Source organism: Embiotoca jacksoni, unplaced genomic scaffold (genome assembly GCF_022577435.1).
Source record: "Embiotoca jacksoni isolate LCO1_2020_lvr unplaced genomic scaffold, fEmbJac1.0.p SCAF_76, whole genome shotgun sequence".
NCBI classification, from domain to species: Eukaryota; Metazoa; Chordata; class Actinopteri; family Embiotocidae; genus Embiotoca; species Embiotoca jacksoni.
The window spans coordinates 341,520-452,500 of record NW_027185432.1 but is presented as its reverse complement, the minus strand read 5'-3'; the positions used below and the strand labels follow the sequence as shown (position 1 = coordinate 452,500).

The 110,981-nt window shown below is 42.9% G+C and overlaps 4 protein-coding genes across 8 annotated transcripts in view; 1 reads left to right on the top strand and 3 right to left on the bottom strand.

Moving 5' to 3' along the window:
• The window catches only part of hdac5 (histone deacetylase 5), a 57,751-nt gene extending 50,844 nt beyond the window's left edge, over nucleotides 1–6,907 (bottom strand). For 2 of the 3 annotated variants that reach the window (XM_069177649.1, XM_069177651.1), the window contains exon 1: nucleotides 6,628–6,741. The gene's annotated coding sequence lies outside the window, so the exon portion shown is untranslated. Of the gene's footprint in view, nucleotides 1–6,627; nucleotides 6,742–6,826 lie in introns of those variants that run through there. The other variant, XM_069177650.1, reaches the window with a different exon arrangement.
• Nucleotides 6,908–19,055: 12,148 nt separating this feature from the next.
• Nucleotides 19,056–28,982, top strand: cyb561 (cytochrome b561). The gene is made up of 6 exons (XM_069177643.1): nucleotides 19,056–19,120; nucleotides 21,756–21,966; nucleotides 25,699–25,797; nucleotides 25,951–26,054; nucleotides 26,149–26,306; nucleotides 26,818–28,982. Exons 2-6 carry the CDS (start codon nucleotides 21,762–21,764, stop codon nucleotides 27,008–27,010), a joined length of 759 nt encoding a protein of 252 aa, XP_069033744.1. The 5' UTR covers nucleotides 19,056–19,120; nucleotides 21,756–21,761; the 3' UTR covers nucleotides 27,011–28,982.
• Nucleotides 28,983–30,017: 1,035 nt separating this feature from the next.
• LOC138215464 (protein TANC2-like) lies at nucleotides 30,018–79,981 on the bottom strand. 3 transcript variants are annotated; one of them, XM_069177637.1, is made up of 28 exons: nucleotides 79,697–79,981; nucleotides 64,213–64,385; nucleotides 64,005–64,112; nucleotides 55,070–55,209; nucleotides 53,518–53,686; nucleotides 53,123–53,443; nucleotides 50,243–50,368; nucleotides 49,840–50,106; nucleotides 48,667–48,800; nucleotides 47,326–47,557; nucleotides 47,078–47,250; nucleotides 46,816–46,896; nucleotides 46,523–46,723; nucleotides 45,455–45,589; nucleotides 44,850–45,046; nucleotides 44,612–44,720; nucleotides 43,437–43,559; nucleotides 41,840–41,977; nucleotides 41,604–41,702; nucleotides 40,526–40,717; nucleotides 39,639–39,732; nucleotides 38,419–38,760; nucleotides 37,381–37,556; nucleotides 37,041–37,173; nucleotides 35,337–35,428; nucleotides 35,051–35,185; nucleotides 34,839–34,939; nucleotides 30,018–34,133 (listed from the first exon to the last, which is right to left on the bottom strand). In XM_069177637.1, the coding sequence occupies exons 2-28, from the start codon at nucleotides 64,268–64,270 to the stop codon at nucleotides 32,351–32,353; spliced, it is 5,859 nt and encodes a 1,952-aa protein (XP_069033738.1). In that variant the 5' UTR covers nucleotides 64,271–64,385; nucleotides 79,697–79,981; the 3' UTR covers nucleotides 30,018–32,350. The 3 variants fall into 3 exon arrangements, with proteins under 3 accessions (XP_069033738.1, XP_069033737.1, XP_069033735.1); XM_069177636.1 differs by lacking the exons at nucleotides 64,005–64,112; nucleotides 64,213–64,385; nucleotides 79,697–79,981 and adding an exon at nucleotides 59,296–60,425 and having other exon boundaries at nucleotides 38,419–38,542; nucleotides 38,627–38,760; XM_069177634.1 differs by lacking the exons at nucleotides 64,005–64,112; nucleotides 64,213–64,385; nucleotides 79,697–79,981 and adding an exon at nucleotides 59,296–60,426.
• A 2,607-nt stretch (nucleotides 79,982–82,588) lies between these two features.
• LOC138215487 (ornithine decarboxylase-like) lies at nucleotides 82,589–86,736 on the bottom strand. Its single transcript, XM_069177673.1, has 7 exons — nucleotides 86,569–86,736; nucleotides 86,319–86,491; nucleotides 86,012–86,228; nucleotides 85,781–85,864; nucleotides 84,048–84,209; nucleotides 83,752–83,874; nucleotides 82,589–82,846 (listed from the first exon to the last, which is right to left on the bottom strand). The coding sequence occupies exons 1-7, from the start codon at nucleotides 86,701–86,703 to the stop codon at nucleotides 82,589–82,591; spliced, it is 1,152 nt and encodes a 383-aa protein (XP_069033774.1). The 5' UTR covers nucleotides 86,704–86,736.
• Nucleotides 86,737–110,981: the final 24,245 nt, after the last annotated feature.

The window sequence follows — 110,981 nt, the reverse complement described above, 5'->3', positions numbered from 1 at the left end:
GGTTTCTCATTTGGAACGGCTTACTTTTGTGCTGCCAATGTCTTCAGCTGAGCTTCTGTTGAGGAACTTTAACGTGGAGAATTAAACTCATGCAAATTGTTTTAATTGTTCTGCCTGAATGTGAAAAAAATGGACGAGGGCAGCTCCACATACATTACTAGTTATTTAATGTTACATTCAGTCGCTGCATGGACGTGTAGTCGTTCCTCCCCAGACACGTAGAGAACACAATGCCTCATCATTTTAGGCGCTCACAGTCAACCTTCGCTGTCCTGCAGCTGCATGTGTCGGTTTGTTGTTCATCTCTGCATCCGTACGCTCGGCTCAGCGAGTGACGCAGTCCAGCAAAACACCACCGAGGAACAGGAAAAAGACGGTCGGGTTGGAGGAGACACAGCCGCTCCGACTCAGACTGTGACAGTCACATTCACCTAATGGCCTTCACTGAGAGATTGCAACAACCAGCCCATAAAATAAGACCCTGAGACGTGTTTGAAAGCTCCAGAAATAACAAGCATGAGGTTTTTTTTTGTTTTTCTTTTAAACAAATTGTTTCCATGGGAATGAAATGTGACACTTCGCGAAGCACAGAACTGAAAAGAGCAGAATAAGCCTCAGTCTGGACACTGGAGGTAAAAGTCCGCCCTTAAAGCTCTTACATAACTAATGGACTGGCCCTTGACCTCCAAGGTCCGACCTCCTGGCATTAATAAAAACCACGCTGCATGATCGAGTTTGCAAATCCCTCCAGCCAGACTCCCAGCAGCTGGAGCGACGTGGGGGCCGGAGGTATTAAACTGGATCCACTGCACTACGATGCCGACCCATTCTTTTTGGAGTCTCATACTGGCACACATGAAAGAAACTTCAGTATTCCATATTTTTCTGGGCCCAAAGATGCCTCGTCTATTTCACCGCCAGAATTAAAAAGGTGATATTTTATTTTCAGAGGAGCTAATGGCTTGAATTCATGTTCAGTAATGCGATGCGTTGGATGACGGGAAAAGAAAGAGCCATCAAGGTCTATTCATCTCCCCACAGATCTACAGACAGCATCTGCCGAGGTGTGCCAGAGTTCAGTGCCTCAAAAACTGTCAAATCTTCACAGACTGGTTTGCCGTGATTCACTGCAGCATTTTCAAACGAGAGGAATCGGTGATGATGTGTCACCTACCAAACCGACACTCTGTGTAACTGAACACCTGCCAACCCTGTAGCGAGAAGGATCCGTTCTTATGTGCAGCTTGTTATCTTTCAAAGCACCGAGGTAGTTTACATACCGAGCAGCTGGAGGACGTCAGCGAGAGGTGAAAAAATTTCAGGGCGACATATTCACACATCCTGCAGAGTGATGTCCTTTAAGTAGTCTGCAATGTCTTAAGTGAGAGTATCGAATATTCTGCTTTCATTTAAAACTGAGACTGTTTATAAAAGTGTTTGTAGCTTCCAGGACTGAAAAACAAGCCAGATGCAGAAATTAGGGTGCAATACCACCGAGTGCCACTAGAGGTCGGCTCCAAAAAGCCTCCGGCTCCATAGACTCCCATTCAACTTCTCTCATCAAATACAAAGTCAATAAAATGTGTCCATCAGTTATCTCGGTGTTGTTAGCTAAAGTCACTCCTTATTAGTTTTCTGGAGGTCCATCTGAAAATAATCCCTCATTCATTAGAAAAGAAGATTCAAGAAGACCTGTTTTTGGGGGCATGTCTGTTTGATTGACAGGCCTGTGGTGCAGTCAGGTTACAGCTATCGGTGGGCGGGACGTAGTATCGTCAGGTTTCCAATCAGATCGGTCAGATCCACCGCTGGCTCCTCCCCCAGCTCATCCAAATATGGTCACTTCCTGCTCCGAACTAGCAAAGATGGTGACGGACAGAATCTGAACTGGAGGCTTCATAACGTTCACAAACCAACGATGACATCACTGATGGTTGACGCTCGATAACAATCCACATATCCTGCACTGAACTGTTTTGTTCTGATGCTGACATCTCCACAGCAACAAGTTGGTGCATGTGTGATATAATAACAGTATATCATGTATGAACACAGACAATATAATGCTGAGGAAATCCCCAACAGCTTCTTCTTCTTCTGCTGGCTCCTTAAAGTTAGCCAAAAAACTAACAGCAGCACCCTGGAGTTTATGAGGTCATATGTTAGACACGCTGCTATGGCGACACTGCTAACCAGCATCAAGAAGCCTTTTAAACAGCATGAAGCATCTCTGGATGTCCCAGTTCTTTGGGCAAAGATGGCAAAGTCACAGAGTTTGCTGAGATATTTCCCAAATCCAAGGAACACTGTGCACTGAGGGACCGTCGTTGATTTGTACCAGTACTAAACTCTTAGCACCATGGCGCCAACCGGCTCTGTTTTCATTATCTGGTTGTCATTCATCTTTTCCCTGCATCTAGTAATTCACTACTGATGATGTGCTGTTTGTGACGTGCGACTGCACTATTGTCGCGTCTACCTTCTCTAAACTGTGAGTACACAGGTCTGGCTTCGCTCCACATGGACTCGCTTCTGGTCGCTGCATCCTACAAGGTGTAGAAACTACTGGAGAAGCCCTGAACCAATCAGCATTGACCACCACATGCACAGAAACTCTACCACTGCTGCAACTCACTCAGCCACCCATACTGGTCTCTGATTGGTCCGCCCTTGAAGGTGGCTGTGCAAACGCCAACAGGGTGTACAGCAGACAACTGAAGCTTGAGCAATATGTAAGCTATGTAGCCACTTGGTAACTGTTACAGGGGGAAAAGAAACCCCGGCAGCTCATGTCACGTCGGAACAATTGCAAACTAATGGACAACCCACCAGATCCTGACATTGGATCAAGTGGCTTGAAACAGTCCAGACTCCCCAGCTCACTGGAAACGGCCTCAAAAGCCCAGATTAACACAACAGGTACATTTAAATCAAGGCGGCCTTTGTTATCAGATGAAACAAGTCCACAAAATTGAGACACCAACATTAAAGGCCCCACATTTTACACTTCTCCTTCCGGCAGTTTTTATCTCCATTAGCAGATATTTTGGTGCTTTAAAGTACCAAAAATCATCTCAGTTTAGCTTTCCGTCTCCTCTCTGCAGCGCTGCTATAAAACAGGCCGTTTTGCGTCCGTCTCTTTATGGTTCATTATTATTGACTCTCTCTTGTGATTGGCTGACTCTTTCCTGAGTGACACTCGCTCAGACCAACCACAGGTTTTCTTTGGTCCAGTAGCTGGTCAGCTCCACAACAGAATGACCGCTTTATGTTTTCTTCCATACCAAAGGCGGGACATCGAGCCGTGCCGGGGGCGGACATATGACATCAGCATGAGTTTGTGACATCACAGACTCACAGAAGTCCAAACAGTTGCTGAACGAGATTGGCTTCACAATTGGAAGAGAAATGGAAATCTGTATTTGTGCAATAGAAAGTTAAACACTTTCACTGTCGGTGTAAACGCTGTCAGCTGTATTTCTACACCCACTGCTCTCAACACAGAAATCACCAACCATAAATCAACCTTTAATTCTTCCTTCATCCCAGTCAACAGCAGTTACCAGGGAGCCATCATCACGTTGTAATTTCTATCAAGTAAATGGATGAATGAGACACCGAAGGGGGCCTGAGCAGCACCAGTCTCACTCCCTGTCAGTCCAAACAACATCCATCCCAACATCCCGTTGGATCTACCTGAGTTGGCGTGTTGAGCTTTTGGATCATTTAAAGTTAAACAGCCTCCAAAAGGTTTGTGTTGTTATCGAGGTAACTTCAGGTTTGACTCTCGTTTTTCAGTTCTAAAACCGATGGTTTACTTCTACCGGGATACATCGCCATGGTAACAAACCAAACCTGCTCTGGGGTGGGTTAATGCTGCGTTCAGAAACAACTGGGAAACGATAAAAGGTTTGGACCTCGGATTGGGAAAATACACCTGAACGTCTATCGAAGGAAGAGAAACACTCTCAGCGTCACTTCACGGTTAACTTGTGTCATAATCATCACACATTTAAATTAGTATTGTGACCTTGAATGACACTTAACAAATTCATTTCAAGCATTTTTAAATCGTCTTCCTGTTCTTGGCTTTTAGTTGTTTGGAGATGGACACACGGCAGGATTAGTGCTACCGGTTAATAAATTACTGATTATTTGTTTAGTAAATGTGTTTCAAATATTGTCAGGAAGAACTTACAGTATCATACTGGGGTTAGAAATATCCCAACCGCGTGTTTATTGATCCATTAACGTCGATTCATTTTCATGTTCGGGCAACAGAACATGCCGGCTGCTGCATGTTTGCTATTCATGTCAGAACAAAAATGGCATCATGAGATTTCCCACTTTGTAAAGCCTCCGTAGCTTAATAGCAGGATCTGACATGTTGTATTGTTTAAAATCATATTGATATCAATTTAAACATATATATGTCTTGATGAAAGGCAATAACAACAACAACTTGTTGACCTATGATGTCATACTGTAATGGGACGTAAACGGAATGACGGTTATATTTTATACAGAACCTCAGTGAGCAAATGTTAATGTTGCCAAACTGAAGAAATAACATGATGATAAGATGATTTTCGTTTCATTTTTCCAGAATAACTAAAGACAAAATTGTTACGTTTACGCTGACATGTGAAACTACAAGAGACTTTGTAGCAATTGTATGGTCTTGATATATATATATTTTAAACAAAACAAAACAAACAAACAAACAAAAATATATATATATTATTATTTTTGTTGTTGATATTTTCAACACATACTCGGCATATCGCCGTAAGTCATCACATCCCTCCCTGCAGGAGCTGGGCACCCTGCGGGGCCCCAGTAAGTCCCCGGGGGGTCTTTCAGGACCCATCACATCCACACACCAGCACCACTAAATAAATAACACACACACAGCATCAATCTCACCACTGTGCTGCTGCATTTAATGCACACAACAGCACACATTCTGCCTGGAGTTTACATACTTCTAAGCCGTGTTAATATATTTTATATTAGTTTACTTATTTTATGGATCCTCACAGCCAAAGCAGTAATGACTGACAGCAAACACCTGGGAACCTGAAGGTATTATGGTCTGGCTACAGGTCTGGCTTGTTTTCTTCACCTGCACGCCCCCCTTTTTTGGGACATGTGTATGATGGCCGACACACACGTCAGCCATCACCTTAGACTGGCCGCTACAATCTCTAAAAGTAAAAGCATAATCTCCACGTGTTCCAGCATCTATAATAACATACTATTTATTACGCCAGATAAAGATTCAGTAGGTCCCAGTACACACTTTGTGAAATGCAGTTTGCCAAAAAGTACCAGGATGTCCTACTACGTCAGGTCCTATTTTGCAGTCTGCAGGCCAGCATGCTACTCTGGATGTTCAGACCCACAGAGAGGCGGTCAAAGTTCAAGCAGAGTGTCTCAGTCGTACACATACTACATGCAACAGTACATACTTTGTAAGAGTAGCTGCAGTACATACTGAAAGTAAAACGAAAAAGAATGCAATTTGAAATGAGTACGTTTCCTTTTAATGTCTCTTCTTCTTCTTCCTTTTGTGGGCGGAGCATCAGCGATGTGATATATCTTCCGCTGCAGAGGATTGTGGGTCAGAACATCCAGAGTATCACACTGACCTGCAGACCGCAGAATACAACCGGATGTAGTAGAACATCCTGGTACTTTTAGTATACTATGTTTAACATACTATGTACTGGGACGTACTAAATCTGTTTCTGGCATACTAGATAGTATGTTAGTTTGGATACTTAAATACCAAAAAGTACCAGGATGTTCTACTCCGTTCTGTCTATTCTGCAGTCTGCAGGTCAGCATGGTACTCTGGATGATTGGTGGCACTGATGCGCCACCCACAAAAAGAAGAAGAAGAAGAAGAAGAAGAAGAAGAGGCATTAAAAGGAAGTGTACTCATTTCAATCCTTTTTTTTTTTTTACTTCAAACGTGGCCCTACGGATACGACCAAGAGGGTCAAAGTTCAAGGTGCATTGTTATGATGCAGTAGTATGTCCCAGTTGTACACACATACTACATGCAACAGTACATACTCTGTAAGTGGAGCTGCAGTACGTACTTAAAGTAAAAAAGAAAAAGTATGCGATTCAGATTGCAGTCAAAATGTCCTGAGACAGACAACATGGCTGCTGAAACACACTTTGAGTGCAAAATGACAGATGACATGAAATACTCAGGAACACCATGAAAACACACCGCTGGGCTACTGGGGCTTTGTGCTGGTAGTACGTCCTGTTCGGTGTCCAGTCATCCACCGAACCATCAGTGCGGAGGAAACACTGCTGCTCTGTTACCGTCTGGCTGTCAGCTGCTAGTTGTGCTGTTAGTTAGCTGGTAGCCGGTGAGTTACCCAGTTTAGCTGCAGTGTAATGGGTCCGGTTCGGTAGCTAGTTAGCTGTCAGGTGTCCGTTAGCGAGCTAAAGCGCCAACTGATCAGAAAGAGTCTCTTTAAGTTTAGCGACGACGTGAAGCACAAAATGTCACCAGCAACAAAACCTCTAACTGTCTGAGCAGATCCTTCATGGACGGTCACGCACAGACACGCACGCACCCTCCCTCCCCCATAAACCCCACGGTACCGTAGATGTCGGCGGGTCTTCCAAGAACGGGTATTAGCGCAGAGGTCGCCTCCTCCCGGCTCCGGTTTCCTGCACCGCGGCTCAGTGTGGTCCCCCCCCACCCCCCACCCCCCGCCGCTCGCGCAGCTCTTCTGCGTCTTTATTTCACACGAAAAAGAAAGGCGCAAATCGAGCGAGCAGGACGCGTCTCGCCTCTCACCGTGTCACCTCCTCCATGTTTACGGTGCGCCTCGCTCCCTCGCTCCTTCCCTCTCGCGCGCTCTCTCCACCGCCACCAACAACAACATTATTGACGTCCTCTTTCTGCCACGTGACCAGTCTGCTGGGGCTAAAAATAGACTCAATAGAAACCAACGGAGGCGGACAGACGAGGCAGAGGAAGACAGGCGGACACGGACTGTAGATATACAGTATGTAGATATACAGTGTATAGATATACAGTGTATAGATACAATGTGAAGATATACAGTGTGAAGATATACAGTGTGTAGATACAGTGTGAAGATATACAGTGTATAGATACAGTGTGTAGATAGTGTGTGTAGATATACAGTGTGAAGATATACAGTGTGAAGATATACAGTGTGTAGATACAGTGTGTAGATAGTGTGTGAAGATATACAGTGTGAAGATACAGTGTAGATATACAGTGTGTAGATACAGTGTGAAGATATACAGTGTGTAGATAGAGTGTGTAGATATAGTGTGACGATATACAGTGTGTAGATACAGTGTGAAGATATAGTGTGACGATATACAGTGTGTAGATACAGTGTGAAGATTTAGTGTGACAATATACAGTGTGTAGATACAGTGTGTAGATAAAGTGTGTAGAAATACAGTGTGTAGATACAGCGTGTAGATACAGTGCGTAGTTACAGTGTGTGGGTTGTGTTTTCTGCACACACACACTCTACCTGAAAGTAAAGTTAACACAACAACTAGTCCCAGTCAGTCAACAAGCAGACCTGAAAAAAAGTGGTAACCAGGTTAATACATAATCAATCTCTATTTCTGTTTTACTTATTTAACAAAAAAATGTCCTCCATCACACTGTCCAGCCTTTTAGTGATCCACTAACAGTGCCTGCTTATATATTTTCATCAAGCATCAGCTGATTTTGCCAAAAGAAAAACAATATACCTTGGCAATTAATACACAATAACAACAACCCAGAGATGTTTTAATAACTACTGCTTGTCTTCTGCACTTTTTACAATCCTCAAAATAGATTTTAAGCATCTGAATATACATTTTCCCGATCCCATCCTCATGCTTTATTAGCAGTGCCTCCAATAGCTCCAGGTTTACTATCGTTGGTCAACTGTAACTGTGTTTGGAAATTTGAGAAAATGTACGCTAGTGAAGGGGCGTGGCTTCACTACTTGGTCTTAAAGTGAAAAATAGTGTTGACGGGGGTCCTCGTGTTAAAATTTAAATTTTAGGAACCTTCATGAATTTTGTTGGACATCAATGTGAATGATTGAAAGCATGTTAGAGTCCCAGGTAGAAACCCTGTCTGACTTCACCATACTGCACATATCAAAATAGAAGACCAACAATAAACAAATTGACAATGCATAGCTGCTGCAGACTTTACCCTGACTTGGTAGATATGTTGGAGGGCAATGCATTCAAACTGTATAGTTATTTCCAACATGTGTAGAACAACACTGAGTGACTCAAGACGACACTTCCCTGTCGAAATTCAAGCACAAGTAAGATCTACTCTAACATCTAAATAACATCGTCTGTATGTGAGTGCGATAAGGGGAGTAACCCTGGAGCTTTCAGGACCCCCTGCAGTTATGGAGCCTCTTGTGCATTTTGCTCAGCTGGTAATCCAGTCATGGTGATAGTGTGCTACACAAATTTGCAACGAGGAAATGTAATGAAGTTGTTGAAGGAGCAGGAAGTGACCATATTTGGACGAGCTGGGGGAGGAGCCAGCGGTGGATCTGACTGATCTGATTGGAAACCTGATGCTACTACGTCCCGCCCGCCGATAGCTGTAACCTGACTGCACCACAGGCCTGTCAATCAAACAGACATGCCCCCAAAAACAGGTCTTTTTGAATCTTCTTTTCTAATGAATGAGGGATTATTTTCAGATGGACCTCCAGAAAACTAATAAGAAGGAGTGACTTTAGTTAACAACACCGAGATAACTGATGGACACATTTTATTGACTTTATATTTGATGACAGAAGCTGAATGTGAGTCTATGGAGCCGGCGGCTTTTTGGAGCCGACCTCCAGTGGCACTCTGTAGTATTGCAGCTTAAGACACTTCTTGATCGGCATCGTTTTTCAGACCTGGAAGCTACGAACACTTTATGATCTCATCCAGCTGCCAACAGGGGTGACAGGTTAAAATAGTAAATGGTCTTATACAGTGTTTTTTACCTCACTGGTCTACAAAACGCTTTACAGTGTTTCCTATTCACACTCACACATTAATGGTGACAGAGCACCATACAAGGTATTTACCTGCCATCAGGACCAACTACTTTCCTAGAGACACTTCAGCATGTAAAGAGGAGAAACCCAGGGATTGAACCGTCAACCTTATGAGTGAGTAACCAGCTCTAAATCATAACATAATAATAACCATAATAAAGCCATAACAGAAGATATATTGAGTTACAACTGACACTGTTCTGCTCTTCATGTGGACTCATCCCATCAACAACCCCATCCAAGGATGCAGTAGTGTTACATTTCCATCCATCCATCCATCCATTATCTGCACCCACTTTATCATAACACGGTTCCCAGCTGGTACACGAAGGCGGAGCCTGGACGTGTCAGCAGTCCATCACCGAGCCAACATACATCACAACACTACAGCTCACACTCACAGCCGAATTAAAATCACCAATTAACCTCACAGCGTGTCCTTCGGACTGTGAGAGGAAGCCAGAGCAACAGAGATCGGCAGAGGTGCAGGGAGACGGTGAGACGGCGACCTGATGCTCCATCTGCCACATCCTCATCCTTATATCCTGTAATAGTGAAACGTACTGCAGACGAACTCAGAGCACTGGAGCCAAATTTATCCCCTCAGGGAAAACAAAACTCCTCAAATATATATTGAAGCTATGTGGCTGCAAATCCCTTCTTTTAATTTGTTTTTATATAACAACAAGCTTTAATGAATCACAAACTTTATACTACACTGTTAAACAGATACCGGCTAAATTCAAAACAAATATGTGATAAATATGTTATTTTCGTGGATATTAAAGGCCTAAATATGGATATATAGCATCAGATAACATTAGTGTTAACTTAGTAGTTAAAAAGATCATTAAAGCATTTTTCTTTGTTATTAATGGGTAGATTAAATTATTTTTAAGGTAAAAGAAAATTAAGAATACATTTTAAAAGTGAGCCAAGTGTTATGTTAGATGGAATTTAATTACATTTTAATTCATAATACTGTTATACTGTTGTAGCTCTACCCTGCAATGCATCAATATCCTTCACTTTTATTTCAGGATCTTCTACATAGAGCTGCAAAAACCTGATGCTTTAACAATCCCTGTGGAAATCCTGCTTCTGATTCATTTGGGAATAAATCGGTGAGGATTGTCAAAACTGAATTCAATTATATTCAAATATCATGCAAACAGGTCAGACTAGCTGTCAGAAATAACAGCAGCAGGATTCAAGATACAACAACAAGGCCACATCTCACCTTCATTCACAATGTAAAGGAAGGAGAGGAGAAGAGAGGAGAGGAGGAATCAGCCTGTAAATATCTTCGCTCTGAGCACAGCGTGAAAATGCAAATGTGTAGGAGGTGGAGGGAAAACAGAAAGAAGGGAGATTGGGGGGGGAAGCAGAGATATGGGAACGTGGCAAAGGAAGGAGGTTCGAGAAAAAGATGAAGACTGAAGAAGGGAAACGGGGGGGGAGATGGGCTGGGGATGTAAAGATGGAGGAAAGGAGGTCAGAGAAGCAGGAAGAGGAGAAATATTCCACATGAAGAGAGAGAAAGAAGCAGAGAAATATAGGTGGTGCAAAGGAGGTGCAAAGTGAGAGACAGAAATAGAGAGAAAAGAGAGAAATAGAGAGCTATTCTGGTAATGATGTAGTTGCCATGGAGACGCTATCCTCAGACTACTCCACAGGTGCCTCGTGGGTATATTTAAAGGACTCCGCTGATTGGTGCTCGGTCTTTGGAACACAGGGCTATTGATTGGGTTAACATAGGTGAAGGGCAAAGGTCATCCCATCTCATTACCCTCCAGATCCTGTCCCAGCTCCTCCTCCGTTTATACGCAGCTAAAAATAATATGCTGTCTACTGCCGGATGAAAGCTACTGTAAAAACATTACAGCAATGCGCAGTGTGGAGACCTGATGAACATCTGAGATCTACAGACCTGTGTTTACATTAAAGTTGCTATATTCAAAGCTTTTTTTTAGCGTTTTTCAGCTCATTGTTTTGGTGCTTTAAAAAAAAAGATGCAACAGGTGATTACTACATTACAACCAGGGAAAAGTTCAGGGGCCCGGGACTAACAGGGGGCCTAAATGCAGGAAGCTACCATATGACAATCAGTTTGTGGTAATATAATCGACTCAGCCTGTTTTACACTAAAATGATGCGACGTTTACATTTAACCCGTTTAATCCCATCAGTCACAGACGTGACACAAATTTTTTTTTTCACTAAAAATAATACTGAATGATGCATCAATGCTTTTAAAGCAAATATAAAACAATAAAGAGTCTCAATGAAATATGTGCAGTGTCATGTGTGGAGTGTAAAATATCAAATGACCGGTGCAGCTGCACAGAAAATGGACTATTTGCCAGTAAATGTAGATGCAAACAGATCATGACAGGAACATCGTTATCAGTGATGATGACCTCCCCCCTCACCACCCCCATCCACCTCCACTCTCCCCGACAAAAGGTCAGATGATTTGAGACATTCTGTATGACAGTAGGTCTCTCTGATCAGTTTAAAATAGTGACGCACAACGACAGATTGAATATAAAAGTGTTCGTAACTTCCAGGTCTGAAAAATGGTTCCGATGTAGAAGTGTATTCAGCTACAATACCACTGAGTGCCACTAGAGGTCGACTCCAAAAAGCCTCCGGCTCCATAGACTCCCATTCAACTTCTCTCATCAAATACAAAGTCAATCAAATGTGTCCATCAGTTATCTCGGTGTTGTTAGCTAAAGTCACTCCTTCTTATTAGTTTTCTGGAGGTCCATCTGAAAATAATCCCTCATTCATTAGAAAATAAGATTCAAGAAGACCTGCTTTTGGGGGCGTCTGTTTGATTGACAGGCCTGTGGTGCAGTCAGGTTATAGCTATCGGTGGGCGGGACGTAGTATCGTCAGGTTTCCAATCAGATCAGTCAGATCCACCGCTGGCTCCTCCCCCAGCTCATCCAAATATGGTCACTTCCTGCTGCAAACCGCTCCGAACTAGCAAAGATGGTGACGGACAGAATCTGAACTGGAGGCTTCATAACGTTCACAAACCAACGATGACATCACTGATGGTTGATAATTGGTCACAAACTAAATATTATGTTGCATTGAAATGTCACAAAGACAATGTAGCAATAAATAATCAAATGTTACAATAAAGTTAAAATATTTGTTTCAGCACGTGACAGTACCAATGTTTACATGCAGCAGTCAGCCACAATGTTAAAACGACTGAGAGGTGAAGTGAAGACGACTGTTTAGAGGTCGCATGTATCAGACAGAAAGTCAACCGTCAGTTCTTCAAGCTGACGTGTTGGAAGCAGGAAAAACAGGACTTTGACATTAGGCACCCTAATAGTGACGGCTAGACGACCGAGTCAGAACATCTCCAAACCGACAGGTTCTGACGGGTGTTCCTGGGATTCAGAGGTTAGTATCTACCCAAAAAATTGAAGGTGGTCCAAAGATGGAAAACGTTGATGTTGATGTGATGTGTGTGGAGGCCGGTCAGCGCATCCAATAGGCATGTGACTGTCAGAACCGGAGCACGGAGGGACAGAAGAAGGTAGCCTGGTCTGATGAATCGTGTTTGTGTGTGTGTGTGTGTGTGTGTGTGTGTGTGTGTGTGTGTGTGTGTGTGTGTGTGATTTACCTAGAATCCCCGCTGCTCCAGGAAATGAGATGCTCCAGACGGCGTCCTGCTGGGAAACCTTCGGTCCTGGCATCAACGAGGAAGTCACTTAACTAAAGTTTCAGTAACAGACAAAGAGTTTCAGGTGATGACTGGTGGATGTCTTATTTTAACAGTTTAACAGGCTGCATCAACATGCTGTTCCAGTTTATGCAAAGCTAAGTGGATATCCGAGTCAGAACATGAAGACAGCAAGTGAGAAGATTTTATGTAAAACTCATTATGAAATTAAAAAGTGAGCTTCACATTTTGATGATTCGGGGGAGTCGGTGTTTTTTTAATTGTGACCTCATCCTGCACCGGTGGGTGGACGTAAACTCTCCGACTCACAGACGGGTGACAGGTTCAAACCCACACAGGTAGAAAGTGTACAGTCATCCTGAAGGAGGCTTCGGAGGGAGCAAGGAGAGGAGTCCAGTGGTGGCATTAAAAGTTAGGAGACAATAAAAGACCAAGAGGGAGAGAGGGAGAGAGGAGAGAGAGAAGAGAGAGAGGAGAGAGGGGAGAGAGGGAGAGAAAGGAGAGAAAGGAGAGAGGAGAGAGACAGAGAGACAGAGAGAGAGAGACAGACACACACACACAGCAAAAGGAGCAGTGGTGAGTCAGCCTACTGTGAGTCACAGGAGAAATCAGAAATGTCAGACAGAAAAAGAGCACGCGCGCACACACACACACACACACACACACACACACACACACACACACACACACACACACACACACACACACACACACACACACGCACACACGCACACACGCACACACACACACACGGATGTCGCCACCAGTTTGTGACATTAATGAAGATAGCCTTGACAACTACTCTGTTTCCACCTTATAAAACAGTGAGAGCGGAAGTCTTGACGCAGAGACACACACACACGCACACGCACACACACAGAAACACATGATCCTCTGTTACGCCTGAACTCTCCACTTTCCAAACGTGCTTCTTTTTCTGCAGTTTTACAGAAGCAGCAGCGATGCATCAGCAGCACACTTTCAGAAGTTACATCACATATATTTATTCTGATGCAGACTTCAGACCGACATCTGATCGGGAGGGAGGAGAGGGGGAAGAGGGGAGGGGGATGCAAAGCGCTTCTGTGATTTTCCATCTTTTTGTTGTTGTCCGCCAACAGGTCCCTCAGGGTGAACACCAGTCATCCATGCGCCTTCATTAAATGCTCGACCACAAAGTGAAATAAGTGAGACTGCAACGCCATCAAGAGGAGAGAGGAGGCAGAGCTCACGACATTAACTCGGCTACAAACTGAGGAGTTTCTCCACTACATTTAGTTTTGGTCAGTTACTGCTGCGAGTATCAACAGATCAAATACACAGTCAGAGGCTGAGAGGACAGAAAAAACTTTCTGGAGAAAATATGTTGTTTTCAGGAGGCAGAAATATCTTTTGTCATCTAAATACAACGAGAAGAGCACATCTCACGTGGTCCTCCACAGTAAAGACAAAAAAGCAAATGAAAGCCACAGTGGACATAAAGACATATGCTGAAAAAAAAGCACAATAGATATTAAACAAAAAGCAGGTCTCAATAAGTGGGTGTTGAGCAAGGAGCGAGCCCTGAACACATCAACTGCTGGTGTTCAGTGTTTGTTTGCAGTTGATTGACAGTTGTCCTAAAGATTGAGGAGCTGTTGTCTGTCAGTACGGGCAGGAAAGAGGTGACCATGCAAGTGAGGATGAAGAAAAGACCAAAAAAAAAAAATCTACCAGGCACATATCCAAGAAGGTTGGTTTGATCAAAAGAGTAAAGATGAGCAGGTATACTGAGTCATCAACCCAGGTGACCCAGGGCAAAGCGTGAAATAGACACACTCACCCACTACGGTGAAACGTGAGATAGCCACGCTTTGGGCTGTCTAGGTGTGAAAGTTACACGTTTTGAAAGCTTGAAACACAAATGTCATGTGACCAAGGTCCTGCAACAGAGGTACTGAGGTCAGCTACAAAGGGCAATTTCTGGCGGTATTTCGGGGCCACAGAGGTGGTTTGGTGGCCACGCTGGTCAATTAAGTTCAAATCCATGAGGTGACAACATTGTTCTCGAGCGGGTTTCATTTTCACTCACTTCAGGAAAACGTGTAACTTTCACGCCTCGACAGCCCAAAGCGTGGCTATGTCACATTAGTGGACAGGTGTGTCTTTTTCACGCTTTATCTGGGTATCAGACTTTAAGACCAGAAATATAAGATGTAAACCTATGGTAGAAGTCCAAACCAATAAATCCAGGTTGAAGAAGAGTTGTGGAACAGAGTTCTGTTTACTGATGAAATGAATGAAATATAAGTGAGAGAAAAGTAAGAAGTCAGGAGCCAAATCACCAAACATGGTGGTTTCATGATGACCTGAGCAGTACGGCTGCTCATGGAACTGGTACATTGGCCATATTTATAGCATCCTTATTGACAGAAGCAGCGGGATGCATGTAGAGGAACAAAGGAGCACTCACATTCAGCCAAATGCATCAAACCTCACTGGATGATGTGTCATCATTCAACAGGACAACGAGTCCATCAGCTGATCTCAGTCTGACTGAGCTGAAGACCTGACTGAAGACAAAGAGAATAACAGTGAAGGTCTGGGAGGAGAATCAGCAGGAAGATACAACTGTGATGCTTTCAGTCGGTCACTGACTCCAAGCGATGTTCCACAATTTATTAAATACTTAAAATTGACTTAAGAAGCCTTCCAACTTGGCCAACATGAGTAAAAGTGAAAGAGCTTCATCTGCCATGCAAAGTTTCCAAGACTTAACACTTTGTTGCAGAATAACTCCTTTTAACTCCACGCCATTAGTGAGGTCATCAACCATCAGTGATGTCATCAACCATCAGTGATGTCCCCCGTTGGTTTGTGAACGTTATGAAGCCTCCAGTTCAGATTCTGTCCATCACCATCTTTGCTGATTCGGAGCGGTTTGCAGCAGGAAGTGACCATATTTAGACGAGCTGGGGGAGGAGCCAGCGGTGGATCTGACTGATCTGATTGGAAACCTGACGATACTACGTCCCGCCCACCGATAGCTATAACCTGACTGCACCACAGGCCTGTCAATCAAACAGACATGCCCCCAAAAACAGGTCTTTTTGAATCTTCTTTTCTAATGAATGAGGGATTATTTTCAGATGGACCTCCAGAAAACTAATAAGAAGGAGTGACTTTAGCTAACAACACCGAGATAACTGATGGACACATTTTATTGACTTTGTATTTGATGAGAGAAGTTGAATGGGAGTCTATGGAGCCAGAGGCTTTTTGGAGCCAACCTCTAGTGGCACTCGGTGGGATTGTAGCTGAATCCACTTCTACATCGGAACCATTTTTCAGACCTGGACGAACACATTTATGTCCAGTCTGTGGTTACAGGACTGAGCCTGAAGAACAAAAATGTGTCTAAACTATGGACTGCATAATATGAATTTAATATGGTGTTGAGTTACAGTGAAAACAGATCAACAGTGATTACAGAGAATTGATTTAAATCACTTTTATTACATGTGTGGTAAAAACAAGCATCAGTCTCCAGTTCACTGATAACAACTGTCAGTATATTCCAGGGGTGGGCAAACTTTTTGGCTCAGGGGCCACATTGACTTTTAAAATTTGACAGACAGGCCAGGCCAGCACCAGATGCATACATATCAAACATAAACATAAAAAAGGCATTACAGTGTTAATACTTACATTCACTTTTAGTGGGAACAGTGTTGTTGATCACCCTTCTTTGCCAGTGCATCGAAGTCTGGTGTTAGTTTTGTTGTGGCAATTCTCAGAACAGACCTGAGGTGTTCATCACTCAACTGGGATCTGTGGGGTGCTTTGTTGGTGTTCATCACACTAAAAGTCTGTTCACACACATACGTAGAGCCAAACAACACCAGCATCCTCTGTGCCATCTTCTGGATGTTTGGAAATTTGGCTGCGCTTAATGAAGCATAAAACTCATCCAGTTTAAGAGAGTTGAACTTCTCCTTGAAGACGGTGTCACATTGGAGATCAATCAGTTCCAACTGCAACTCCTGTGGCGCCATTTCAGGGTCTTGTGTGAAGGGACACGACACCAGCTGAAGTGACTTGTCAATTTTTCCAAAATCAGAGAACCGATGGCAGAATTCTCTGTGCAGGTCGTCCAGTGATTTCCTGTATGTCTTCATGTCGAGGACGTCTTTCAGCGTAGCCAGTGTGGGAAATGAGCAAATGACTTGTTTGACATTTGCTTTGAGAATAAAGCTAGCTTGGTTTTGAAGGCTCTGACGTTTGTGTACATTTCATGGACAAACTGGTCTTTCCCTCGTAGCTTCACGTTCAGCTCATTCATGTGTGTCAGTATGTCCACAGCAAAAGATAAATCACAAAGACAATCTGTGTCACTCAGCTCAGGAAAATCGTCAGCTTTCTCAAGTAGCTCCAAAAATGAGATAATCTCCTGTTTGAGCTCCCACACTCGTTGACATACTTTCCCCAAACTCAACCAGTGGACGTTGGAGTGGTGAAGCAAGTCCTGGTGATCAGAGTCAATTTCTTCAAGAAACTTAATAACCTGACGATGGTGAAGTCCCCTCGCTCCAATAAAGTGAACCACTTTTACAACTGGCTTCACTACGTGGTCGAGCTGCAGGACGGATTTACACAGTGTAAGAAAATGACCTCCTGCTCAGGGTTGTCCTCTTTCACCCTCTCCTGGATTCTTTTGAGCAACCCAATGTTTTTTCCAGTTAGATTTGGCGATTCGTCTGTGGTAACGTTGGCGAGCGTACTCCAAGGTAGCTGGAGCCTCTCGATGACCCCCGACACGCCGTCATACGAGTCCTCTCCCCGCGTTTTCCCCTTCAGGGATTCCACGGCCAAAAACTCCTCCGTTATCTCAAAATTGTCATTAATCCCTCTGATAAAAATTAAAAGCTGAGCGGTGTCCTTGATGTCATTACTTTCATCCAGTGCCAAGAAATATAATGTAAATGACTCCGCTTTTTTGTTTAGCTTGCTAGCCAAGTCTTCGTCAATCATCTCAACACGGCGAGTCACCGTCCTGCGTGATGAGCTCATTTTTTCAAATTTGTTCTTGCTCTCAGGACACAAGACACCTGCTGTCTCTACCACGCACTCTTTGAGAAACTCCCCTTCGGAGAAAGACTTGCTGGTCTTTGCTAATTTGAATGCCAGCAAATAACTTGTCTTTGTGCTTGATTCTTGGATGGTAGTTTGTCAGATAAAGGTGTTTTGTTGAGCCTGCAAACTATCTGCCGACCTCTGAGCGGTCGCTGTCCGTTCTTGCGTTGACTGGTTGTTAGTGCAATGAGCATGCTTGGTGGAAAAGTGACGGCTGATGTTGTATTCCTTTAAAACCGAAACGGTTTCTTGGTAAATAAGACACACAGCCTTCGACCGGACTTCAGTGAAAAAGTATTTAGTCGTCTGTTCCTTATTAAACACTCGGCGCTCGCTGTCAACTTTTCTTTTCTTTGGCCCGTTCATTGTAGCAGATGGGTTCAGAGCAGCAGCATAGTAACAACAGAGAGCAGCCCGGCCTCCGCAAAATCAAGTCAATGTATCACTGCGCCTAGTGCGCCACCTGGTGGACCGCCAGGTATTACAGGACAAGGTCAAATGAATGCAGTCATAATTATGATATGATTTGATTTGGGCAATTCTGTACCAATCTTCGGCAGGCCAGATTAAAAAGACCAACGGGCCGGATGTGGCCCGCGGGCCGTAGTTTGGCCACCCCTGTTCTATTCAGTGTCTGTAGGTGTAACAGCAGGTTGTACCGGTGCTGGTATCTGACTCGGTACCGGTGCTGGTGTCTGACTCGGTACTGCTGACATCAGACTCTAATTGAGTGTCTGATTGTTCTGACTTCCCTCCTTCTCCACTAATGAGCAGCTCTGATTCAAAGCTCCCATCCTCCTCTTCCTCTTCCTTTCCACAGTCATCCATCCTCCCAACCCGAGTGTTGTCAAGGCAACAAACCTTTACACCGGAGCTGTTAGTCATCAGTCCACACAGACAACAACCCCCTCCCCACTCCTTGTCTTTCATGAGGTCATCGTGACGTCTGATCTGTTAAGAGTCAAGAGTCAAATTCTAAGGCTGCTTTGCATTATTCATTTTCTCTAAACTCGTGTCGCCACATTATCAAAGAAGAATAATTCTCCTGATCTTAGTCCAGCTGATCTTACACACACACACACACACACACACACACACACACACACACACACGCCCAGAGGGAGGGAGGGAGGGAGGAAAGGGGTGGAGGCGGATCTGTAGGTCCAGACTCCAGGACTTCCTCAGCAGAACGAAGCGGAGCGTCAACAGCGCAGTAAGTCTTCCTCCTTCCTCCGGCTCTCTACTCTCTCTTCACTCTCTGTTCGCGTTTGGAAACCACATCAGAGACAAACTCAAATCATCTTTCTATAAAAGTAAAGTGGGCGTGGAGTTAACAGGTGCCTGCACACCTTTTTCTTTGTTGCGGTAATCTTCCATAATATCTGGCCACCTGTCGCGTGGCGGTGATCAGCGACTCTCAAGAGCTCCTGACGGACTCGGAGCTGCGATGATGAGGGCGAGCATGTTTATTTGGGATCATGTCTGCATCATGTCCTCGTTTAACTCCAGGTCACTTCCTGTCCGCGCCTAGACGGAAATTAAGCGTATTTATCTTCTTCCATCCTCGTTCTTGACGTGTGTCGTGCTCCTCTTTAATTCTGCTCAGAACTGATTTTATTTTGAAAGGACGGTGTTTGTTGTCATTTACACTTGTCTGTCAGCGGGTTAGTTGGTTTTCTAGCTTGTCAGAAGTCTCTCAGTGTTTGGAGCCATCTTGAACTTCACAGTTTCTATTTTATTCATTATTTAATCGGGAAGCATTCGGGATTGCACATTAAAATGAAAACATCGTCCCAAAGGTGACCGGATCCCATCGAACCAAATGTGGGGCGAAGAGTGTTTGCGTGGGACGACGTGGGACGATGTAGGACGATGTGGGACAAAGTGGGACAATGTGGGACAAAGTGGGACACGTTGCCAGTGTTGAGAAGTAGTCTGAAATTTGGATAAGTCGGTCCAACAGGGAGACGTTTAACATGTTTAAATACAATTTTTCCAACTAACAGTTGAATAAATACAGTGAGCAGGAGAGGAAGCTGGAGGTTGACGGTGATCGGCCGTTTGTGGTGCTTGGTCTGCTGACCCGAATGATCGGGAGAAAACATCACTTCCTTCAGCTGCTGTTTATTTAAATCTGTCTGACATCCATCTCCGGGTTTCCGTGGGAACGTCTTTGTTGCAGCTGCACGTCCAGATTTTTTTTTTTTTAAAAGCGTCCATCCCGCAGTGTTGACTTGTTGACTAGAGCCGATTTAAAAGTGGGACATTGTCTCAATACGTAGGACAGTGCAGTCCGTCATAATGTGGGACACCAGGTCATCTGACCCAGAGGTGAAGCACGGTGGAGGCAGCATCATGATGGGGGGCTGCTGGACTGCATTATTATGGGAAAATTAATTTGATCAAGGTTTTCTCTCACATAGTAATAATATAATATATAATAATATCTTCTACAGTAGGATTTCCAAAGTGTCCCGGTCAGCTGGTCACACCGGACCTTAAAGACATCTTGCGCTGAGAAGGAACGCTCTTGTGGAAGTCAAAATCTGCAGCTGTACGAAACACTCGTTTGAGATTAATGGAGGTTCAATCAGTTATTAGGTCACACGGCTCAGATTACGTTTTATGACCATCTGATGCTGAAAACATGGTCATTCAAAAGGGTTCAGCTTCTCCATTTGAACAAAAACACTCTTTGTGATCACTCCTAAATCTGCAGTGCTGCAAATCTCAATCAGCAGCGGGTGTTTTCTGGCTCATGGCAGCAGTTGACTGAAGCTAATCGTTTTCATGTTCCCTGGTGTCATTAAAGTTTCTGAATAAATAGCTGATTATCAGCAGGATTAATGGGACATAAATAAATAATGCTGGATGGGGAGAAATAGGATGAAGAGATATTTCAAAGAGAATCTACAATATTTGTTTTTCTCTTCAGCACACAATCCACCTCTATGAATGCTGCTTAGATGTAATAATAATATAACGTATGCTGACAGGATCTATTTTACATCACAAGTCTTGTTTCAGGACTTTAAGTTCAACCACGTTTACGAAAAGGTTTTGACGCTGTGAAAAATGTAAATAAAAACAGAATGCAATTTCAAAAATATCTCAGATTTTAAAAACATTTGTCGCATTATTCAAATAAAAAATATAACAAAGAAGACCCTGAACTGTTGAGCAGCTGAAATCGTACATCAGGCAAGAATGGGACCACATTTCCCTTTCAAAACTCCAGAAACTGGTCTCCTCAGTTCCCAAACGTTTACAGAGCATTGTTAAAAGAAGTGATGCAGCATATATTTTTAATAAAACAATACAATTTGTCAGTTTCAACATTTAACATGTTGTCTTCAGTCTCTCTGCAATAAAATATGAGTTTGTGATTTGCAAATCACTGCATTGTTTTTATTTCTATTTTACACCGTCACTACTCTTTGGAGATGCGGTTGTACATTTTGCTGATAATATTGTACTTTCACATATATTGGAGTAATTTTACACACCGCTATTTATGTATTTGAGAAAATGACACAGATGTACTACTGTAAATATGAACTACTGTACTGATATTAAAAAGGAAGAGAGGAGCAGCATGATATTTATTTGTCCCGTTTTTGTTGCTTGTTCATTCTCAAGTTTGTATTTTTTCATAAACAAAAGCGAGTTAAATCTGTTTTTGTTCCACTCATAAGTGGAAAAGGTCAAACTGAGTTAGAGCATTAGAGGAGGGCGGACGACCCCTCTGACGTCCGTCGGGCTTCAGCTTCCTAATTTGATTCTCTGTAATGTTGTTTCTGGTTCGGGCCGCAGGCTCCGGTCCTAATCTCTCCGTTCCTCTCCGTCAGATCATCATGGACGATTCTGGACCCCGTGAAAACCGCTGTGTGTTTGTGGGGCTGGTGGCGGCCTCGCAGGTTCTGGGTCTGCTGTCGGTGGTGCTGGCTGGCGTGTGGATGGGTCACTTCCGTGGGGGTTTCGCCTGGGACGGCACAGCGCAGGAGTTCAACCTGCACCCTCTGTGCATGGTGCTGGGCCTGGTCTTCCTGCACGGCGACGGTGAGTCCAACAAACCTCGACCTGAGCTCCGAGGAGGGTCCGGATCCGACTCAGTCAACGACATGAATAAAACGAGAACTAGTCTCCTCCAGGAAACCGCGATCTTTTGATAGCAATAATTAATGCAAAATTCAAGCAAACTCGGCAATATTTGGAGGTATTTGCTATTTTTTTAAATATCGATTTTTTTTTTTTTTTTTCCACAAAACAACATCATCAGCAGAATCTGAGGTGAAAGTATTAAAATATAAAGTAAATGTTTTCACACAAAACTGACTTTATTACCACAAATAACTCCTCCTTTCCAATCAGAAAGGCTCTGCTCCTGTTTTCGTCACCAAATACAACTCTGTGCAAAGAAATTCATTTAACAATAATTATTTTGTGAGTACAGAAAATAAGAAAACTCTTCATCAGTGCACTTCAAGTTTTCATCAACACTTTCCTTTAAAAATACATTTTCACAACTTCTTCAGCTATAGTTGCTGCTGTTTAAAACCTCTAAAGCGTTCAGTCCAGTCACGGCGAGCATCTTCGGTCGAGCTGTGACCTTCAACCTCCATTATAGAACCAGTAGCTCCGCCCCAGAGATCTCATTCGTCAACTGAACATCTGGTCATGACTAGAAATATCACTCCACCTCCTCAATGGGAATATATAATTAGAATAGAACTTAATATAATAGGTAATATAATGTAGTTTCTACTTGTTATAGGTCTATTAAATGACCCATTTGGTGAAGTCGGGTCTCTTCTGGTCCTTTTTGGTCACTCCGAGCACCCGTACCATAACACCACACCGATAGTTGCGCACTTAAAATCCGAGCGGCGGCTAGCTGGACCGGTTTGGTTTGAACACACGACATGGTGCTAAAATCTTAAAAACACATGAGTCCATGGATATCTTTGTTCATCAGATGTCTTTGTTCCAACCAGACTGAGCTAGCTGAGCAGTTTAGTGTTTCTATGTTCTGTATTTATTCAGTTGGAGACTAGAAATCCTCTCTGTTTCTAGGTGGTTGCTAAGGGTCGGACTACTTCCTGGAGTAGGAAACACTGCATACGCTACATCAGAGTCTACTGATGCGACTGATTGTTTTCCAGTTCTTAGTCATACCCCGTGTGTTGCCATGGAAATGATCGCACTAACAAAAAGTTGTTATATTCTGAGAGTGAATTGCTCCACAATATGAAAACATTTAGATTACATGTTTTATTTAGTTGTTGTATAATCACAATAATACACTGGAGGGTGTTTTAACGTCATTATTAACACGACAGTGATGCTCCTGAACGCATCACTAAAGTTAAAACACACCCTCTCGTGTAATATTGATTAATTCCCTTTCAGATTCCTCCGCCAGGGACGTTGGATTTCTGAACCACAGATGTGACTCTCATTGTAAAAAAGTCAGGCACCACTAAAGTCAATAAGATTCGTCCTCAGGAGACCGTGAACGTCTCTCTGTAATGCCATCAGTAAGATTCGTCCTCGGGGGACCGTGAACGTCTCTCTGTAATGCCATCAGTAAGATTCGTCCTCAGGGGACCGTGAACGTCTCTTTGTAATGCCATCAGTAAGATTCATCCTCGGGGGACTGTGAACGTCTCTCTGTAATGCCATCAATAAGATTCATCTTCAGGGGACCGTGAACGTCTCTCTCTATGACTTCCATCTACTTCAGTTTAAATCTGATGAACCGACCGACCGCGCTGCAAACACAACTACAAACACACTGAAGTGCTTACAGGAAGTGCCCCCCTCTCTCTCGCTCTCTCTCCCCGTCCACCACTCTGCTGACTCCACAGATACCTTCCATCAACCCTGTTGTCATGGTTACGAGAAGTCCTCTCGGATAGCGCTCAGTAAATGGAGTCAAACAGGAAGCGGGTCGTCAGAACGTTGGATGCTGGTGTGCGTTTCGCCTCCAGCCACTGTGTCGCATTAAGATAACAGTGACCAGACCCGCATCAAGACACCACGGATACCTTCCATCAGCTCTGTCGTCATGGCTACAGTGAAAAGCAGAGATGCACCATTTGAATGTTTTCGTGACGCTGTGACAGAGTGGTACCCACGGGGGATCAGGCGGCACCAAAAGAACTGGTCAGCATGTTTTTAAAGAGTTGTTACCGGGAGCCGCTCAGAGACCGAAGATTGGCCGGACGGGAAGTCACACGGAGAAAATAAAACAAAATCCCGGTCTATTTTCAAAATATAACACCCACCGTCTTTCAATTTGGGAAAGAAATACATTCTCCTCCCGCTACAGACCCGGTATGAGAAATAGTTAATAATCTACATACAGCAGGCTGTTTTAAGGAACACATTTAACAACGTTTACCTTCGATAGAAGCACAGAAATCAAAGAAACGTCACCAGACCAGGAAGGAAGATAAAATCACGACGTGTTCAGTGGAATGATGCTGTCAATCAGATTCAAATGATACAAATCACAGTAAATGACACAGAGAGGGACATAATGGACTACATGCATATGTGAAATATTTACGGCCAATACCTCTCTCTTAAATTTCTTAATATTCTGTTTCATCTGAAAAACGAAGTTATCATCTGTCTTTATTAAATCTCTACTTCCTCAAGGAAGAAGATGTATTGAAGGTGAACTGTTGCTGTGTGTGATGTTCATGCCGCTGAATAACGACAGCGTGAGACTGCTCCTCCTCTCTGCTTTGTGTCTGAATCCTTCTAATCATGAGACTAACCACATCAGCTCAACCGCTTCACTTCTAGATCGCATTATAGCAATAACAGCGAAGGTCAGCTGGACATTAGCAGAGGTCTGAGACATCGGTGTGAGATGGAAATACCCCGGGGAGCTCCTGCTGATGCGGTTACTGCTGACAGCCAATCAGCATCTTTGTCCTCTTTTCAGTGCATTTCAGCGCCTGAAGTGAACAAAAGCTTTAAAAAAAAAAAAAAAAGACACGTTAGATTCATGTTTGGAAATCAGGCACACAAGAAAAAAAAATAAAAGAGAGTCTGAAGCTGCTTAGTGGTCAGGAGGCCAGACAAAAGGATTTATGCTGAACACAATTAGCAACTGTGTGTTTGTGTGTGTGTGTGTGTGTGTGTGTGTATGTGTGTGTGTGTGTGTATTTGCTCCACAGTTGGAGGCTCACAATCTTCACACTGTGCTTTATGGTTGTAGGTCACAGACTGGATATAAAAGTGTTCGTAGCTTCAGGTCTGTAAAATGGTTCCGATGTAGAAGTGTCTTAAGCTGCAATACCACCGAGTGCCACTAGAGCTCGGCTCCAAAAAGCCTCCGGCTCCATAGACTCCCATTCAACTTCTCTCATCAAATACAAAGTCAATAAAATGTGTCCATCAGTTATCTCGGTGTTGTTAGCTAAAGTCACTCCTTCTTATTAGTTTTCTGGAGGTCCATCTGAAAATAATCCCTCATTCATTAGAAAAGATTCAAAAAGACCTGTTTTTGGGGACGTATCTGTTTGATTGACAGGCCTGTGATGCAGTCAGGTTACAGCTATCGGTGGGCGGGATGTAGTATCGTCAGGTTTCCAATCAGATCATTCAGATCCACTGCTGGCTCCTCCCCCAGTTCGTCTAAATATGGTCACTTTCTGCACCAAACCGCTCCGAACTAGCAAAGATGGCAACGGACAGAATCTGTGCTACACATTTGTTACTCTGTTAAACAGTCATGAGGGTGTTTTGCTGATGATGGTCCGTCTCTTTCTCTCTCAGCAATTCTGGTCTACAGAGTGTTTCGTAACGAGGCGAAGAAGAACGTACGGGTGCTTCACGGCATCATTCACCTGCTCGCCCTCGTCTTCAGCATCATAGGTGAGAGACAGAGCAAGAGATATTTGTGTGTGTGTGTGTGTGTGTGTGTGTGTGTGTGTGTGTGTGTGTGTGTGTGTGTGTGTGTGTGTGTGTGTGTGACGGTCCTATCTGTGAAGTCCTCTGGAAGTCTCATTGGGTTTTTTGCGTGTGCAGGTTTTGTAGCCGTGTTCGACTTCCACAGAACCTTCAAGATCCCAAACGAATACTCTCTGCACAGCTGGTGTGGCATGGCTACCTTGGTCCTCTTCTGCTTACAGGTGCACACACTCACACACTCTGTATTTCATGCAGCACAGCTCAGTATGTAATATGGATTCAAACACTGACCTTTGACCCCTTGGTTTCTCACAGTGGGTGATGGGTATGATGTTCTTCCTGTTCCCTGCCGCGTCTTATGGGTTACGAACTGCCTACCTCCCCATCCACGTGTTCTGCGGCCTGGTCCTGATGGCGATGTCCATCGCTTCCAGCCTGTTGGGCATCATGGAGAAAATCCTGCTGAGCATCAGGTGTGTCTGTCAGTTTCTGTCCAGTCAGCAGATTTGTATTCCTACGTCTTCTTAGAGAGGGATTGTCATGGAGACGATAAAAGGATTCTTGTTTCCACCAAAAAACAATCACTGAAAACAGACATGCAGAGGTCAGAGGACAGAAACACAGCAGAGACTCTCACACTGAGCTGGAAACAAACGGCTGCTCACAAATTAGTTCAATAACATGAATACAATATTTTCAGCTGAACTGTGACAGAGGGGGCGGAGCTATAAAGAGAGGGTTCACAAACCAACGGGTGACCTCGCTGCTTGTTGACGATTGGTGGCGACACTCAATATATTGTTTAAGATTGAAACAGTAGTCTTATGTTGTCGTTATTTATCCTTTCTGATCCATAGTCCATCTCTGATTTATGTCATCTGTCTTGTACCCGTCATGTCGTCATCTATCTCGGCTACATCTTATCTTTTGTCTCATATTTACATCTCTGTCTCCGGGACGTCCCGTCTCTCTCTCCGGGCCCAGGCCGACCTACTCCCAGTTCACCCCGGAGGGAGTGCTGGCCAACAGTTTGGGCATCCTGCTGGTGTGCTTCGGGATCCTGCTGGGTTACCTGATCACCAGGGAGGAGTACCGACGCCCACCGAATCCCGAGGAGGAGGCTCTGTCCGTCCACTTCAAGACGCTGACTGAGTCGGGGTCCCCGTCCAGTCCCTGACCTCGTACGCCTTCCCCCCCTCATCGGGGTCCAGTTTCCTGCCAACAGACTCTGTGCCAAAAGTCTCTGTTAACACCAACTTGCGGAGTCGTCACTTTAAAAAACTAAATCACCGTGAAAGTGGTCAGAGAAGATGAGCTCCCAAAAGTTAAGCTTAAAAATATCCAACAGGAAGCTGCGAAAGGTCGTCTCTCCTTCAACAAATCGATGTCACAACCTACTGAACAGCTCTGGCAACTTTCCCCCTAAATTATTTATAACTAGAGTCTCGCTGTTAATACTTCTTCGCGGGTTTATAGTTCAGAGTCACACCTCTCTCGAACTAAAAGTAAAATAAAAACGAAATAGACAGGAAGCATAAAAAGACCTAAAGACTAGTGGAAAGTTGAAACAAACCACGTCGGCAGATTTTCATGTTTGACCATTCGGAAAGCAGCTTATGAGTAGAATACTTCCAAGTTCTGGTGGCAGATTACCTGGAAACACCCACCGAGGTGCATCACTGTTTATCCTGCGGTAGTCTTGCTTGATGGCCACGTCAGACCAGATCAACACAGTAGCATCAGTCGCTGATATCGACCACGATCTTTACATACCGACATCAGCAGAGCTCGACCAGAACAGGTTTCTGTTACTTCTGTTGTCTCTCCCAAATCATATTCACAAGTTTGAGAATTTTCCCCGTCATCAACAAGAACAGCAAAACTTGACCCTCTGAATTTAAATAATTTGAGACCTATTTTCTAATTTGTCGCAAAACTTTTCAAAATGTGTTGAAAAGTTAAAAGAAATATCAAATAAATTCCAAATCATGACTCTGAAACATCTTTAATTAAGGGAACTGAGGATTTATTATTGACAGCTAATACTGGCGATTGTTCAGTTGGACTTCTGCTTGGTCTTTGCTCAGTTTCAGGGAGAATGGGAGAATGCGGTGTTCCCCAAGGCTCCTCCCTGGGTCCCCTCTTCTTCTCTATTAATGTGTTTCCACTTCTATATTCACAATCATTTTTCTGCAGAAACATACAGATTTATACCCCTGTAAAAAAAAGAAAAGGAAAAAAAAGAGCTGTATTATTATTATTACCATAAATGCGAGGCATTATGCTGCATGTGCACACAGCTGATTAGAGTCGAAGACTGACTGAAACACTTTCTGTACAGATACAAACTTCAGTTCTGTTAAAGTTAGAGGCAAGAAAGAGACGCAAGATAATCAATTAAAGGACAGAAAATATGAGGAAATATGTCTTAAGAACAACTAATACTTTCCTGAACCCACATCAGTTTCCCATAATGCGAGAAACTTTGGTTTTGTTTTATGCAGATTCAGTCGATTTTTTTTTAATAGTTTTTTTAGAGCTCAATGAGAATTTTAACAGAACTTTTGTTAGTTTGCGAGGAAACTTCACATGAAGCCATTAAAATAAAAATAAAAAATTGACCGTCAAATCCAATCATAAAAAGTATTTTTTTTCAAATTCACATCAGTGTTTGGCTCAATATGAGAATTTAAAGTTGGACTTTAAACATCAGTTCCTCCACTTTTAAAGTCATTTAAGTCGTACGAAAAGTTTCCTGTGATGCTGTGTTACTTTTGTGGGTCACAACACTTCATCATCACGCTCTTCTGTCATCCAACGTCATGCAGTATCTTTGACTCGTAAAGTGTTCGTACTTAAATGTCAGTCATGAAAAAAAATAAAATAAAAGCTGCTTGGTGTTTGTTCAGATGTGTCTTATTAGAGTTTGATGCTCTTTTACCAAAACACGTTAAATTTGTATCTCTTGAGTCTGTTTGCTGAATGTGCATCTTTTTTTGTTGGCTGGACTTGGACTCTAAACTCTGGTGCCTAATGGAGAGCTTTGGCTTTAGTGGATGTTGTTTATCTTTGTGTATTTTGTGTCATCGTTCAACAGGAAGCCCAAATGTCACGGGGACAACCTGGAATAAAAAGTCTGTTAACTGGCTGCTTTTATTTCTCATATATTCCTCCGTGAAAGTTGTGTGATTTTAAAAGTATCTAAAACAAATTAAATTGACTGGGATGCTTTCTGAATTATTTTTCATCTTAATATTTAACATAAATAATAATAATAAAATGATGATTAAAATCCCAAACAGTTAAAAACATCTTTCGATGAAAAATGTTTTTAATCTTGTTAACATCCACGTGTTGCTGTTTTCAAATTTCACCACGAGACATATCGTGAGTGAAATAAAACAGTCAACATCAGCTGATAATTCATTTTTTTATGAGACTGCAATCACAGTTTGAAAGTTGAAAAAAACAAGATTCAGACAGCCAAGGTTTCATATGTCAGACCTAAGTGGCCAATCCTGTCAACTTGGGGGCAGAGCTTTCCATATCTTCAAACTCCAGGCAAGCTGTGGAGAGAGAGCAGGGAACTATTTGCATATTCCTCAATGCGTATTTATTGCATCAAAGTAAAAGTTTAAAATTAACTCATTTTTTTCAGGCGCTAAGACACTGAAATAAAACGAGCGTGGCCCAGTTTTAGTTTTACAGAATGACTTCCTGTCGGACTGCTTCTTGGCTGCGAACAAAGACTTCCTGTAGTTTCTGTCATCAACGTGAACACTCTGAAAGGTGACTTCATTCATTGAATACATTTTCTTTTGATAATACGGATGTACTTTTTATTTATGTTGCTACAACAATATACAATTTGCAAGAAACTCTTGACAAACTCCTGACAATGGACAAAAAAAAAATAGTTATTTCAGATTCAATGAAAGAATTTACGGTGAAATGAACCTATAAGAAAAGTGAATATTAAATTCACGTCATATAAATTATTACTAAATGCGGATATTCTGTGCGTTAGTAAATGTTTGCTATGTCAGCAAGCATTGCTAATATCTGGTTTACGGCTCGTTCTGCTGCTCCTGAGTTAATACAGAATATGAAATCATGTTTTAAGTTTTAAGCTGTATTTCCTGACCCACCCTCCCCCCCCAAAAAAAAAGAAGAGAAAGAGAATCTGTCTTTCATTCATCTTTATTCTTCTTTAACATTAACTTTTCACACGAGCTGTTTAAAAAACAAATTCATGTTTTTAAAAGTTGAATAACGATGTTCTTCTTATTTCAGGAACCATCCTGGGTTTTTAAATATTAAATATGATCTTACACATGAAGCGCGCTGACACCATGATGAGATATTTTGAACCGGTAAAGGGCCATTTTCCAGCACGGTGAAAACGGGTCATCTCAAAGATGAGAGCAGTAAGACATTAAGCGTACTGAGACAGAGAGGTCAGACGTCACAAGTTTCGTCGACACCAGAAAACTCCGAAACCAAAAATGCTGATTTATATTGAAAAAAAAAAAAAAAAAGCATAAAAAGAGATTTACAAAAGCAGGCATCCGTGTGCAGGAAATACATTCTACAAAATAAAAGCTTCGTCCTACTTTCTGAATATCTGCTTTTACTGGAAAAGTCAGCCATGGAAATGAGGATGAGTTACCCCCCCCCCCACCCCACCCTCCTCATTTACATAACGATAACAGATTACTGCTTGGAAATTTTGAACAATATTTGAAACGATGAGTCTTTAAATTCAGACTGAGGTAGAAAAAAGCAGGGCTCTTATTTCAAGCTGTAAAACGTTTGATCAGCTTTAGCGATATTAAGCACTGATCTTCAACATAATTATAAGGGAAATGGTTGTTTCATCTTAATGCAACACTTTTGGAGTATTTTCCTCAAATCATGCATTTTTTGTTTTAGCTCCAAAAAAAAGAAAAAAAAAAAGAAGGTTTTTGGTGACGACAAAATTATGTTTTGCGAATGAACAAACAGTGTGGTTACTCATATTAGCGTTAGCTCAGCCACTCTGAAGGGCGGACCAATCAGAGAACCGTGTTTTGTCCCACCCCTCCTTCACTGTGATTGGACGGCAGCGTTAGTCGCTTTTTCAACTCTCACTGACCGAAAAACAACAAATCGCAGAACGCTGAACACCTCGTCAAGCTGCTGGAGTTCATTAAAACCAATATTTCAAATATTCTGTACTCGTGATGAAAACACTCTGGTGGACACGGAGCGTGCTGATTGGTTAAATCAACCCGAGCAGATTCATGCAGTGGAAATCCCGCCTGCCTCCCACCACGCTCAAACAGATCTTTGCTGAAGGTTGCAGGAGCTTTTCAAAATACAACACAAGTGTGAACTGAGCTTTTTTTAAAAAAATGTTTTAACATCATGTCGTGAGCTGATGATTCGCTTTTGGACCTCGGAAGGAACCTGCAGGCAGGGAGCTCGTAAACTGGGCTGTTCAGTGTGAAGGCTTAAAAAAACAAGGGGTGGGGGGGTTAGCAAACGGCCACGTTTCTGAGTGACTGCTGGAGGGAGGAGCCGAGGGCTGGCAGTGAGAGTGAGGAGCCCTGAAATATCGGTGGGGGTCGGTCGTGGTTTGCATAAAAAAAATGACCATTAGGACTACAGAATAGAAAAAGGCCTTCATAGAGAAAAATAAATAAAGAAATTAAGAATTATTCTGACTTGAAGAAAAACAAACCCAAAAGTCTTAAAAGGAATTTTTACAAGATGTTTCACCGGTGAGAAGCTGAGCTTTGAACGTGGCTCCAAACTTCCAGTTTCATCTCCTCCAAAATAAAACGAATCCAAAAAGGGCATGCAGAGCTTCAAAAAAAAAAAACACAAACCATATTTACAGTTTTTTATAGACATAACTTTAAAAAGATAAATATCACTTGTTATTGTTTTATGTACATCAAGTCGATGCTTTATTCAATAACAGCATCGTCCTTTAGTTATTCAAACTATGGCTTGGGGTCCGGGTCGCTGACCAGCATCACATCATTAAGAGTCCGTTCATTTCATGGTGTCGAGTCGTTTCAAAGCTTCGAACTCGATATAAGATTCTTCATTAAAGGCGTTGGCGGCAGGCGAAGGTCGTACTGGAGCTTCGGGGTCTCTGATTGGACGTCACTACCTGGACTTCACTTTGAAAATGTCCTTCACGCCGGAACAATCTTCCTCCTTGTGCTTTGTGATGCTAAAAGCGGTCAACTCCTCCAGAACTTTTCTCTCTGGCAGGTTCACCGTATTTTAACGTTCCATATTAAACTTGAACGTCGAGGAGTCAAAACGCTTTCGATTTAATTGTTGCCGTCCCGAAAAAGTGTGTTTTATGTACAAACAAGTGCTCCTGACCCCGTTTGAACTGTTTGTGCGTCAAAGATCTTGGGAAGCGTTTAGTTTCGGGGCTGTAACGGTTGCACAGCCCCCATTGATCCTAGAGTACACAGAAACACCGGAGTCGGCAGGTTTTCTCATCGATCTTTGGGAGTTAAACGTTGGACTCCACAAAAGGTCTCTTGGGTTTGACGGGGGAGGTGGGACCGGTCCGTCTCTCCGCCGGTTGGTCCGAACAGCTGTGGCTCACCGGCAGCGTTCGCGCCACCTTCACGTCCCGGTAGGAGGGATTCTGACTGGCGACCTGCACCGAGGCTCCGCCCCAGCGGCCGTGAGCGGGCAGCACCTCGTAGAAGTCCAGCTGGTTGTCGTGAACGAGGTTCCCGTTGTGGGCGTTGTTGTTGCTGCGGTTGTGGTAGGCGATGGACGACGGCTGGGGATTGGCCGGGTTTTTGGCGGGCGAGGTGACGACGGTGTCCACGGACGACACGGCCCAAGAGCGGGAGGGGCTGAGGCAGGAGGCGGCGGTGGGCGGAGCTTGTTGCTGGTACACCCTCACTGTCTTGTCGATCACGCCCATAAAAGGAGTGCTCCTCGATGAGCGTCCCGCCTCTCCGGGATAAGTCCCGCCTCCTGCCAGGCACATCTCCGACTGGGGAGAGGAAACCAGAAACAGATCGTCATGGTAACCGGTGATGCCTCCCACAGTGGACAGATCTGAAGGCAGGTCCATGTGCTGGGTGGATGCTGAGGTCCTGAAGCCCGGTCCGTGATTGGCCGGCTGCCCGCCGGCGAGGCTGCCGCTGCTGGAGGAGAAGTTGACGCCGACACTCTGCGAGTGGATGAGAGGCCTGGGGGGCGAAGCCGAGGAGGAGGACGGGTGGGCACCCGGTGGGCGTCGGAGCCCGGCCTCGTGGTGGTACTGATACTCGTGTGAAGGCTGAAACCGATCAGGGGTCCCGGTCGTTGCCTCGGTAACTTCCATTGGGTAGTAGGCCGCTTTGGACTGGTTGCGGCTGAACTGACGGGACTGAGCGAAGCGATTGACTGCCGCTCTCTCGGCACCGGTTCCTCTCCCGTACGCCGATGCGGATCTCGCTTGGCAAACCAGGTCGACGTCCACGTCCTCGAGAGCGTAGGAAGCTCCGGAGCTCAGACCGGACTGGACCTGGGGGCTCGGCCGCACATCGAGGGGGCTCGTGCAAAAGCCTTCGCCCAGCTCGGCGAGTTCTTGGGGCAGGTTGGGGAACTGGGAGTATGCGTAGCTTCCCAGAACCATGCTGGGCTGATTGGTTCGGACCACCTGCCCTTTGACAGGTTGAAGCCACTGGGCCTGGACAGGGTTCTGCATGTGGAAGGACCTCTGAGGGGCCGGATGGTGCTGCTGGTTCTGGTCCGACAGGTGGAAGGCTGAGACGGACTGCGGGTGGTGGAGCAGCCGTCCGCTTCCCGACAAGGCAGGCATGCTCTCGGACACGGGCCCGGCTCGCATCGGCAGGGGAGGGGGGCTGAAACGGTGATAGGAGGAGGACGGGGGGGCGTGACTGGGCGGGGAGAGGGGAGGGCTGGGGAGGTGATGATACAGGTGAGTGGGGGAGAGGGAGGAGGGGGATGGGCCCCCGGAGTGGCAGCGGCTGTCGAAATTTTGGACCGCAACTGGAGGGTGAAAGGAGGAGGAGCCTCTTTCCCTGAGACCCCCCTCCTCCTCTTCCTCCCCCTCTTCCTCCTCCTCTTCCTCCTGCTCCTCCTCCTCCTCATTGAGCCCCTCCCTGGCCTCGTTCTGCTGATACACATGATGAGAGGGAGGAGGAGGGTCCTGATACTGGGCAGCATGGCGACACTCCTCCTTGACCCGAGACAGCAGGCGCTGGATCTCCCGGTTGGCCGGGCAGAGACGGCCGGCTTCAATCAGGTCCTCCAGGGCCGCGTGGAACTGTCTGAGAGGGGAGAGAGCAGAGGAACTATTTCAGAGGAGGACATGAACACAGTGTCTGTCTGGATTTCATCAGCTGGTGGTTTTCAGATGTTTGACTGTTTTCACACTTGTTCAATCAAAGAGGAACTTTAAATGTCCTTCTTTCAGATTCTGTCCGTCACCACCTTTATTAGTTCGGAGCGGTTTGGAGCAGGAAGTGACCATATTTGGACGAGCTGGGGGAGGAGCGAGCGGTGGATCTGACTGATCTGATTGGAAACCTGACGATACTACGTCCCGTCCACTGATTGATGTAACCTGACTGCACCACAGGCCTGTCAATCAAACAGACACGCCCCAAAAAACTGCTGGACACATTTTATTCACTTTGGATTTGATGAGAGAAGTTGAATGTGAGTCTATGGAGCCGTTGGCTTTTTGGAGCCGACCTCTAGTGGCACTCCGTGGTATTGCGGCTTAAGACACTTCTGCATCGGAACCATTTTACAGACCTGGAAGCGTCTGTTTTTGTTCTCAGATTGTCATCATTTCAGAAAAAAATAACAAATATTTTGCAGCAAGGTTTTTGAACTGACCCTTATAGAACTGACATAAACATTTTGGACGACCTCTTGGCCTCGGTATACATATAGAGATACAGGGACGTTTTCATCCTGAACATATTAGATTTTACGATTGAGGTGAACTGAGTGGTCGTCCCGGTTACCTGCGGCTGCGTTTGGCGCGGGCTCTGGCGTAAAAGGCTTCGTAGGATTTGGCTTTTATCTCCAGAGCTTTGGTAGCAAACTCCTCAGCGAGGTTGTAGTCCTGCAAGGAAACAAAGACGCGAGATGAGATTGATTTCAAAATACAAATTTGAAGAAAAAAAAAAGCAGCAACACCGAAGCGGGTCGAAGGTCACGGCGTGCGTTCTCGTACCTTCATCTTGCGGCGGCATCGCGACAGGTTGAGCAGCACGCACACTCTCAGCTGCCTGAACGTCTTCAGCTCGTCTCTTGGGAACTTCTGCAGAGCCGACTGGTAGGAGCGAGCGGCCTCCCTCACTTTCCCCTGCTGCAAGTACAACAGACACACACACACACACACACACACACACACACACGCGCACACACACACACACACACACACACACACACACACACATTAAAACTACTCACAACATCATCCATGTGTGTGTGTGTGTTTGAGAGATTCAGTGTGTTACCTTGTACAGTCGGTCGCCTTCCTGGATCAGTTTACTGAGCAGAACCATCAAGATGTCGGGTTTAGATGTCGCCATGGCCCAAGTGGCTGGTCCTGCACACACACACACACACACACACACACACACACACACACACACACACACACACACACACACACACACACAAGTTCATGGATTTGTGTCTCTACATCAATTCCCTCATTTTCCACCATCACATCCGGTTTTAAAGGACTGTTGTGAGATTTTGGGCCGGTGTGTGTGTGTGTGTGTGTGTGTGTGTGTGTGTGTGTGTGTGTGTGTGTGTGTGTTCTGGGTGAGTTGTGCGAGCGGACTGAAACATGACGCCACCGCTGAGCTCACAGCATACGTTACCGTCTGCATGTCTGGATGTGACCGTGAGCTTCGAGCGGTCATGAGACTTTCACATCCGATCAAAGACCCAATAATCCACAGGATTTTATAGAACCGCAGCGACTCTCCAGTAATCCTTAACCCTCCTGTTGTCCTCGGGCCAAAATGACCCGCAGCTGTGTTCAACCAAGTTCTATTTTATTTCTATATTTTTATATTTTTCGGGATCATTGGTCATCATTCTTTAAAGAAACCCTCACAGCCTCTTTGTCACCAATGATCCCAAAAAATATTAAAATAAAATAGAACTTGCTTGAACACAGCTGCGGGTCATTTTGACCCAAGGACAACACGAGGGTTAAATTATGCGCCGCTGGTTTATTCCGAGAGCCAAGGGTGCAAGATATTAATATTACGACGTGCTTTTGTGGCCGTAATTGCGGTGTTGCTCTCCAATTAATCTGCCGGTTCGTAACTGATTCAGAGTGAAACATTTCAACACCTGTCGTCGAGTTTCTCTGCAGATATTAAAGGTCTCCGGAGGATGAAAATGACCACAAACAGGAACCTGTACAAGTAATGACTGATGTTTGATGCTGAATAGCAAAAGGCTGGAAGCTAATACGCCAACCTCAGAGAGCTGACACGGTGAACGCTGCCGAGCGTCGACGTGCTTCGTTAACGTTGTGAGAAACGATATTCTTCTCGAAATCAGCAATATTGAACACTCGTACACAATAAAATGTTAAAGACGTAGCAAACGAATAATAAAGTAGTGTGCTAATGGGATCATTTAATTTGCCTCTGACTTGTAATTTTTAATAAATGCTGTCATGGTGTGATTGTATAAACATCTCAGGATTTAAGATGGTATCAGTTATATATATTTATATTGCTTTAATTTAATAATTAAAGGAGATTAAAGGATTACAGGAGAATTCTGCTATTTTCAATGTTTGTTTTAAGTTTGATTCTGCGAGTTCGGTCACAACACCGTCCCGCAAAGTTTCACAATAAAAGCCCTTTTTTAAGAGGGCTTTTAATTTGAAATAATACAGGAAGTGCAGAGTTTATTTAACTCTAACTGGATCATAACGAGGCTTCTGGTGGATGTTGAGAACCAATTAAAACATCTCAAATCTGACCATCCTGTTCGTTTTTATCTTCAGACACTCAAAACACTTAAATGAATTTCATTGTGGACATTTTATTTGCTTCAGAGAAAGTGGCGGAGCGTTTGTCGACCCTTCTTCCACATCTCCCCATCTCTCTGTCTCAAATTCTCCGCGCCCTGTTGAACTGAACAAAACCCGACGAATCGGAGCAATTCAAAGTGCTGAGTCGTGCTTCTACCTATCTCCGCTCCCTTCCTGAGCAGAGCGATGACAGCCGACGTGTTCCTGCAGCCGACCGCTCGGTCCAGAGGACGCATCCCGCTGCCGTCCACGTGCTCCACGGACGCTCCGTGATCCACGAGGTACTGGACCTGACGGAAACGGATGGAGGAGACACACATCAGCATCTCTGACTGATTATTTCCAGACTTCTTCTCTGAAGGGGAACGAGTCTTATCTGCAACTTTCTTCACTTTTAAATAAATGGAAGCATATTTAGTGCAGGACACCACGTCGCCCTCTGCAGGACAGAAACAGAACACGGACTACAAACGAGGGGCGGAGTGTGTTGGACGCACCACTTCGGGGTCTCCGCAGAAGGCGGCCAGATCCAGAGGAGTCCGTCCGCTGCGGTCGGCGTGAGTCGTGGCTGCTCCTCTCTCCACCAGCTCTCTGGCCAATGGGAGCTGTCCTTTCAGACACGCCCAGCTCAGCGCCGTCAAACCCTCTCGGTCGGTATGCTCCAGGGACGCTCCTGGAAACAGCGGACATCATGGTTCACCTGCTGTCGGACTGGAAACCTCCAACCTTCAAAGTTCATTCAAACCCTCTCGAGTTTCCCTCCAGCCGAGTGCAGGTCATGACTGAGGCGGCCCACGTCTGATTTCTGTCATATCCAGGTTGATTTAAAAAAAAAAAAAAAGTCTGAACAGCAAAACAACCCGTGAAACAGATCGCAGCCTGAATAGATCAGATTTGATATCCGGACAAATCTGATCTATTCACATGTAAATAAAAGTGTCAGTCTGACTTAAAGATATGATCTGAGAAGAAAAATCTGATTTGCCTGCAGTCTAAACAAAGACTTATTTATTCTGGAAGTTAGCCGGCTGCCATCTTTTAGCAGCTCTGATATCATGTTTATTCTGCTGGCACGATGGATCATGGGATATGGAAGAAGCAGGAGTCTCCATTAATAAACTTTTCTGGCTAGTTTTCACTGACGAGAATAGACACAAACTGTTCAGGATGCGACCAACCTGACTGCAACACAGGCCTGTCAATCAAACAGACACGCCCCCAAAAACAGGTCTTTTTGAATCTTCTTTTCTAATGAATGAGGGATTATTTTCAGATGGACCTCCAGAAAACTAACAAGAAGGAGTGACTTTAGCTAACAACACCGAGATAACTGATGGACACATTTTATTCACTTTGGATTTGATGAGAGAAGTTGAATGGGAGTCTATGGAGCCGGAGGCTTTTTGGAGCCGACCTCTAGTGGCACTCGGTGGTATTGCAAATTAAGGCACTTCTGCATCGGAACCATTTTTCAGACCTGGAAGCTACGAACACTTTTATATCCAGTCTGTGTTTTCTATCCAGTCTGTGGTTACCGTGATCCAGCAGCAGCTGGGCGGTGGTCACATGTCCCTCGGAGGCCGCCATCATCAGAGCTGTCCGACCCTGCTGGTCGATTGTGTTCACGTCCACCCCGTGACTCAGTAACAGCTCCACCACCTGACAGACGCACGCAGGGGGACAGACGCTGAAAACATGTGCAGCAGGAGTCACGTGATCACGTGTCCGCGGCGCTGCGGTTACCTGCCAGTGGCCTCGTCTCACGGCGCTGAAGACGGGCGCCACGCCCTGCCGGTTGCCCTGCTGGACGGACGCTCCCTGATCCAACAGCAGCCTGCAGACGGACAGACGGCCACGTCCTGCTGCTGCCGTCAGCGCTGAGACACACACACACAGACACACACAGAGACACACACAGGAACAGAGAGACACACACACAGATACAGACACATACACACACAAGACACATACACACACACACACACACAGAGAACAGAGAGACACACACACACACACACAGAGACACACACAGACACACACACAGGAACAGAAAGACACACACAGACACACACAAAGATACACACAGAGACACACAGACACACACAAAGATACACACAGAGACAAACACAGAGATACACAGGCAGACACAGAGAGACACACACCGAGAGACACAGAGAGACACACACAGACATACACCGAGACACACAGAGACAGAGAGAGGGACACGAAGACAGACATCTACGTTAACCGGACAGTTACAGCTGAGAGTTTCACTATTTTATTTCTAATAAGTGTAATAAACCTGAACAGCTCAGTTCTCTCCACTAGATGTTCGTAATGAAACGCTCATATTTACTTGATGGTAGAAGTTTGAACATTAAAGATGAGACAGCTAGATGAATTAAATTACCTTTAAACTGATATCTTGTTATTAAAATGCTCCCGACGCCTTCAGGTTAATCTGACTTCATCAGACGTCTGTCCCCCAGTGCGTACGTTACACAAGAGTCTACTGACGCGACTGATTGTTTTCAAGTTGTTAGTATTATGTGTTGCCATGGAAACGGAGATTGCACCAACAAAAAGTTTTATAGTTTGAAAATTGCTCCACAATATGAAAACATTTAGATTACATGATTTATTTAGATGTTGTATAATCACAATATTACACTGGAGGGTGTTTTCACGTCATTATTAACACGGCAGCGATGTCGTGAAGTATTAATGTATTACGACAGTAGTAATCACGTCGTACCTGTCTCTCCCCACAGACCGTCATAGATGTTGATCTCAGGTCTCTCCTCCTCTGCCTCGTCTTCCTCTGGAAGATCCAACAGGTACGACACCATCTACACACACACGCACACACGCACACACACACACACACACGCACACGCACAGACAAAAGCATTCATTATATACAAATCAGTCCCTTCAGGAAATCATGATCTTGAAATACTGTCAACCAATCTCCACTAAATTTCGGGCAGCGTGCTACTTTTTCTCTTTGCAGTAAAGTTGCTGAACAGAAAGTCTGCTGCAGACATGACAGCACAAAGTGACGGGGCTTATGGGAAATGTGGTCTCATCATTAAAATGAGGTTTGTATTAAAGTACGTAAGCGTCATCATTTCTAACAGTTCTCAGAAGTCGCACCATTGTTTGTAACTTTGAGCCTCATCATTCTTTAAGTTCAGAAAATAAAGAAAGAACTCCAATATTTCCAGCTCTTTGACATGAAGTCTGTTTGTTATCATAGGAAATTATCACACATGAGTCTGTAGGAAAACAAAAAAAATTAATCACATGAAATGTCTCAAATTACATCACAATTTTTATTTTTGATTTTGATTTGATTTTATACACTTTATTAATCCCCGAGGGGAAATTTCTTCACTACAGCAGGGGGGGCTCTCAGGGGGGAGCGACTGCAGCAGGCTGCCACTAGCGCGGCACCAGGTAATCTGACCTGAGGTGCATGTTTTTGGATGCACCTCTTATTTTATTAAAGATGCTGAAAAAGTGAGTATTTTTCTTATATTTCGGATGTTTTCATGATTAATTTACTAATATTATAAAGGTGTGTGTGTGTGTGTGCGTGTGTGTGTGTGTGTGTGTGTGTGTGTGTGTGTGTTATCTCACCTCTATGTGTCCCATGCTGGCAGCCGCGATCAGAGCCTGCTGCACCGCCTGGTTCCTGCTCGCCCCCCTCTGGCTACAGCAGGAAGTGCAGCTCCAATCGGCCCTCTTCAGCAGGAAGCGCAGCACCTCCAGGTGGCCCCGGTGGGCTGCGTGGACCAGCACGCAGCGCCCCGAGCTGTCCACGTGACCCACCTGAGTGCACGGGGAGACAGAAGTCACTGTTCACATCAGTGTGACGTCATACTGACATTTAGCTGGCGAGTCCATCTGCTGCTGCTTCAGGATACCATACCTGTTCATCTGGATTTGAACATGATGTATAAATATTATTTGTGCTATTGTTGTGAAGAAACAGAAACGTAGACGTTGGTGAGGTGGGTAGATGACTAGACAAGCGTCCATCTCTAGAGCTTCTAATGTGTTTTTCTTTGTAGGAAAATGAGACCATCCTGTGAATTGGTTGTTTGTTTTACCATGTCATTCCTTACATCACCACCAGGGGGTACCATATTACACCGTTTGAGTCAGAAAATTAGAACGATCAGCCTTATATCACACATTTAGTGATGATTTAAATAGTTAGCCATCCTAACATGCTTTCATTATATTCAGGCTTAATATCAGACGTTTCTGAATCTGACAGATGCCAGCATCACCCTGGTAACAACCCATGTTATCGTTTCTGTGCTCCGGGTCGGAGATGTGATGTACGACAGCACTGACAAAATATTAGGTGGAGTTGGATTTAAGATTTGAGTCTTTTACTTTGAAAAAGTACTTATAGAACAGTTATGGCTCAATGTAGCACAAATAATCCTGCAGGTTTGAATGTTGGCGATACAGTGGATTTATATAACAGGGGATGTGAAGCGAAATTACATGTGTGAGTCATCATTATATTTATAATCATTATAGTTAGTTATAATCATTATATCTATCATGACGACTCATGATGAATTCTAAAATCTAGCTTCAGTTCACCTCTTCATCGTCTGCATCGTTTTTACAGTGACAGTTTACAGGTGCCAACGTGTGAACATCGGACGTTTGCGTGAGGAACATTAATAACTTGGGCTACCTTGGCTTTGTGCTGACTCAGCAGGGAGACAATGTCCAGATGACCTGCTGCAGCAGCGAATCCCAGAGCAGACAGACCGTCCTGAGACTGAGAGTCCACCTGGAGGTGCCAGACACAGATCTCCGGTTAGGATGCAGTAGCACGTTAATAAGACAGTAATAATAATACAGTAATAATAAACCAGCACTGATGTTTGTATACAGTCAGGGACTGTCACACATGTCAGACGGACTCACCTGAGCTCCGTGGTCCAGCAGCAGCACCACAGCATCATTGTGTCCCAGGTGAGCGTGGACACACAGCAGGGGGGCGCTGTTGAGCACATCACTACGGTGATCCACATCGGCCCCGCCCAACAGCAGCAACCTGCTCACCTGGACAGGTGGAGAGTCACGTTACAGTCCACCTGCTTTGGGAAGTGTGTGTGTGTGTGTGTGTGTGTGTGTGTGTGTGTGTGTGTGTGTGTGTGTGTGTGTGTGTGTGTACAGTGTGTTACCTTGATGTTAGGAGTGTGTGTGTGTTTATGTGTGTGTACAGTGTGTTACCTTGATGTTAGGAGTGTGTGTGTGTGTGTGTGTATATATATGTGTGTACAGTGTGTTACCTTTATGTTAGGAGTGTGTGTGTTTATGTGTGTGTACAGTGTGTTACTTTGATGTTAGGAGTGTGTGTATGTGTATATTTGTGTGTACAGTGTGTTACCTTTATGTTAGGAGTGTGTGTGTATATATGTGTGTACAGTGTGTTACCTTTATGTTAGGAGTGTGTGTGTGTTTATGTGTGTGTACAGTGTGTTACCTTTATGTTAGGAGTGTGTGTGTATATATGTGTGTACAGTGTGTTACCTTTATGTTAGGAGTGTGTGTGTGTATATATGTGTGTACAGTGTGTTACCTTTATGTTAGGAGTGTGTGTGTTTATGTGTGTGTACAGTGTGTTACCTTGATGTTAGGAGTGTGTGTGTGTGTGTGTATATATATATGTGTGTACAGTGTGTTACCTTTATGTTAGGAGTGTGTGTGTTTATGTGTGTGTACAGTGTGTTACTTTGATGTTAGGAGTGTGTGTATGTGTATATTTGTGTGTACAGTGTGTTACCTTTATGTTAGGAGTGTGTGTGTGTATATGTGTGTACAGTGTGTTACCTTTATGTTAGGAGTGTGTGTGTGTTTATGTGTGTGTACAGTGTGTTACCTTTATGTTAGGAGTGTGTGTGTATATATGTGTGTGTACAGTGTGTTACCTTTATGTTAGGAGTGTGTGTGTATATATGTGTGTACAGTGTGTTACCTTTATGTTAGGAGTGTGTGTGTGTATATATGTGTGTACAGTGTGTTACCTTTATGTTAGGAGTGTGTGTGTGTTTATGTGTGTGTACAGTGTGTTACCTTGATGTTAGGAGTGTGTGTGTGTGTGTGTATATATGTGTGTACAGTGTGTTACCTTTATGTTAGGAGTGTGTGTGTTTATGTGTGTGTACAGTGTGTTACTTTGATGTTAGGAGTGTGTGTATGTGTATATTTGTGTGTACAGTGTGTTACCTTTATGTTAGGAGTGTGTGTGTATATATGTGTGTACAGTGTGTTACCTTTATGTTAGGAGTGTGTGTGTGTATATATGTGTGTACAGTGTGTTACCTTTATGTTAGGAGTGTGTGTGTGTTTATGTGTGTGTACAGTGTGTTACCTTTATGTTAGGAGTGTGTGTGTATATATGTGTGTACAGTGTGTTACCTTTATGTTAGGAGTGTGTGTGTGTTTATGTGTGTGTACAGTGTGTTACTTTGATGTTAGGAGTGTGTGTATGTGTATATATGTGTGTACAGTGTGTTACCTTTATGTTAGGAGTGTACAGGTTGCGCAGCGATGACAGAACAGGACTCAGGTTGTTTGTGCTGTAGGAAAGCCACAGCCCCTGAAGAACTGAGGAGGAAACCCCGAGCTTTTTACTCAGACCCTGGAGGATAAAAATGAACAGAAAAACAGATAGATGCAGGATTCAATTTCCATGTCAATAAATCGGGTTAAACTGGTGGGAAACAGAGGGATTAGTGTTTAGGTCAGAATGTGGCGCTGATTTATACGATTTTAAATACATAAAAAACATAATAAATACTGAAAACAGTCACCAGCCTGCAGCTCCATCAGCTGTCACCATGTCACACGGTGAAACTCAGCAGAGGCTGACGTGCAGCACCAGTGTGAGCTGTGTTAACCATCCTCCACCTGATTCAAATGAGTCTCTGACCACGAGTCAATGCACAGACATAAATCTTCACTCCAGGCTGGACGGGACGTTTCCTGCTCAACATTTCCTCATCGTTCATTAATAGGTCTGTACACTTTACTCTTCATAAATCACGTGTTGCTTAAAAACTCATCTATACTGATCACAGACTGGATATAAAAGTGTTCGTACCTTCCAGGTCTGAAAAATGAGGCCGATGCGGAAGTGTCTTAAGCTACAATACCACCAAGTGCCACTAGAACTCGGCTCCAAAAAGCCTCCAGCTCCATAGACTCCCATTCAACTTCTCTCATCAAATACCAAGTCAATAAAATGTGTCCATCAGTTATCTCGGTGTTGTTAGCTAAAGTCACTCCTTCTTATTAGTTTTCTGGAGGTCCATCTGAAAATAATCCCTCATTCATCAGAAAAGAAGATTGGGGGCGTGTCTGTTTGATTGACAGGCCTGTGGTGCAGTCAGGTTACAGCTATCGGTGGGCGGGACGTAGTATAGTCACGTTTCCAATCAGGTCAGTAAGATCCACCGCTGGCTCCTCCCCCAGCTCGTCCAAATATGGTCACTTCCTGCTCCAAACCGCTCCGAACTAGCAAAGATGGTGACGGACAGAATCTGAACTGGAGGCTTCATAACATTCACATACCAATGGGTGACCTCACTGATGATGGTTGTTTCTGAGCCACCTGAAGACTTACTTCTGTGTGTGTGTGTGTGTGTGTGTGTGTGTGTGTGTGTGTGTGTGTGTGTGTGTGTGCGCGCTCGCCTTGTAGATGTGAGCCTTCAGGATGTGATGTCCCAGCTCCAGTGTCTGCTGTCGGTTCAGCTTCCCGTCCTGTCTGGAGAGCCAGAAGGCCAACAGGGTGTGACCACTCCTGCAGACAGACAGACATCTCAGTGAGAAGAACATCCTCTTCCTCTTTCTTCCTCTTCCTGTCTCTTCATCTCTCTTCCTCTTCCTCACTATTGCTCTCTCTCCCTCTTCCTCCTGTGTGTCAGCGTACCTGGGGTCACAGAGGAAGCGGTCGTCCTGCCCCTCCTCCCTCCACACCAGCCACTCCCTGAAGGAGGCGTGGTTCAGCATCCTGCTGCCATCCCTGCGCAGCAGCAGGAAGGAGGAGAGCTGCTCCAGACGCTGCGCAAACTCCACCCACTGCAGCGTTCCTCCAGTCAGAGTGCAGGCGTTCACCGCCTCAAACATCTGCAAGAGAGACAGGCACACGTCAGGTCACTGCTCCGTTTCAATCATGTTAAAACACGCTGTGACGTCACGCTACAGTCACATCACACCAGAAATAAACATTGTTTTAAGTTTACTACTCATTAACACTGTTGAACAATGAATTGAATTAGAGTGTGTGTAGTGTGTGTAGAGTGTGTAGTGTGTGAGGGTGTAGTGTGTGTGTGTAGTGTGTGTAGAGTGTGAGTGTGTGTGTAGTGTGTGTGTGTGTGTGTGTGTGTGTGTGTGTGTGTGTGTGTGTGTAGTGTGTGTAGAGTGTGTGTAGTGTGTGAGTGTGTGTGTGTAGTGTGTGAGTGTGTGTGTAGTGTGTGTGTTGTGTGTGAGTGAGTGTGTAGAGTGTGTGTAGTGTGTGTGTGTGTGTGTGTGTACCTGCTGGTCGGTCAGAGGGTGCAGCGACGCCACGGTCACGTTGAGCAACGGTAGAACTCTCTGGAAGGATGACTGGGTGGGAAACCGCATGTTGAGCTGCAGCAGGTAGACTTCTGCTAGACTCACAGGGACCACCTGCGCGCACGCGCACGCGCACACACACACACACACACACACACACACACACACACACACACACACACACACACACATTAAAAAGACGTCCTTTTTCCTGTATATCACACTGAATATGTGTCAGTAAAATCATTCTTTGACTCAACTGGAACATAATTAAAGGAGCTTTCGGACTGGAGGGCATTTTTCACAGTTCAAACAGCTGTTACAGGAAGTTTAAGCTGCAGGAACTAAGAACCAAAGTTCTGTCCTAACACAAGAGGAACTACAGTGACGTGAGTGTGCGGTGATGGTTCACTGCTTCACCCGGCTGTCAGATGGAAAATTGCCCTGTTATTAAGGTTCTTATCGAAGCCACCAGACTCCCTTAAAGAAAACTCTCAACTATCTCCAGGACTTCAGCTGGGATTCATCGTTTTCATCTGCTTCCATGTGTGACTCCTGAAATTAAATCTCATCTTCTTTATTCTCCTTCACAGTTCAGCTGCTTTCAGACTCCAAACACTAACTTCACTGTCACAACTTGTACTTCAGCTCCTCATAGTGAACACGTCCAGAACTGAAAACTGAAATCATAAAAACAACATTTCAGTTTCAGCTCTCGCTCTAAATAAAAGTTTAATGACTCACGTCTCTGACACTTCAACTGCTTTCAGTACTGATGTGTCAAATCATTTTAATTTTACTTGATTACTCTGACATTGACTTGTAATTTAGTTGCTTTCAGACTTTAGTCAGCCGCCTCTTATTCTTCACCTGGTCAGCGTTTCCATAGCAACGGACCATTTAGCCACCTCTAGGATTTGAACAGTATTTCATTTGTTTTTGCTCTCATCATTTACAGTAAACAACACTTTAACATGCTCAGGACTTCAGCTTCATATTCCCCTCTCTTCAGAAACAGCCCCCCCCTCCCATCCCCGACACACACACCTTGAAGCTGGAGCTCTTCAGGACCAGGTAGCCCCCCTCGATCAGGTCCAGGGTCAGCTTCAGGTACAGGTACGAGCCTCTGCTCAGGCTCTTCAGGTGGCTGATCAGCTTGCCCAGCGCCGTGTTATCAAGGCGACCGTTGCTCAGCGACACATTACTCTGGATCTCAGCACTGCTGTGGATACGCTGCATCAGGTAACCCTGGTAACAGAGACAGAGATGCTGCACGGATGTCCAAGCAGAGAGACAGACAGGGAGACAGAGGGAGAGACAGACGGAGACACCTATGTTACCTGCAGGTCCTGGTCGATGGCGCTGTTGTCCTCCATCCTGTCCAGAGAGATGTGGTGAAAAGGGAGCGAGCGAGTAATGTCCTGAAGAAACAGAAGGAAGTTTGATTTATCATCTGTTCCACTGTGTGTGTGTATGTGTGCGTATGTGTAGAGTGTGTGTGTGTGTGTGTGTGTGTGTGTGTGTGTGACTGTAGTGATGCCTCTGTGTGTAGAGTGTGTGTGTAAACTGTGTGTGTGTGTGTGTGTGTGTGTGTGTGTGTACCTGCTGGCTGGTCCTGACCGTGGTGATGACCTTCAACCAGGAAGGAAACTTCTGGATGTTTCTGGACAGGAAGGAAGTCAGAGTGTCTCCGTAGTCCGGCCGGTGGAACTCCGCCTCGTTGAGCCCATCGATCAGTACGATAAGCCCCGCCCCCTCCACGTGTAACTTCCTCTCTGTAAAAGAAGAGGTCACAGGTTACATCCTGCCTCTGGTTTACGAAGCTGAAGCCTAGTAGAACCAGAACGTACCTCTGTGGAGAACATCCAGAGGTTCTAGGATTCCTCTCTGGAGCGCAGCACTCGGATCCTGGATGCAGGAGCGCAGACTGAGCATGCTCTGTAGCTGCGGCGACCGGTGCAGCAGCTCCCGGTAGGCTGCCAGCTGAGGGGCGACGCTCAGCATCGCCGCCATGTTGTGGACGAACTCGGGAACCAGGCAAGTGTGACAGTTATCAGCCTGACAGAAGTGATACGAGACGACCTGCAGAGACAGGAGGAGGGTCGTCATACATGTGAGGTGGATCATACCATCATGTACAGGTGATGGGGATCATACCATCATGTTCAGGTGATGTGGATCATACCATCACATTTAGGTGATGTGGATCATACCATCACATTCAGGTGATGTGGATCATACCATCATGTTCAGGTGATGTGGATCATACCATCACATACGGGTGATGGGGATCATACCATCACATTCAGGTGATGTGGATCATACCATCACGTTCAGGTGATGTGGATCATACCATCACATACGGATGATGGGGATCATACCATCACATTCAGGTGATGTGGATCATACCATCACGTTCAGGTGATGTGGATCATACCATCACGTTCAGGTGATGTGGATCATACCATCACATACGGGTGATGGGGATCATACCATCACGTTCAGGTGATGTGGATCATACCATCACATACAGGTGATGGGGATCATACCATCACGTTCAGGTGATGTGGATCATCATGTTTACCTGCATTTCATCTGTTCCTGTGCATTTTATTTTTCTATATTTCTAAATGTTCCTATATATCTGATTTATGTGGAATGTTTTTGCTGTAAACCACTTTGAGCTGCATTTCTTGTATGAAAGGTGCCATAAAAATAAAGTTTATTATTATTAAAAGATAAAATTTAAAAAAAAAAGAAATACAAGAGTAAAAGTTACAGTGCCGATAGACTGATATGATCCATGTTGTCTGTCTTAGTGAGAACTCGAGCTGCAGCGACCTGAACCATCTGCAGCCTTCAAACAGACCTGTGAACCTGTGCAATCAGCAGCTGGTTAGCTTAGCTTAGCTTAGCTGAGCACCCGATGTGGACACAGGGCCCTGCCAGGTACTAGTCTGGCTCTTACCTCACTGTCAGACCACTGTGTGGACTCTATGTTTTGCTTTTTGCAGGTATAACATGTTTATGTGTGTTGGTAGTTTCTCACTTTATAGCATACTTACTGTAAAGTGTCAGAATTGTTCTCTTCAGACAACGTTAAACTCTTCCTGCAGCTGACTCGTGTTAAAAACGTAAGTAATCTATGGTAGGAAATGACAGATCTTCATCAAGCAGAGTGGGGATGCTACCTGTCCTGCGAGGCTCCTCAGCGCCTCCTCCTGTCTCCTCCTCATCTCTGGAGTACCTGGACAGCTTCCTCCTCCTCCTCCTTCGTCTCCACCTCCTCCTCCTCCCAGGGAATCATGGGAGAACGGCTCAACATCTGGAAGGCCAGTAAAGACGTGAACACACAAAACGCTCGTCCTCCGTCTTTGTATTCACTGTGAATAGGTGTGTTTCCGTCTGTTCCACTGAATGGTTTCAGCGCGTGTCTCTGGTTGTGGGTTCTGTATGACGACTCAGCTGTTTCTTACAATGAATAAGTGTGCGAATGAGGTTGTGTTCCTTGGCTGGAACAACTCGCAGGGTGTCCTTTACGAGCATATGAAAGAGGCTACGGCCAAAGATCTGCTCGTTCCATTAAAGCACCTACAAAGTGACCTGGAATATAATGTTCTTGCACATTTGCCAATATGTCAATTTTTTTGGCACTTGATATTCCACGTCAATGAGAACGGACACGCACAGTCAGCATAAATCAGGTGTCACATAAAGTGTTCAGATCCCGATGTTGTAAATTTAATTTTAAATGGACAAATCTTTTTTTTCCCATCAATCTAAACTCAATAACCCATAATGCACCATCACCCTTCCAGAACAATGACAAAGGTCACTTTGGGGTTGTATTTTTCTCACTTTGAATAGATGCTTGTTGACTGATGGGAATTAATGCGAATTTTATAGATTTAACATGAAATCGGCAACACAACAGAGTGCAAAACATGAAGGCGTCCAAATACGTGAAGTGATTGTATATCTTTGTTTTTAAATCGTTTATGTCACACATATGATCTGTGTTCAACTGAGTAGAAGAGGTTGTGCGTCTGATGAAATGAGAAAGATTCTGAAGAAAAATAGTTCATAATGCACAATTTGAAAAAAGACCTTGTGTAAATAAATGAATCCGTTTTTCTTAAAATTTCACTGTATAGGTCAAAGGTGTGTTTATTTATTTTGTGTATTTGTGTGTGTGTATTTATATGTTGGTCTTTTTATTCTATTTTATTGTTATTGAATGTGTATTCTTAAAAGTTTTTTCCTTCCTGTATTCTTAAGGAATGAATATAGTCTTTTCTTCTTTTGACTGATACAATAAGGATGTAGTATAAAGGAGGTTTTCTCTCGTCTCTCTCGCCGCTTACGTTTGGCGATGGGCTGGTTGCCGGCGGCGCTTGGCCACATGTGGTCTCCATGGCAACTGAGCGCCACCAGACGAGCGACGATGGCCGTTTTGCCGAAGCCCATGTGACCAACGATCACCACGCCCCGAGCGGTCGCCGGGTCGTCGTTGCGGAGACAGGCGTCCACTTCCTGGAAGAGCCACTCCCGGCCGCTGAACAGCCAATCAGATGACAGACCTGACACCTCGAAGTGGAGGGGCTTCAGGTTGAGCGAGGGAGTGAAGCGAACTGCAGGAGGAAGGTGGAGAAGAGGACGGTGAAACTCCTAGTTCAAACAGCTGTGTTTCTGTGAGTGTGTGTGTGTGTGTGTGTGTGTGTGTGTGTGTGTGTGTGTGTGTGTGTGTGTGTGTGTGTGTGTGTTTACCTCTGTGGTCCTGTTCACTACGACTCCCAGAATTCTGTCTGGGCATTCTGAGGGACGTCCTTGAAGGCATGTGTCTCTGCTGCTCATCCAGGTAGACGAGATCTTCGAGGTGGGCTGAACTCGTGGCTGCAGAGAGAACGAATGATAAAGTTGATTTTCTGCGAGGGAAGCAGTCGTTGCTCCGGTCTGTCCCCGTTTCGCCGGCTGAATCATCGATTGCGCTAAGGGCAGCGTGGTCGTGCTAAGTGATGTGCTGCATCGCCTTTGCCTGACAATTTTAAATGGTTCATTAAAAAAGTTACGAAAAAAACAATAAAGCAAATAAACTTTTAACCTAGAGCACTGTTGGTTGACCGTTGACTGTTTATAAAATTGTTTTGTAGCTTCCGGGTCTGTAAAATGAGGCCCATGTGGCTTAAACTGCAATACCACCGAGTGCCAGTAGGGGTCGCCTCCAAAAAGCCTTCTGCTCCATAGACTCCCATTCAACTTCTCTCATCAAATACTAAGTGAATAAAATGTGTCCATCAGTTATCTCGGTGTTGTTAGCTAAAGTCACTCCTTCTTATTAGTTTTCTGGAGGTCCATCTGAAAATAATCCCTCATTCATTAGAAAAGAAGATTGGGGGCGTGTCTGTTTGATTGACAGGCCTGTGGTGCAGTCAGGTTACAGCTATCGGTGGGCAGGACATAGTATCGTCAGGTTTCCAATCAGATCAGTCAGATTCACCGCTGGCTCCTCCCCCAGCTTGTCCAAATATGGTCACTTCCTGCTCCAAACCGCTCTGAACTAGCAAAGATGGTGACGGACAGAATCTGAACTGGAGGCTTCATAATGTTCACAAACCAATGGGGGATGTCACTGCTGGCTGCTGATTGGCTGGTTGGCCGGTGTATTCTTCGCTAGCTGTTCCCTCCTGTTTCCAGTCCTTATGCTAAGCTAGGCTAAAAGACTCCTGCTCTGAATGTAAAAATTTTTTTTGCATTTTGAAAAATACTTATTCATTTCTTGTCAAGTGTTCAAGGAGAATAGACTTATCATTACTGTACCTGTTTTGCAAATGAACCTACAGCCAGGAAACACAACTATGTTAGCTTAGCATAAAGACTTGACATATGGCTAGTCAGGCTCTTTTCAAAGGTAACACAATCTACAAAACAGCATTTAATGTGTTACTAATTTACACACTATATGTTGTTTGTTTAATCCATCCAAAACCGAAGTGTACAAATGAGAAACTGCTGTGCTACTAGAGCTTTGTACTGAAACGCTCCAGAAAACTGATCCCGAATGGAGAGAAACATGACAGCTCGGGAATCCAGTGGTTGTTCGTTCATCAGGAGCATCAGCCATAAAAAATAAATCCATAATGTATCCAAACACCATATGAACACATGAAACAAGCCGACGTAAGCACACAACCACAAGGATTTGCTTGTTTGTGGTTAAAAGTAATTAACAATTATATATGTTATCGACTGTGATAGAAATAAAGAACAGACAGGACGTGGAGCGACTCGTCCCAAGAGCGTCGTGTCCCGAGTTCCTCCACAGTTTCTGTAAATCTGACATGAAGCTCACAAAAAGCTCATAAATGGCAGAAAGTTGAAGTTTCCTCGACTTCAGACAAAATCAATCAGAAACGTACCAAAAGTTTGATCCAGCAATCTTCTCCTGCGGCAGAGAACACGAGCTCTGCCTCGTATCCTGTGTGTGTGTGTTTGTGTGTGTGTGTGAGAAATGACACACATGTCACTTCCTTCCTTTCCCAGAGTGCTCGTGGTTTCAGTTTTAACGAGAGGAAAGGGAGGATGATGTGATACAACGACAGAGCTCAGTATCACCTCCATGTCTGATGGTGTTCAGATCAAACACCTCCAACACAGTGATTAACGAGAGTTTTCACTGTGTTGGAGGGACACTTCTTATTTACAGGAGAACTACGTCCTGACGGTGTTGTCGTAAATAAATACAGGTAGCATCCAACTCTAAAGCTGTTTCTAAAATATTCAACAACTTATTTAGGATGACAAAAAATATCCAGATAACTGTGATCTGTGATTTCTGACTTAATATTTACTGGGAACGAATTAAAGAAGCATCCATGAACGATTTTTAATCCCTAACAAAACATTGTATGGCTAACATGTTGGCAAAGAGTTGCCTATTGACAGCCAGAATACACCAAAATAACTGTAAACTTTAAACTGTTTCCTTATGGTCATTAATTAAAGGAACTAACTTGTTGTCGGAGCAACATTACTTTGGAAGTCAATATTAACTTTTATTTTGTTATTTGACATCACTTCCTGTTACCGCTGGAAACGGGAAATGGTGAGACCCAACTAAAGCAGGAGGTTGTCGACAGTAAAAACAAAAACAATTTGCGGCAAGAAATTCAAACATGAAGTAGTTTGTGACATCACACATTTTCTTTTGGTATAAAATATTGATTATTGCAGCTTAAACAAGCTGTAACAGATATTTCTTGAGGGAATATTATTCAGAGGAGTGACAGTGAAGTGTAGTCAGTTATGTTGAAATGAGTATATATAGTAATATAATATAAAGACTCTGAAATGCTTCATAAACCTCAGTATTGATAATTCAGAGATCCGACTTAAAGTTCTGGTGTTATTTTTCAGAGTTTTGTCGAGACTGAAGGTGAAATAAAACTCTGGTATGATCATCGTTCGTATTGTAATCTACATCTGCCTCTGTTTATCAGAAGCCCTGTTTAAACCCAGAGTGGGCATAGAGTTGTCACGGTATCCATGGTAACCACGATCACTGCTGAGCTCGCTGCAGCTCAGAACAAGTGAAGCGTTTCCTTCCTGCCAGGAATGGAAACCGCCTGTATCACAAACAACGTGACTCACCAGCGACGGAGTTAGGCCGTGGCATGAGGTAGAGAGGGATGGAATGGGTGGAGCCGGACGAGCGGGCAGAGCCAAGACCTCGGCCCGGGTGGAGCTTGTTGAGGCTGTAAGTGGAGGCGGCCATGCCATCCGCCACCCTGTAGAGGAAGCCGTCGTTCACACTTCCTGTCGCCACCATGGAGGACGATGAGGTGGAGGCCACCACCGGCCGGCCCCCCTGCTGCCAGAGGTTGAGGCTGCTGCCATGGTAACAGTCGCCGGGGTATTTGGAGCCGTCGTCCCTCTCTGCGGCCGAGTCAGCAGAGTAGCTGGTCAGCGTGGCTGAGAGAGAGAGAGAGAGAGAGCGTTAGCAGTTCATCGATGCGTGATGTCGGTGGGGAGGAAGTGCAGCTCACCAATGATGCCGCTGTCTCGGCTCTCCAGCGTTGAGCTGGGCGAGGTGACGGAGGCGTGGTTGGAGGAGGCATGCTTGTTGCTAACGTTGGCCTCCCCCCCTGCAGGAGGCTGCAGGGTGGAGCAGGGGGAGGTGTTGCTACTAGCCAGACTGGAGGACGGTGATATCCTCTGAATAGAGACAGGAAGAAATCTGCATGTTATTATGCATCATTTCAATCAATGTTTAAATGATCTTTATTTTGTTTTGTATTATTTAATGTCCAAGTTATAGGATAAAAAGTGTAATAATTTGGGGCTACTTTAACTTGACGACAGTAATACAGTAATAATTTTGTTTTCTATATTTTTTTAACAGATTTAGTGACTAGTTTCCAATAAATATCCAGTCTACTGTATATATTTATATTAAATCTATCATCATTAATACTGAGGGTGAGGAAAACTGTAGTAAGATTTTCCTGCATCTCAGTGCGCTCAGTTTCATGTCAAAGTAAATAGAATCATAACGAGAAAATTCCTGCAGAAACGTCACTGCTGACGTTTCATTTGTCCTGATAAGAGTTTGAATTGTGTCGCAGCGCCACCACAGAGCAGAGGAACAGTTAATGAGCATAAATCAGTCTCAGGTGTGTTTGTGTCAGAGTGGCTCCAGTTAAAATACCAGGCCAGTGACTGGTTGCTATGGTGATCTTGAGGGAGCAGAGGGAAGGGGCTCTCTCATCCACAAAAATGGAGGGGAGAAATCGGCAGGCTGACCAGGAGCAGCCTTCAAAAAGTCCTCACCAGACAAAAACTACAAGTCCTATCAAAAGAATTATTTCACCGTGAGCGGCGGAAACTTGTCGGTAATAACTGTATTCAATTTCATGTTCCTACTTGGTATTAATTGGGCTCGGTCGCAGGTAAGAGACACCCTCCGTTTCTGATTCAGACCCGAACATTCAGATATAATGGGAGTCTATTGGAGAGTTAGTGGGAGCACTCGGGTCGGGTCGTGTCTACTTAAAGCAGCAGCTTGAAGTTAGCTGAGTCAGAATTACTTTTCTGTTGCTTGAGCTAAAAGAGGCTGCCATGCCAAATCTGGGAGTGGTCAAGTTCACTATCTTAAAAAGGAAAGCACATTAAATTAATACAATCTTTTTAAGGAAATGAAGGATTAAATAGCATTTTGTAATAATGAGGTTTTGTTTTAATAGTTTCTTCAATTATTTCAGAATAAAAAAGGAGGTTCAGGCAGGTTTTACAAGTTCATCTACTATTTCCACCAGCGCTGTGAACGTTTCATGGATGTGTTCAGTAAAGACACAAAAGATTAAAACAGTCTGTGTGTTATTAGGTTGAGCATATGTCTTAAGAAACGGATGATCATATCACATTTAATAACTAATTAATAAAGAAAACAGTTCGTTCTAAAGGGTTCACACACTAAAAAAAATGACAGTATGGCTGAATTCACTTATGACGTTTGAATTTCAGTCGATCTCTTCAGTCTGAAAGTGTTTTGAAAGTCAGGCAGAACTAAACCCAACCCAGATGTCTGGAGTTGATCACCTGTCCGTCATCCTGTCCGTGGTAGGAGGAGCCCGGCTCTTCACCAATGACCTTATCTCCCAGCAGGAAGCCCAGCCTGGTCATCAGAGCATCCGCCGCCTCGTCGACAGAGGGAGGAGGTCCCAACTCCTCGTCCTCACCTGCAGAGGGAGACAGTGAGCAACAGGGGAGACAGTTCTTCATTGGTCTTCGCAAACTGAACTCTTAAAGAGACGGGAACGACTGGGCGAAACCAGTTCAGCACAAACTGCCAACACGTGACATGTTCTGATGAAGAAAGAGCATTTTTTGTTTAAGAGTTAGTTTCTGTGCACTCTTAAATCTCACAGATAATCAAATTAGTCATTGAGGTTTTCTATGCATTCAACACAGAAGCAAAAGCATCTCCTGTTTTCTCTGTTTTAGTCTCCACCAACTCCAGGAAGAACATCACCAAGACTGTTCGCTGCTAACCTCACCAGCCAGTCGCTAAACCTTCATTTTGTATCTGGCAGCATCATTAAACCAAGGAGATGCCAAACTGTTGAGCAGCTGAAATCCTATATCAGGCAAGAATGGGACAACATTTCACTTTCAAAACTCCAGAAACTGGTCTCCTCAGTTCCCAAACGTTTACAGTGTTGCAAAACGAAGAGGTGATGCAACACTAACATGATCCTGTCACAACTTTTTAGAGACGCGTTGCTGACATCAAATTCAAAATGAGCAAATATTTTTCCATAAAACAATACAATTTCTCAGTTTCAACATTTAATATGTTGTCTTTGGTCTAATTTTTAATTAAGTATGGTTTTATATAAATCAAATGCCAATTATTGGATTCTGTTTTTGGAAACACTTTACACAGCGTCCCATTCTTTTTTTGGAAACAGGGTTGTATCTGCAGAACTGTGACGTTCCCGTCAGCTGCAGCTGTACTTTGTGTTCAGTGCTAACGTGGTAAACATTAAACCTGCTGAACATCAGCGTGTTAATATTGCTGTTGTGAAAACTTGTTTTGAGTGCGTGGCTGTAACATGACTGTCTGTGTTCGCCACATCATGCAGCGTACGCATGTAAATTTGACCGGCAATATCTGAGACAGGTGCATCTCTGATGCTTAAGCTAAGGAGCCGCTACAGTGACGTCACACGTTGGTTTGTTAATGTTATGAAGCCTCCAGTTCAGATTCTGTCCGTCACCATCTTTGCTAGTTCGGAGCGGTTTGGAGCAGGAAGTGACCATATTTGGACGAGCTGGGGGAGGAGCCAGCGGTGGATCTGACTAATCTGATTGGAAACCTGACGATACTACGTCCCGCCCACCGATAGCTATAACCTGACTACACCACAGGCCTGTCAATCAAACAGACACGCCCCCCCAAAAACAGGTCCTTTTGAATCTTCTTTTCTAATGAATGAGGGATTATTTTCAGATGGACCTCCAGAAAACTAAGAAGAAGGAGTGACTTTAGCTAACAACACCGAGATAACTGATGGACACATTTTATTCACTTTGGATTTGATGAGAGAAGTTGAATGGGAGTCTATGGAGCCGGAGACTTTTTGGAGCCGACCTCTGGTGGCACTCGGTGGTATTGCAGCTTAAGATATTTCTGCATCGGAACCATTTTTCAGACCTGGAAGCTACGAACACTTTTATAACCAGTCTGTGTACAGGCCTCAGAGCGGTATCACTTCTTGGCATGAAGCAAAACACAATCTTTCCCTTTAATATCAACTTCCCTTGTGTGTTACTGTCCAGAAAGCCTTTCTGTCGAGTAACAGCACGGTCAAACACAAATGGAGCCACGTGTAGAAATCTGTAGCAATGGAAACACAAACTGACCACTGGAAGGACTCACACAGTGAAACACCGTCCAACATTTAACTTCCTCTTATTGATGACCTCACAGGTGGATGGTGAGATTGAAGCTCGTGCCCTTCTACTCCGTTACCCTGGTGACCTGGAGTCCCGCCTCTTGACACCAATCCAGTGAAAAAAATGGAATTTAATATCACACACACACACACACACACACACACACACACACACACACACACACAGGAATGTGAGCCACAGACTCTCTCTCTATAATTACAGCTATAAATTGCTGACTGTTGGACAAAATACTAGAGAAGCTCCAAAGACACACACACTAAAAATAAAACCAAGCAAACACAAAGCACATGTACGTGTGTGTGTGTGTGTGTGCGCACACACATATATGCATGTGTGCGTGTGGTCAGTCAATGACAGGGTGTGCAAGTCGCTTTTAGAAGAAAAGTTAAATGGAAAGATCAGATTCAGACTTTTCCATCTCTGCCTCGTTAACTTCTCCAGCTTCTGATTGCCTCTGTCCTTTCCTCTGTCTTTCCCTCTGTCCTTTCCTCTGTCCTTCCCTCTGTCCTCCCCTCTGTCCTTTTGTCTGTCCTCCCCTCTGTCCTTTCCTCTGACCTTCCCTCTGTCCTTTCCTCTGTCCTTCCCTCCTTCCTCCTACTTCATCTCCATCCTTCATTCTTTGGTCTCCACTCCATTTTTCCTTACTTCCCTCCTTCCTTTCTTTCACCTGTTCATTCTGTCTTCTTTTTTCTTTCTTCTTTCTCTCTCGCTTCTTTCTCTTGTTTGTCTTTGTACATTCCTTCATTGGATCCTTATTCTGTCTCTTCCTTCCTTCCATCCCTCCCTCCCTTCCTCTCTTCTTTCTTTGACCGTTTTTATTCTCAGCAGGATTTGATAACTTTGTATTGTACAAATGCAGCCTTCAAAGGTCGTTTCCTTTTTCTGTTTTCCTTCCTTGCTCCCTTCTTCTTCCTTCCTCTGTTCTTTCCTTCTTTCCTTCCTTCTTTCTTTCTTTCCTTTCTCCTTCCGTTTCATTCTCACCTCACTCCTTTCTGAACTCTAAGAACTCAGGTCCAGAAGTCAGGAGAACCGGGTTTGAGTCCCAGAGCGTGACATGGATGATATGTTTCCTAACCACGTCATTTCTGTTCCTGAACTGGACCGCCTGGTTTTTCACACCTGGATGAGGTGAAACCGCGACCGTGACACACCGTCCTCTGGTGGCAGGTGTGTCACACTCTTTGGCCTAATGCCGGGTTGAAGTATGATATCAGTTAGTTTACAGCCTGCAGCTGTTTCCCACATTCACTTCGTGTATAAGGAAGGAATGACGTCGGTGTCGGTGGTTGACCGCGTTTGTCCCGCCCCACTCCTTCACTGTGATTGGACGGCCGGTGACAGTGACGAGTGCAGCGCTAATATTTGTCAACTCTCGCTTACTGAAAAAACAAAGCGTGCAGCGCAGAATAAACTCTCAGCTCCTCATTAAGCTGCTGAAGTTCATTAAAACGACTTGATAAATATTCTGTACTCAGTAAAAACATGGTGGCAGAGTGTCGGCCGGTTTTGGTTCATGCTGATTGGTCAAAATTAACCCGAGGTCTACGCCCAGTAGGATGGAGCAACTGTAAACGATCCTTCATGGAGGCTGAACAGAACCGTATTTGTGCAATAAAAATGGGTCCTGGCTTAATAATACATAATACATAATAACTGATAATCAGTTTTGAGTTTAGTCTCTGCTTGTGGTCCTCGTGAAGACCTTAACCCGATATCAGCTGACAGTTGGCCTTCGCTAGCCAGCATGCATGAAACCACACCAGCTCCCATAATTCCATAACTCATAACCAGACATGGAAGCTGTCCGTCAAACACACTCTTCTCAGTCCTGTAACTGCAGTATTCATGTCTGCCTCTTGAATGAATCAGATTCATCTGTACTGTCCAGCCCTACTACCACCATCAAACCCCCACTTCCTGTTTTAATATCAGATGTCCAACGACTACACGTTCTCCAAGAGACAGGTTTTACGCGTAAAGTTCGGTTTGCTCGTCACCAGTACGAGTTAGTCTGTAAAGATAGGAATGTTGTTGTTGTTTTTTTAAACAGTAACATCTGCATTACACACTTCAGGTATGAGGTTCTGCTGCATCATGGGAAATGTAGGATCCATACCCAAAAGGGAGGATAATTTGGCCTCCGATGTTTAATGCGTGTCTTGGCCTTAGTGAAAGAGTAATGCTGAGTCAGCGCTGGTGCAGATCAGAACCTGGTGAGACTGAAGCTCGGAGGTTTCAGATTTAACTGAAATACACAAAACAGATTGAGATGTGTTCTGATTCCCCGACGCTGACATGTCGTTGTTTTTGTTTGTTTCAACCTGACTCTTCTTCTTCGCTCTCACCTTCCTCTTCTTCTCCTCCTCCTCTCTCTAATCCCTCAACGGGTCGGTCCACCCATTCCCGACACAACTCGGACCTCTCCTCGTGGAGCTGACAGCAGCACAGGTACAGCATCAAGCGTCTCAGGAGGGCGGAGGCGTGGCCGGCGACCCCCGCCGCCACGACACCCCCGCCGCATCTACAGCCGTCTGCAGGTCTCCAGGGGCGACGGACGGAGCATCTTCCGTACCAACACCACTTGGTCCTGGAGCGGGCACACACTTTCAAAATAGCTGCCGTGCAGTCCATGGCGAGCTGGCAGCGGTGACTCCTGATTGGTTCAGAGGGCTTCCATGAGGCGGGTCAAAGGGGGGCAGAGTAGGCGCAGTCAGCTTTCCTGGTGAAAATGTGATGACATCACTACCCCGTCTTCTCCTCCTCTGTGGTCCTGAGCTCCTCCTCTTCCTCCTCCTCCAGAAGACACAAAGGAGAGACAGAGGGGAAGATGAAGGAGGACTAGACTCCCCCTGGGGGAAAGAAAAAAAGTCTCCAGGTACGTCTGAAGCAGGAGAGTAAAACTACAAACAGACGTGAAAGCTTCGGTGGAGCTCTTTGTTAGTTTGCAGAGGTGAAACCAGAAACTCCCGCAGACACGAACAGAGCTTTTAAAACTTGACCTCCATTCACTGCCGATCTGGGCCGTGTCCTCCCGTTGGGTCTCGTCCTTTTCAGCCGCCCACCCCCCGCCAAAAAAAATGCAGCTTTTTTTCATTCACAGGTAGCAAAGAGAGAAAACAAGAGCTGCAGCAACGAGCGGAAAAAACTCTCCAGGAGAGACGTTGTCTCTGATCGGAAACACGAAGAGCAAAGTTTCAAACGGTCTTTCTTTCAACAGCAGATCCTCCATATCTGCTCTGAAAGACGACCTCCCTCGTCTGCCTGCAAATCCAAACCTCCCCTCCTCCAACCCGAAAAACACACACACACACACACACACACACACAGAGAGAGAGAGAGAGAGAGAGAGAGGCGAGAGAGAGGGGAGGACTGCAGGAGGAGCTGAACCCGCAGAGTAATCTGGTACATGTCACGAGGAAAGTTCGGAGAGACGGATCGGACCCGGAGGAAAACAGGAGCGGAGAGGGAACGAATGAATGGAGATCGACGGAGCAGAGAAACGCTGCGATTAAAGGGAAGCTGCTTAAACAGACGAGTCAGACCACCAATCACAGTGTGTGTGTGTGTGTGTGTGGGGGGGGGGGGCACTGGGGTGCTGAGAGGTACAGAGATATTTTCAATGTTTTCAACTTGAAGAACTGGAGTCGGACTGAGATTTAGAGTTGTGTGAAAAAAATGTTTTAAAGTGAGAGAAGTTACAAAAGAAAAGAGAAAGAAAGAAAAATCCTTTTGAACAAGTAGAAGAGTTGTGAATGTCGTTTACTCGGAAGTTAAAAAAAATATAGCGCAGAAAAGCATGAACGCTCTGCCTTCGCTTAAAGTTCAGGTCAACGCCGCGTCTACGGCAGAACGCGCTCCTTACTGCTTCCTCCTCCGTCAATCTCATAACTGGATTCATAATTTAATATTTAAAACCGAATCTGCAGCATTTTAACGGAGCGACACGACGACAACACAAACAAAAGACTCGGTTTCCGCTCTGGTCGGTCCAGATGTCTCCGAACAGCTCGTCTTCTATGTCAGATACATGGCTTCTGTACGTGAGCGAACATCCAACGGCCGGCCGGAGATCAGCGAGCTGCTTCAGAGAGTCAAACCAGAGCTAAAACAACAAGAGCGAAGAGGAGTGATGAAGAGTGGGAGGAGCCTCTACTTCAGGAGGTGAAAACTCACTCCAAATGTTTGGTGACTCACAGCAGGGGGAGACATGAAACTCAAGCCACCGATCGCTGAGGTTGAAATGTAAATCATGTGAGCCGTCAGCGGTCGGCGACAGCTGAAGACGATGCTGTTGAATGAACTGAAAACACACCCTGCAGCTGCAGCGACCAGGCAGGTGAACTAAAGACATGACGGGACTCCTCAGAAACACTTCTGAAACCACTTCACAGCTCCAAAGACTCAGATCTGAAGGTGGAAACACAAATATGTAATAAATGATAAAGTTACTCACTGCTGGCTGTTTAAATAAGCAGCAGTTTAGGTTTAACCACAGACCGTTTATAAAAGTGTTCGTAGCTTACAGGTCTGAAAAATGAGGACCGATGCAGAAGCGTCTTAAACTGCAATACCACTGAGTGCCAGTAGGGGTCAGCTCCAAAAAGCCTCCGGCTCCATAGACTCCCATTCAACTTCTCTCATCAAATCCAAAGTCAATAAAATGTGTCCATCAGTTATCTCGGTGTTGTTAGCTAAAGTCACTCCTTCTTATTAGTTTTCTGGAGGTCCATCTGAGGAGAAACAAAGTGGAATCAGAGCTTGTGTGTGTTCTGACTTCAGAAAGTCACCCTGATGCATAGAGACAGAGAGACAGACAGACAGAGACATACAGAGAGACAAACAGAGAAACAGAGACAGACCTACAAAGAGACAGAGACACACAGACAAAGAGACAGAGAGAGAGACAGACAGACAAACAGAGACACACAGACAAAGAAACAGACACAGAGACAGACAAAGAGACAGAGCACAAAACAAAGAGACAGACAGACAGAGAACCTCCACATGTTAATGTTTAGAAGAACCCCCCCTGAGGAGCAGGAGGAGAGGTGTGTGTGTGTGTGTGTGTGTGTGTGTGTGTGTGTGTGTGTGTGTGTGTGTGTGTGTGTGTTGCGCACATGCCTGTGTGGGTGCTACATTTCTGTGGTTTCTCTCTCACTCACACACATTGGGGCAATCAAATATCGGGTCAAAGGTCACCCCAGCACCCCTCCCCTCCCTGTACACACACACACACACACACACCCCTGTCTAACCGGTCACAGCTGTGTGTGTGTGTGTGTGTGTGTGTGTGTGTGTGTGTGAGTGTGATGCGAGCTAAGCCTACTGCAGTTTTTAACTACGTTTAACTGCCTCAATTAGGAACATGCATGTGTTACCATGGTTACCAGATGATTTTTTTATTTTTTTATTTTTTTTTATTTCTAAATATATTTCTACGTATATTGCTGACTGAGAATAATTACAATCATCAGACATTATTACTGATACTTATTCGTGCTAAAATCTCGTATGGCAGCTGAGAGTCAGTTTTCTACACGCCAAGTATCCATGGAAACGACCCGTGATCACATGTGTACTGTATAATCATGGTAAAAACACAGGAACCCTCTCTGTGTCTCTCCTCCATGTCTGTGTCTGTGTGTGTCTGTATGTGTCTGTGTGTGTCCGTGTGTCTATGTGTGTCTGTGTGTGTCTGTCCGTGTGTCTATGTGTGTCTGTGTGTGTCTGTCCGTGTGTCTATGTGTGTCTGTGTGTGTCTGTCCGTGTGTCTATGTGTGTCTGTGTGTGTCTGTGTGTGTCTGTCCGTGTGTCTATGTGTGTCTGTGTGTGTCTGTCCGTGTGTCTATGTGTGTCTGTGTGTGTCTATGTGTGTCTGTGTGTGTCTGTCCGTGTGTCTATGTGTGTCTGTGTGTGTCTGTGTGTGTCCGTGTGTCTATGTGTGTCTGTGTGTGTCTGTGTGTGTCCGTGTGTCTATGTGTGTCTGTGTGTGTCTGTGTGTGTCCGTGTGTCTATGTGTGTCTGTGTGTGTCTGTGTGTGTCCGTGTGTCTATGTGTGTCTGTGTGTGTCTGTGTGTGTCCGTGTGTCTATGTGTGTCCGTGTGTCTATGTGTGTCTATGCGTGTCTGTGTCTATGTGTGTCTGTGTGTGTCTGTGTGTGTCTGTGTGTGTCCGTGTGTCTATGTGTGTCTGTGTGTGTCCGTGTGTCTATGTGTGTCTATGCGTGTCTGTGTGTCTACGTGTGTCTGTATGTATCCGTGTGTGTGTCTGTGCGTTTTATTTAAACTCATCACTTTTCAGACCTTAAAAATTCAACACTGATGTTCATGATTGATTGAATAGTCAAATCTGCAGTCGAACCTGTGTGGATACACACATGTAACTGAGCCGCAGCTGAGCAGCGGGTGGCAGGTAACACACATGGCTGGTAACACCCACGGCTGGTAACACACACGGCTGGTAACACACACGGCTGGTAACACACACGGCAGGTAACACCCACGGCAGGTAACACCCACGGCTGGTAACACCCACGGCAGGTAACACCCACGGCTGGTAACACACACGGCTGGTAACACACACGGCAGGTAACACCCACGGCAGGTAACACCCACGGCTGGTAACACACACGGCTGGTAACACACACGGCAGGTAACACCCACGGCTGGTAACACCCACGGCAGGTAACACCCACGGCTGGTAACACCCACGGCAGGTAACACCCACGGCAGGTAACACACACAGCTGGTAACACACACGGCAGGCACAAGGCCAGCATGGTCAGGTGAAGCTGACCAGCCAACAGATCTGGACTCAAACATCAGGAATCTGATTGGATGATTGGATGACATCACATTTTTCAAAGAGGTCATTGAAAGAAGAGCAAATATAAGAAAAAAATCTGTCATATGAAATAAGAACGTTGTTCAAATTCAAGAAGACAGACAGACAGATAATCAGACAGACAGATACATAATCAGACAGACAGACAGGTAATCAGACAGACAGACAGATACATAATCAGACAGGTAATCAGACAGACAGGTAATCCTACCTGGTCTCTTGCCCAGCCGGAGGTTGAGGAGGGGGGAGGAGGGGAGAGAGCGGGTGAATCCCTCCATCATCCCGACCTCTGACCCCTCCGACTCAATGCTGCTGCCACCTGTTGGACAACAGAAGACATGACGGTGTCGAGTCAGCCAGACCAGAGGGACAACACGCGTGTCTCACAGCACATGTCAAGGACACGTGGAGTTACTGACCGCTGTTGTTGTTCTTGCGGCTTTTGCCGAGCAGCATCTTCAGGCTGTTTCTGAACATGATCGCTCAGGACGACCGGTCACAAACACACACACACACACACACACGCATGCACACACACACACACACACACACACACACACACACACGCATACACACTTCCTATCAGCAACCCCTAGAGAGAGAGAGAAAGAGAGAGAGAGAGGGAGAATCAGTGAACACAGTTAAATAAACATGTTAATTTAGTCGTTACAGCCTTTTCTTATTCTCTCTACGATGTCATCGCCATCTCAAAGTATCAAAAGTACAAGATGATGTCTTGTCTCATATCACCACCAACATAATATCTGTACGTCACCCAGCCCTCCTCAGTCCCTCCAGGATTTAACAGACATTTTTAGTGATTGTTTCCATCAAAAATGTTTGATTTTGTCGCAGATTTTCTCAAAAATGTCGATGTAATTCGTGGAGTTTTAAGGCAGTTTTTTTGTGTAAAATTATGGAATTTTTCAAAAATTGCAAGTGGAGAAAAATTAAAAAATGTGAAGCCCTACCTGAGATAAAGGAATACATCTGTAATCAATTCCTGTGATAATAATCATGCTGCACATCTCAGAAATATTTTAGTTTTAATCTTATTTTATTTATTTATTGAATTTAGTGAACCGTGAAGCTCGAAGTTCCTACAATGTCCTAAAAGCTGCGTATGTTTCCAGAACAGACCGTCTGTGACTGGAATATAGAAACAAGGACTACATCAGCTGTCAAAATAAGAGCTTTAGATGCTGTTTAATTCATGTTCATTCAACACATAGACCTGCTGGATGAAACAAACAAAGAGACGTCTCTGACAACTGGACGTGTGGAGAAAACTCATTTAACATCCAGTAATATGGAATCACTTGTTTGATAATAAACATTTAATCAGATCATTTTAATGTGAAGAACACAGTTCCCACAAACCCCATCACTTCCTGTTTCTCCTCTTCTTCCGGTTTCCTCCATGAACAGAGTTTTATTTGGTGATGAAAACAGGAGCAGAGACTTTCTGATTGGAAGTTATTGGAGTTATTTTTGGTAATAGAGTTTTGTTTGAAAAGATTTACTTTATGTTTTAATACTTTCACCAGAGATTCTGATGACGATGTTTTTTGCAAAAGAGTCGCGGGAATTTTAATAAATTGCAAACTCCCGCAAATATTCTGGACTTTGCCTGACTTTGCGTTAATTATTGTGATGGCATCAGGTTCAGGTTCAGCAGACTCTATTTGTACCCATAGGTAGATGTGTTTTGCATTAAAACAAAAGGCCTCCATCCTGAGAAACATTTAGAATCAATACCGACAATATTCATGACAGGAAATACTCAAAGGTTTCGCTGATCAAGACCAATAAATCTCAATAAAAGCCATGACAATAAAAAAACACTGGAATCAAAAAGGTACACTTTATACTAAAACCCTAAAAACTGAAAAAAAAAAAAAAAAATACCAGTTATAAACGTCAAGTTACACTTCAATGCTGTCGTGAGAACATTCGGTTGGGTGAAATGTTTCATTTTCAATAAACCCACATTTCATCAGATTCAGAGGATTTTGTGTTTGATGAAGATGAAGATGTTACCCAGGTAACAAGATTCTGCTGTAAGAAAAACCAAATCACTAAACGGTAACAAAGTTCTATCACCAACAAATATTAATGTGGTGTTTATTTTAGGTGACGTCAGCAGCTCTCTGAGGGGACTATTTGTTCAAATCCAAAGAAAACTGCTGACGGTCTAGAACGTCCTGCCCACCGATAGCTGTAAACTCACTGCACCACAGGCCTGTCAATCAAACACACGCCCCAAAAACAGGTCTTGAATCTTCTTTTCTAATGAATGAGGGATTATTTTCAGATGGACCTCCAGAAAACTAATAAAAAGGAGTGACTTTAGCTAACAACACCGAGATAACTGATGGACACATTTTATTCACTTTGGATTTGATGAGAGAAGTTGAATGGGAGTCTATGGAGCTGGAGGCTTTTTGGAGCCGACCTCTAATGGTACTCGGTGGTATTGCAGCTTAAGGCACTTCTGCATCGGCCTCATTGTTCAGACCTGGAACTACAATCTGTCTGTGGTTGTTAATCAGACCTTTAATAACTATTGCAAGATTCCTGAGTGTCTGAGCATGCTCACTTTGAACACACACACACACACACACACACACGCTCAGCAGATAAACAGCTGACTTTGCAGAATATCCCATTTGTACGACTGGCAGCAGAATTATTGCGCACACACACACACACACACACACACACACACACACACACACACACACACACACACACACACACACACACACACACACAGAGTTCTCTCTCTCTTATTTTACTACAGTCTGACTTTCCGAACACACCCAAAATTTGCTGGTTGGCAATATTGTTGCTAGGCAACCGCCTGCCGTTGCTAAGCGACCCATTAATGCGAACATGAGTAGATGTAACCCTGTTCGCCTGCAGGTGTGAGCTCTGCCGTGTGTGTGTACTATCTGAAGACTCAGGACTTTATATGTGGGTCACTATCACCGTGTCAGGTGATCTGATTAAACAACTACACACACTGCTTCAACTGAGTCAGAGAGACGCGATGACTCGGCACAGAGTCCACACAACACACACTCCATCTGATGTTAATTTGAATTAGAGAGGAAACGTGTGTGTGTGTGTGTGTGTGTGTGTGTGTGTGTGTGTGTGTGTGTGTGTGTGTGTGTGTGTGTGTGAGTGAGCTGAGAATGAAATGATCAGAGTCAGAGCTGGGAACAGATGGCAGATTAAAATAGTGCAGACATCATTTCCTTCTTTCTCCTTCACACAGGGGAGGGGGAGTGATCAACCCTCCCGCACACACACACACACACACACACACACACACACACACACACACACACGCACGCATGCACACACACACACACACACATTTGAAAACTTTGATATATATTTTTAGTACCACATTGTCCCAAATATAATATAGTCAATATGATCCAATCCCAATCCATGTAGAGCTAATTAAATGCAACTTTAAATGTGGTTTAAACAGGGTTAAAGTTGGCGTAAACAGGGTTAAACTTGGTGTAAACAGGGTTAAACTTGGTTTGAACAGGGTTAAACTTGGTATAAACAGGGCTAAACTTGGTTTGAACAGGGTTAAACTTGGTATAAACAGGGTTAAACTTGGATTGAACAAGGTTAAACTTGGTTTAAACAGGGTTCAACTTGGTTTGAACAGGGTTAAACTTGGTATAAACAGGGTTAAACTTGGTTTGAACAAGGTTCAACTTGGTTTGAACAGGGTTAAACTTGGTTTGAACAAGGTTCAACTTGGTTTGAACAGGGTTAAACTTGGTATAAACAGGGTTAAACTTGGTTTGAACAAGGTTAAACTTGGTTTAAACAGGGTTAAACTTGATTTGAACAAGGTTAAACTTGGTGTAAACAGGGTTTAATAGAAACCTGAAACAGATCCTGATCTAAATAACTTTGTAATGGATAAAAAAGTGGACCTACAAAAAAGTTTGACCTACAGATCTGCAGCTTCGGGCAGCATCTCCGAGAATATTGTGACTGACTGCTGAACGAGCTCCAGGAACATTGTGTTGGAGGTACTCTTTGTGTTGGAGGACGTCGTTGTGTTTGGGAGGGATCACTGTCACACACACACACACACACACACACACACACACACACACACACACACACACACTCCTCTCTGGCCCACCAACGAACACATCTTGAGTACATGACGGATGTAATAATACAAAGAGGCTCGGACCAAACACATCCATCTGCCTTTAAGAAGATTATAAAGAAGATGTCATGGAGATTACAAAATGTGTATGTGTGCGCGAGTCTGGATGACGTTGTCGGGACAACCAGCTGGTCACGAAGTGAAGTGTTGTGTTTCAGCGTTGGTGGGAGATTAAAGGTCCACTGAGTGTTCAGGTTGAAATCAGGCCGATTCTCCGTGATTATTAACTCAGTGTCAGTTAGTCTCAATGTCCTTTTCCAACATCGAGACCTTTAATAATACAAATTTCTGCAGATATTTATAGTTTTTTTCTTATGACCTGATCAAAGTACAAGACTCAAACTTCACTTCTATCTCTAATTAAGTCAATTAATCACATTTGGTGTCACTGAATAGAGACAGAGTGTGAAACAGAGCAAGAGGTCTGTGATACTCGGAGAGTTTGAGATCTGAATGAGCCTCGTCCGCTCCACCGATATTAAACACTCACCATTAAAAGCAGCTGTCGGTAACAGCTGACCTCTGACCCCCCCTGTTGACCATCATTATTACAGCAGCACGGCTTTAACTCCGCGCAGGGTTGTGATGTTTACACAGAAACATTTAATTATAGCTGTAGTTCATTTCATCTTTATTCAACTACTTGTGTGTCATTTCAACAAAAATTGATCCCAATTGGTGTTTTTACACACATACTGCTATGAAGGTATTTTTGTGTCTTTATTATGCGAGCAAAAAACAACAGTTTTGAAAGCAAATTTCTTGTTTGTAAGTAAAAATATATAAATTGAGAATATAATTATTTGCATTGCAAACAAAATGTGCTCTGATAGTTTTGGTCACAGAATGCTTTGCTTTATTGGCATGACAACGTGAAATATAACCAAAGTGAAAGCTGAGTCGTCACTTTTAAAGCATTTCTGATGTAGCTCAACACAGTCCTCTGCTGTCGGGAGGCAGCCGATCCACCAATAGAAGCTCCCATCTCTTGCGTATGCCCCGCCCACTACATCCTACTCAACTCGTAGGTTTTTGATTTGAAAGCAGAGGTTTTAATTATGAGACCAAAACTATCAAAACTCTTGGAGAAAAATGTGTTTGCACTGTAAATAATTATATTCTCAGTTTATATATTTGTACTTACAAACTTGACTCAGTGCGAGAAATTTGCTTCCAAAAACGTTTTTTTTTGCTTGCATAATAAAGACACAAAAATACCTTCGTACACTACTCTCTGTCATGAGTATCGCTGCCTCAGCAAATTCTGGTCTTTAGTATAAACTCTGTGTGAGTTCCAATCAACTCTAATTGAGTGAACATGCAAAAACATGGAAGACACTCTGAAGCAGAGTGATGGGAACTGATTTCTTGGAGTTGATCTTTCAACACTTTTCAGGCATTAAACCGGAACTCTAGTGAGAATTAAAACACTACTTTTAGCTGGCGTTGTTTTTACGTGAACTCTTTCGCAGTGTTAACAGTCACCAAATTGTGTTTAATATGACACCAAATTGTGTTTAATATGACACTTGGGAGTTAAACTTCATCACACTATAATGGTTTTAGATCAAAATGACTATAAAATAACAATATATTCATCACAAATTCATATTTAAGAATTATATTCTTCCATTAATGCTCCATGAATATTTAACTTTTAATAACTTGTTAGGGAGTAATCAGTGAATCAAGTGCAACTGTGATATATCACATGCCTACATTGTAGATTTAAGGTTTTGAATCATGGCTCCATGTTATGTATCATTATGTTTTCATTGAAATGTTCCAAAACGGCATGTTTTAACAAAAGTAAATGTAGTTTCTGGCCATCACTTCTGTTTAATTTGGTTGCTTTATTCTCAAAAGTTGCAAAGAAATAACTGATGCATGCTGGGAAATGCTAATACAGTAACAACGCTGCACAGTAAACACCAGGAGAAGTGTTGAGTCATGCTCCTCAACACCCAGCGAATGAATATTACTCCGATCAGGAGAATCTCTGAACACAAGCTGTAGTTTAACTCCGACAATAAACTCCCCAAAATCTAACTGCAGTCAGTAAACATCATATATTTGTGTTTAAACCATATAAAAGTCGATGTAGCTTCCAGGTCTGAAAAATTAGGCCAATGCAGAAGTGCCTTAAGCTGCAATACCACCGAGTGCCACTAAGGGTCGGCTCCAAAAAGCCTCCGGCTCCATAGACTCCCATTCAACTTCTCTCATCAAATCCAAAGTGAATAAAATGTGTCCATCAGTTATCTCGGTGTTGTTAGCTAAAGTCACTCCTCCTTATTAGTTTTCTGGAGGTCCATCTGAAAATAATCCCTCATTCATTAGAAAGTGAGATTCAAAAAGACCTGTTTTTGGGGGCGTGTCTGTTTGATTGACAGGCCTGTAGTGCAGTCAGGTTACAGCTATCGGTGGGCGGGACATATTATTGTCAGGTTTCCAATCAGATCAGTCAGATCCACCACTGGCTCCTCCCCCCAGCTCGTCCAAATATGGTCACTTCCTGCTGCAAACCGCTCCGAACTAGCAAAGATGGTGACGGACAGAATCTGAACTGGAGGCTTCATAACGAGGTGACTTCACTGCTGATTGGTTTAAACTCAAACACAAATATGAGTTAATATGAGTTTGGGGTAAAGAACTCATTAGCAGAACAGATTTTTATTCCTGTTGCAGCAGATATCTCCAAAAACCTGAGCAAATGACACCCACAGCTCTCTGCGTGGCGAGTCGAGGAACATTTCTAATCCGTGTGTGAGAAACGGTCTCACAAAGGCGTCGAGTTTCAGCAGCTCGATCGCTTCTGGTTCCCGAGATATGACGAACACACAGCAGCAGCTCGCCCCAGTGTGTAATGTGTGTCAGTGTGCTAATCCTTCACGACAGGCGAGCAGCAGTGAAGCTGAGAAAACTCCGACTGCATACCACACGCACACGCACATGCACACGCGCACACACACACACACACACACACACACACACACACACACACACACACACACACACACACACACACACACACACACACATGGATGACTGAACTGCAGCACATATGTGAATATGACAGTGTGTGTGTCTGGGAAAAGAAAGATGATGGCTTTTTATGTAAATGCACTGAAGATGAATTAGACAATAGGTGGAAAGTGGAGCAGGAGTGTGTGTCTGGCTGAGAGATGATTTATGAACCCGTATTAACAAAATAAAACAACAAAATAACAGTAATTAAGGAGCGGTGCAACTCTCATTACATTTTTTTTTATTTTAAACTGACGATATGAAGATGTTAACTATGTTCATTCATAGTTTATTTTAAAGCAGAAGTAATGTATCTTCTGGCCAATAGGGGGCAAGAGAATGAGCATGTTTGTTTTGTGAAGTTACCTTTAAACATCTCCAGCAAACAAATTAATTGTTCAAAATCCATTTCTCACCTGATGAATGTTACGTCCAATATTCACCAGCTCTGTTCGTTACCACTTTTAAAGAAAAATGTGCTGCAAAATGCAAAACATTTTCACCAGCTAGCTGCTAACTTTGTGCGTTTGGTGTTGGATAAATACTGCAGGGTGGGTATATTTGATATTTTTAAATTAAAACATTTGAATCTGTAAAAAAAAAAAAGACCGTTAAGAACTCAAAGAGAACCAAAACAAAGTTTAAGGGTCATAAAAATGGGTTTGTGTGTGAAGTGGGGATGCTTTAAAAATAAAAAAATATTGAAATAATCATAACATACAAATTTTTCACATTTAAGAAGCTGAAAGCTGAGATTTTATATTTTTTGTTTCATTTAAAAAAACAACTCAAAACTGTTAATTAATAAAGAATTGATTGATTAATCATTGCAGCTCTATATACGACTGTCTTTATACTTCATCCCATTCAATTGTACGTAAAATCATGATTTATGAATTATGAATTAACATTCAGCCATTGAAAACTTGACACTGAACAATCCTTCTTCATCGATATAAAGTCACTGAAATGAAAGCAGACGTATTTTAGTGTGTTGGATTCTGACTTATTAATCAGCCGGACGATTTTATTGGTAGATATATCGGTAACAGTGTCGACTGTTGTCGTGAACTTATCGTTCTATTTGTATTTTCTTTTTTATATTTATTTAAAGTGATCATATTCCCAGTTTACTGTTTGAGTGAACTGATGTCAGCGTGCACCATAAACTCCAGTTGGTTATCTTCCCTCCATCAAACATCTTTGTCACCAGTGAAATCACATAATCACAGAAAAAATAAATAACACTGTTCAAAAACCCTAAAAGTTTTAAAAGTGAGTGGAGACGTGAGACGTGGAGGAAGTGATCTGAGCCACTGAGCTCAGTGTGCAGCCAGTAAACGTGACTCAGCGCTGACGTGGTGAGAAGCTCATTCATGTGTATGTGAGACACTCACACACACACACACACACACACACACACACACACACACACACACACACACACACACACACACACACACACACACACACACACACACACACACCATCTGGCGTCAGTTACCACTCCACAACTTTTTCTGTTGTCGAAATTAAATTGCAGCATTAAAAAAAAAAAAAAAGAAATACACGACAGAACATTTTTTTCTGATTTGCTGAGTCACTGATGAGCTCGGTGCTGTTCAGCACTTAAGGATGTAAAAAACAAAACCAGTTCATTTGTCAAATATTTGTTTTTTTCCTCTAAAAGCTGAAACAAAATATGACTTAAACAACGTATGGCAGCCACGCCAGCTGTCCCTGCGTTCTGAATCACGCACTTTTTCTAGATACTTTCAGTACGTACTGTAGCTACACTTACAGAGTATCTACCGTTGCACATAGTATGTGTACAACTGGGACATACTGCTTCATCATAACAATAATAATAATATTTTTTTGTTCAATAATTGTCGTGAACATGATTCTGTTATTATGTTCGATAAACCTTTTGTTTTTAATTCATCTTAAGACACTTTATGTTAGCTGGTTGCTCAGGTTGCTCGAATATTTTAGTTTTAAAAGTTACTAAAACCTCCTAAACGCAGCATATCTTTCCAGAACAAATATTGCTGAGCTTGCTTGAATTTGCGTGAATTATTCTGATTGCAAAGATCGCGATTTTCCTGGAGGGGCCGGTTAATGTAAAACCAAAGATTCCCATGAGCCTCAGCTGCATTTAGAGCTAAATAATGAATATTTTGCCAACAGTATAATCTACAACAGTTCCATTTTATGTGCATCAGCATGTGAGCATCTTAGCATGTTAACCTTAGTGTGTAGTTAAAACTCTCTGTCTCTTCAGGAAACACACCAGGAAAAGATGTAAAAAACAAAACCAATTCATAGTCAATTGTTTTTTTTTCTCTCTAAAAGATGAAACAAAATATGACTTAAACAACGTATGGCAGCCACGCCAGCTGTCCCTGCGTTCTGAATCATGCACTTTTTCTAGATACTTTCAGTACGTACTGCAGCTACACTTACAGAGTATCTACCGTTGCACATAGTATGTGTACAGCTGGGACATACTGCTTCATAACAATGAGCCTTGAACTTTGAGCCACTTTGTCCACTTTACTACAAGTAGTAAAAAGAAAAAAAGGATTTGAAAAGAGTATGTTTCCTTTTAATGCTTCTTATTGTTCCTTTTGTGGGCGGGGCTTCAGCGCCACCAACTCTCCTGCCAGCTCAGTCGATGTGACGTATCTTCCGCTGCAGAGGATTGTGGGTCAGAATATCAAGAGTATCACGCTGACCTGCAGACTGCAGAACATCCTAGTACTTTTGGCCTCCTATATTTGACATACTATGTACTGGGACATACTGAATCCTTTTCTGGCATATTAACTAGTATGTTAGTATTTTGGATACTGGAACAGAGGGACTGTTTCAACCTTCAGATTAGCCACCATCATGCCGACTGACATAAAAGCGGCCTTTTATTTCCGCTGCAGTAAACACAGAGAGCACAGATGGACGACCCGGTTAACTGACCAGCACGGCTCATATTCACATCCGATGGTCTATTTCAAAGGGATGCAATTCTCATTAAAACACAGAGTTCTGATGCACAAAATACATTTGAAAAAATATCAATTTATTAACTATCTCTGAGGAGAAAATATTAAATCGTGATAATATTAATATAGTGGCAGCCAAATGAAGGCCTCCATGTGAACTGCTGCAGGGACAGAGGAGCACTTTCTCCAAAAGACTCCTCTAGCTCCGCTGTCACAAGGACAGATACAGGAGATTATTCCTGCCGACCGCAATAAGACTGTACAATAACTCACCTCTGGCAAAATCCATCACATAACAATAACACTGTTGACTGTGTTTCTTGGTTGTTGTATATAATATATATAGATATATACTGTACTGTATATACTGTGCATTTTATATTTTTTACAACTATTTACTGCTATTTTATTGCTTTTCTATTATTCTATTATTATCTTATTGCTTCTGTATGCTGCTGTCGTGAAAAAATTTCCCCTCGGGGATTAATAAAGTAACTACCTAACCTACCTAACCTAACCTAACCTAACTGACAACACAGCGTGTACAAACGGATAAATGTGAAGCAGAGGAACAGAAGTATGAAACCAGACCAGGTGTGAACAGTCTGGTAGTATTACAAAGCCCGAGGTCACCGACGTGTGAAGGGATCCATTTTATTTCTGCAAAAAAGGAGAACGACAGCTCTCACCCAGACCTCGCTGGTCGAATCAAGTTTGAATTTTCAGATTTATAATATTTTTTTGTTCAATAATTGTCGTGAACATGACTCTGTTATTACGTTCGATAAACCTTTTGTTTTTAATTCATCTTAAGACACTACATGTTAGCTGGTTGCTCGAATATTTTAGTTTTAAAAGTTACTAAAACCTCCTAAACGCAGCGCATCTTCCCGGGACAAATATTGCTGAGCTTGCTTGAATTTGCGTGAATTATTCTGATTGCAAAGATCGCAATTTTCCTGGAGGGGCCGGTTAATGTAAAACCAAAGACATTCCCATGAGCCTCAGCTGCATTTAGAGCTAAATAATGAATATTTTGCCAACAGTATAATCTACAACAGTTCCATTTTATGTGCATCAGCATGTGAGCATCTTAGCATGTTAACCTTAGTGTGTAGTTAAAACTCTCTGTCTCTCCAGGAAACACACCAGGAAATGTTGCTGCCGGTATGAAGCAAGATTCAAACAACATGCAAACTCAATTCAAATGACTCCAACATGCTCGGCCTTCTTCCCACATAAACTTTCCAGCTGCTTCATTTCAAAGGGGTTTATGACATGATGCAAGGCATGCTGGGAGATGCAGTCCTCCCTGCTGTCCCTTGCAGATGGACGTGTGTTTGCGCCCGTTTTCCTCAAACCCCCTCAGAGGGATTTCTACAGCAGCGGTGTTCACACAACGTGGTGAGAAACACCTTCAAACACACTGAACACATCACACACACACACACACACACACACACACACACACACACACACACACACACACACGTCTGTTTGACGAGGCCCAGTTGTGTGTCTGGAGGTGTGTTTGTTTTAAGCAGTAGCTGAGTGCAGATGGCCTCGCCTTCACCTGAACCCACACTGACTTTTACACGCACACACACACACACACACACACGCACGCACACACACGCACACACACGCACGCACACACACGCACACACACACACACACACACACACAATGTACCAGACTCTTATCTCTCTTCCCCAGAGAAGCCAATCCTGACTTCCTGCGATCGCTCAGGACTCCCTCCGCTGCCCACATACAGGAAGGGAATGTGAGTGTGAGTGTGTGTGTGCGTGTGTGTGTGTGTGTGCGTGCATGTGTGGCCTCAAAACAATTTCCTGCAGATAAACAAAGGCCCAACTGATATGCTCACCTTTTACCCTTTCTTCTTGCTCTAAACTACTTTGCACTTGTCCACTCTCTGAATCAATTTAAAGCTACAGAGGGAACCTTCCCACTGTTGCCCCGCCAACGGCTGCAGGTCGAAATTGCTTTGAGTCTGAGGACTTCAATACCCAGAAACCCCTCCTGTGTGGCCACATCATGAACTAGGTCGACCAACCGGTCATATATCTGCAGTGGACAATGACATGGGCACATATCAGACCCACAGCTGAGCAAGAGTTCCCCCCCTTCGCACAGTTCTTGTATCCACCACAGCGCAGAGCCAGACTCTCTCAAACCCGCTGTAATAATTCAGTATTCTGAGCCTGAATCGACATGATTGGGTCTGACGGTTCAGGTTGTGAATTACAAACTCGAGTGTTCAAACATTTACAAATAGGTTTCGTATATTTCTCAACATAACTTTCAGACGGAACATTAAAATAAGGATGTTTCGGTTCGTTAAATGCTTGTTGCTTCTATCGTTCTGGCTTTGTAGATGGAATTATTTTAGTTTACAAGTTGCTTACTTTTTTTTCTGTCAAATAATAAACGCAGAACATTATCAAGGTCACAAACAACTTTTTTTTCTTTACAGTCTAACAATTATTGTTGTTAATTACATGATTGTTGTCAATATCAGATGTCAGAAAGATCAATCATTATTGATCCACCTTTGAAGCCAAAGTTAATATACTGCCTTGTTTTGTCTGACCAGGTGTCAAAACCCCAAATATACTCACGTTTGTGGTGATTTAGTAAACTGTATTATATGAAATGAAGATTTGTCCACCTCACGACTTCACACACTACAGACATTGAATCTGACCATAGTTGGCGTGAACAACAACAATCACAATTTTATATCTTTATAAAACCTGCACCTGGGGTTGTATTTCATTTAAAGCACACATAAACACTGGACTGACACTTCATCACTGGGACACCCTGACTGGGTGCATCTCACTAACGCAGGGCAGCAAGCTGCTGAGGAACAGCCTAAATAATTCTGGCGCACACAGCTCCAGGATCAGTGCTTTACTTAAAAAATGAAATGACATTAGATCTCATCGACACCCTCCTCTCATTCTCACCCTATGAAACATGACAACAGGGCTTTAAATCACACATACACACAGATACACACACACACACACACACACACACACACACACACACACACACACACACACACAGTTTCCTTCCCCAGGTAGTCAGACTGATGAGAAACTAACGCTACAAATTATTATAATACTATTTTGTGATAAATATCAGTCATCTTTAGTGTTCTGGGCTCCAGATGAGATTGAATCAGACAGACTGGTTAGAACAATATGTTTAAGAATGTATTTCATTTGTCAGGTGTTAAAAACCAATAGAAATAATTATAACCAAATAAACATGGCATGAATGTGTTCCTTAAATTAGCACTAGTGATGCTGTGCCAATGAATTAATTACACTAATGACTGACATGTTGGGGATGGGGGGGCCTTTAATTAGAGCAGTGTTAAACCCAGACTATGAAGTACAGGGTTAGTCAGATTAACATGGATTACATCCATCTGCACCGCTACTGTCTAGGAAAGGAAACCAGAGAGAGGCTGGCTGGGAGTACATACTACTGGATGGATGGATGGATGGATGGATGGATGGATGGATAGATGGATGGATGGATGGTGGATGGAGGAGGATGGATGATGGATGGAGGAGGAAGGATGATGGATGAGGATAGATGAGGATGGATGATGATGATGGATGGATGGATGGATGACAGATGGATGGATGACGGATGGAGGGATGCTGATGGATGAGGATGGATGATGATGGATGGATGATGGCTAGATGGATGACAGATGATCCATGGATGGATGACGGATGGATGGATGATGGATGGATGGATGGATGGATGAGGATGGATGATGATGGATGATGATGGATGGATGAAGGGATGGATGGATGATAGATGATGGATGGTGGATCGAGGATGATGGATGGGTGATGATGGATGAATGATGGATGGTGATGGATGAGGATAGATGATGGTGGATGAGAATGGATGATGATGGATGGATGGATGGATGACGGATGATGGATGGATGGATGATGGATGATGATGGATGGATGGATGGCTTTTAATTAGAGCAGTGTTAAACCCAGACTATGAAGTACAGGGTTAGTCAGATTAACATGGATTACATCCATCTGCACCGCTACTGTCTAGGAAAGGAAACCAGAGATAGGCTGGCTGGGAGTACATACTACTGGATGGATGGATGGATGGATGGATGGATGGATGGATGGATGATGATGGATGGATGATGGATGATGATGATGGATGGATGGATGGATGATGGATGGATGATGATGATGGATGGATGGATGGATGGATGGATGGGTGATGGATGATGATGGGTGATGGATGGATGATGGATGATGGATGGATGGGTGATGGATGGATGATGGATGGATGATGGATGGATGATGGATGATGATGGATGATGGATGGATGGGTGATGGATGGATGATGGATGGATGATGACGGATGGAACTGTGCTGCTCTTCTGGACTTCCCAGGTGTTATCGAAGCGAATGGATCCCAGGTGACGGTGGAAGGAGCCATTTGCAGGCCTTTTATTTATTCATTGACGGAAGCACATCAACAATGTTTTTGTAATAACTCTCACTGGCAGCAGGGGGAGACAAAAGCTCTGCACACTTCAATCATGATACCACATTATTGTGATTTCCAACATTTTCCGACATGCCGAGTCTTGTGATAACACATATTGTGATTTATATATTATAGGATTATCTACTCTAATGCAGCCAGTACACACACACACGCATGCACGCACGCACGCATGCACGCATGCGCATGCACACACACACACACACACACACACACACACACACACACACACACACACACACACTTGGAGGCAGCTGAATGATATAGATTAGTAGTGTGAAAGATAATCCATTCATTCCCACACAAAGGATTTCTGTTTCCTGCCACAACAACTGTAAACCACCAGCTGGCTGCAGCAGACGTCCGGACCGGTGCTGGCCGGGGAGCTTCAGATGTGACAAAATGTGAGAGAAAAGAGAGGAGGGAGGGAAAGGCTGAACCCCCTCCACACATATATGTGCACACGCTTCCTGGTGAAGGTTATCGTTTTACATTCTGCAAAACACTTCACTCCAGTCTGGACGCCCGTTTTTCTGCCACCCTTCCCAGCAGAACCACAGTTTACAAGCACCGGGGAAATAGTCTGAATCAGTGTCGGCCGCTCGTAGATGCTGTGGTAATATTTAAAGAATATTAAAGAGGTATTTTAAACTGATGATTTATTCCGCCCACACAATATTTCTGCAGTCACTTAAAACTGTTGTTCAGTATTTTATAAGATTTTAAGAGATCCCACTCAGTACCAGGTGGAATATTATAATGATTATGAGACAACAAGAATAAATAATAATAATAATAATGATAATAATTAATAATACAGTCTGGGCCGGCAGGATCTGTAGGAATATTATCAGAGACCAAGCTAGGCTGCATGCTATTGATTACTTTGATATTATGGCTGAGTTGGCAGGAGACGTGTGCCTCCACACACACACACACACACACACACACAGAAACCACCTTACTACAATATGACTGTGCCCTTCCCTCCCTCGCTCGCTCACACACACACACACACACACACACACACACACACACACACACACGCTGAAACTCAGGGAAATATAACACACACACCTTCAGCGCCGTTTTCTCTCAATTCACCGGCGATGAGAACAACGTCAGACCGGTAGATAATAGGTCGGTCACGGTCGGGTTAGTATCCAGCCCTCGGTGTGTCCTCTTCCGTGAATCCCCGGTACAAACCAGCGGGGTCGTTGAGCTCGAGGCGGATTCCCAGTCTTCCCAGTTCCCCATTCATCACCGGGTATTAAAATCTCCGTATCAACGGACCACCACCATTACTCTCCTTCCTCCGGTGAGCACGAGCAGGACGTCTGGAGAGCTCCGGTGGCACGAGTCTCCTCCGGTCGACGGGACAAGATGCATTATTCATGAGAGGGGCGTGGCCAATACGCTCAGCGTGCCCACGCACGCGCGGTTGTGTGTGTGTGTTTGCGCGTGCGCGTGCGCTACAGACAACAACAGAATCCGTGGGTTCTGTTGAAGAAGCAGCTGTCGCGATGAGGCGTTCGTGAGATGCGCGAGGACCTCTAGTGGTCAAAGGAGAGTTAGCAGCGAGAAACAGTCTTTAACATCCAGTGTGTGAGCTCAGCGGGCAGCAGAGGGAACTGTGAAGGAGGAAGTCAGAGCCTCACTGATTCCAGCATGATTGGCTTCTTTTATTTCCATGAACACACAGGCTGTAGTTTATTTTGACCACATACACCTCTCTGCTCACGGAAATACTCATCAGGGCACGAAGACATTGTTAATCCACAACCCCGTTACCAAAAACAGTATGACGCTCTGTGAAATGTAACACAGAATCCAATGATTTGCAAATCACATAAACTCAAAGTTAATTGTTAATATAACAAACCCAACATGCCCAATGTTGAAACTGAGAAATGTTATTGTTTTATGAAAAATATTTGCTCGTTTTGAATTTGATGGCAGCAACACGTTTCAAAAAAGTTGGGACAGGGTCATGTTTACCACTGTGTTGCATCACCTCTTCTTTTTTACAACACTCTTTAAGCATTTGGGAACTGAGGAGACCAGTTGCTGGAGTTTTTAAAGTGAAATGTTGTCCCATTCTTGGCTGATTGAGGATTTCAGCTGCTCAACATTGCTGTAAAATGTAGCTAAAACAACTATTTAAAGCAAATACAAAGTAAATTGAAATATAAATCACAAAGTTAAAATCGGGTTGCTACATTTAAAAATGTTTCGATAGACAAGAGCCATTTAGTGTGAACTGACCGTGATTTTCAGCACAGTCCTGTCCTGTGGAGTGTTTACGGTGGAAGTAAGGGAGTTTATAACCATGCTGACATTAAAGAGGCTTTGTAAGCAAAATTCTCAAGTCTGTTACTGAAACCAACAAACCTGTGAGGCATGATTGGTTGAAATTCCTACAATTTTACTGTCAGTTCACATGTTTTAACTTCTTTTTTTACAATCAAATTTTTGATATGTGTGTTAATATGCTCTAAAAATTATTTTTTTATATGTTTATATTAGTTTAATGTTTGAATTCATTACATGAATACAAAAAAGGACCGACCTTGCTGTGTGATGTTGGACTCAAGAATTCACAACAGCTCGGCTCTGTTCTTTCTTATATTGAAACGGCAGAAATAAAGTCACTCAAATAAAAATCCTTTCTTTACTGTACTATTTTTTTTTCATCCTTCCTTTCCTTACCTCAACTGAACTGGTGCAAAGGACTCTGGGTACTGCCAGTGCAACCCAGTATCATGGCAAAGTGTGAAATAGACACGCTGGTCCACGGCAGCAAAATGTGAAATAGCCACGCGTTGGCCTCTCCAGGCATGACAGTTACACGTTTAGAAAGCGTGAAACTTACATGCACGTAAATGTCATGTGACCAAGGTCCCGCAGCAGAGGGAATAAAGGCCATTTTTTTGTAGCATTAGGAGGAAGGAGGGGTGGCTTGGTGGCATTAGTCGCAGACTTCCATGTAGGACGACGATTTCCTGTAAATCCCATGGCTGTACGCATGCAGTTGGTTTCATTTTCATCCACTACAGGAAAATGTGTAACTGTCACGACTAGACAGGCTAACGTGTGACTATTTGACGCTTTTCTGTAGTGGACCTACGTCCTGAATTGTATCACATCTCTCTTTATTCTGTTAGCAAACTCTGATTCAACCAGCTGAGCTTCACTTCCTTCCAAAATGACAAACGTCAGCAGGAGGCAGAAAATATCAGTGGCCACTAATTAATGTTAATGTAAATTTCCGTTCCATTGCTGGTCAGATAGAAAAGAAGCAGGAGTAACCGTGTTATGACGTCATGGTGATGTGTGGTGAACCTGAAAGATGCAGTCGAGAGTTGTCTAATCACATTAGAAATAAAAAAAAGTCAAACAATACCGATTCGCTGCCAATAAAAGAGGGCGGGTCTGAAAATGAATACAATCTGTAAACAGTTTTTATTGAATGCTCACAGACTGACAGACTACCAGGTGACTTTTACCAGAAAACTATTATTAGATCATTAATTCATGTTTTACACGTTAAAGTAGTATTTTATTTTCTCTCGATGTTGGAGAGGGCGGAGCCTCAGCTCCCTGTATTAACAAAACTGCCACTGCTCAGATCAGGATCAGGACCAGAGAAACTTGACGGTGACATCACTAATGTTTACTTTACACCTTCACCAATACTTTCATAAAACATATTTTCCATCTAGTGTACACTACAAACAATTCCTCTCCTACAATACAAGAAACTTCAGCAGATGAACATATCGGCGTGCTAACGTGACGTTCCGTATGAGCAGAACAGACTTTACAGAAATGACAGTTTAAATTGGTGGAAACACATTCTTCAGTAGAGCCGACTGCAGGCGCGGCGAGAAGACCCAACAGACCCAACGATAGAAACCGAGCAGCCGAGGAAATAAGTCGGATTTGCGCGTGTTTATCATGCAGCGGCTGTCATTGGATAATGCCGTAGATGTGAGACAGGTTTAAGGCGTTCCACGTCTTGGCCGACACCACGGGGTAAATGTCAGCTCTCTCGAAGCTGTTGAAGTCGGTGGACACGCTGACGGAGTAAGCACCCATGTTGTCGATGAGGAGCCAGTCCCCCACATGCAGCTCGGGGATCCAGTAGTTCTCGGTGACTCTGTCGATGCTGTCGCAGGTCGGACCCCAGATCACGGACTTGTATCTGGGCTCGCTGCTCTCTACAGCCTGAGGAGGGCGCCAGTATAGAAATATGAAATCACACAGGGTAACAATGTGACCTTTAAATCACAGTCGAACATTTTTATTGGCCAAGTGTTCCTTAAAGTAAGTTGGGCTGTTATGCAATTCATTTCATTCACCAGGTTGGTTCGTTGTGCTGAATTTAGAGCCCAGTATCCCAAAAAATGAAATCTATCATGAACAATTCCACTTAAGATTTATTTTCAAGGGCAACATGAAGTTTCAGTGCAGGAAGTAATGAGATGGAAAGATCAGCTGCTGCAGGTCACAGTTTGATTAGTGTCATTAGTTTTGTCTGCAGTTTATGTTATTTTGTCAAATAGTGACATTCTTAAGTGGTGATTTACAGGTTTCCCACTATTAAGTCAAATTAAAACTCTCCAACTTCCACTGAGTAAAAAACTGAAACTTCACGACCTCTAATGAACGGAAAACATGGTGTCGTTGTGATGAACAGACAAGAAACTGACATCTCATTTAAAAACATGTTCCTCCAGTTGATATTTCAAATAAATTAAATTCATGTCGAAATTCTGGCTGCAGTCAAAGGTTTTATCTAACGATAACGATAATTAGCTGTAATCTAATAATAAGCTACATTTTCAGTTTCTGCCAGTGAGCATTAGCGCTATAAACATAAACACTGATGATAACGAGCCAACTAACTTTCAGCTACAGACGTGGAAGATATTACATTTTGATAAGTGGAAACTAAAATTTAAACATGCGAACAAAATTGCCTGATATTCCAGAACTTGAACCAAAAAATTATCAAATTTCCTGAAATTCCCTGACTATCCCTGTCTGGATAAGAGGTTTTAAAACTCGTGCTATTCCCTGCTATTTCCTGACCTGTGGGATCCTTGGACTCATGCTGAGTAGTTATTTACCCTGTGAAGATACGGTTCAAGGTTGCTGTGAGCGGGGTCAAAGGTGATGCAGCTCAAGGAGCCGTACACGCCGTCATTAATGTAGTACATCATCACTCTGTCAGAGATGTTGTCTTCTCCATCTGGAAAAACATGTGCAAAAAAATAGAGTTAAAAAATGGCAAGGAAATTTATCACAATACAAATGTTTAAATATGGAAATAGTCATGAAAATGATTGTTATTTCTCCACATTCCCTGTGGCGCTCCGTCAACCTCCAAAACATCTGTTTGAATATTCATATCTATATATTTCCCGTCTCGTTCGTCCACGTCATTGACGACGACTCTCTTGGCGATGACGTTGGCTGCCAGCGTGAAGGCTGATTCCACGTAGTACCGGCCGGGTTCTGCTATGATCTCCACCCCACTGTCAGGAGGGAAGAACTCATCCAGCGATTCATTGATGACTTCTGAAAACTAGGAGGACAAATAACAACAGGTTAGCAGCATATTTCATAAATTTTACACCTCTATTAATATTTCAGGCCTTCTGTGGAGACATTTGTGACATCACAAGCAACAAACTTTCTGCCTGTGTTTCCTCGAAGTTCGATCCAAGCTAGAAAACCAGTCATCACTGATTCTTGAGAAACAGGTTCTAATTAAAAGAAATAATAATGATTTTAAGAAATCTAAACTTACATGCTTATAGAACAAGGTCCCGGCAATCAAGCAATATGACGGTGCGACCTCCTGATTTTGTAATATTTTAATAGTTTGTGTTTTTTTCCGTCATTGCTTAGTTTTTGTCAACACCGTCAGACAGAATAAAAAGTTAATTATTCCTATTTTATTTTATCATATAAAGATGTAGAATTTTTAAATTATTGTTACTCCACCTTACGTACACAAAAATACTGTTAAATGTTGAATATTCACTTTTGCTTACTTTTTGTACTATTTTACATGTGCTTCTTTAAAAACTCTTTTAACACGAGCATTACATATACATTTCAATGAGATAACTCCTTTAATATACTAACTGCATTGGAGGAATAATATAATAATAAAACGTATAGTACCACTTCAGATTTAAAGGACGTGTTGATACACAAACACAAGCTGAGTGTTGTACTGAACACACTGCCTATTTAAAGGTTCTGATCATTGAGTGAAAACAGAACAATTAACAAGAAATAGTAGTAGCATTTATATCTAAGTGATATCCCGATTATAGATTGAAGTTTTAAGTTACAGATTCTGATATTTATCGATGAAATGTTACTCAACATCCACCTTAAAACCAACTGAACATATCTGGAACAGAACAGCTGATGTGACGCTTGTTTCAGACTGTTGGGATCATTTATTGTTTATTGTTTGCAGAACTTGCAGAATGTGAATGCCTTGACCTTCGTTGTCTAATATTTTAAAACAAACAGTTGCCAGAGACGTAAAAGTTGTGTTTAAAAGTTTCCTCCCTAAAGATGAGGACATATTTACACCAGCACATTTTTCTTGATGTTTTTTTTTCCAGATTCAGTCTTCTTCAAACTAATTTCTTGCACACATTTCTTTCAGTGTCAGCCACCATTTTCCTTTAATTGATTGTCAAATTCCTGAAAGGCCACCTGATAAGAACAATTTCATCATGCTGTGACCAAACAGAAATGAAACACAAACTACTGTTTCAGTTTGCAGATCTTTGGCATTATTTCTGTCTTCAAGTGGGAATTTCTGGTTTTCTCTCGATCAAGACAAATCTGTTTCCACATCTTATTACCACCGACACAGCGAGGTGAAACAAACAGTGCGGTCACTGTGTGCCTAATTTCAAGTGCAAGAAATCATGAGGTCAGTTGGTAGCAGCGAGCAAACAAAAGGTCAGCATCAGATATTGGAGAATATGAAATGTTTTGAGTTTCCTTTTCTCGTAAGTAAGGTGCATTTTGTAGAACTTAAAGTTTACAAGGTCCTGAAGGTAAAACTGGTAAATGTCTGAATGAATGAGCACTAGCATTGTGTACGTTTATATTTTCTAATTTTACCTCTTCGAATTTCTCTTGGAAGTCCCCGATCCCAGAAAATCCTCCACCGATGTCCAAGAGTCTCATCTGGAATCCCAACAAACTCTGTAAAAGACGTGATGAACTGAATCAAGAGGCTGCAGGGAAAATATCTGAGAGGCAGCGTTGAAGGCTGATTAGCAACACAAATGTAAATTATCTATACAAAATTTGTTTATTCTGTAATGCTGTATTTCCATGACAACGACTTACCGCGATGTCAAAGACGTGCCGGGCGTCTGCTATGGCCCGCTTGAAGGCCAAACCTCCAGTGCACCCGCTGCCTACGTGGAAGCTGACCCCGATGACCTCTAAGGTCAGCTCTCCAGCACGTTGCAGCAGCTTACCAACTGAGGCCAGTCGGGCTCCAAACTTCAAACTGAATCTGATCAGGGATTCGGAGTCGTCCACTGCAATGCGAATCACCAGTCTGGGAAGTGATCCAAAACACATTATGAATTAATAATCAATGCAATCAATAATCTATGAAAACAAAAGCCATGAGTAGTTGTGGACTTACTTGGCTTGGGCATGACAAAGAGAAATCTTAAGAAGTTCGTCCTCGCTATCAAAAGCCATGACATCTACTCGGTGAGTGTGGGCGTATCTGATGTGGGACAGCGGTTTGGTTGTGTGAGCATAAATGATCCTGTCAGGTGTCACTCCGAGGGACAGGGCCAGCTCCATCTCAGCCTGTCACAGCAAAACGGGTTTCAAATGATCAAACTGAGGAGGAAAACGAGACAAGCGTCCAAACATTCCGTCAGTACCTTGCTGGCACAGTCGAACCCTGTTCCCAGAGCACTGAGCATCCGGAGAACTGCCGCCGTGTTGTTGCACTTCATTGCATAGAAAGGCTTGACTCGAGGTAAGTTGGTGATCCACCGGAGGTGTCTCTGGAACATACTGTCCAGATCTGCCACATAGAATGGCTCTTCATTGTCCTGAATGAACAAAGTAAAATGAATATTTCATTTTAGAAGACTCAACTTAATATTTCCACGTAATTACAGATAAATGTAGTTAATGAAATGTGAAAGTGACGTGATGTCTCTGATACTCACCACTAAACACAGATCTTTTATTCTACTGTCTATGACATCACTGATGGTCCTTCCATTGTCCAAAATTTCAATGTAGTTATTTTGGTTCTTCTTATTGTTATATCCATTTCTTGTTACCGGGGCTACAAGGAACCACAAGCAGTACATTTAAAACTGCTTACACAAGAAATATTATTAATGTGAAGATGAATAAAAAACCATCAGCTCTTCCTTTGTTTAATTTATGTGAAAAACGAAATCCACAGACACATGAAACATCACCCTGTGAGCTTATTTTCTTACCATGGCTTCTGTTGTCCTCCATATATTTCAAACCTGAAAAACTCAAACGGGTTCAAGTAGAAGAGTTTTTTCCAGGAAACGAAACTCTACATAAGTTTGATAGTCGGCGCTCGCAGAAGTCCAACAGATGCTCATCAATACAAGCTGATTTTGTTGGTGCACACTGAGCTTTTCCCCACCTACTGCTAGGAAACCAACAATAAACCTATTTACTTTGAAAAACCAGTCGTATGAGTCCCTTAACATGCAAAGAGAACTCTTTATTCATTAGGTATACTAGAAAAAAACAGGTAAGTTGTTATGTATGCAGGCTGACAGGGGAGAAGCTGTTGTTTATTCTGGTTATTACAGTACATCAATCTGAAGCCGTCTAGATTAAATAAATACATAAATAAACATATGTATATATATATATATATATATACAGTATCCTTCCACACAAAGCTGTTTTGCATTTTTAGTAAAAGGCTCAATTGACATTTCAGTGGTTAGAGTAAAATGTAAACCTTCCCAATCATAGTGAGAGTATGTTTTTAGGTTAATTTAATTAAATTGTAAAATCACATTGTAACCTGGTGCCACAACACAAAACTCAACTGCAGCTTTCAAAGACGGCTGATTTTGACTGATTATAGTGAATGTTCTCATACATTTTTAAGTTTAATTTTTTTCTTTGCTGCTGTGATGACTGAATTTCCCCACTGTGGGATTAAAAAAAGTCAAATCTAATCTAAATGCAAATAAGTAGTGATTATTTTTTCCAGGACAGTTTAGTTTTAACAGAGAGAACCTACGTGTTGCCCACAGCCTCGATGTAAAAGTGTTTGTAACTTCCGGGTCTGAAAAATGAGGCGGAGGCGGAAGTGTCTTAAGCTGCAATACCACCGAATTCCACTAGAGGTCGGCTCCAAAAAGACTCCCATTCAACTTCTCTCATCAAATCCAAAGTGAATAAAATGTGTCCATCAGTTATCTCGGTGTTGTTAGCTAAAGTCACTCCTTCTTATTAGTTTCCTGGAGGTCCATCTGAAAATAATCCCTCATTCATTAGAAAAGAAGATTCAAAAAGAACTGTTTTTTGGGGGGGCGTATCTGTTTGATTGACAGGCCTGTGGTGCAGTCAGGTTACAGCTATCGGTGGGCGGGACGTAGTATCGTCAGGTTTCCAATCAGATCAGTCAGATCCACCGCTGGCTCCTCCCCCAGCTTGTCCAAATATGGTCACTTTCTGCTCCCAACCGCTCCGAACTAGCAAGATGGTGACGGACAGAATCTGAACTGGAGGATTCATAACGTTCACAAACCAATGATGACATCACTGATGGTTGATGACATCACTGATGGTTGATGGTTGGTGAAACGTGTCTGCCAACTATTCAGGATCTGCAAGATTCATTTTTCTTAGTCAATTCTGTCATTGTCTTTCAAGGGGACGCCTACTTTGCAGTTTAGTTTAATTCACTGCCAAATGTGATCAGTCCAGTTTGCTTAAATATTCTTGACCAATTTTCAAAGTTTAATGTCTTTAGAAGTTAGTGCCTCAAGAGAAATCTCAAAGGACTGAGTGGTGGATGAATTCCTTGTTGGTTGTCTCTCCATGACATCTGTTGACAATAAGAAAAACATCAAATCAGACCTCACTTGTCCTTTCAGAAGACCAACTTGTTTATCATATTATAATAATTACATAAGTACTGCAGTGCTACTGCTAAATGTAAGAATACCTTTGAATATTGTGTGATCCATTAATTCATATTGTATGCACAGGTTTAAACAGTGAATCTGATTCAGCACAAAAGTAAATAATCAGGTATCAAGTTTAATCATCACAGACGATGCCAGCCAGTAAATATTTAGATAGCAAGTCGGCTAACACTTCACTGGTCACCGACCTGATGTTAAGTTCTGTCCTCAGGCCAAGTTGACATAGTTAAGGTAACGTTGATTTTAGCTTTCCATAATTTGCAAGGCAACCAGGATGTCTAGTCAGAGTCACGCCTGTTTGAAAAGAGTGTCTGTGTCATCCATATTATAATGTATCATAAAAGCCGTTATACACACTGATACAGTTCAAAGAGGTTTTTTTTAAATTTGAATTTAATAATATTAACCGTTGATTAAATTTGGGGATTTCAGAAGTACCAGACCTGGTGCTCTGATTTAAAAATGAACAAACATTCTTATTCGTATTCTGTTTGTGACACTGGTCAACAAATGTCACTTCTCACAGCACAACCAACCTTTTTGTACCAAAGTGTTATTTTACCGGAGACTAATACATGAGATTTCATGGACTCAAAAAAGCATCATAGACACAAAGCTTTACATGAGAAGGGTGTCTCAGAAGAGCATATTAAACAGACATAGTCACGAATCAAAGTAGCCACACATCCATGATGTATAGACACAAAATCAATTGTATGGTACGAATAAATAAAATCTGGAAAGAATTTCCTGGAGTCTGCAAATACACAACCACTTCCTGTTTACAGAAGGGATCCCATTCAATATCTGCAAATTCTGGAGTGTCATGCAGTCAAAGAATTGAAACCCAACCAGTCGAGGCAGATGTTCTTCACCTCTGAGCATGGGTCTGTTGGAGGTTTCTTCTGTTAAAATAGAGTTTTTCTTTCCTTCTGTTGGAGGTTTCTTCCTGCTAAAATAGTTTTTCCTTCTCTCTGTTGGACGTTTCTTCTGTTAAAAGAGAGTTTTTCCTTCCTTCTGTTGGAGGTTCCTTCTGTTAAAAGAGAGTTTTTCCTTCCTTCTGTTGGAGGCTTCTTCTGTTAAAAGAGTTTTTCCTTCCTTCTGTTGGAGGTTTTTTCCTGTTAAAAGAGAGTTTTTCCTTCCTTCTGTTGGAGGTTTCTTCCTGTTAAAAGAGAGTTTTTCCTTCCTTCTGTTGGAGGTTTCTTCCTGTTAAAAGAGAGATTTTCTTTCTTTCTGTTGGAGGTTTCCTCCTGTTAAAAGAGAGTTTGTCCTTCCCTCTGTTGGAGGTTTTTCTTTTTTAAAGCAGAGTTTTTTCCTCCCAGCATCTTATGTGGGAATTGTTGTATTGTTGGGCTCCTCTGTATAATGTTGTAAAGTTCTGTTTAAAGGACTTTATTATGTTAAGTGCCCTGAAATAACCTGTTGTGCTATGATTTGGTGCTGCATAAATAAAACTGAATTGAATAGATGCAGTTAAACTTAGATGCTGCTGTACATGAACACGGACCTCTGGACAATAATTTAAATTTCAGCATGTGGTTTCACAATTTATTCCAAAGGAGTGAGATTTTATAAAGCTGATTTGGAATCCCTCTTTCTATTCATCTTATGTTAACCATGTCAATGATATTTTACAGAAATGTCTGCTGACATCATGCGAGGCTCCACCAAGAAACTCTATTCCTGTGTTTCATAAGTTTGTTGTTAGCTCATTGTTTGAATGACCTCCCCATCAAATTTGCCTTTTTTCCTGTAACCTATTTGCTTACACTCCAGGATGCACACTATGTCCTGCAGGCTCCAATACAAACGCCAGCCCAATGTTGGAAGCCTTTGAAGTCAACTTATTGACCTGTGGATACACTGTGAACCAGAGCACAGGTTGTCAAGCATATGCTATAATTACAAACTAAATTTTAAGTTGTCTGCAGTTTGGCTTTTAAATGTTGAAATGTTGAATCATAATTTGTTTTTGTGGCACTGCCCTTCATCTGGTCTCTGCATCTCCTCTCTGGAACTTTGTATGGTTTAGGTAACCGAGGTTCAAGGTGAATGACACTACATTACAACCTCTGAGCCCCGAGGGCTGTGCACTCCCCTCTTGGCTTCTCTCTCCGTATAGCACTTAACTCACACCTCGGGATAGTTCTCATAACATCTATAACTACACAGATGACACAATCATTGCAGGGCTCTTCTCAAACGACAGTGAAACTCACAGTGAAGAGGTTCATTGAACTACACTGAGATCAGACTGCAGCTCAACCCCTCTGAAACATGCAAATTCCCACAAACCATTAGTCTTGTTTAACTTTGGGGCACGAGCACCTTTATAAAAATAAATATAAGCACAGAACCCTCAGAGCTTGCATTATAACATGGTAATTTCATGTTTGGTTGGGCGATGAAAAACCAAATCGGAAAAGAAATTATGTTCAAATTACTTTAGGATGCTACAAAATAATACCAACAAACTTTTAAATGCATCAAACTGATCAGCTATTGATTTATGTTTGACTATTGTATGTAAAATGTCATGGCAATACATTAAACACAATTTATAGCAATAAAATGTCTCCTTGATTCCAATTTTTTCTCCCTAAATCAAAAATATGATTTATTCCTCATGTCATCTTCTCGCCATTTGCTCTGGCAAAAGTGGGGAAATGCATCTCCATTGTGGCACAGTTATAACTCCAGTAGTACCGTATTGACATAATCACGCAAAGGTTAAGATGCAAACAAAACCCTCTAACCCAGAGGAAAAAGGTGATGTGGTTCATGTCAACAAAAAACCTCGGGCCAAAAACGTTTCTGTACACAGTCGATCTACATAAGCCAAAAAACAAACTACATGAGCAAAGAAAGTGGCCACATATTGCTCTTTCTCACTTTTTCCAATTCATTATTATTCTATGTTACATGTTTTAAAACCTGCATTTGTTATGTTCTTCAGGGGCAGTACCAAGGAAAAGGTAAGTAATTTTGACTTTAAGTCCCTATAAAGTGTTGTTTTCCAAATTCTCAGCCGCCTTGGTTTCCCTTTGATATTGACTGAAACAAAAGACAAAGCAGTTAATGACTTATAGCAAATGAGTGAACACTGTAATAACTTCTAACAATAAATATATTATCCAAAGTAAGAATCTCAAAAATCTCCATCTTGTTGTCACTTATGACAATTGACAATAACTGCAGCTGTTTTTGGACTTCAATCGCTATTTGGATGTCAACTTTGGACCATAGTTAATTTAATTAATTAATTAAAATGAGAATGTAATTATTACTTCAATACGGCATTTAGGAGGGTACTGTGTTGTTCCGATTAAATATAGTCATATTTTTCTAGTTTATATATCAAACACTTATTAGTCCCTTATAGTCTCTAAAATGACTCATATATTGCAAAGATATTCATGTAAAAGGTTTTCACAGGGATTATATCTTTGGTAGAAGGTAGTTCCAATAAAAAAAAAATGCACCACAAGTCCTGTGGTTCTTCTAAGCTCTCACCAAAGACTCTTCCTGCTGAGATGGTCGAAAGAGGAAGATACAGAGTGGAGCGAAGATTATATTTACTGTTCCAATTATGACCATGAGCCAAGTGAAGCCGATCGATTCCACTATGGGACCTGCGATAGCCGGACCTGTTGACAGAAGAGACCATATTCAGCACATCAGAAGAAAAAGAAACAAACATTCAAGCACAATGAGGCTGTTGCTCTGTTATTAGCACAGCAGCAACTTAAGGCAGGTGTAAAACACGAACGTGCTGATGGAGCTGAATATGGAGCAGCCATTAGCCTTGCTGCCAATTTATCCCGGTGGTCATTCGTGGCAACAACAATAAAAGAATCCACTAAAACTATTTTCCCCATAAACCACCATTATACGGGATGGTCCTGAGGGTCAAAACACAACAACATTTAACATTTGTTACATGATAATGAAAAGCACGTACCGACAGAGAATCCAATACAAATTGCGACATCAGCGATCGCATAAACTGTGCCGTACACTGGCACATATCTCAGGTCTACCAAGTAGCCCATGAGAGGCATCACGGAGGAGTCCACTGTGCCTGTGGAGACATGATAAACTCGGATAATTTTATCCCCCAAGCAGTTTCATTGGTTTAACATGAAATATTAGGCACAACTCACCGACTGAAAAGCCAATGAATGCATTCAGAATCATCACATGATAAATGTTCTTAGAAAACCCAAACTGAAATAAAGTACAGACATTTAAATTGTTGTGGAAAAAAACTTTAGGTTGTACAGGATCATTCAATGTGTACATGCTCAGAATTTGTGTTTGATTTAATTTGGTTTAAAAAAAATAAAAATAATAAAAAAAAATATATATATATATATATATATATATATATATATATATATATATCTTTTATTATTTTAATGGTTACAAACATGCAAAATGAAAGGACAGAAAACTGATAAGAGCATGTCTGTTAATAGTATGCTACAGTGTAGTGATGTTACGAGATGTGCCGACGCTTCGAAGCGTGTGTCGAGTAATGGAGGGGGCGTTTCCTCGAAGCGTGTGTCCAGGCTTGCTTCATTTAGGGGAGGAGCCAAAAATGATGATGTTCGAAGCCTCGCTGCCCGGCTGTACCACGTCACGCCAACACAGTCTGCATCTGCACCGGTACGTTAACATCCCATAATACAGTCTGTATCTCCACCGGTACGTTAACATCCCATAATACAGTCTGCATCTGCTACGTTAACATCCCATAATACAGTCTGCATCTGCACTGGTACGTTTACTGAAACAATATTGCCAATTTCCAAATTGTATTGTAATAATTAATTAGAGACAGAGATGACAGTGACGTCCCTTTTAGATTTGGCTGTTTATGTTATAAAAACAGAATTTCTGTTGATAGTATGGATGATCTTATTGATAAACTCTTGAGATCTCGGTATTGTCTTTGGGCACACGGAGGTCACGAAGACATTTTAATCACTTATTCATAAATGTAATGACAGTTAAGAAAATGTACAACAGCAGTTTAAAGTTATTGCTCCTCTCGTCTTACACGGTTCCTCCAGGAACGTGCAGTAAACTCATTATCATGTGAAGTAATTACATATGTCTTTATTTGAGAAAAGTTTAAAATAAAAAAAAAAAATTGTCGTTATAATATTTTGCTAATTCCTGCAATTTTACTGTGAAAAAAAAAATCTTCATATTACATTTACAGTTTTTGAGAAAAGTTGCCACAAAATCAGTTTTGGATCATAACAATTCCAATAAAAAAACAAACTTGACAAAATACTGGAGGATTTATAATCTGATTCCATAGTGAGACGAGAACCCGCAACTCTCCCTTTATTATCTTAGTTTCTGTCATTTATACTTCAAATGTCGTCATAAATGCTCAATAAAGACACATTTATTATTATTATTATTAATTCAAGATTTTATCTCCAATTTGTGCTATAGTCATTTTCACAGTTTTTGATTTATCCCAGAAGCATTTTTACAATATTACAATTTTAAAGTTAGTTGCTGTTAAAACCCTAAAATACCAGAGTTTGAAATGAGCCTGCGGGCTGCCAGATCCTCAGCTCACATCCCCCATGTTGTACTTCATTTTCCACAAAAGTATTTTGAGTTTTTGCAGACAAAAAAAGAATCTCGCGTCGTTGGCTGATGACGACATCTACGAGATGCAGACACGCACGGGCAGAAATCCTGAATCGGTAATAACTGATGAAAATATAACGTTTGCATTTTCTTATTGTGCCGTTGTTCAGATTTAACTGAACGTCATTTATGGATAACGCCGTAGATGTGAGACAGGTTTAAGGTGTTCCACGTCTTGGCCGACACCACGGGGTAAATGTGAGCTCTCTCGAAGCTGTTGAAGTCGGTGGACACGCTGACGGAGTAAGCACCCATGTTGTCGATGAGGAGCCAGTCCCCCACATGCAGCTCGGGGATCCAGTAGTTCTCGGTGACTCTGTCGATGCTGTCGCAGGTCGGACCCCAGATCACGGACTTGTATCTGGGCTCGCTGCTCTCTACAGCCTGAGGAGGGCGCCAGTATAGAAATATGAAATCACACAGGGTAACAATGTGACCTTTAAATCACAGTCCAATCACAGTTTTAACTTTTTAGGTTAAAAATGATAAATGGTATCTTCCAACGTTTAGTCCTACAAACTAAAATAGGGGGACCTTATATGTGTATTAATAGACTGTAGTTAAAAAGTTCCTTCTAAAACGTGCTGGTGTTTGTAATCGGCCTGAGGATCGTCCGTCTTTCGTGTCCAACAACGGACCAAAGGCACGTAATGATGGCTGCACTCCAATAAGGGGAAGTCCTGCTTTTATACACATTGGTTCCAGTCCTATTTAATGGAACTGAGCCATCATGAATGCAAAAAAATCAGAAAAATGAATTGGGGGATATAAGAGAAATTCTGGAAACACATTTGGATCATTTTGGGACTTTTTTGGGGGTTTTTTTGCGTGCAAAGAAATCTCAAAGAACTGAACATGAAAATGATATTAGCAGCATCCTAAGAAATGACGTCTTTTTTTTTTTTTGCTCTGGTTGTGTCCCCTGATATTTACTCTGTGAAGATACGGTTCAACCTCGTCGTGCGCAGCATCGTTGATGATGCAGCTCACGGAGCCATACACGCCGTCGTTAATGTAGTACATCATCAGGCTGTCACGGCTGCTGTTCTCTCCGTCTGGAGAACAAACATGCAAAGTCAGCAAAAGTACCAAAAGGGCACCTGGATATCCGTATGCAGATGTTTGAAAAATACTTTTAAAATGAGTTTGATCTGACTGTAGGACTCCGTCACATCCAAGTTGCACACATCTGATACGTGTCAACCGTTTCCCTTCTGTCTGTATATAAACACATCACACAGTCTATACTTAATGATAAATAACGTTCACAACGTTTGAATATTCATATCTATACATTTCCTGCCTCGTTCGTCCGCGTCATCGACGACGACTCTCTTAGCGATGATGTTGGCTGCCAGCATGAAGGCTGACTCCACGTAGTACCGGCCGGGTTCTGCTATGATCTCCACCCCACTGTCAGGAGGGAAGAACTCATCCAGCGATTCATTGATGACTTCTGAAAACTAGGAGGACAAAACAGCATTTTTTTTTTTTGCGAAAAACCAGTGCAGAATCAAGCATTTTTGCTCACAACAATCATAAAAAAAATAAAACTCTGCTAAACCCGGGAGGGTCTGTCGGAGGTACGATCCCTTCGAGAGCAGTGTCTAAATTTACAATCTAGATGAGTCGAAGGAAAAGGAACTTTCATTATAAAGAAAATCGTAGAGCGGCTAAAGAGGAAAGGTCTGGTTTTCTGGGACTTTTTGGTCCATAATCCACACTTAGTTCTGTATTGTACAGCGTAACATATATTTCAATATTTTACCTCTTCAAATCTGACTGGAAAGTCATCTCTCCCAGAGAACCCTCCACCAAGATCCAGGGGGCTCATCTGGAAACCTGCCGATTTCTGGAAAATTCAATTCAATTCAATTTTATTTATATAGCGCCAAATCACAACACAGGTTATTTCATGGCACTTAACACATTAAAGTCCTTACAACAGAACTTTACAATATTATACAGAGAAACCAACAATTCAACAATTCCCACATAAGCTAGGAGGGAAAAAAAACTCCTCTTTAAGGGAGAAAAACCTCCAACAGAGGAAAGAAAAACTCCCTCTTAACAGGAAGAAACCTCCAACAGAACCAGACTCAGAGGTGGGCGGCCATCTGCCTCGACCGGTTGGGGTGAGAGGAGAGCAGAGAGAAAAGGACAGCATAGAGATACAAGAGTAGAACTGTTGGTGGAGACAACAAGCGCAGATCAGAGACATGCAGCTCCATGACGGGACATCTGCAAAAGAAAGAAGAGAAACTGCGCGAGCGAAGGAACTGAATGGAGACAACAGATAATAAAAAGAAACTATGGGAGAGAAAAAGATGGTGAGGTATGAGTCAGTTAAAGAGTAGGAGGAAAGAAAATAAGCTCAGCATGTAACGAGGTCCCCCAGCAGCCTCGGCCTATAATAGCATAACTAAGGGTTGGTTCAGGTCCACCCGAGCCAGTCTGGGTTCAAGTCTAGACTCTGGCTGGGACACTCGACCAACATTCAACATTCACAGAGTTGTCCCGAAGCCACTCCTTTGTTATCTTGGCTGTGTGCTTCGGGTCGTTGTCCTATTAGAAGATTAACCTTTGTCCCAGTCTGAGGTCCAGAGCGCTCTGACTAGTCTCCCAGTTCCTGCCACTGAAAAACATCCCCACAGCATGATGCTGCCACCACCATGCTTCACCGTAGAGATGGTATTGGCCAGGTGATGAGCGGTGCCTGGTTTCCTCCAAACATGACGCTTGGCATTCAGACCAAAGAGTTCAATCTTTGTTTCATCAGACCAGAGAATTTAGTTTCTCATGGTCTGACAGTCCTTCAGGTGCCTTTTGGTAAACTCCAGGTGGGCTGTCATGTGCCTTTTACTGAGGAGTGGCTTCCGTCTGGCCACTCTACCATACAGGCCTGCTTGGTGGAGTGCTGCAGAGATGGTTGTCCTTCTGGAAGGTTCTCCTCTCTTCACAGAGCAACATTGGAGCTCTGTCAGAGTGACCATCGGGTTCTTGGTCACCTCCCTGACTAAGGCCCTTCTCCCCCGATCGCTCAGTTTGGCTGGGGGGCCAACTCTTGGAAGAGTCCTGGTGGTTCCAAACTTCTTCCATTTACGGATGATGGAGGCCACTGTGCTCATTGGGACCTTCAATGCTGTAGACATTTTTCTGTACCCTTCCCCAGATCTGTGCCTCGATACAATCCTGTCTCGGAGGTCTACAGACAATTCCTTGGACTTCATGGCTTGGTTTGTGCTCTGAAATGTAAACTGTGGGACCTTATATAGACGGTGTGTGTCTTTCCAAATCATGTCCAATCAACTGAATTTACCACCGGTGGACTCCAATCAAGTTGTAGAAACATCTCAAGGATGATCAGTGGAAACAGGATGACCTGAGCTCAATTTTGAGTGTAATGGCAAAGGCTGTGAATACTTATGTACGTGATTTTTAATTTTTTTAATTTTTAATAGATTTGCAAAAATGTCAAAAAAACTTTTTTCACATTAACATTATGGGGTGTATGTGTAGAATTTTTAGAATTTGTTTTTATTTAATCCATTTTGGAATAAGGCTGTAACATAAAATGTGGAAAAAGTGAAGCGCTGTGAATACTTTCCAGATGCACTGTACAGTTTGATATTTTTAATTTAATCAGCTCTGTCTGTCTGTTCGTTTCCAATTGAAGTTACTCATAAATTACTGGTTTGTGTATTTTGGATGCATTTCAAATCTGATTAAAGAGAGACATCTGTCACTCAGTTCATGCAGTGATGCGTGAAGCGTTTAGAGTTTGTTACTGTGTTGTTAAAAAAGAACTAAATTATTGGCTGAGAAATGTGTGATTTGTTTCAGAAGAACCAGGGTCATGGACCTGTTTGTTGTGCGTCTTTGATGCACTGATGGTACTTTAACAGAGGAAAGTGATAAATGTTATTTTATGGAAAATATATGCTCACTTTGAATTTGATGCCAGTAAAATGTTTCAAAACAGTTGAGATGGTCAACAAAAGACTAGAAAAGTTGTGTAATGCTAGAAAAAAACTAAACGGTGGAACATCTTATGGAACAACTAATTAGGTGAATGAGCAACAGGTTATTATTAGGTATAAAAAGAGCATTTCAGAGAGGCAGCGTCTCTCAGCAGTGAAGGTGGGGAGAGGTTCACCATTCTGTGAAAGACTGTTTTGGAAAATAGTGCAACAATCGAAGAAAAATGTTCCTCAACGTAAAACTACAAAGAATTAGTGGATTTCATTGTCTACGGTTCATAATATCATTAAAAGAGGAGAGGGACCATCCAGCTTGTTATCAGCGCTCAGTTAAAAAGCCAGCATCTATGATGGTACAGGGATGCATTAGAGCACATGGCATGAGTAGCTTGTACACCTGGAAGGAACCATTAATGCTGAATGATATATTCAGGTTTTGGAGCAACATATGCTGCCATCCAGACAACGTCTCTTTCAGGGAAGGTCTTGTTTACTTCAGCAGAACAACGTCCAATCACATTCTGCATGTATTCCAACAGCATGGCTCCATAGTAGAAGAGTCCGCTGATAAACTGGCCTCCTGCAGTCCAGACCTGTCACCTATTTAAAATATTTGGAAAATCATGAAACGGACAGTACAACAAAGGAGTCTCTTCAATGTGGAGATGCTGAAATCCTGTCAGGCAAGAATGGGGAAACATTTCACTTTCAAAACTCCAGCAACTGGTGTCATCAGTTATCAAACATTTACAGAGTGTTGTTAAAAGAAGAGGTGATGCAGCACAGTTGTGAACATGACTCTGTCCCAACTTTGTTGAAACATGTTGCTGATATCAAATTTAAAATAAGCACATATTTTCCAAAAATCAATAAAATGTCTCAGTTTCAACATTTAATATGTTGTCTTTGGTCTATTTTCAATTAAAAATGGTTTGGATGATGTGCAAATCATTGCATTCTGTTTTCGACAACATCGACATTTTTTTGTGCATGTATTTAAAACTTAATCACATTTTGAACTGCAAATTTGAAGGATTACTGTAGCAACCATTTAACTCCACCGGGCCAATGCACATGGATGTGTATTTCTGTTTGGGTTTTTAAGGCCAGCATATTCATTTTACTCTCAGCTATTGTATCCTCTTGTCCTAAATATTATTGAGCTAGTAACAGAATTAATGACACTAAGCTAACACGACCTCCAGTCTGACTTCATCAGAACCGGCTCCAGAGCAACTCAAAGGTCAGCAACAAGCCAACCTTCCCCGAGCTGCACAAGACTCCAGGAATCACAGGAGGGAGCCTCACCCATCAAACATTTGTTTAAAATGTGTTATGGCTGATGAGGCGTGGCCTTTTATAAATCCTCTGTTTTCTGGGGGACTGCAATGCACACAGATCAGGCTTTTCACACCTGCTCCTCCACTCTCTTTGACAACGGAAATTATGAGTAAGTTTGAGCTCTAATCTTCTCTTTTCTTTTGTAAATTTGATTATTTAAAATGTTGACTTTAAACCTAAATATAGAGTAAATACATGTTTTCCATAAATCTGAAAATGTCTTGATGGAACTACTCTGAAATACATATTTTGTACAGCATAATTTGTCCTTGTCAGTGATAGATAGATAGATAGATAGATAGATAGATAGATAGATAGATAGATAGATAGATAGATAGATAGATAGATAGATAGATAGATAGATAGATAGATAGATAGATAGATAGATAGAATACATTAGAAATTGAGACTAGATGACATTTTAATAATCAAGAACATTAAGATCACTTGTTAGCAGTTTTAAACAGTAAATGTAACCAGCTTTAAATACTAGGAGGTTTACTGAGGGCTGCCATGTCTGATGTGTGACCTAGATCCACTGACCTGGCTGAGACAGGAGGCCCAGCTGAAGACGATGGTCCTGGTCATTGTGTTTATCACCTTGTTCCTGGATAATATGCTCCTGTCAGTGCTGGGTAGGTTCACAACTTTTTGTCCAGAGCTTTGCCATAACATTCAACTATTAGTGGAATAACAACACTTATGTTCAGTAGAATTTTGAGGTACTTTTGAAGTATAAAAAATTAAAATGTAATGGCCCTGTTTCCTTTTTTTTTTTTTACCACCTGCACACATATAAGACTATTATCTTAGATACAGTGGGTATGGAAAGTATTCAGACCCCTTTAAATTTTTCACTCTTTGTTTCATTGCAGCCATTTGCTAAAATCAAAAAAGTTCATTTTATTTCTCATTAATGTACACTCAGCACCCCATGTTGACAGAAAAAAACAAATGTAGAAATTTGTGCAAATTTATTAAAAAAGAAAAACTGAAATATCACATGGTCATAAGTATTCAGACCCTTTGCTCAGTATTGAGTAGAAGCACCCTTTTGAGCTAGTACAGCCATGAGTCTTCTTGGGAATGATGCAACAAGCTTTTCACACCTGGATTTGGGGATCCTCTGCCATTCTTCCTTGCAGATCCTCTCCAATTCCGTCAGGTTGGATGGTGAACGTTGGTGGACAGCCATTTTCAGGTCTCTCCAGAGATGCTCAATTGGGTTTAGGTCAGGGCTCTGGCTGGGCCAGTCAAGAATGGTCACAGAGTTGTTCCGAAGCCACTCCTTTGTTATTTTAGCTGTGTGCTTAGGGTCATTGTCTTGTTGGAAGGTGAACCTTCAGCCCAGTCTGAGGTCCAGATCACTCTGGAGGAGGTTTTCTTCCAGGATATCTCTGTACTTGGCCGCATTCATCTTTCTTTCAATTGCAACCAGTCGTCCTGTCCCTGCAGCTGAAAAACACCCCCATAGCATGATGCTGCCACCACCATGTTTCACTGTTGGGATTGTATTGGGCAGGTGATGAGCAGTGCCTGGTTTTCTCCACACATACCGCTTAGAATTAACGCCAAAAAGTTCAATCTTGGTCTCATCAGACCAGAGAATCTTATTTCTCATAGTCTGGGAGTCCTTCATGTGTTTTTTGGCAAACTCTATGCGGGCTTTCATATGTCTTGCACTGAGGAGAGGCTTCCGTCGGGCCACTCTGCCATAAAGCCCCGACTGGTGGAGGGCTGCAGTGATAGTTGACTTTGTGGCACTTTCTCCCATCTCCCTACTGCATCTCTGGAGCTCAGCCACAGTGATCTTTGGGTTCTTCTTTACCTCTCTCACCAAGGCTCTTCTCCCACGATTGCTCAGTTTGGCTGGACGGCCAGGTCTAGGAAGAGTTCTGGTCATCCCAAACTTCTTCCATTTAAGGATTATGGAGGCCACTGTGCTCTTAGGAACCTTGAGTGCTGCAGAAATTATTTTGTAACCTTGGCCAGATCTGTGCCTTGCCACAATTCTGTCTCTGAGCTCCTTGGACAGTTCCTTCGACCTCATGATTCTCATTTGCTCTGACATGCACTGTGAGCTGTAAGGTCTTATATAGACAGGTGTATGCCTTTCCTAATCAAGTCCAATCAGTTTAATTAAACACAGCTGGACTCCAATGAAGGAGTAGAACCATCACCAGAAATGGACAGCATGTTTGTTAAATATGAGTGTCACAGCAAAGGGTCTGAATACTTATGACCATGTGATATTTCAGTTTTTCTTTTTTAATAAATTTGCACAAATTTCTACATTTCTGTTTTTTTCTGTCAAGATGGGGTGCTGAGTGTACATTAATGAGAAATAAAATGAACTTTTTTGATTTTAGCAAATGGCTGCAATGAAACAAAGAGTGAAAAATTTAAAGGGGTCTGAATACTTTCCGTACCCACTGTACATGAATTTTGGCCATAAGCATACATCCTCTGTACAGAATCATGCCAAACGATGTCCACCTACCTACAAACACTAAAACATAAATGAATGAGTTTTTGTAGGAAAACGCTGATGGTCAGCTTTAAACATTCACACTAATGTCATTTTTCAGACATTTTTAGGCATCACGTGAAACACAAGATAAAGACTTTGTTATGTTTTATTTTGTTGACAGTGCCGATCCTTCCGAGTTTCCTGTCCAGCCCTGAGTGGGTCACTACCACTTCTAGAAACAGCACCGACTCCACAGACGGACCTCTGCTCATCCATTCACTCAGTAACACATCAGTAGTCTGGAGATCCACACTGACTCCTCCCCACCAGAACCCGTCCACACCAATCCAGAAATCCCCCAATTCAAACTGTCCTGAAGAAGGTGATCAGCAGGACACACTAAACATCAAAGTAGGACTGTTGTTCGCCTCCAAGTCCACCATACAGCTTCTCTTTAACCCTTTCATTGGACCTCTTACCGAAAGGTAGGTGACTTTAGTCTGAGAAACAAAAGCAGACATTTGTTATGAAGTTCAGAAACACATGACTGTGTTCTATATATTGCACAGGATTGGATGCCACATCCTAATGTATGCTGGTTTCTGCATAATCATCTTAGGTTAGGTTAGGTTAGGTAGTTACTTTATTAATCCCCGAGGGGAATTTTTTTCGCTACAGCAGCATACAGGAAGCAATAAGTTAATAAATCTTGGCGACCGCTTGTGAGTATTGTAAGGTCAGTCCACAGCAGGTCCAGTCCACAGTAGGGTCAGTCCAAAGTAGGGTCAGTCCACAGTAGGGTCTGGAACTAATACATCTGATCAACAAAGATATCTGATCAACAAAGATATCTGATGAACAAAGATATCTGATCAACAAAGATATCCATGGACTCATGTGTTTTTAAGATTTTAGCACCTTTTTAGTATGTTAAAACCAAACCAATCCAGCTAGCCGCCGCTAGGATTTTAAGTGCGCGACTATCCGTGGTGTTACGGTACGGGTGCTCGGAGTGACCAAAAAGGACCAAAAGAGACCTGATTTCACCAAATGGGTCATTTAATAGACCTATAACAAGTAGAAACTACATTATATTACATATATTAAATTCAATTCTAAATATATATTCCCATTGATGAAGTGGAGTGATATTTCTCATGATGAGCAGGGTGTGATGTCATGTTGATTGGTTCAGTTGACCAATCAGATCTCTGGGTCGGAAGTACTTGTTGTATAATAAGTATTTCGCAATATTTTGGCTTTAATACTCGTATACCTGAAACATCAACATCCATTTGATTAGAATTCAGTAAGAATTAGGATTTGGGGTAAAATAGACGATCTTCATGGTCACAACAATAAATCGGTCAGATGGCACCTTCCCAGTGACAGCAGCTTTTTCTAATTATTTGGGATTGAATAAAATAGTAAAGTGGCCTCTTGTCCGTCCGTCCTGTTCCCATTCCTCCGGCTTCTGTTCCTCCTGCGGAGCTCCCTGTCGAAGTCACCAGTCGGTGGAGTTGCCCTCCCGACTCGGAGGATTATTGACTCCGTTTCTTCCAGCAGTCCTGTCCGCTGGCTGCCCTGCCAGCCGTGTCTCCCCGGATCTGTCGGTTGAGTTGCCCTCCCGACTGGAAGCAAGTGGACACGATAGGTGCCACCTTTTGGTTTGTTTGTTTGTTTTTGTGTTGATTGGAATAAAGACGGTATTTTGGAACCAATACCTAAGTCTGTGAACCTGCATTTGGGCCCCTGGTCTCTGGACGTGTAGCCGTCAGTCGCTACGAGCGAGCCCACAGACCCGTCAGTCGCCACAAGTGAGCCTACAGCCCAGTCGGTTGCCACAAGCGAGCCTACAGCCCAGTCGGTCGCCACGAGCGAGCCTGCAGCCCCGTCAGTCGCCGCGAGTGAGCCTGCAGCAATCTATTAGTTAGACTAATAAGTGTTAGTTCTAACACCTGTTCATTGATGATACCTTTTTACCAAATTTAAACATCACACGAGATACTAAAACGTTCCCACAAGATAATAAATCGAGGCCACGAGATACTAAATCATTTCCAGGAGATTCTAAATTGTTACCACGAGATTCTAAATCATTTCCACGAGATACTAAATCGAGACCACGGGATACTAAATGGTTCCCACGAGATACTAAATGGTTCCCACAAGATAGTAAATGGTTCCCACGAGATACTAAATCGTTCCCACAAGATAGTAAATCGTTCCCACGAGATACTAAATCAAGGCCACGAGATACTAAATAGTTTCAAGGAGATACTAAATTGTTACCACAAGATACTAAATGGTTCCCATAAGATACTAAATCGAGACCACGGGATACTAAATGGTTCCCAAGAGATACTAAATGGTAACCACGAGATACTAAATCTGTTATGAGGTGGGTGTTTTTCCAGGACCCAAATGCAAGCTCACAGACTCGAGGTATAACGTTCCAAAATATAGTCTTTATTGTAACAAAAACAAACAAAAAACAACGAACAAAAGGTGGCACCTATCGTGTCCACTTACGTCCAGTCGGGAGGGCAACTCGACCGACAGCTCCAGGGGGACACGGCTGACAGGGCAGCCGGCAGACCAGCGGAAGGGACGGCGTCAACAATCTTCCAAGCCAGGAGGGCAACTCCACCGACTGGTGACTTTGACCGGGAATATCCGCAGGAGGCACAGAGGCCGGAGGAACGGGAACAGGAACAGGACTGACGGAGAGCTGACGGAGAGCAGACGGAGGACGGACGGAGAGCAGACAGAGGACGGACGGGTGGCTAACAAAAATGAACCGACAACCAGAGTTGTGCAGGGGCAGGTTACATATAGTCCGGGGAGGTGATCAGGGAGATGCAGTACACCTGCAGGTGGTGATCAGGGGTGAGTGGCTGCATCTGCTGGGACCGGTGAGGGGCGTAGACACGGGAGGTGAGGGGCGTGGCCACAGACAAAGACAGGGGACACAGGAGGAGAGGTGATCGGGGGAGGGGAACGGAGGAAAAAACTGGACTCCTGACAAAATCAAGGCCACGAGATACTAAATCGAGGCCACGTTATACTAAATCATTCCCACAAGATACTAAATCGATGCCACGAGATACTAAATCGAGGCCACAAGATGCTAAATCTTTTCCAGGAGATACTAAATTGTTACCAGAAGATACTAAATGGTTCCCATAAGATACTAAATCGAGACCACGAGATACTAAATGGTACCCAAGAGATACTAAATCGTTCCCACGAGATACTAAATCGTTCCCACAAGATACTAATTCAGACAAAACGGAAGTTATTGTACTTGGTCCGAAACACCTCAGAAACTCTTTCTGTAATCACCTAGTTACTCTAGATGACGTTGTCTTGGCCTTCAGCAAAACTGTGAGGAACATTGGAGTCATCTGTGATGAGGATTTGTCCTTTAGACACCATATAAAGCAAATCTCCAGAACTGCCTTCTTTCATCTATGTAATATTAATAAAATCAGGAAAGTCCTTCCTCAGCGTGACGCAGAAAAACTCATTCATGCATTTGTTACTTCTAGGCTGGATTATTGTAATTCCTTGTTGTTAGGATGTCCAAAGTACTCATTAAAAACCCTGCAGCTGATCCAAAATGCTGCAGCAAGAGTACTGACGGGATTTAGCAAGAGATCATATTTCTCCAGTTTTAGCTTCTCTTCACTGGCTTCCTGTGAAATCAAGAATATAATTTAAAATTCTCTTGATGACTTACAAAGCCCTACATGACCAGGCTCCATCATATCTTAGAGATCTTATAGAACCATATAATCCTATCAGAGCACTTCGCTCTCATTACGCTGGTCTACTTGTGGTTCCTAGAGTTCACAGAAGTAGAATGGGAGGCGGAGCTTCAGTTTTCAGGCTCCTCCCCTGTGGAACCAGCTCCCAGTTTGTGTTCAAGGGGCAGAAACCCTCTCTAGCTTTAAGATTAGACTCAAAACTTTCCTTTTTGATAAAGCCTATAGTTAGGGCTGGGTTAGGGTTAGGGTTAGTTATGCTGTTATAGACCGAGGCTGCTGGGGGACCTCGTTACATGCTGAGCTTATTTTCTTTCCTCCTACTCTTTAACTGACTCATACCTCACCATCTTTTTCTCTCCCATAGTTTCTTTTTATTATCTGTTGTCTCCATTCAGTTCCTTCGCTCGCGTAGTTTCTCTTCTTTCTTTTGCAGATGTCCCATCATGGAGCTGCATGTCTCTGATCTGCGCTTGTCGTCTCCACCAACAGTTCTTCTCTTCTATCTCTATTCTGTCCTTTTCTCTCTCTGCTCTCCTCTCTCCCCAACCGGTCGAGGCAGATGGCCGCCCACCTCTGAGTCTGGTTCTGTTGGAGGTTTCTTCCTGTTAAGAGGGAGTTTTTCTTTCCTCTGTTGGAGGTTTTTCTCCCTTAAAGAGGAGTTTTTTTTCCCTCCTAGCTTATGTGGGAATTGTTGAATTGTTGGTTTCTCTGTATAATATTGTAAAGTTCTGTTGTAAGGACTTTAATGTGTTAAGTGCCATGAAATAACCTGTGTTGTGATTTGGCGCTATATAAATAAAATTGAATTGAATTGAATTTTCCAGAAATCGGCAGGTTTCCAGATGAGCCCCCTGGATCTTGGTGGAGGGTTCTCTGGGAGAGATGACTTTCCAGTCAGATTTGAAGAGGTAAAATATTGAAATATATGTTACGCTGTACAATACAGAACTAAGTGTGGATTATGGACCAAAAAGTCCCAGAAAACCAGACCTTTCCTCTTTAGCCGCTCTACGATTTTCTTTATAATGAAAGTTCCTTTTCCTTCGACTCATCTAGATTGTAAATTTAGACACTGCTCTCGAAGGGATCGTACCTCCGACAGACCCTCCCGGGTTTAGCAGAGTTTTATTTTTTTTATGATTGTTGTGAGCAAAAATGCTTGATTCTGCACTGGTTTTTCGCAAAAAAAAAAAATGCTGTTTTGTCCTCCTAGTTTTCAGAAGTCATCAATGAATCGCTGGATGAGTTCTTCCCTCCTGACAGTGGGGTGGAGATCATAGCAGAACCCGGCCGGTACTACGTGGAGTCAGCCTTCATGCTGGCAGCCAACATCATCGCTAAGAGAGTCGTCGTCGATGACGCGGACGAACGAGGCAGGAAATGTATAGATATGAATATTCAAACGTTGTGAACGTTATTTATCATTAAGTATAGACTGTGTGATGTGTTTATATACAGACAGAAGGGAAACGGTTGACACGTATCAGATGTGTGCAACTTGGATGTGACGGAGTCCTACAGTCAGATCAAACTCATTTTAAAAGTATTTTTCAAACATCTGCATACGGATATCCAGGTGCCCTTTTGGTACTTTTGCTGACTTTGCATGTTTGTTCTCCAGACGGAGAGAACAGCAGCCGTGACAGCCTGATGATGTACTACATTAACGACGGCGTGTATGGCTCCGTGAGCTGCATCATCAACGATGCTGCGCACGACGAGGTTGAACCGTATCTTCACAGAGTAAATATCAGGGGACACAACCAGAGCAAAAAAAAAAAAAGACGTCATTTCTTAGGATGCTGCTAATATCATTTTCATGTTCAGTTCTTTGAGATTTCTTTGCACGCAAAAAAACCCCCAAAAAAGTCCCAAAATGATCCAAATGTGTTTCCAGAATTTCTCTTATATCCCCCAATTCATTTTTCTGATTTTTTTTGCATTCATGATGGCTCAGTTCCATTAAATAGGACTGGAACCAATGTGTATAAAAGCAGGACTTCCCCTTATTGGAGTGCAGCCATCATTACGTGCCTTTGGTCCGTTGTTGGACACGAAAGACGGACGATCCTCAGGCCGATTACAAACACCAGCACGTTTTAGAAGGAACTTTTTAACTACAGTCTATTAATACACATATAAGGTCCCCCTATTTTAGTTTGTAGGACTAAACGTTGGAAGATACCATTTATCATTTTTAACCTAAAAAGTTAAAACTGTGATTGGACTGTGATTTAAAGGTCACATTGTTACCCTGTGTGATTTCATATTTCTATACTGGCGCCCTCCTCAGGCTGTAGAGAGCAGCGAGCCCAGATACAAGTCCGTGATCTGGGGTCCGACCTGCGACAGCATCGACAGAGTCACCGAGAACTACTGGATCCCCGAGCTGCATGTGGGGGACTGGCTCCTCATCGACAACATGGGTGCTTACTCCGTCAGCGTGTCCACCGACTTCAACAGCTTCGAGAGAGCTCACATTTACCCCGTGGTGTCGGCCAAGACGTGGAACACCTTAAACCTGTCTCACATCTACGGCGTTATCCATAAATGACGTTCAGTTAAATCTGAACAACGGCACAATAAGAAAATGCAAACGTTATATTTTCATCAGTTATTACCGATTCAGGATTTCTGCCCGTGCGTGTCTGCATCTCGTAGATGTCGTCATCAGCCAACGACGCGAGATTCTTTTTTTGTCTGCAAAAACTCAAAATACTTTTGTGGAAAATGAAGTACAACATGGGGGATGTGAGCTGAGGATCTGGCAGCCCGCAGGCTCATTTCAAACTCTGGTATTTTAGGGTTTTAACAGCAACTAACTTTAAAATTGTAATATTGTAAAAATGCTTCTGGGATAAATCAAAAACTGTGAAAATGACTATAGCACAAATTGGAGATAAAATCTTGAATTAATAATAATAATAATAAATGTGTCTTTATTGAGCATTTGTGACGACATTTGAAGTATAAATGACAGAAACTAAGATAATAAAGGGAGAGTTGCGGGTTCTCGTCTCACTATGGAATCAGATTATAAATCCTCCAGTATTTTGTCAAGTTTGTTTTTTTATTGGAATTGTTATGATCCAAAACTGATTTTGTGGCAACTTTTCTCAAAAACTGTAAATGTAATATGAAGATTTTTTTTTTCACAGTAAAATTGCAGGAATTAGCAAAATATTATAACGACAATTTTTTTTTTTATTTTAAACTTTTCTCAAATAAAGACATATGTAATTACTTCACATGATAATGAGTTTACTGCACGTTCCTGGAGGAACCGTGTAAGACGAGAGGAGCAATAACTTTAAACTGCTGTTGTACATTTTCTTAACTGTCATTACATTTATGAATAAGTGATTAAAATGTCTTCGTGACCTCCGTGTGCCCAAAGACAATACCGAGATCTCAAGAGTTTATCAATAAGATCATCCATACTATCAACAGAAATTCTGTTTTTATAACATAAACAGCCAAATCTAAAAGGGACGTCACTGTCATCTCTGTCTCTAATTAATTATTACAATACAATTTGGAAATTGGCAATATTGTTTCAGTAAACGTACCAGTGCAGATGCAGACTGTATTATGGGATGTTAACGTAGCAGATGCAGACTGTATTATGGGATGTTAACGTACCGGTGGAGATACAGACTGTATTATGGGATGTTAACGTACCGGTGCAGATGCAGACTGTGTTGGCACGGCAGCGGTCGGTAATGCTTCAGGAGTCCTTCTTGACTGGGAGGAGAAAACTTTCCCTCTTCACTGCATCCAAACCCTCTGAAGCAACGAATACATGAATGAATATCAATATTGTGCAGAATTGTCAAAATGCGTGCAAATCTAAGATCTATCATGCCATTTGAAAATGTTTGTGTAGCTTAAATTTTCAAATTTAAGTAAAGGTTGTAAAATCTCAGTATAATATTGCCAAGTAGTAACAGACTTGAACACAGTCTGGTTAAATAACATATTTTAAAACAGGAATTAAGTAAACTTAACAAACATGATGGAGCTGATTCCCCACAACTGTGTACAGCTACTATTGATAAATTATTAACATAATACACAAAAATTCCCAAACGCCTCAGCTGCCCTCCCGATGAGCAGCCAACCTGCCTCTTTCCAAATATCTAAAGATTTTTGTCAGCAAATTATAAAGCTGTAATTTGTCTCCGTGGTGGAGACGGACGCGCCGCTCCGCTGCAGGTGTTCCCTTTCAATGCTGAGGGTATTTGACCGGTGTGATGCGCAGTGGTGGCAGAGTAGTGACGTCAAGGCCAACCAATCGGCGTGTGGCATATTGATTGACTTTTATTGATGATTGATTAGATTTTATTATTTATGTTTACATACAGACAATCATGAAAACACTACAAGTACACATTAAAGTAATAATAAAACAAATAAAAGATTATACATCAATAATTTTAAAATGCATATTTTTAAAATGTATATATATACATTATATACATATATATATGTGTATATATATATATATATACAGAGGGTTCTCAACTTACGAACATTCGAGTTACGAACATTCGTAGATACAAACAACCGCTGACGGATGTCCATAAATGTTCGTAAAATGCCGCATTGCGTTCGCAAGTTCGTATTTTGTACAGCGCGCCACATCCGACTGATTCCCCTTTCTGCCACAACCCACGCCGAGCAGCACTGGCTCATCTCCAACACTTCGTTCATTGCTCCAACACTCACTTCGTTGTTGTGTTCATCTTAGTTCGTACCATCTTGGATACTTTACCGTTTCTCATATATTTATCACCCGTTTCTCACGTGTTTATCATGCCTAAGAAAGCAAATGCTAGTGGTAGTGGTAGTGGCAAAAAGCGTAAGGCAAGTGATGATAGTGGTAGTGGTAAGAAACGC

Excerpts from the sequence above, each read along its gene's own strand:
- LOC138215487 (XM_069177673.1), bottom strand. The coding sequence starts at position 86,703 with ATGTTCCAGAGACACCTCCGGTGGATCACCAACTTACCTCGAGTCAAG. Across the intron at positions 86,229-86,318 it reads CTTTGTCATGCCCAAGCCAA|ACTGGTGATTCGCATTGCAG; the intron begins GTAAGTCCACAA and ends ATCACTTCCCAG. Across the intron at positions 82,847-83,751 it reads TTGAACCGTATCTTCACAGG|GCTGTAGAGAGCAGCGAGCC; the intron begins GTAAATAACTAC and ends CGCCCTCCTCAG.
- LOC138215464 (XM_069177634.1), bottom strand. The coding sequence starts at position 59,581 with ATGGACTGCACGGCAGCTATTTTGAAAGTGTGTGCCCGCTCCAGGACC. Across the intron at positions 50,369-53,122 it reads ACGGCCTAACTCCGTCGCTG|CCACGAGTTCAGCCCACCTC; the intron begins GTGAGTCACGTT and ends TTCTCTCTGCAG. Across the intron at positions 34,940-35,050 it reads GATGCCGCCGCAAGATGAAG|GACTACAACCTCGCTGAGGA; the intron begins GTACGAGAACGC and ends GTTTCCTTGCAG.
- cyb561 (XM_069177643.1), top strand. The coding sequence starts at position 21,762 with ATGGACGATTCTGGACCCCGTGAAAACCGCTGTGTGTTTGTGGGGCTG. Across the intron at positions 21,967-25,698 it reads GGTCTTCCTGCACGGCGACG|CAATTCTGGTCTACAGAGTG; the intron begins GTGAGTCCAACA and ends TTTCTCTCTCAG. Across the intron at positions 26,055-26,148 it reads TGGTCCTCTTCTGCTTACAG|TGGGTGATGGGTATGATGTT; the intron begins GTGCACACACTC and ends GGTTTCTCACAG.